At 39.2% G+C, this 144,179-nt stretch overlaps 7 protein-coding genes and 2 pseudogenes across 8 annotated transcripts; 2 read left to right on the top strand and 7 right to left on the bottom strand.

Annotated features, from left to right (window-relative positions):
- The window catches only part of LOC122645382, a 2,884-nt pseudogene extending 2,121 nt beyond the window's left edge, over positions 1-763 (bottom strand).
- Positions 764-19,091: 18,328 nt separating this feature from the next.
- Positions 19,092-31,512, bottom strand: LOC122646469 (multicopper oxidase LPR1 homolog 1-like). 2 transcript variants are annotated; one of them, XM_043840030.1, is made up of 3 exons: positions 31,239-31,512; positions 19,445-20,905; positions 19,092-19,156 (listed from the first exon to the last, which is right to left on the bottom strand). In XM_043840030.1, the coding sequence occupies exons 1-3, from the start codon at positions 31,488-31,490 to the stop codon at positions 19,103-19,105; spliced, it is 1,767 nt and encodes a 588-aa protein (XP_043695965.1). In that variant the 5' UTR covers positions 31,491-31,512; the 3' UTR covers positions 19,092-19,102. The 2 variants fall into 2 exon arrangements, with proteins under 2 accessions (XP_043695965.1, XP_043695966.1); XM_043840031.1 differs by lacking the exons at positions 19,092-19,156; positions 19,445-20,905 and adding exons at positions 28,035-28,088; positions 28,333-29,790.
- Positions 31,513-36,113: 4,601 nt separating this feature from the next.
- LOC122645950 lies at positions 36,114-39,001 on the bottom strand (annotated as a pseudogene).
- A 16,277-nt stretch (positions 39,002-55,278) lies between these two features.
- LOC122645949 (actin-interacting protein 1-2-like) lies at positions 55,279-63,566 on the bottom strand. Its single transcript, XM_043839371.1, has 6 exons — positions 63,140-63,566; positions 60,733-60,894; positions 60,234-60,420; positions 59,694-60,116; positions 57,086-57,493; positions 55,279-55,900 (listed from the first exon to the last, which is right to left on the bottom strand). Exons 1-6 carry the CDS (start codon positions 63,529-63,531, stop codon positions 55,643-55,645), a joined length of 1,830 nt encoding a protein of 609 aa, XP_043695306.1. The 5' UTR covers positions 63,532-63,566; the 3' UTR covers positions 55,279-55,642.
- Positions 63,567-65,783: 2,217 nt separating this feature from the next.
- On the top strand, positions 65,784-67,432 carry LOC122645952 (60S ribosomal protein L35a-1). The gene is made up of 5 exons (XM_043839374.1): positions 65,784-65,873; positions 66,002-66,037; positions 66,147-66,375; positions 66,491-66,533; positions 67,111-67,432. Exons 1-4 carry the CDS (start codon positions 65,842-65,844, stop codon positions 66,530-66,532), a joined length of 339 nt encoding a protein of 112 aa, XP_043695309.1. The 5' UTR covers positions 65,784-65,841; the 3' UTR covers position 66,533; positions 67,111-67,432.
- A 4,996-nt stretch (positions 67,433-72,428) lies between these two features.
- On the bottom strand, positions 72,429-74,481 carry LOC122645951 (multicopper oxidase LPR1 homolog 1-like). Its single transcript, XM_043839373.1, has 3 exons — positions 74,242-74,481; positions 72,630-74,102; positions 72,429-72,482 (listed from the first exon to the last, which is right to left on the bottom strand). The coding sequence occupies exons 1-3, from the start codon at positions 74,479-74,481 to the stop codon at positions 72,429-72,431; spliced, it is 1,767 nt and encodes a 588-aa protein (XP_043695308.1).
- A 4,945-nt stretch (positions 74,482-79,426) lies between these two features.
- LOC122645383 (multicopper oxidase LPR1 homolog 1-like) lies at positions 79,427-82,288 on the bottom strand. Its single transcript, XM_043838691.1, has 4 exons — positions 82,277-82,288; positions 81,784-82,044; positions 79,711-81,171; positions 79,427-79,480 (listed from the first exon to the last, which is right to left on the bottom strand). The coding sequence occupies exons 1-4, from the start codon at positions 82,286-82,288 to the stop codon at positions 79,427-79,429; spliced, it is 1,788 nt and encodes a 595-aa protein (XP_043694626.1).
- A 5,408-nt stretch (positions 82,289-87,696) lies between these two features.
- On the bottom strand, positions 87,697-90,350 carry LOC122646550 (multicopper oxidase LPR1 homolog 1-like). The gene is made up of 3 exons (XM_043840120.1): positions 90,134-90,350; positions 88,052-89,512; positions 87,697-87,795 (listed from the first exon to the last, which is right to left on the bottom strand). The coding sequence occupies exons 1-3, from the start codon at positions 90,239-90,241 to the stop codon at positions 87,742-87,744; spliced, it is 1,623 nt and encodes a 540-aa protein (XP_043696055.1). The 5' UTR covers positions 90,242-90,350; the 3' UTR covers positions 87,697-87,741.
- Positions 90,351-109,787: 19,437 nt separating this feature from the next.
- On the top strand, positions 109,788-113,070 carry LOC122645384 (glycosyltransferase BC10-like). Its single transcript, XM_043838692.1, has 2 exons — positions 109,788-110,450; positions 112,423-113,070. Exons 1-2 carry the CDS (start codon positions 109,788-109,790, stop codon positions 113,068-113,070), a joined length of 1,311 nt encoding a protein of 436 aa, XP_043694627.1.
- Positions 113,071-144,179: the final 31,109 nt, after the last annotated feature.

Consider the following 144,179-nt stretch of genomic DNA (forward strand, 5'->3'; position numbering starts at 1 on the left):
GGGTGGTCATTGCGCCCCCCTCTCGTTAGAGGCACTGGGGAACTAGCCGGGCATGGAACTGGAGGGGATAAAGATTATATAATTCTCTATATCGAACTATTCACATCCGATGTGAGATTATTACTTTGGTCTTCTGCGTGGAACCCCAACAATGCATAAGTACGAGAATTCTTGCATCCATCCATAAGCGGTGCATGATGGAATGCAATTCTAGCTCTTTTGCTTTAAATGATTATTAAAATCTAATTTATGATGGATGCAATAAGATTATTTCTTTTGAAATCTTTATCACCTAAATTAAACTAGGTGCATGTGTGCACGTAAATATGAGAGGCAATCATATGTCCATTTTTGCCATTTAAAGGGGATGAGGGGTATTTATGAAAACAAAACTGACATGTGGTTGCCTCTCAAATGTACGTACGTGCAAATGATATCCATTTTCAACTTCTAGGGGGTGCTGAGGGGTGGTTTTTGTAAGGATTAGCTAGAAGAGGAAGAATTTATATACCCATGTCTTCTCGAACATGCCTATGGTGAGATTTCCAGGTGCTGGTGAGCTGCGGTGTTGCATTGAATAACCAGAGAGCTTTGGAATTTGGGGGAGCTCATCAACATACATTTGCAGAGAAGCAGAAACTTGGTGAAGGGTTGCATCAGTCACCGGAGTTTCCGCAGCGGTTGACGGTACTGGGGTGAGCGCTCCACCACAAATCAGCACGATTAACACTACAAAGATTGATAATAATCTGTTATCCCCCATTCTTGTAGACTTGAAGTGTTGATTTGTCTGTAAACAGAAAGCCAAAGTAAAACAAGTCAGTTTATGGAATGGATATACGGAAGTCATTAAATTGGGTTAAGGCACTACTGTGAGAGAGAAGGTCCCTTGTATAAGCACCCTTGTTTCGAATCAAACTAACCTTAATTTGGGAATGAAAATTATCCAGAGAAAAGAAAAGAATGGATGAGACAAGGCGTGTGGTGGGCAACAAGATTGATGATGAATTGGCCATACTACTCACCCCTATATATATATAATCGAGCAATGACTACTAATTGCAACATTCCTTGACCACATGCAAAGTCTCCTATTTCAAACCCAAAGCCGCGTGCAGGCGCAATTCAAATTGGCTGCCTAAGCAAGCAATATGGTGGGTTTTTAGTTGAATCCATCAAACAAATTGGTTTAGTTTGCAACTTCACCAGATTGTCCCTTCCCTTGCGATCATTAGAAATGTTTAAATTAATAAAATGGTGGAAAGCTAGTAGGGTTACTTTTAAGTAAGTGGAAAAATTTCTACCTTTGTCTTCTCATTCTTCTCCGGCCTCCATCTTCTTTACGTGGGTGCGGGAGTGGGTGTGTGTGGACAAGAGAGGATCCAAATTGTGTTTGGTTTCTTAGGTGACATTACCTAATTAAGAGTCCAATCAATACACTGAATGAAGAGGGTTCATAAACATACCTTGATTAAGATCAGTTTGAATGCATGGATTCTCTCTTAAATTCTCTTATTAAGGATTTGTATGAACCAAAGAAATTAAGAGCCTTTGTGCTTTTCTACTTCCCTAGTTCGATCTTTTTTTTCTCTTTCCTAAAAGGTTGTCTGGGTTAAATAAAATTAGGAAGAAAAATGGGGGAAAAGGAGCCCCACTTCAGCGGTTCTGCACTTTGAAGTTACAGTCCTAGACGCGTATATCTTTAATATTGTTTGTTAAAGCCTAGCTATTCAGCTATTAGTTAATGTATTGACGAACACAGTGGGTTAATCTCACTGCCCACCATTTCTAAGGAGCTAAATTACAGTGCCAAAATAATAATAGAGACAGAGATTTATATCTGTTCGTTTATATTAGGGCATCTTATACCCCAAGCCAATAGTGGATAACTAAATAATATATAAATGTGGAGAAAAAAAAGAGACCCACATATTTTATAAAGAGAGGAGAAAAAAACTGTGAAAGGCAAGTACACACTGGAAACATGTATTTCTTTTTCTCATAATATATATGCAGTAACTCTAATCTTAGCAAAGTGTTGAGGGTACAATGTCTTGTATTCAGTCGCATACACTTGTGTGCTGATTCCAAAGGGTTGTTAAGAGGTCGTAAGACCTGAAAAGCTACATGGGTATTTTGGTAATATGTATCTATGTAGTGTTTCACTATATATTTATAGCAAGATGATTTTCTCTAAAAGAATCTAAGAGAGATGTGAGGAGGAATGGTTATAATCTATTCTCCATCAATACTGATGCAGATCTCATCTCACCGTGGATGAAGTAATTAAACAATCTTGTCAAATCACGTAAATCATTGTATACATTATATGATTGACGTTTACCATTTCAATTATTTTCTTCGTCAATTTACATTCTTGGTTTTTTTGTTTTTTAACAAGTAATTGGTGGGATAGACTTTCCTCTTTTAATTATTCTTCTCCTTTCTCCACATTGAATCAAAATTCTTAAGTTTGGAATTTGCTAGCTTTTTGACTGGCTCTTTTTCCGTCTGAACCATTTGAGAGTCTTATGATCTTGTTTGAAAAGAAAGCTATACAGCTGGTTCTAAAGCTATATACCTCTCTTAGGTTGCACGCTATGAAACCGTTCAAGACGTCATTGAAGATGTCATTGTAATTAATAAAGATGTTCTTTTTATCATTTTGATGTTGGCCTTGAATATCTAGAAGTTTAATTAAATAAAAAATTGCTCCTTTTGGCGTTTGGACCTTTGAAGGCATGAAAGAATCCTATTAATCCATCCAAATTTGACTATCTGTTATTATCATCTTAATTTGTCTGTCTGTCAATTTTCTCAATTCCTCCAATAAAAGGAGGTGGACTCCACTTGAACAGTATATTCGGGCAAGGGGTAAGGTAGTCATTTCTATCCCTCATTAAATGTAATTGAGGAAATTGAGGAGCAGACAAATTGAGCGGCTAAAGATTCGTGGGTGTAAACCTCCGACTTTGATGTTGCAAGTCAATCAGTTACCCTTTTTGTTTTTGTTTATGAAAATACTTAGAAGGGATTACATGTTTACACGTGAAAGGTAGGCTCGATCTAATCATTACATCTAATTCATAACTAACTCAATATTATATTTCAACATGTGTCTAAACATCCATGGAGGAAGGTTTTAAATTCCATTTTATTCTTAGAATGGAGATTTTTAAAGGGTTATTTTGGGATCTATTTCTTGGTCTTTTATGCATACGTTTAAGTTAACTAATTGTGTGGTGGATATCTTGGTTAACAAAGCCATTTTTGAAATATTCAGGTCATATCGCACTTTTGGTTTTTTAAGTTTTAATTGGTTTTTTATTGCTGATGGCAATGTCGTAGGTGAGGGATGTAGTCAATTTAGATTTGAGGTGGATGTTGATGGTTATGCCGAAGGTCATCCCGTAGATGTGTCTTCCTTATATTGTATTGGTTTGGGTTCATTTAGACTTTATCTTTGTAAAATTTTCATATTAATATATCTTTTGTTGATCTTTAGAAATTTTTTTTTTAACAATTATTTTTAGGAGAAAGTTTTCCTTCACCATAACATCCTCGGGTTCACAAACCTATATAGGATTTTAACATGTTTCGCAAAATGCCATTCTCAATACTCTCCCGCAAGCATCTGAAGACCCATGATGAATGAATTCCTATTCACCATATGGCTAAGGAAAACCCAGTCCAATTTTTTGAGTCAGCTTAAAAGGGTTTTATTTAAAAGTGAATGGCAGTTATGCCAATTTTTTTTAGGAATTTTATCCTCTCAAGGGGCAGTGTACTGACCCGACGTTCTTAGAGTTTTAAACCTGTCAACTGCAATGATCACCATTGGATACACTTTAAATGTGCAGTAAAAATCCTTTTTTTTTTTTTTTTTTTTTTTTTGTTATTCAATATATTGTTGCCCTTAGATGTTATCAAAAAGCCAAACACCAAGAAGCTTTTTAAGAACCAAATACACATTACATTTTTAATGCTCACACCTGCTTCAACGTACTAGATGATATTCAACTTAATTTTTGAGCACCTCCATTTTTCCAATTAACAGATTTCATTCTTCCAATAGCTGAAATGTGTGGAGAAATTATTTAGAGTTGGACGAGAGCTATAGAAAGAACCAACGCTTTTCTATTTTGCAAGCACATTGTTAGGTGTCAAATTAAACCTGGTGAGGGGTTAAGAGGGATCCACATGAACCTAGTGTGAAGACACTGTTCTTGGATTGATTCAGATGGCCAAGTTTTGTTCATTCAGATGTTGTCTGGGGTGCCTAAGAAAGACCGAGATATTGGTTCCTTTGAATAGAAATTTTATCTTTGGAATTAGTTGATTGTTTTAAGTTTTCTGCTAATGGCAATGCCAAAGGTGGAAGTTTAAAGATTTTAGTTAGTTTTTGCATTGTCTTAAAGTCTCTGCTGATGGCAATGCCGAATGTGGAGTTTCAGGTCAAGATTTAGCATTGGGGAAAGTTTTCGTACACGACCGTATGCATGCACGGTTGTGTCCCCTCTCACAAAGAGTTGGAAAAGTCATAAACCCCCACCCATTAATTAATGCCATGAAACTCCCATCCTCGCACATGCATGGCTTACACAGCCATGTATGAAAACTTTCCGCTTTAGCATTTATACTCTTGTATCTTATTATCTGGGTATGCGTGGATTCTGGTATTTATATTATTATAATCATTTATTGACCGTATGTATACATGCAAATATATTATAAGAAAACAAATGCAGCCCTAATAAAATAACTCGTTAGATTATTAGGGCTGCCAACCGATGCATTCTTTTCTTCTTCTTTCTTCATTTTTTTTTAATTATTTTCAAATTTTTTTGGTCATGTGCCTTAACCTACGTGAGGTTTTCATGTAAGTTGCTTGCTATGGGGATCCAAATCCTCTACGGTGCGCTGCCCGTAGCGGCCTGTGCAGCGCAGATTGAGCCACGCGTGCAAAAATCGTCTTACCCCTGCCCAAACACCTTGCCCGAGCGGGGGTAAGGCAGTCATTGCGTGCACGGCCCAGTCTGCGCCGCATAGGCCGCTACGGGCAGTTGCACCGTAGACGATCTGAATTGTTGCTATGGAGGATTTAGGTTAATAGAAAACCTACTATGGAGGGCACATGCCGGGATGTGTCTGGCACAGCCCAGTAGGGCTGTAAATGAATAACCGAAAATTCAAATTCGATCTGTATCCATATCCGTTTAGGGGCATCCGTATTCGATTAGAGATATCTGGAAAAAAAATCCAAATACTCCGATAAAAATCCGAATCCGAATACTTAATTATAAAAAATTAAGTAAATAACGATCTTGAGGGTTTTTGAAGATTCAACAGGTTCTAGAATATGAGGAAAAGAGAACCATGATCTAAAACTATAGATTGAGAGTGAATTGAATCCACTAGGGGGAGGAAGGTTCGGGTTACACAAGGCAGAGGTGTAAACGGATGGTCGAAAATCCGAATTCGATCCGCATCCGAATCCATCCAAATCCGTTTAGAGGTATCCGTATTCGATCAAAAAATATCCGAATCCGATTACATCTGATCCGTATCCAAGCCGAATCCGATCCGTTTATAGGCCTACAGCCCAGCCATCGGATGCCTCATTGGACACTCATTGGGTGATGCCCTCCAAGGAGAGCAGCCCAATCTAACATTCTTAGAGAGAAGTTGAGTTTTCCAACGAATGGGAGGCGATTGGATGAAAGTTACTATTAGAGAATGATCAAGTGGACAGTAATTGCACAAAATGTGAAAGCCAACTAAAGTCTTGCTTACGTTCTCTGTTTCACATATAAGTGATGCAATGAAGATGCTTACCGCCCATCGTCATGCCTTTAACACACTCGTATTAAGGGTATCTTGTATTACAACACAAGTTCTATTCAGAGCACTCATAGGATGCTATCAAGAAAAGCAGGCAAGGAGACTACAACAGGGGTTGCAAGGGGCATTGGAGATGGTATACGTAGAGCTACAAATTTGGATAGATGGCGTGGTGTTGGGACTTATTCTAATGTTTATTAAATATTGTTGGGGTTGGTGGTGTCTTTTATTTTGCGGGTCTTTACAATTACTATCGGATATGTATTTATAATTGGGTAAGGTTTTGGGTTCATTAATATATGTACCGCTTTGGGATTTTTGGGTTCCTTACAAATTGTCTCCGTCGAAAAAATCTAAACACAAGTACTAAGAAATCACACTCTGAGGTGGAAAGTAGTGTAGAGAGTTTTTTTGAATTAACAAGAAATTTCTAATTCTCTTGGGTGAATGTAAGCATTCATGTGAAGGAAAATCATTATATGGATGATTTTAGGGTTTTTGGATTCTCTACAAATTGTCTATGTTGGAAGAACCTAAACACATGTAAAGGGAAATCACATTGTACGTGAGGTGGAAAGTGGTCTAGAATTTTTCTCTGAATTAGTGAACAATCTCTGATTCTCTTAGGGGAATATAAGCATTTATGTCGAACCACGTTAAATTCCTCATGTTATATGTAGTTATATGCTTGAGTTCTTCCTTGTAATTGCACAATCGTCTCCAATAAAAGTGTCAAAAACTTTACCTTTGTTGAAGTCTTCGGATATTCAGATGACGGATGGGATTTTTTAAAACTTGAAAACTCCACTCCAAATTCTTTTTGTTGAGTGGATTTATATAAAACAAGGATCAATTGCGGCTGGGTTTACCCAAGGCCCAATCAATTGGGCCCTAAAATCGTCCTAAGTTCCTATATCAGGCCTTACCCTGAAACATTTATATATAAGCTGGGCTAGCTTGGTTGATGTCTACCCAGACTAAGACTTACCCAGGCCCAGTCCAAGCTTGGACCATAAACAATCCATTTTTAGAGAGAGAGAGAGAGAAGGGCGTATAACAATTAATAGATATTTTATTTTTTGGTAAAACAATTAATACATATTAAAGAATGAAAAGTATAACATACGTTAATTGTTGGAATGTATTCCAAGTCAATTGCGTATTCTTGGGTGAGAATGCGAAATCAATCTAGAATGCATACCAAACACGGCCTAACTTTGGCTGCCTTATTCAATTTTGAGAAAGAAATTTTATTAGGACAGAGCTTCGGATGCTTTTCAAAGAACCATCTTCAATGGTCATATCATCTGGTTATCTTCATGGTCTAAAATCTGCATGTATGAAAAAACAAAACAATTCAATCAAGAGATCTATGTGTTTAAGAGTACAAATTCATATATAAGTAACCCCTATATGAAGAGGATCCAGATCCTCTATCGTATGTTGCCTGAACGGTCTGAGCGGTGCAGACTGAGCTGCACGTGCAAAGACCGCCTTACCCCCACTGGGCCGCACAAGCCGCTACGGGCACCTGCGCCGTAGAGGATCTGAATTGCTAAGATGATTAGAAAGACTCACATGACAATGGTAGACATATCCAGGTGCAGCAGTAGCATTGAAAGGATATGTTGCATTAGTCTCCACCATATTAAATCTGACTATCGTAGTAGTTTGATATCCAGGTACTATCTTCACTACATTCTTCCATGTCTTCTCATTGTTAGGGATATTTAGCAATTCCCCACTTAAATGGGCTGTCACGTTACACCCAATTGCATCATTCTTCTGTGTCATCATACAATTTTTAAATGAATTAAGATCCACCAATTCCTGCACCCTCAGCTCTACTTGCCACGCCAACTGCCACATTTGACTCTACCTGGTATCCTGATTCAGGTGCAACACATCACCTGACTGCTGATTTAGAAAATATGAATGTCAACACTCCTTATACTGGTTTCGATCAAGTTAGAGTGGGTAATGGAGTAGGTTTGCCCATACATCATACTGGAACTTCTATATTTTCTACTCCTCCTCATTCTTTTACCGCCCACAGGTTGGTTTCCCTAACCCTTCTCCCTAACCTTTTCCCAACACCGCCACACCATCCGCCCACCACACATACCCCAACCCGACAACCCACTTCCCCTCTTATCCTCATCCTAACCCGCCACTTCTACCCACTCCCCATCCATCCACTGTTTTACCTTGGTACCCTGATACTGGTGCATTTCACCATGTAACTGCCTTTCTCGGATTATTATCACATGTGACATGGATCAAACTATCTATAGTAACACAACTGGTTGGTCATCACATGCGGATTATACACGCTCTATTTTAGTCATCTAATATTGGTTTCCCATTCTTTGTATCACCCAATATTGGGTTACCTTGTTTAAATCTAATTGTATGTCATGTATATATATCCCTTTTGGGACTATGAATAAATTGAAGATCATTATTCACTCTAACAAGAGAGAAGGTGGTAGTGTAATATAGTATAAACAACCGTGTTTCGAATCAAACTAACCTTTAATTTGGGAATAAAAATTATCCAGAGAAATAATGGATGAGACAAGGCGTGTGGTGAGCACAAGAATGATGATGTATTGGCCGTACTATTCAGCCTATTTATACTATTCAAGGGCCCATAGGTCAACAAAAAAAAAAAAAAGATTTAATTAAAATTTTTTTTAATAGAAAGAGGCTGCTTTGTTTAATCATGGTGTAAAATACATGGAAGGAGTATTAAGTATTAACAAACTCCGCAGTCCATGGAATGGAAATGGACTATACTTGTCGTATACGTAACCGACAGAGACCTCGTTGCCGAGAATCAACAAATCTATTTTCCTCCCTTAAAACATAAGAAAAAAATACATGAAGATAATTGATAATTTCACATATGGTGATCACATCATGCATGTTTACTTGAACACATGAAATATCCTAACTAGCTATTTCAAACCCAAAGACGTGTGGGGGCGATTTTAGTTGAATCCATCTAACAAATTGAAACTTTAATTAAATTTTTTTAATATGCAACTGCACCAGATTGTCCCTTGCTTTGCAATCATTAGAAATGTTTAAATTGTCTAATCAAGTGGCTGATCATCTTTCCAAGTTGAAGTCATCTATTGGCTGGGAGGAATTCTCTTTTGAGTCTTTGCCCTCGAAGATCCAAGCCTGTATAGTTAGGGATCTCAGGGGATGCAGACATGCTCGTCTAACATGTAATTAAGAGATCTCTTTTTGTTTTGTGAGGGCCTGTTGTTTTGGCCTTCTGTTTTTTTTTTATTCTCTCTTTCCCTCTTTGATATTTTATTTAATATAAAGCTTTCCTTTTCCAGAAAAAAAAATGTTTAAATTAATAAAATTATGAACAACTAAGGTCAGTCCATTGAATTACAATTTTTGGAAAGAGTGGAAGGCTAGAGTTACTTTTAAGTAAGTGGAAAGCATGGATCTCTTAAATTCAATTATTATGGAGGGGAAATTTTCATCAACACCCCTTCTGTTGGACCGTGGAATTAATACCACCCCACTAAAGACCAATATATCAATTTGAGCCCAAATACTAACGGAAATATCTGAGTAACAATTAAATAGTGATGTCACCATGTTAGTAATTTTGTAAAGTCAATGTCGCCCTTTTCATTACAACAACTAAACCTTACCTATCTTCGTCTTCCCCAGTCTACCTTCTCATCTCTGTAACTCTGCCATCTCCGCCTTTGAACTCTTGCACTTCACCCCATCTTCTTCTTCCTCAGTCGAACGAAGAACATTGTAGCTTGCATCACCTACTGCAACTGGCCAAAGTTACCTCTCCAACCTCTGCAGCGGCCCACATCATCCCTGCCTTGCAACCCCAAACCACCGCCGCCCCTGCGACCCCAAACCACCACCCCACCCCGCCCCCTCCCTGACCAACGACATCAAATTTGAGTTCTAGCCCAGCTACTCTAGTCACCACTCTTTGCAAAGCAATCCAAGCTTTAGGTTGTCGCTTCAATATATACAACTCTGTATTGCAAGGGAGCTTCCTGGGTCTCATCTCATTCACATAGATGAGCAAAACACAAGGGAAATTAACCCATCAAAACCCAGCTTCAGCTTCACACACATACACACACACACACACACTCTGTTCTGATCGATTTGGATGTTAGGTTCTTGGTTTGCTGATCTGGGTCTGCTTGCTTGGCTTTTTAAATGATCAATTTGGGTCTGCTTTATTTGTGGAATAGAAATCTGTGAGAACACTAGTTCACTACGCATCCTGCCCATCGCTGTATGCTCCACCACCGCGATCGGTGTGCCCAGCCGCTGCAACCCGCCATCGCACCCACATCTCCATCTGTTGTCGACGCATCAGAGCCACCAACATCTTGGCCTAAAACCAAATCTGGTCCAGTTCAGGAATTCATATTCTAGAATGACAATTCTAAAGCACAAATTATGTTCATTCGAGGGTAAAACCCACAAGAACATACAATGAAATGAAAAACCAAAACATTGGGGGAAAATCAGTACTTTTGGGTGCCCCAAAAAAATCAATTGAAGAAATCTTCCACTACCTCAACAATATTGACCCTTGATTAGTGATAACCCTGGAAATCTTATCTGAGAGAGAGAGAGAGAGAGGATCTCGCCTTCCCAAATCTTCCACCATGGATCTCTCTCTCTCTCCTCCTTTCTCGCCTTTAGGTCCTTACTGCCACTGGACCGAGGGATGGAATGCAACGGATGCTGGCTCCAACGAGGATGAAAGGCCGCCATCGTCTTCTTCCCCGCTATATGCCTTTCTCCTCCGACCTCTGTAACTCACACTCTCTGGAACTTTCTCAACAACCAACCAAACGGTTGAGTGGAATGATAAACATCAATTTCCTTCAAATTTCCTCCACATATAGCAAGGGGTTGAGCAAGGGTTGTGTAGGTGGGTGTTCACAGGTACAACAAGGAGTTCTAGGGTTGCGCCGGAGAAATTAGGTTGGAGATGGGTTTTTTAAGTTTTTAGAATAAAGGGTAGTTTGGACATTTTACTCTCATTCAGTTAACTATCAGTTATGTCCGTTAGTTTTTGGGTCCAAATTGATATATTGGGCCTTAATGGTGTGGCATTAATTCCACGACGATTTTATAGCTTCAACTTCCTACTCTAATTAAAAAATTTGGGAAGAGAATGCCTCTGTTCCTAGGGGTACGTGTAAATGAATAGTCAAAATCCGTTTCCGTATCCGTGTTTGTATCCATTTAGCACTATCTGAATCAGTCCGAAAGCTAAACGGATGCGGATATGGATAGGCTATAGCTATCCGAAAAGCTATATTTACATGCAAACGGATAAAATATCCGATCCGTATCCGTGTCCGTATCCGTTTAACACTATCCGAATCCGTCCGATAGCTAATCGGATGCAGATGCGGATATAGCACTATTCGAGCCGAATCCGATCCGTTTATAGCCCTATCTGTTCCCCCCACTCCGCTTTCTTTCCTCTTGTACATGTTTCGTTTCTCACTCTTGATCTCCTACGTCTGACCCCTCTTCTTCTTTAGCCGTCTTGCCTCTTCATTTTTTCTTCTTTTTTTGGGACTTCGGGCTAGGGACGCAGCTTCATTAACTCCCCATGGAGCGAGGATGGGACGTGGCTTTAATGCTTTCCTTCGTCTTTCACTTTACGCTTCATTTTCTTTCAACGTTTTCACTCTTTGTACTCCTGCTTCTCTCGTTCATCTTCACTTTTCCCCTACTGATTCTTCTCTTCTCTCCTTTCATCTGGCTCTTTTCTCTTTCTGTTTTTATTAGTTTCCTTCTCGGCTGTGTCTGGTTTTTCATTATGTCACAAGCTTCTTTGTCTTTCCGTAGGCGGAGTCCGGGGTTTAATGTGGGGAGGTCTCTATCACGGTCTGGTTCTTCGCACTCCTCCACCTCGTAACCTAGACGTCAACCACCATCTGTTGTTTGGAGAGGATCTCCCTCTAGTGCTCCGGGTGATGCGGATGCTCAGTCTTCCACTCCTATTTTCAGGTCTAAGATTCTGTATGGGTTCACTTTGGGGTACCCCAGACCTTCACAAGATGAGTTATGTTCGAAGTTGGTTGATCTGTGGGAACGGCTTGGCGCTGTTTATCTTTGTTGCTATGAACGTGGAGGTTTCATGGTTGAGTTTACCTCTTGTCTTGAGGGGGACAAAGTCTGGGGTTTGGGTCCTTGGTGGTGCAGAAGGTCACTCATAAATCTTATCGAACATGCTCTTGATGATGACCGTTATGCCTATGAGAGGAAGTTTTTCCCTATCTGGGTGCAACTTTGTGATATTCCTTCGACTGTTTGCTCCTATGATGCAGTTAAGCAGGCTGTTTCTTGTATCGGTTAGTTACTGGATCTCCATATTCATGAACCTTCCCCTGGGTGTCAGATTGTTCGTGCTAAGGTGTTGTTTCGTATAAGACAGCAGGTGTGTTTGTCTTCCATCATCCGTAATGCGGCTGTAGATTCCTTTCCTGTGGCATTTTTGTATGAGGTGTTTAAGATTTGCTTTCGTTGTGGCCGCTTTTTTCATGTTGTCGATTATTGCTCTTTTCAACAACCCCCCGATCGACGTTCTCCGTGGGGCTCCTTTGACAAAGTGATTACTTAACCTTTGTTTGTTAACTTGGCAAATGCTCACTCGACTTTTGTTATGGACGTGACTATGTTAGAGCCTGATATTACTTCTTCGGATGAGCTTGGGCTTCCTGTGAGTCCGGGGCTTTCTGTTTCGATGGATGTGGATGATCCAGTGGTGTTTGCGGAGATTCTGGTGTCCTCTTCTGCTTTGCTTTTAATGGCTTTATCTGGCCCTGACATGGTGGAGCCGGTTGTTGCGTTATGCCCTCTTCCAGCAAGTATGGATGCAGGTATATATTACTGATTCTTGTGTGGTTACACAGTCTGGTGATGCTGGGTTGAAGATTAAGACTTCTAGTCCATCTAGCGAAGACTCGTTCATTTCATCTCTGTTCGTTAATCTGCAACCCCTTCCGCTGCCTGGCGATTTTTTTGCTGATACTCTGTCGGTGGAGGCGATGATTGGTGGCTCTTTGGTTGAGAATATTGAGGGCACTGGGGTGGAGGGCTTTAGATGACTTTTCCTGTTGATCCACTGCGGTCCTTTTCTATTACGGGTAGTATGGCGCCAGTATATGTTGGGTTAGTTGTCGAGAACCCTCTCCATAAAAAACGAAAGCTTGTGACGATGGACGTTCCTCCCCATATCTCGTCTGCTTTTGATTCTGTCAAATATTTCTTTCAGTCGTTCTTGGCTGCTTCTGATGATCCTGATGCTCTCCTTCGTTTGGTTAAAGATTGGTTAAATGAGTTGTCTCTTGGTGCTTCTTCTGGGTCGGATACTTTTTTGATTGCTGGTACGTCCCGGAGCTCAGAATCGGGGGGGATACAAGAGTTGCATGTTCCTAGCTCGGTATAGGTTCCTTTCCTCCACTCTAATTTCTTTGACTATTGTTTGGTTCTCTTTACTATTTTGATTTGTATTTCTGTTAGTACTTGTATTCTTAACCATTGCTATCTTGCTCGTGCTTTTATTCCTAGACGTAATTTTTAATTTATTTACTCTGGTTACTTTTTGTCTCTTATCTATTTTGTTATGTTGGCTTATCTAATGATCAGTTTGTCTTGGAATATTAGGGGCTTAAACAACCCCTTTTCTCGTCGTTGCCTGAGGCTTAATATTGCTTCTTATAATCCTGATATTTTGTTTCTTTGTGAAACTAAGGGCCTTGATCACTCTTCTCTTCGTATTTCTGGTATTCCTTCTTGTTATGACCTTGTTTCTTTCTCAAACTCTCCTTCTGGAGCTCTGGGGAAAAGAGGTCTTTGCCTGTTTGTTAAAAAGGCCCTGTAGGTGGTGCAGATTGTTGTGGAACCTCAGTTTATTGGGATTAAAATTATGGATAAAGTTTGGGGTGTATTTTGGTGCATTTTTGTTTACGCTCCACCTCACCGGCATCTGTGTACCTCTTTCTGGATTGATGTGCATACATTTCTTTGTTCTATTATGGATCCTATTTGTCTTATGGGTGATTTTAACGAGATTTTGGATCCGTTGGATAAGTTGGGTGGAAAGCCTTTTTGTCATACTCCATCATCTTCACTCCTTTTGGATGTGATTAATTCCTGCTCTTTGGAGGAAATTAAGTTGATTGGTTCCAGTTTCACTTAGTCTAATCAGTAGAAGCCCCCTCATCTTATCAGAGAACGAGTGCATCGAGCTTTTTGTTCTGCTGCGTGGTTGAATCTGCTTCCCTTGACTTCCCTTTGTAAAGGCCCTGCTATCTGTTCTGATCATAACCCAATTATCCCAAATACTTTTCCTTCCCGGGCCTCTTTCAAAAAGATGTTTCATTTTCAATTAGCCTGGACTAGTCACCCTGAGTTTAAGGCTGTGGTCTCGGATTTTTGGGACAAGGAGTCTATGGATTCTTTCCCTTGTAGATTATCTTCTTTTTCCAATTTACTGAGAAGATGGGATCGTGATGTGTTTGGCCATATTAAGATACTTAAAAACCAGCTGGTTAGTGAGATTGGTGAGTTAGTGGACACCCCTTCCTTCTGTAAGGATAGCCTCATCCGTTCAACCAATAGGCTCAACTGGGTGCTGGATGCGGAGGAAAGCTTTTGGTTGCAAAAATCTGGGTAGAATTATATTCAGTCTGGAGACAGGAACACTAGATTTTTTCATGCTGTGGCCAAGCAAAATCTCAGACGTCGTAAGATTGATTTCCTTTGCTTAGATAATGGTGAGAAGGTCACTAATCCTGAGGACATTGCCTTTGCCTTTGTTCTGTATTTCTCCAATATCTTCACCTCTTCTTCCCCTTTGGATGCGGATTTCGTGGAATGTCTTTTTCCATCTTGTATCTCTGAAACCGAAGCTTCTTCTCTTTGCGCCCCCCCTTCTTTGGATGAACTTCGATGGGTGGTGTTTTCTCTTGGGCCACTTAAAGCCCCTGGTATTGATGGATTCCAAGCCTGTTTTTTTCAAAAATTCTAGGATCACCTTAAGGATTCTCTTTTGAGTTTTGTTTGTCAGTGTTTCTTGTCTACTTATATACCTGCTAATATCAATCATACCCTCATCTGTTTAATTCCTAAATCTGACTCAGCCTCGGCCCTGAATGATTTTAGACCTATAAGTTTGTGCACCCCTCTTTCTAAAATCATTGCTAAATTGCTTGCGAATAGGCTTAAACCTTTTCTTCCTTCCATGATCTCTCCTTTTCAAGGAGCCTTGTACGGGGTCGTCATAGTTCTGATAATATTATTATTTTACATGAAAATTTTCATTTCCTCAAACACAAGAAGGGTAAGGATGGATGGGCAGCCATAAAGATCGATATGTCTAAAGCCTATGACCGCATGGAATGGTCTTTTGTGCTTTCAATATTCAAATTCCTTGGGTTTGGACAGCAGTGGTGCAATTTTATATTGACTTCCACTTCTTTTTCGATGAAGGTTGATGGGACCCCTTTTGGGCTGTTCTCGGGGACTAGGCGCATTCGCCAAGGGTGTCCTTTAAGTCCCTATTTATTCATTATGGGTATGGAGGTCTTGTCGCATCTGATATCTTCTTATAGAGACCTTAATCTGTTCAAGGGTATTAAGGTGGCTCGTGGTGCTCCTGAGATAACTCATTTACTTTTTGCTGATGATATTTTTATCTTTTGTAGAGCATCTTTGGAAGATTTTGGTACTATTAAGGCCATTATGGATCTTTTCTCTGACCTCTCGGGGCAGGAGATTAACTTTTCTAAAAGTGAATTGTATTTTAGTAAAAATGTTTCTGTGTATCGAGAAGTCTCGTTTGAGCAGGTTTTTGGGTATCCCAGAGATGAACTCGAATACTTCTTATTTGGGAACTGCCCTCTTTCCTTTGAGATCTAGGGTTAAACAACTAACTCCTTTAGTCAATCGTATATCTGTTAGATTATCTAGTTGGAAAGCTAACAATCTGTCTTTTGCAGGACGGGGTGTTTTGATCAAATCAGTTCTCAACTCTTTACCGGCTTATCTTATGAGTTGTTTTTTTTTTCCTAAATATATTTGTAAACAAATTGACTCTATTAGCTATAATTTTTGGTCTGGTGGTTCTGCTTCTCACAGAAAACTTTCTTTGGTTTCTTGGAAGGCTATGAGCTAACCCACTTATTTAGGTGGATTAGGATTTCGTTCGGCCCGAACTCAGAATTTGGCCCTTCTCCTTAAACTTGGGTGGAGATTGATTTCTGAAAATCATTCTGTCTGGGCCAAGGTCCTTAAGGCTAGGTACTTTCCTCATATTTCCTTGTTTGATGCTAAGACGCGTCTTAAAAAAGGATCTTGGTGTTGGAATAGTATCACAAGAATTATTCCTTCACTTCAAACTTTCTGCTTTCGTAAGAACGGTAATGGTAAGCATACTTTCTTTTGGACTGATCCTTGGGTTCCCTCTTTACCTGGATTCACTATCAAACCGGGTTCTTCGCAGCGATTGTTCCCTGAGAGAGTGGATCTCTTTCTCTCTAACCAGGCTTGGAATGTTGATCGCGTTCGAGAGGCTACCCCCTCTCTACAGCCCCGAATCATTAATATCCGGTTATCGGATTTCCCTGATTCCTGGTGGTGTACGCTATCACAGGATGGCAAGTTTAAAACTAAGTTGGTGGCTGCTTTTATTTCTTCCTCCCTTTTATCTGATTTTAGTGCTATCGCTTAGTGGAAATTTTTTCGGAAACTTAAACTTCTTTCTCAGTTTAAACTTTTTTTTTGGCTTGTATTAAATGCAGGGATTCCGGTTAAGGATTCTATTTCGAAATGGACTCTGATCGATTCCACTTGTGCTCTCTGTGGCACTTGTAGTGAGACCCTCTGGCATGTCCTCCTTTCTTGTGAATGGGCTAAACACATCTGGGTAGCTGGTCCTTTGGGTCTGAGGACTGAATTCATTTCATTTCCTTCTCTCAGACTTTTCTGGACCGACAGCTTGACAAGTCTACTTTAGTTTGGTTTTTTTATGTGTTTATTATAACGTGTTATGTTATTTGGCAAGTTCGGAACAATTTTCTGTTTAATTCTGTGCACCTTGACCCTGGTCAGACTATTTGTCGAATAAACCAGTGGTTAATTGAGTTAAACATCCCCCCCTCTCTAATGACAATGATGCTTGTTCTTCTCCTTTGAATATCCTTACTAACTCTTCTTCTTTATCTAACTTGGATTTACCTATGTTAGATTTTCCTGTTTTGCTCTGCGCAGGGTTTGACTGCAAGGATTTGGGTAAGCCTGGATGGGTCTTTGGTTTTTTGATTGACGGGAAACTTCTCTTTCTGAATGCTGGCCGAAGTAAAAACAAACATTTTTAGGAACCTGAGCTGCACGGTATCCTCAATGGACTTCAGTTCGCTAGCCTGAGAGGTTTGAAGCTGAAAGAAGTTTGGTGCCCAAATGAAGTGCTACCTGGACTTCTTCCAACTCCATCCCTTTCCCCTTGGCCTCTTGAAGTCCTTGACTATTTTGTTAAGATGTCTACTCACCTTAACAATATACCTGTTAAGTTAATTCCTCAGATCTCTATTGTAAATTGGTTTAGATATGTTTTTGGATCTGTCCCTAGCACTCCTTGCTGTATAAATCTTTGTAACTCTTCCTTTTAATAGTAATTTGGCTTTTTACCACCAAAAAAAAAAAAAAATTCCACGACCCAACAGAGGGGGTGTCGATGAAAATTTCCCATTAAGGATTTATATGAATCAGAGAAATTAAGGTCTTCCCTAGTTCGATCTTTTTTATTCCTAAATGGTTCTTTGGGTTAAGGTAAAATTAGGAAGAAAAAATTAAAGGGGGAAAAAAGGAGTCCCACTTCTGCTGTTCTGCGCTTTGAAACCTCAAAATGCACATTGGCATAGTAGTTTCAAGTTGCAGTCCTAAACGCGTATATCTTTAATTAATACTGTTTGTTAAAGCCTAGCTATTCAGCTATTAGTTGATGCATTGACAAACACATAGTGGGTTAATCTCATTGTCCACCGTTTCTAAGGGAGTTAAATTATAGTGCCCAAATAATAATAAGGAGAGAGATCAATTTATACATGTTCGTTTATATTAGGGTATCTTATACCCCAAGCCAATAGTGAATAACTAAATAGTATATTTAATACGAAAATAAAAGGCTACTAGACTTCGTGAAGCTTGCGCTAAGACACGAAATGGGAGAAATAACCGCCTCGCCCCAAGAAATGAAAAATTCCCACACTTGTTGGATGCCCCCATGCATTTTCTCATTGGCCAGACTACCTCTGTCCAACCCTGTTATAGACCTATTGCAGAGGGATGACGAAATAGACATGGAATGATTCTTTTAACTATATTTGATGCAGGCCCAGGCCTGCATGCCAAACTAAGCCAAGATCAAGATTCAAATCGGTTCAAACTATACCACATCATCAAGGTCGATTTACACCTTGTCATGTGGATTTGACTTCAAGAAGACCTCTAACCGATGGCAAGCTGCCCTTAGCCGATTTCTATAATTCATTACCTTCACATTCCTATATTTTAGGAATTGGAAAATCTATCTAAGAGGTATCGGTTTTAAAGGAAAGACAATCTAATAGAGTTGGGTTTTGGGAAGAATTGATTAATGAGATCTCTCCTTGTTTTATTTCTTTCCTATATTTTAGTAAGGCTTTTGTTGATTAGAATATCAACAAAAGAGAAGACGCCACATGGACAACAACCTTGCATAGTTTTGACTTTTGAGAGTTCTCCCTCCTTGGGAAGAATTTTGAGGAGAGAGAGAGAGAAATTTTTTAATTTAGTTTTTATTAATTTTGGTATTTTTAATTGTCAAGGAGTGTAGCTTAGATTAGGATTAACTTTTCCTTTATTTTATGATGTAAATTTTGATTTAATTGTAGTCGTAGGATAGAATGCAATTAATGCTTGCAAATTAGATTTTATTTTTCTTTCTATGCTCATTCAATAGTGTAAATAGGAGAATATTGTGGTGAATGCACTCTATGTCTTTTCATTATCAGTGAAGGTATATATATATACAAGTATAGTGTAAATAGGAGAATATTTGATTTTAGAACGTGGGATCCAATTCATCAACAATAAGAATCAAACTAAAATTTTGAGAACTATAGATTACATGAGTTAATATCCTATATAACTTATTAGTAACTCAAGTTTGGTTTCCATTTTTCCTTGTTCAAAGAGTCAACTTCATTGGTCGTATCATCTCATTATCCTCATGGTCCAAAATCTGCATAAATGAGAAACAAAAGATTAGTAAGAGATTATATAACTAACAAAGACAGAGGGTGGGACTTGGTGCAACGGTATATAATTAAGGTTGCTCCATTGTGATCAAATGGTCACGGTTCGAGTCTGGAAACAGTTTCTGTGTAAAAGCAGGGATAAAGTTGCATGCATTATGATCCTCCCCAAACCTATATGTGATGGGAGTCTCGTGCATTAAATACGCTCTTTTTTTTTTCTTTTTTATTTTATATAAGTAACCAAGAGGATATCCATGATTAAAGAAGCTTACATGACAATGGTAGACATATCCAGGTGCAGCAGTGACATTGAAGGGATATGTTGTATTGGTCTCCACCATATTAAACTTGACAACCACAGTAGTTTGATATCCAGGCTCTATCTTCACTACATTCTTCCATGTCTTCTCATAGTTAGGGATTGTTAACAATTGCCCAATCGCATAGTCTGTCACGTTGCATGCAATTGCATCGTTCTTTGCTGTCATACAATCGGAGAACGTAGTTTCATTTACCAACTCTTGAACCTTGATTGCCTGGAAGGTGGCTAAATGGATGTGGAGTGGGTGATTATCTGGGGTCAAGTTGATCACCTCCCAAACCTCGCTGGTACCGGATCTCGGAGTTTCCGTCACCGGATCCGAGAAGCTTTTCCCATTAATATAGAGATGGGTTGGGTTTTCGGTAGCACTATCATACTCATACAACACGATATACCTCTTCTGCACTGCACCTTCACTTGTTGCTACCGGATAATTCACTAGGCTTTTTGGGATTTTTGAATTATCGGGGCGGGTCGGATTACCCGATGCAATGATGAACTTCATGACGTTTCCGCTCAGCTGGTCTACCGGGCTGCCTGTCGGGTACGGGTAAGGTGCAGTATTGGTTAAGATAGACTCATTGGTTTGAGAAGGTGAGAAGTCAATTACAACATCGGCAATCTCAGCGGGGGCTAGGAGAATACTCTGAGTCTGGACTGGGGAGTTAAGGTATGATGAATCAGATCCTATTTGGACGAATGGGAGGCCATTGGATAAGGAGAAGTTAAAGTATCTTGCATTGGCGGCATTGATGATCCTAAAACGATACTTCCTTCGTTGGACCTTAAGATATGGCCAAGCCTTACCGTTAACTATAATGGCATCACCAAAATATTCTGGTTGCCATTGTGGGTGAATGGAGGGGTTATCACCAGTTGAGTTGATGTAGATGGATCCATTTTTGAAGAAGCTTCGATCGATGATCATCAAGTGCCGATCAAACTCTGATCCAGATGGGAGGTTCAAAGGGTTTTCTACTTTTGGATCACGGATGACGTAAGGCCCAATCAGGCCTGCTAAGAGGTTGACACGTGTTAACCCAAGTGCATGATCATGGTACCATAAGTTACCGGCAGCTTGGACGTTTGGGTATGTGTAGGTTGCTTGGGTCCATTGAGAGCCGGTATCATTGAAATTGGAGGTGAACCAGGAAAGTGGGTGACCGTCGTCTTGTGGTGGATGGACGCCACCATGGAGATGGACAACCGTTGGAACTCCACCATTCTTAGGGATGGCAGTGGTGATGGTGTGGTCCCATGAGAAGATGTGGTTTTGAGGAAGGTGATTCTCCCATGTCACTGATGTTGGCACCTGTTTCAAGGCCTCGATCACTGGTCCAGGTATGGTTGCCTCCTCTGCCGATGTACCATATGCGAAGACTGTTGTTTTAGGTAAATCACGGTGGAATTTCTGCATGAGCATGAAAAAACCAAATACTATTAATACGTGATTGATCTTAATTTAACGCATACTATAAGTGGAATTTTTTCACTATCAAATACAAGCTTCCTTTGTAAAGATGTCGCTCGCTTGTTAAAGACTTGGGTAGAACTCATCCTTAATGTCTAGCCATTAAAGAAAAGGGTTCCTAAATACCTAGGAAAATTATTTCCTCCAGTTCTCTGCCCGGCCTAGTTCTCCAGTGCCTCTAATAAATTTATTTTTTTTGGGGGGGGGGGGGGGGTTGTGGTTGACTCAACCCAAGCAGTGTTCGGGTAGGGGTAGGGTGGTCATTGCGCCCCCCTCTCGTTAGAGGCACTGGGGAACTAGCCGGGCATGGAACTGGAGGGGATAAAGATTCTAGAAGTCTCTATATATCGAACTATTCACATCCGATGTGAGATTATTACTTTGGTCTTCTGCGTGGAACCCCAACAATGCATAAGTACGAGAATTCTTGCATCCATCCATAAGCGGTGCATGATGGAATGCAATTCTAGCTCTTTTGCTTTAAATGATTATTAAAATCTAATTTATGTGGAATGCAATAAGATTATTTCGTTTGAAATCTTTATCACCTAAAACTAGGTGCATGTAAATGTGAGAGGCAACCATATGCCCATTTTTGCCATTTAAAGGGGTCGAGGGGTAATTATGAAAATAAAAAGGACATATGGTTGCCTCTCAAATGTATGTACGTGCAAATGATCCATTTTCAACCTCTAGGCTCTAGGGGGAGGGGTGGTTTTTGTAGGGATAAGAGGAGGAAGAATTTATATACCCATGTCTTCTCGAACATGCCTATGGTGAGATTTCCAGGTGCTGGTGAGCTGCGGTGTTGCATTGAATAACCAGAGAGCTTTGGAATTTGGGGGAGCTCATCAACATACATTTGCAGAGAAGCAGAAACTTGCTGAAGGGTTGCATCAGTCACCGGAGTTTCCGCAGCGGTTGACGGTACTGGGGTGACCGCTCCACCACAAATCAGCACGATTAACACAACAAAGATTGATAATAATCTATTATCTCCCATTCTTGTAGATTTGAAGTGTTGATTTGTCTGTAAACAGAAAGCCAAAGAAAAAACAAGTCAGTTTATAGAATGGATCGATGGAAGTCATTGAATTGGGTTAAGGCACATTCTGTGAGAGAGAATTGAAGGTCCGGTAGTGGTGGTGGTGCAATATAGTATAAGCACCCTAGCTTGTTTCGAATCAAACTAACCTTAATTTGGGAATGAAAATTATCCAGCTAGAGAAAGGAATGGAAGGGACAAGGCGTGTGGTGAGCACAAGATTGATGATGAATTGGCCATCCTACTCACCCCTATATATATATATATATATAATCGAGCAATGACTAATTGCATGTTTCCTTGACCACATCCAAAGTCTCCTATTTCAAACCCAAAGCCGCGTGGCGCAATTCAAATTGGCTGCCTAAGCAAGCAATACGGTGGGTTTTTAGTTGAATCCATCAAACAAATTGGTTTAGTTTGCAACTTCACCAGATTGTCCCTTTCCCTTGCGATCATTAGAAATGTTTAAATTAATAAAATGGTAGACAGCTAGGGTCAGCCCATTAAATCACGACTAATATTGCAAACAGTGGAAAGCTAGGGTTACTTTTAATTAAGTGGATGAATTTCTACCTTTGTTTTCTCATTCTTCTCCGGCCTCCATCTTCTTTACATGGGTGCTGGAGTGGGTGTGTGTGGACAAGAGATAGAAGGGTTTGGTTTCTTAGGTGACATGACCTAAGAGTCCATTATACACTTAATGAAAAGGGTTCATAAACATACCTTGATTAAGATCGATCAGTTTGAATGCATGGATTCTCTCTTAAATTCACTTATTAAGGATTTATATGAACCAAAGAAATTAAGGGCCTTTGATGCTTTTCTACTTCTTCAGTTCGCTTCTTTTTTTCTTCCTAAAAGGTTGTTTGGGTTAGGTAAAATTAGGAAGAAAAATGGGGGAAAAGGAGTCCCACTTCAGCTGTTTTGCACTTTGAAGTTACAGTCCTAAACGCGTATATCTTTAATTTATATTGTTTCTTAAAGCCTAGCTATTCAGCTATTAGTTGATGCATTGGCAAACACATAGTGGGTTAATCTCACTTGCCCATCGTTACTAAAGAACTAAATTAAAGTGCCCAAATAATAATAGAAAGAGGGATTTATACCTATTCGTTTAATATTAAGGCATTTTATACCTCAAGCCAATAGTGGATAACTAAATAGTATATTAATGTGGAGAAAAAAGAGAGACCCACATATTTTATAAAGAGAGGGGAAAAAAAACTGTGAAAGACAAGTACACACTGGAAACATGTATTTCTTTTTCTCATAATATATATGCAGTAACCCTAATCTTAGCATAGTGTTGGGGGTACAATGTCTTGTATTCATTCGCATACACTTGTGCGCTGATTCCAAAGGGTTGTTAAGAGGTCGTAAGACTTGAAAAGCTACATGGGTATTTTGGTAATATGTATCTATTTAGTGTTTCACTATATATTTGTAGCAAGATGATTTTCTCTAAAAGAATCTAAGAGAGATGTGAGGAGGAATGGTTATAATCTATTCTCCACCAATACTAATGTAGATCTCATCTCACCGTGGACAAAATAATTAAACAATCTTGTCAAATCACGTAAATCATTGTATACATTATATGATTGACGTTTACCATTTCAATTATTTTCTTCGTCAATTTACATTCTTGGTTTTTTTGTTTTTTTACAAGTAATTGGTGGGATAGATTTTCCTCTTTTAATTCTTCTTCTCCTTTCTCCACATTGAATCAAAATTCTTAAGTTTGGAATTTGCTAGCTTTTTGACTGGCTCTTTTTCCGTCTGAACCATTTGAGAGTCTTATGATCTTGTTTGAAAAGAAAGCTATACAGCTGGTTCTAAAGCTATATACCTCTCTGAGGTTGCACGCTATGAAACCGTTAAAGACGTCATTGTAAATTGCTCCTTTTGGCGTTTGGACTTTGGAAGGCATGAAAGAACCCTAATAATCCATCTAAATCTTACTTTCTGTTATTAGGTGGGTTGGTGTAGATCTCCGAGTTTGATGTTGCAAGTCAACCAGCTACCCTTTTTGTTTTTGTTTATGAAAATACTTAGAAGGGATTACATGTTTACACGTGAAAGGTCAGCTCTAATCGTTACATCTAATTCATAACTATCTCAGTATTATATTTCAACATGTGTCGACAAATTGTTCACGAAGATGCAATGGGGAGGCTGGTGATTAGATGCTAGAGCACTTTGTAAGGGGCGGGTGTGAGCTGTTGAGCGGTTGAGTGAGCTATTTGAGTATTCGTTTGGGTTAGGGGTAAGGCGGGTATGTCCCCCCCTCATGTATTCTGTTTCTTTGATTTTATTTTAATAAAATCTTAGGGGTCAGCCCGGGTCCCAGAGAATATTCAGGTTAAAAAAAAAAAAAAAAACATGTGTCTAAACACCCGTGGAGGAAGGTTTTAAACTCTGTCTTATTCTTAGAATGGAGATTTTTAAAGGGTTATTTTGGGATTTATTTCTTGTTCTATTATGCATACGTTTAGGTTAATTAATTGTGTGGTGGATATCTTGGTTAACAAAGCTGTTTTTGAAATATTCAAGTAATATTGCACTTTTGATTTTTTAAGTTTTAATTGGTTTTCTCTTGTTGATGGCAATGTCGTAGGTGAGGGATGTAGTCAATTTGAATTTGAGGTGGATGTTGATGGTTATGCCGAAGGCATCCCTTAGATCAGTGTCTTCCTTATATTGTATTGGATTGGGTTCACTTAGACTTTGTCTTTGTAGAATTTTTATATTAATATATCTTTTGTTGATCTTTAGAATTTATTTATTTATTTTTTAAAACAATTACTTTTAGAAGAAAGTTTTCCTTCACCATAACATCCTCGGGTTCACAAACCTCTACAGGATTTTAGCATGTTTCGCAAAATGTCATTCTCAATACTCTCCCGCAAGCATCTGAAGACCCACGATGAATGAATTCCTATTCACCATGGCTAAGGAAAATCCAGTCCAATTTTTTAAGTCAGCTTAAAGGGGTTTTATTTAAAAGTGAATGGCAGTTATGCCAATTTTTTTTAGGAATTTTATTCTCTCAAGGGGCAGTGCACTGGCCCGATGTTCTTGGATTTTTAATTCTCTCAACTGCAATGGTCACCATTGGATGCACTTTAAATGTGCACTAAAAATCTTTTTTTTTTTTAGTTATTCAATATATTTGCCCTTAGATGTTATCGAAAAGCTAAACACCAAGAAGCTTTTTAAGAACCAAAAATACACATTACATTTTTAATGCTCACACCTGCTTCAACGTACTAGATAATATTCAACTTAATTTTTAAGTGCCTCCATTTTTCCAATTAACAGATTTCATTCTTCCAATAGCTGAAATGTGTGGAGAAATTAATGAGCTATAGAGAGAACCAACGCTTTTCTATTTTGCAAGCACATTGTTAGGTGTCAAATTAAACCTCGTGAGGGATTAAGAGGGATCCACATGAACCTAGTGTGAAGACACTATTCTTGGATTGATTCAGATGGCCAAATTTTGTTCATTCTGAAGTTGTCTGGGGCACCCAAGAAAGACCGAGATATTGGTTCCATTGAATAGAAATTGTCTTTGGAATTGGTTTATTGTTTTAAGCTTTCTGTTAATGGCAATGTCGAAGGTGAAAGTTTAAAATTTTTAGTTAGTTCTTGCGTTGTCTTAAGGTCTCTGCTAATGACAATGCCAAAGGTGGAGTCTCAGGTCAAGATTTAGCATCGGGGAAAATTTTTGTACATGGCCGTGTAAGCATGCACGGTCGTGTCCCCTCTCACAAAGAGTTGGAAAAGTCATAAACCCCCACCCATTAATTAATGCCTTGAAGCTCCCATCCTCTCACATGCATGGCTTACACAGCCATGTATGAAAACTTTCCCCTTTAGCATTTATACTCTTGTATCTTATTATCTGGGTATGCGTGGATTCTGGTATTTGTATTATTATAGTCATTTATTGACCGTATATATACATGCAATATATTATAAGAAAACAAACGCAGCCCTAATAAAATAACTCGTTTTAGATTATTAGGGCTGCCAACCGATGCATTCTTTTCTTATTCTTTCTTCATTTTTTTTATTATTTTTAATTCTTTTTGGTCATGTGCCTTAATCTATGTGAGGTTCTCATGTAAGTTGCTTGTTATGGGCATCCAGATCCTCTACGGTGCGCAGCTTGTAGCGGCCTGTGCAGCGGAGACTGAGCAACGTGTGCAAAGACCGCCATACCCCTGCCCAAATGCCTTGCCCGAGCGGGGGTAAGGCGGTCATTGCGGATGCGGCCCGGTCGCTGCACAGGCCGCTACGTGCAGCTGCGCCGCAGACTATCTGAATTGTTGCTATGGAGGATTTAGGTTAACAGAAAACCTGCTATGGAGGGCACATGCAGGGATGTGTCCGGCATAGCCCAGCCATCGGATGCCTCACTGAACACTCATTGGGTGATGTCCTCCAAGGAGAGCAGCCCAATCTAACATTCTTAGAGAGAAGTCGAGTTTTCCAACGAATGGGAGGCGATTGGATGAAAGTTACTGTTGGAGAATGATCAAGTGGACAATAATTGCATAAAATGTGAAAGCCAACTAAAGTCTTGCTTACGTTCTTTGTTTCACATAAAACTGATGCAATGAAGATGCTTACCGCCCATCCTCATGCCTTTAACACACTCGTATTAAGGGTATCTTGTATTACAACACAAGTTCTATTCAGAGCACTCATAGGATGCTATCAAGAAACGCAGGCAAGGAGACTACAACAGGGGTTGCAAGGGGCATTGGAGATGGGATACGTAGAGCTACAAATTTGGATAGATGGCGTGGTGTTGGGACTTATTCTAATGTTTATTAAATATCGTTGGGGTTGATGGTGTCTTTTATTTTGTGGGTCTTTACAATTACTATCGGATTTGTATTTATAATTGGGTCGGGTTTTGGGTTCATTAATATATGTACCGCTTTGGGATTTTTGGATTCCTTACAAATTGTCTCTGTTGGAAAAACCTAAACACAAGTAAAGAGAAATCACGCTCTGAGGTGGAAAGTAGTGTAGAGAGGTTTTTTGAATTAACGAGAAATTTCTAATTCTCTTGGGTGAATGTAAGCATTCATGCGAAGGAAAATCATTATATGTTCGATTTTAGGGTTTTTGGATCCCCTACAAATTGTCTATATATGTTGGAAGAACCTAAACACATGTAAAAGGAAATCACATTGTACGTGAGGTGGAAAGTGGTCTAGAGTTTTTCTCTGAATTAGTGAACAATCTCTGATTCTCTTGGGTCAATATAAGCATTTTGTCGAACCATGTTAAATGTAGTTATATGCTTGAGTTGTTCCTCGTAATTGTACAATCTTTTTTTTTTGGTAAAGCTCGTAATTGTACAATCGTCTCCAATAAAAGTGTCAAAAACTTTACCTATGTTGAAGTCTTCGCATATTCAGATGAAGGATGGGATTTTTTCTTTCTCACGTTGTCCCTAATTCCTTAATACCAATGTTTTAAAACTTGAAAACTCCACTCCAAACTCTTTTTGTTGAGTGGATTTATATAAAACAAGGATCAAATGGGGCTGGGTTGACCCAAGGCCCAATCAATTGGGCCCTAAAATCGTCCTAAGTTCCTATATCAGGCCTTACCCTGAAACAGTTATATATAAGCTGGGCTAGGTTGGGTGATGTCTACCCAGGCCCAGTCCAAGCTTGGACCATAAACAATCCAATTTTAGAGAGAGAGAGAGAGAGAGAGAGAGAGAGAGAGAGAAAAGGGCGTATAACAATTAATACATATTTTATTTTTTGGTAAAACAATTAATACATATAAAAGAAAGTAAAATATTTGTACCAAAAAACAAAAGAATGAAAAATATAACATACATTAATTGTTGGAATGCATTCCAAGTCAATTTCGTATTCTTGGATGAAAATACGAAATCTATCTAGAATGCATACCAAATACAGCCTAAGTTTGGCTGCCTTATTCAATTCTTAGAAGGAAATTTTATTAGGACAGAGCTTGGGATGCTTTTCAAAGAACCATCTTCAATGGTCGTATCATCTGGTTATTTTCGTGGTCTAAAATCTGCATGTATGAAAAAACAAAACAATTCAGTCAGGAGATCTATGTGTTGAGTACAAATTCATATATAAGTAGTAGGATCCGACTCCTCTACTTCTGTCTGCTCGATCGCCTTGCCCGAACAAGGTAAGGTGGTACTTTCTAACATGCTTGTGTGTGAGGGCACACGGTAGTACCGGACAGGCGGAAATAGAGGAGTCGAATTGATAAATAGTAACCCTATATGAAGATGATTAGAAAGACTCACATGACAATGGTAGACATATCCAGGTGCAGCAGTAGCATTGAAAGGATATGTTGTATTAGTCTCCACCATATTAAATCTGACTATCGTTGTAGTTTGATATCCAGGTACTATCTTCACTACATTCTTCCATGTCTTCTCATAGTTTGGGATACTTAGCAATTTCCCACTTAAATGGGCTGTCACGTTACACCCAACTGCATCATTCTTCTGTGCAATCATGCAGTTTCTAAATGTATCAAGATCCACCAACTCCTCCACCTTGATCGCTTGAAATGTTGCCAAGTGTATGTGAAGCGGGTGATTATCTTGGGTCAGGTTGATCACCTCCCACACCTCTGTTGTACCAACTTTCGGAAGTTCCGTCACCGGGTCCAAGAAGCTCTTCCCATTAATATACAGATGGGTCGGGTTTCCGGTAGTACTTTCATACTCATACAACACTATATACCTCGTCTTCACTGAACCTTCTGTTGTTGCTGCCGGGTAATTCACTAGGCTTGTCGGAATCTTACAGGGAGAATTCTGGTTTTCTGGTGATATTATGAACTTCATAACATTTCCGGTTAGATTATCCACCGGGTTGCCTGTCGGGTATGGGTAAGGTGCACTATTAGTTAAGACAGATTCGTTGGTGTTTGGAGTTGAAAAGTCAACTATGACATCAGCGGTCTCGGCGGGGGATAAGAGGATACTCTGTGTCTGGACTGGGGAGTTGAGGTAGGACGCATCTGATCCTACTTGGATGAACGGAAGACCATTGGATAATGAGAAGTTAAAAAATCTCGCATTGGAAGCGTTGATGATTCTAAAACGGTACTTCCTTCGTTGGACTTTAAGAAATGGCCAAGCTTTACCGTTAACTATAATGGCATCACCAAAGTATTCTGGTTGCCATTGTGGGTGAATGGAAGGATTGTCACCAGTTGAATTGATGTAAATGGAACCATTCATGTAGAAGCTCCGGTCGAAGACCATCAGGTGCCGATCAAAATCTGGTCCGGATGGGAGATTCCAAGGTTTTTCTAATTTTGGATCACGGATCACATATGGGCCAACCAGGCCTGCTAGGATGTTGACACGTGTTAAACCAAGTGCATGATCATGGTACCATAGGTTACCAGCATGTTGGATGTTCAGGTATGTGTAGGTTGGTTGGGTCCAGGCAGGTCCGGTTTCTCGGTAACTGGAGGTGAACCAAGCATTTGGGTTGCCGTCTTCTTGTGGTGGATGGACACCTCCATGGAGATGGACGACTGTTGGAACCCCACCATGCTTAGGGATGGCACAAGTGACGGTTGGGTCCCATGAGAGGAAGTGGTTCTGAGGAAGGTAATTTTGCCATGTCACTGATGTTTTTATCCCTTTTAGAGCTTCGATGAGTGGTCCAGGTACGGTAGCTGCCTCTGCTGATGTACCATATGCGAAGACTGTCGTTGAAGGGAAATCACGGTGGAATTTCTACACATCATAAAAAATACTAGTAAGTGATTGATCATTGAAGAATACAATAGCTAGACTAGAAGACAGATGCGGTAACAGTTGGCTTGAGGCTAGTGCAGTAGAGCCTATTCAATCCTCGAAAAGATTTGGAGGACCTCTTGTTCCTTATCTAGTTTAGTATTTTTCTATGGATCCAGTTCTGGTGCGACATCAAATGACGATACGTGAATTTAGTGCCATTCGAACAACGAATATCGAACTGAAAATGAGGATTTCAAAAGTAAAAAATCTTTCTCTCCATAGCATATGCACCACATATTTAGATGTTTCAGCTCGATCCATGTTGGTCGAAGAACACTACTCCACGTGTCATCATCTGCTGCCGTGCCAATCGAGGTGCAGCACACCCCCAACCCCCAGAGGAGTCAAATCCATCTCCCCACCTCCGTATCCCCCAAAAAAAAAAAAAACAAAAAAAACAATAGATATGTTTTCATAATTAAAACAATCTTCCTATGTATAAAGCAGGTTTATGCTTCATCCATATCTTATGGGCAAGAAGTTTATTTATTTATTTTTTTGGCCAAATATTCACATAGCTAAAATCAGTTGAGGTAGATGTGTTATTAAGCTCAACATGCTGATGCTGCCACATTGTTACTTGGTGCATGGCCGGATAGGTGTACGGGTGTCAATTGGTTCAGTTTTGATTTTTCGGTTCAATTCAAGATACAACATGTAAAAACCAAAACCAAATAAGAATATATTTTTCAAAACCAGAGCCAAACTTATTCGGTTCGGTTTTTTATTCGATTCCTCATTCAATTTCACATCTAGTCCACTGTTTGGTTTGACATGGTTTGTATCCAGTTTGGATCTTATTTTAGGCGTTTGGGCCAACTTTTTATATATTAACCGGTAAAAATTATCCTTGGTAGGACCATAATCCACAAATATTTTTTCTCCCAAAGATTAGAAAGAAAAAGAATTTAGCATCTACATTGATTAAACATTAAAAAAAGAGTACATATGATTTATGTGGTTGCTTATTTGGTTCGAAATCGTTAAGTTGGTTCGGTCTAACAGTTTCAATCATGAAATCAAAACCAAATCAAATCAAGAAAATATTGCTAATCTTGAAACCAAAATCAAATCAATTTATTTTAGTTCGCTTTGATTCGGGTTTAAAAGGTCGGTTTTGGCTCTAAATTGACACCATTAGATAGGTGGTCGATGTGTAGGGTCCAGACTTCCAAAGTTCTAATGCCAGACCTTTGAGATGTACGTTACGTGTATACTTAGGCTGCCTTATATATGCATTCTTAAAATGCATTCTACGTCAATTTAGCATTGTGAAATGATAAAATCAGTTGACGTAGAATGCATTCCAAGAATGCTTATCAAACGCAGCCTTCTACTAGAAGATTTTAATTGTGGTGAAATTCCAGGAGCAAGAATTTATATACCCATTTCTTCTCGAACATGCCTATAGTGAGATTTCCAGGAGCTGGTGAGCCATGTCGCATTGAATAACCAAAGAGCTTTGGAATTTTTGGGAGCTCATCAACATACATTTTCAGAGAAGCAGCCACTTGCTGAAGGGTTGCTTCTGTTATCGGAGGTGGCGCGGCGGTCGACGACGGTGCTGGGGTGGCTGCTCCACTCCAAATCCTCATACTTAACAGTATAAGGATGGTTAACAATCTGATAGCCTCCATTCTTGTAGTGTTGATTTGTCTGTAAACAGAGCAGCCAAAGGAAATTAGTATGAGTGAGCGAGGTGTGTGCTCAATGCCAATGCCGAGCACAAGATTTAGGATGAATTGGGCAACATTAATGTCACCCGGCCCCTTATATATAACCAGTTAAGAATGCTTTATGGTCACCTTCCAACCTATTTTTTTCGTAGTTTTTTGGAGAACAGCAACGATGATTTTGACTTGTAATTGTATAAGTCGTGTGGGGAAATCCAACTTTGCTGGGCTGACGGCACCAATCTGGGCAGATGCAGAATTCAGACTAACTAAAGCTAGGTAGGGAGGGGGGAACTAGGGGAGACTTAGTATTAGCGCTAGATTAATAGTTAATACTAAGTTAACAAGGTTAATTACTTCTAAGTTAACTAAGTTAAGTAACCCATGACATCTTTTTAATTAGGGAGTACTAACTAATAAAACCTGGAATGGGGGAACAGGATCGGTCACCATTGATTTGAAATCGAATAGTCTTAGATCGAATTGGCCAAGAGTTGAATTCAATCTTATTTGGCCCAACTCTGTTAGACTCAGCAAAGAATCAAGGTCAATCGGAATTTGCACTGGTCATCATCAATTCTAGTTATTCCAGTCTGGTTTTTTCAAAATCATGTTCTTAATTATCAAACAAATTTTCTCACATTTTGCAAGTAAAACTGCGCCAGATAATGGCTTCTAGCCCCCCTACAAGCATTAGACTGAAAAAATTTGGTTGACTGAGCTTTAATTATTTTGTAAACTTTCAATTCCAAAAGTTTGAACCGTTACGTAGAGGGACTCCCAAGTGTATAAGGGGGGTTATAGGCTTGTTAGTGACCAATATAAGACTCAATTTGTGTTGCAAACACATGGACACAATGAAAACTCGTTCTAATATACCATGTAAAGTTTTCATCCCAAAAGTTGAAAATGTTAGAGAGAGAGACTCCCAAACCTATAGGCTTGTTAGTAGGCGATATGGGACTTATCTCCCAACATAGTTATAGGGTCAGGGTAAGCAATCAACATTCAAACATCAAAGCAATTACTTCTGAAGTGGGAAGGTCCTCTTTAGAGAGAACAAATAAGTAATGTCCATTCTTTTTTGTATCCTTTTTTATTTTTCACATTTTATTGGCATCATATATAGGAGAATCAGTAATAAAAAAAGGTTGGGTCAAATGGTAAAATATGGATGGTTAGTTAGTCGGTTATATCAATGAAGAAAAAGTTCAAAAGTTTGAATTCACTCGTATTCTGTAATGTGATTTATTAAATTTACAGTTAATTTAAATTTAAAAGACATCTGCAATGATTTGTCCCATCATCTAATGTGATCATACCATTTTTTGTTGGTATTTTGTAACTTTGTGAACTTTTTTATTAATGATTTTTAAAATACAAAAATTTCAAAAATACCTCTGGTATGGGTGGGCTTTGGAGTTGTGTCTATACATTATAGAGATGAACCTCTACATCTAAACATGGAAAAGTGTATCTTTTAGAAACATCTAGGGATCTACAAATGTGGAGAGCTATATGATATTTTTTTTGGTAATGGAGAGGTATATGATATAACTTATGGACAAGTGTATCTTCTAGAAACATCTAAAGAGATCTAGACACAATGTATGTGGACAAATGTCTCTTTAAGAAGCATGTGTCTATATGTAGAGACATGCTTGTCTAAAGAGGTGCATCCATCAGCCTTGATTTAGAAACTTTTTCAAACAATCAAATTTTTTTTTGGCAGGCAATTAAATCTCTATTATTCATTTCGAATGCATATATATATCTTTTTTTTTTTTTTTTTTTTTTTTTTTGTGATATTCATCTAGGTATACCTGAATGTTAAACATTTGTATTTTCACTTTTAATTAAAATCTTGCTCACCTTTAGTAAAAATTCATTTTGAATGGGTGTCCGTAATGTTCAGACTTGTGTGTTGTTACTTCGGTACTTCCCCTCTATAAATTGCTAGAAGGAGGTGGCCATCCTTCATGGGATTCAAATCTTTTACCTTCTCTCTTTCGTTCACACACTTTTTCTCTCTCTTGAAAAACATGTGCTCGTTTAGCAAGCCTTTGATGAGAGGAAACGTGTGATTTTTTTTTATTTTTTTTTGGTAAAATAGGACGCGTGTGATGAGCACAAGAATAGTTATGAATTGGACGTTCTACTAACCCTATAAATAATAATAAAAAATGGCGTACATGTTTACCAGATCACAGACAAACTGATCTATTTCAAACCAATTTGTTTGGAAATTAAGTTGGATTTGTTAAACAAACCCGAACTTTAAAAAGTTTTAATCGCAAGCAGCTGCACCCCATGGCCTCATCCCTTTCCATGTTTAGAATTATTTAATGGAAAAATTACACTGCGAGTCTGCGACCCCTGAGGTTTGTCGTAAATACAAAGTGACCCCCTGTGTTTCTAAATTATACAGTCGCACCCTTTCTGATTGGACGGTGTTAAATAATACAATGTAAAATGCCAATTTTACCCTCTTCTAATATTATTAACCAAAAACTGTTAAATAATACAATGTAAAATGACAACTTTGCCTTCTTCAAATCCTCTTTCCTCTCTAACCCTTTCTTCTTCTTCTTGATTTTTTTTTTTTTTTTTTTTGGCTTCTTCTTCTCCTTGGTTGCCGTCGTCGCTTTCATCGCTGCCATTCCGGCCAACCCACAGCTCCAGGAGGATAAGGAATGCAGAATTCCGGAGAAGCAAAAACCTCTTCTCTTCTCCACGCTCTCCTTTAGCCACTTCTCTCTGTTCTCCTTCCTTCTCTTCTTGATGAAGACAACCACTTCCAACGCCGCTGCTTCTAATTTCTTTTCTCCGTACCATCCAACTAAGATTATCTCTCTCAGTTGCGGCTCCTCTTCAACGATGCCAATCTTATCTCTTGATTAAATAGTATATTTAATACGAAAATAAAAGGCTACTAGACTTCGTGAAGCTTGCGCTAAGACACGAAATGGGAGAAATAACCGCCTCGCCCCAAGAAATGAAAAATTCCCACACTTGTTGGATGCCCCCATGCATTCTCTCATTGGCCAGACTGCCTCTGTCCAACCCTGTTATAGACCTATTGCAGAGGGATGACGAAATAGACATGGAATGATTCTTTTAACTATATTTGATGCAGGCCCAGGCCTGCATGCCAAACTAAGCCAAGACCAAGATTCAAATCGGTTCAAACTATACCACATCATCAAGGTCGATTTACACCTTGTCATGTGGATTTGACTTCAAGAAGACCTCTAACCGATGGCAAGCTGCCCTTAGCCGATTTCTATAATTCATTACCTTCACATTCCTATATTTTAGGAATTGGAAAATCTATCTAAGAGGTATCGGTTTTAAAGGAAAGACAATCTAATAGAGTTGGGTTTTGGGAAGAATTGATTAATGAGATCTCTCCTTGTTTTATTTCTTTCCTATATTTTAGTAAGGCTTTTGTTGATTAGAATATCAACAAAAGAGAAGACGCCACATGGACAACAACCTTGCACAGTTTTGACTTTTGAGAGTTCTCCCTCCTTGGGAAGAATTTTGAGGAGAGAGAGACAGAAATTCTTTAATTTAGTTTTTATTAATTTTGGTATTTCTAATTGTCAAGGAGTGTAGCTTAGATTAGGATTAACTTTTCCTTTATTTTATGATGTAAATTTTGATTTAATTGTAGTCGTAGGATAGAATGCAATTAATGCTTGCAAATTAGATTTTATTTTTCTTTCTATGCTCATTCAATAGTGTAAATAGGAGAATATTGTGGTGAATGCACTCTATGTCTTTTCATTATCAGTGAAGGTATATATATATATACAAGTATAGATGGAGAAATTCTCTCCCTAATCTAAGGTAATTGATCCCTTTATAAAAGGGAACTGGATATACAAGATATGAATGTAAAGATGGAAGGATATAGTTGTACATGATACAGGATAAGGATGTACAGGTGGAAGGATAAGGATGTACAGCTAAGTGAAACGGTAATAAATAGTGACAAATTGATTAAAGAAATTTTATTCAGTTGAATATTGTGGAACTTTGGAGTGTTCTACCTTATAACCTTAGAAAGTTACATTGCTTCCTTGAAAAGTTGTAAATCTTCATGTATCCTTAAAGAGTCATGTTAAACCCTTTAAAATGCCTTCTTGACTCTCCCGATCCATATCTCATAATTTTCTAAATATTGACTTCCATACCATTTTATTAAAGCTTAGTTTTGCGACATGGTAAAACCGTCTTGGCCTGCAATTAATTTCACAACTTAAAGCATGGGAAAAGAGAGGGAGAATGATTTGTGATGTACGCTATTGCCATAGTCCAAACTCGACAGTTTGCATTATTCTCTCATTAAAGAATCCCTAATTTCATCTTTATTTATCAATAATATATATAAATCAGAAATATCTACAGAAACATTATTTGATGTAGTTTTTGTTGACTCTATTACAATATTTGATTTTAGAACGTGGGATCCAATTCATCAACAATAAGAATCAAACTAAAATTTTGAGAACTATAGATTACATGAGTTAATATCCTATATAACTTATTAGTAACTCAAGTTTGGTTTCCATTTTTCCTTGTTCAAAGAGTCAACTTCATTGGTCGTATCATCTCATTATCCTCATGGTCCAAAATCTGCATAAATGAGAAACAAAAGATTAGTAAGAGATTATATAACTAACAAAGAGAGAGGGTGGGACTTGGTGCAACGGTATATAATTAAGGTTGCTCCATTGTGATCAAATAGTCACGGGTTCGAGTCTGGAAACAGTCTCTTTGTAAAAGCAGGGATAAAGTTGCATGCATTATGATCCTCCCCAAACCTATATGTGATGGGAGTCTCGTGCACTAAATACGCTCTTTTTTTTTCTCTTTTTTTTTTTATATAAATAACCAAGAGGATATCCATGATTAGAGAAGCTTACATGACAATGGTAGACATATCCAGGTGCAGCAGTGACATTGAAGGGATATGTTGTATTGGTCTCCACCATATTAAACTTGACAACCACAGTAGTTTGGTATCCAGGCTCTATCTTCACTACATTCTTCCATGTCTTCTCATAGTTAGGGATTGTTAACAATTGCCCAATCGCATAGTCTGTCACGTTGCATGCAATTGCATCGTTCTTTGCTGTCATACAATCGGAGAACGTAGTTTCATTTACCAGCCCTTGAACCTTGATTGCCTGGAAGGTGGCTAAATGGATGTGGAGTGGGTGATTATCTGGGGTCAAGTTGATCACCTCCCAAACCTCGCTGGTACCGGATCTCGGAGTTTCCGTCACCGGATCCGAGAAGCTTTTCCCATTAATATAGAGATGGGTTGGGTTTTCGGTAGCACTATCATACTCATACAATACGATATACCTCTTCTGCACTACACCTTCACTTGTTGCTACCGGATAATTCACTAGGCTTTTTGGGATTTTTGAATTATCGGGGCGGGTCGGATTACCCGATGCAATGATGAACTTCATGACGTTTCCGCTCAGCTGGTCTACCGGGCTGCCTGTCGGGTACGGGTAAGGTGCAGTATTGGTTAAGATAGACTCATTGGTTTGAGAAGGTGAGAAGTCAATTACAACATCGGCAATCTCAGCGGGGGCTAGGAGAATACTCTGAGTCTGGACTGGGGAGTTAAGGTATGATGAATCAGATCCTATTTGGACGAATGGGAGGCCATTGGATAAGGAGAAGTTAAAAGTATCTTGCATTGGCGGCATTGATGATCCTAAAACGATACTTCCTTCGTTGGACCTTAAGATATGGCCAAGCCTTACCGTTAACTATAATGGCATCACCAAAATATTCTGGTTGCCATTGTGGGTGAATGGAGGGGTTATCACCAGTTGAGTTGATGTAGATGGATCCATTTTTGAAGAAGCTTCGATCGATGATCATCAAGTGCCGATCAAACTCTGATCCAGATGGGAGGTTCAAAGGGTTTTCTACTTTTGGATCACGGATGACGTAAGGCCCAATCAGGCCTGCTAAGAGGTTGACACGTGTTAATCCAAGTGCATGATCATGGTACCATAAGTTACCGGCAGCTTGGACGTTTGGGTATGTGTAGGTTGCTTGGGTCCATTGAGAGCCGGTATCATTGAAATTGGAGGTGAACCAGGAGAGTGGGTGACCGTCGTCTTGTGGTGGATGGACGCCACCATGGAGATGGACAACCGTTGGAACTCCACCATTCTTAGGGATGGCAGTGGTGATGGTGTGGTCCCATGAGAAGATGTGGTTTTGAGGAAGGTGATTCTCCCATGTCACTGATGTTGGCACCTGTTTCAAGGCCTCGATCACTGGTCCAGGTATGGTTGCCTCCTCTGCCGATGTACCATATGCGAAGACTGTTGTTTTAGGTAAATCACGGTGGAATTTCTGCATGAGCATGAAAAAACCAAATACTATTAATACGTGATTGATCTTAATTTAACGCATACCATAAGTGGAATTTTTTCACTATCAAATACAAGCTTCCTTTGTAAAGATGTTGCTCGCTTGTTAAAGACTTGGGTAGAACTCATCCTTAATGTTTAGCCATTAAAGAAAAAGGTTCCTAAATACCTAGGAAAATTATTTCCTCCAGTTCTCTGCCCGGCCTAGTTCTCCAGTGCCTCTAATAAATTTATTTTTTTTTTTGGGGGGGGGGGGGGGGTTGACTCAACCCAAGCAGTGTTCGGGTAGGGTTAGGGTGGTCATTGCGCCCCCCTCTCGTTAGAGGCACTGGGGAACTAGCCGGGCATGGAACTGGAGGGGATAAAGAATATATAATTCTCTATATCGAACTATTCACATCCGATGTGAGATTATTACTTTGGTCTTCTGCGTGGAACCCCAACAATGCATAAGTACGAGAATTCTTGCATCCATCCATAAGCGGTGCATGATGGAATGCAATTCTAGCTCTTTTGCTTTAAATGATTATTAAAATCTAATTTATGATGGATGCAATAAGATTATTTCTTTTGAAATCTTTATCACCTAAATTAAACTAGGTGCATGTGCACGTACATGCACGTAAATATGAGAGGCAATCATATGTCCATTTTTGCCATTTAAAGGGGATGAGGGGTATTTATGAAAACAAAACGGACATGTGGTTGCCTCTCAAATGTACGTACGTGCAAATGATATCCATTTTCAACTTCTAGGGGGTGCCGAGGGGTGGTTTTTGTAAGGATTAGCTAGAAGAGGAAGAATTTATATACCCATGTCTTCTCGAACATGCCTATGGTGAGATTTCCAGGTGCTGGTGAGCTGCGGTGTTGCATTGAATAACCAGAGAGCTTTGGAATTTGGGGGAGCTCATCAACATACATTTGCAGAGAAGCAGAAACTTGGTGAAGGGTTGCATCAGTCACCGGAGTTTCCGCAGCGGTTGACGGTACTGGGGTGAGCGCTCCACCACAAATCAGCACGATTAACACTACAAAGATTGATAATAATCTGTTATCCCCCATTCTTGTAGACTTGAAGTGTTGATTTGTCTGTAAACAGAAAGCCAAAGTAAAACAAGTCAGTTTATGGAATGGATATACGGAAGTCATTAAATTGGGTTAAGGCACTACTGTGAGAGAGAAGGTCCCTTGTATAAGCACCCTTGTTTCGAATCAAACTAACCTTAATTTGGGAATGAAAATTATCCAGAGAAAAGAAAAGAATGGATGAGACAAGGCGTGTGGTGAGCAACAAGATTGATGATGAATTGGCCATACTACTCACCCCTATATATATATAATCGAGCAATGACTACTAATTGCAACATTCCTTGACCACATGCAAAGTCTCCTATTTCAAACCCAAAGCCGCGTGCAGGCGCAATTCAAATTGGCTGCCTAAGCAAGCAATATGGTGGGTTTTTAGTTGAATCCATCAAACAAATTGGTTTAGTTTGCAACTTCACCAGATTGTCCCTTCCCTTGCGATCATTAGAAATGTTTAAATTAATAAAATGGTGGAAAGCTAGTAGGGTTACTTTTAAGTAAGTGGAAAAATTTCTACCTTTGTCTTCTCATTCTTCTCCGGCCTCCATCTTCTTTACGTGGGTGCGGGAGTGGGTGTGTGTGGACAAGAGAGGATCCAAATTGTGTTTGGTTTCTTAGGTGACATGACCTAATTAAGAGTCCAATCAATACACTGAATGAAGAGGGTTCATAAACATACCTTGATTAAGATCAGTTTGAATGCATGGATTCTCTCTTAAATTCTCTTATTAAGGATTTGTATGAACCAAAGAAATTAAGAGCCTTTGTGCTTTTCTACTTCCCTAGTTGGATCTTTTTTTTCTCTTTCCTAAAAGGTTGTCTGGGTTAAATAAAATTAGGAAGAAAAATGGGGGAAAAGGAGCCCCACTTCAGCTGTTCTGCACTTTGAAGTTACAGTCCTAGACGCGTATATCTTTACTATTGTTTGTTAAAGCCTAGCTATTCAGCTATTAGTTAATGTATTGACGAACACAGTGGGTTAATCTCACTGCCCACCATTTCTAAGGAGCTAAATTACAGTGCCAAAATAATAATAGAGACAGAGATTTATATCTGTTCGTTTATATTAGGGCATCTTATACCTCAAGCCAATAGTGGATAACTAAATAATATATAAATGTGGAGAAAAAAAAGAGACCCACATATTTTATAAAGAGAGGAGAAAAAAACTGTGAAAGGCAAGTACACACCTGGAAACATGTATTTCTTTTTCTCATAATATATATGCAGTAACTCTAATCTTAGCAAAGTGTTGAGGGTACAATGTCTTGTATTCAGTCGCATACACTTGTGTGCTGATTCCAAAGGGTTGTTAAGAGATCGTAAGACCTGAAAAGCTACATGGGTATTTTGGTAATATGTATCTATGTAGTGTTTCACTATATATTTATAGCAAGATGATTTTCTCTAAAAGAATCTAAGAGAGATGTGAGGAGGAATGGTTATAATCTATTCTCCATCAATACTGATGCAGGTCTCATCTCACCGTGGATGAAGTAATTAAACAATCTTGTCAAATCACGTAAATCATTGTATACATTATATGATTGACGTTTACCATTTCAATTATTTTCTTCGTCAATTTACATTCTTGGTTTTTTTGTTTTTTAACAAGTAATTGGTGGGATAGACTTTCCTCTTTTAATTATTCTTCTCCTTTCTCCACATTGAATCAAAATTCTTAAGTTTGGAATTTGCTAGCTTTTTGACTGGCTCTTTTTCCGTCTGAACCATTTGAGAGTCTTATGATCTTGTTTGAAAAGAAAGCTATACAGCTGGTTCTAAAGCTATATACCTCTCTTAGGTTGCACGCTATGAAACCGTTCAAGACGTCATTGTAATTAATAAAGATGTTCTTTTTATCATTTTGATGTTGGCCTTGAATATCTAGAAGTTTAATTAAATAAAAAATTGCTCCTTTTGGCGTTTGGACCTTTGAAGGCATGAAAGAATCCTATTAATCCATCCAAATTTGACTATCTGTTATTATCATCTTAATTTGCCTGTCTGTCAATTTTCTCAATTCCTCCAATAAAAGGAGGTGGAGTCCACTTGAACAGTATATTCGGGCAAGGGGTAAGGTAGTCATTTCTATCCCTCATTAGATGTAATTGAGGAAATTGAGGAGCAGACAAATTGAACGGCTAAAGATTCGTGGGTGTAAACCTCCGACTTTGATGTTGCAATTCAATCAGCTACCCTTTTTGTTTTTGTTTATGAAAATACTTAGAAGGGATTACATGTTTACACGTGAAAGGTAGGCTCGATCTAATCATTACATCTAATTCATAACTAACTCAATATTATATTTCAACATGTGTCTAAACATCCATGGAGGAAGGTTTTAAATTCCATTTTATTCTTAGAATGGAGATTTTTAAAGGGTTATTTTGGGATCTATTTCTTGGTCTTTTATGCATACGTTTAAGTTAACTAATTGTGTGGTGAATATCTTGGTTAACAAAGCCATTTTTGAAATATTCAGGTCATATCGCACTTTTGGTTTTTTAAGTTTTAATTGGTTTTTTATTGCTGATGGCAATGTCGTAGGTGAGGGATGTAGTCAATTTAGATTTGAGGTGGATGTTGATGGTTATGCCGAAGGTCATCCCGTAGATGTGTCTTCCTTATATTGTATTGGTTTGGGTTCACTTAGACTTTATCTTTGTAAAATTTTCATATTAATATATCTTTTGTTGATCTTTAGAAATTTTTTTTTTTAACAATTATTTTTAGGAGAAAGTTTTCCTTCACCATAACATCCTCGGGTTCACAAACCTATATAGGATTTTAACATGTTTCGCAAAATGCCATTCTCAATACTCTCCCGCAAGCATCTGAAGACCCATGATGAATGAATTCCTATTCACCATATGGCTAAGGAAAACCCAGTCCAATTTTTTGAGTCAGCTTAAAAGGGTTTTATTTAAAAGTGAATGGCAGTTATGCCAATTTTTTTTAGGAATTTTATCCTCTCAAGGGGCAGTGTACTGACCCGACGTTCTTAGAGTTTTAATCCTGTCAACTGCAATGATCACCATTGGATGCACTTTAAATGTGCAGTAAAAATCCTTTTTTTTTTTTTTTTTTTGTTATTCAATATATTGTTGCCCTTAGATGTTATCAAAAAGCCAAACACCAAGAAGCTTTTTAAGAACCAAATACACATTACATTTTTAATGCTCACACCTGCTTCAACGTACTAGATGATATTCAACTTAATTTTTGAGCACCTCCATTTTTCCAATTAACAGATTTCATTCTTCCAATAGCTGAAATGTGTGGAGAAATTATTTAGAGTTGGACGAGAGCTATAGAAAGAACCAACGCTTTTCTATTTTGCAAGCACATTGTTAGGTGTCAAATTAAACCTGGTGAGGGGTTAAGAGGGATCCACATGAACCTAGTGTGAAGACACTGTTCTTGGATTGATTCAGATGGCCAAGTTTTGTTCATTCAGATGTTGTCTGGGGTGCCTAAGAAAGACCGAGATATTGGTTCCTTTGAATAGAAATTTTATCTTTGGAATTAGTTGATTGTTTTAAGTTTTCTGCTAATGGCAATGCCAAAGGTGGAAGTTTAAAGATTTTAGTTAGTTTTTGCATTGTCTTAAAGTCTCTGCTGATGGCAATGCCGAATGTGGAGTTTCAGGTCAAGATTTAGCATTGGGGAAAGTTTTCGTACACGACCGTATGCATGCACGGTTGTGTCCCCTCTCACAAAGAGTTGGAAAAGTCATAAACCCCCACCCATTAATTAATGCCATGAAACTCCCATCCTCTCACATGCATGGCTTACACAGCCATGTATGAAAACTTTCCGCTTTAGCATTTATACTCTTGTATCTTATTATCTGGGTATGCGTGGATTCTGGTATTTATATTATTATAATCATTTATTGACCGTATGTATACATGCAAATATATTATAAGAAAACAAATGCAGCCCTAATAAAATAACTCGTTAGATTATTAGGGCTGCCAACCGATGCATTCTTTTCTTCTTCTTTCTTCATTTTTTTTTAATTATTTTCAAATTTTTTTGGTCATGTGCCTTAACCTACGTGAGGTTTTCATGTAAGTTGCTTGCTATGGGGATCCAGATCCTCTACGGTGCGCTGCCCGTAGCGGCTGTCTGGCCTGATTGAGCCACGCGTGCAAAAATCGTCTTACCCCTGCCCAAACACCTTGCCGAGCGGGGTAAGGCGATCATTGCGTGCACGGCCCAATCTGCCCCGCATAGGCCGCTACGGAGTTGCGCCGTAGACGATCTGAATTGTTGCTATGGAGGATTTAGGTTAATAGAAAACCTACTATGGAGGGCACATGCCGGGATGTGTCTGGCACAGCCCAGTAGGGCTGTAAATGAATAACCGAAAATTCAAATTCGATCTGTATCCATATCCGTTTAGGGGCATCCGTATTCGATTAGAGATATCTGGAAAAAAAATCCAAATACTCCGATAAAAATCCGAATCCGAATACTTAATTATAAAAAATTAAGTAAATAACGATCTTGAGGGTTTTTGAAGATTCAACAGGTTCTAGAATATGAGGAAAAGAGAACCATGATCTAAAACTATAGATTGAGAGTGAATTGAATCCACTAGGGGGAGGAAGGTTCGGGTTACACAAGGCAGAGGTGTAAACGGATGGTCGAAAATCCGAATTCGATCCGCATCCGAATCCATCCAAATCCGTTTAGAGGTATCCGTATTCGATCAAAAAATATCCGAATCCGATTACATCTGATCCGTATCCAAGCCGAATCCGATCCGTTTATAGGCCTACAGCCCAGCCATCGGATGCCTCATTGGACACTCATTGGGTGATGCCCTCCAAGGAGAGCAGCCCAATCTAACATTCTTAGAGAGAAGTTGAGTTTTCCAACGAATGGGAGGCGATTGGATGAAAGTTACTATTAGAGAATGATCAAGTGGACAGTAATTGCACAAAATGTGAAAGCCAACTAAAGTCTTGCTTACGTTCTCTGTTTCACATATAAGTGATGCAATGAAGATGCTTACCGCCCATCGTCATGCCTTTAACACACTCGTATTAAGGGTATCTTGTATTACAATACAAGTTCTATTCAGAGCACTCATAGGATGCTATCAAGAAAAGCAGGCAAGGAGACTACAACAGGGGTTGCAAGGGGCATTGGAGATGGTATACGTAGAGCTACAAATTTGGATAGATGGCGTGGTGTTGGGACTTATTCTAATGTTTATTAAATATTGTTGGGGTTGGTGGTGTCTTTTATTTTGCGGGTCTTTACAATTACTATCGGATATGTATTTATAATTGGGTAAGGTTTTGGGTTCATTAATATATGTACCGCTTTGGGATTTTTGGATTCCTTACAAATTGTCTCCGTTGAAAAAATCTAAACACAAGTACTGAGAAATCACAGTCTGAGGTGGAAAGTAGTGTAGAGAGTTTTTTTGAATTAACAAGAAATTTCTAATTCTCTTGGGTGAATGTAAGCATTCATGTGAAGGAAAATCATTATATGGATGATTTTAGGGTTTTTGGATTCTCTACAAATTGTCTATGTTGGAAGAACCTAAACACATGTAAAGGGAAATCACATTGTACGTGAGGTGGAAAGTGGTCTAGAATTTTTCTCTGAATTAGTGAACAATCTCTGATTCTCTTAGGGGAATATAAGCATTTATGTCGAACCACGTTAAATTCCTCATGTTATATGTAGTTATATGCTTGAGTTCTTCCTTGTAATTGCACAATCGTCTCCAATAAAAGTGTCAAAAACTTTACCTTTGTTGAAGTCTTCGGATATTCAGATGACGGATGGGATGTTTTAAAACTTGAAAACTCCACTCCAAATTCTTTTTGTTGAGTGGATTTATATAAAACAAGGATCAATTGCGGCTGGGTTTACCCAAGGCCCAATCAATTGGGCCCTAAAATCGTCCTAAGTTCCTATATCAGGCCTTACCCTGAAACATTTATATATAAGCTGGGCTAGCTTGGTTGATGTCTACCCAGACTAAGACTTACCCAGGCCCAGTCCAAGCTTGGACCATAAACAATCCATTTTTAGAGAGAGAGAGAGAGAAGGGCGTATAACAATTAATAGATATTTTATTTTTTGGTAAAACAATTAATACATATTAAAGAATGAAAAGTATAACATACGTTAATTGTTGGAATGTATTCCAAGTCAATTGCGTATTCTTGGGTGAGAATGCGAAATCAATCTAGAATGCATACCAAACACGGCCTAACTTTGGCTGCCTTATTCAATTTTGAGAAAGAAATTTTATTAGGACAGAGCTTCGGATGCTTTTCAAAGAACCATCTTCAATGGTCATATCATCTGGTTATCTTCATGGTCTAAAATCTGCATGTATGAAAAAACAAAACAATTCAATCAAGAGATCTATGTGTTTAAGAGTACAAATTCATATATAAGTAACCCCTATATGAAGAGGATCCAGATCCTCTATCGTATGTTGCCAGAACGGTCTGAGCGGTGCATGAGCTGCACGTGCAAAGACCGCCTTACCCCCACGCTGGGCGACAAGCCGCTACGGGCACCTGCGCCGTAGAGGATCTGAATTGCTAAGATGATTAGAAAGACTCACATGACAATGGTAGACATATCCAGGTGCAGCAGTAGCATTGAAAGGATATGTTGCATTAGTCTCCACCATATTAAATCTGACTATCGTAGTAGTTTGATATCCAGGTACTATCTTCACTACATTCTTCCATGTCTTCTCATTGTTAGGGATATTTAGCAATTCCCCACTTAAATGGGCTGTCACGTTACACCCAATTGCATCATTCTTCTGTGTCATCATACAATTTTTAAATGAATTAAGATCCACCAATTCCTGCACCCTCAGCTCTACTTGCCACGCCAACTGCCACATTTGACTCTACCTGGTATCCTGATTCAGGTGCAACACATCACCTGACTGCTGATTTAGAAAATATGAATGTCAACACTCCTTATACTGGTTTCGATCAAGTTAGAGTGGGTAATGGAGTAGGTTTGCCCATACATCATACTGGAACTTCTATATTTTCTACTCCTCCTCATTCTTTTACCGCCCACAGGTTGGTTTCCCTAACCCTTCTCCCTAACCTTTTCCCAACACCGCCACACCATCCGCCCACCACACATACCCCAACCCGACAACCCACTTCCCCTCTTATCCTCATCCTAACCCGCCACTTCTACCCACTCCCCATCCATCCACTGTTTTACCTTGGTACCCTGATACTGGTGCATTTCACCATGTAACTGTTTTTCTCGGATTATTATCACATGTGACATGGATCAAACTATCTATAGTAACACAACTGGTTGGTCATCACATGCGGATTATACACGCTCTATTTTAGTCATCTAATATTGGTTTCCCATTCTTTGTATCACCCAATATTGGGTTACCTTGTTTAAATCTAATTGTATGTCATGTATATATATATCCCTTTTGGGACTATGAATAAATTGAAGATCATTATTCACTCTAACAAGAGAGAAGGTGGTAGTGTAATATAGTATAAACAACCGTGTTTCGAATCAAACTAACCTTTAATTTGGGAATAAAAATTATCCAGAGAAATAATGGATGAGACAAGGCGTGTGGTGAGCACAAGAATGATGATGTATTGGCCGTACTATTCAGCCTATTTATACTATTCAAGGGCCCATAGGTCAACAAAAAAAAAAAAAGATTTAATTAAAATTTTTTTTAATAGAAAGAGGCTGCTTTGTTTAATCATGGTGTAAAATACATGGAAGGAGTATTAAGTATTAACAAACTCCGCAGTCCATGGAATGGAAATGGACTATACTGTCGTATACGTAACCGACAGAGACCTCGTTGCCAGAGAATCAACAAATCTATTTTCCTCCCTTAAAACATAAGAAAAAAATACATGAAGATAATTGATAATTTCACATATGGTGATCACATCATGCATGTTTACTTGAACACATGAAATATCCTAACTAGCTATTTCAAACCCAAAGACGTGTGGGGGCGATTTTAGTTGAATCCATCTAACAAATTGAAACTTTAATTAAATTTTTTTTAATATGCAACTGCACCAGATTGTCCCTTGCTTTGCAATCATTAGAAATGTTTAAATTGTCTAATCAAGTGGCTGATCATCTTTCCAAGTTGAAGTCATCTATTGGCTGGGAGGAATTCTCTTTTGAGTCTTTGCCCTCGAAGATCCAAGCCTGTATAGTTAGGGATCTCAGGGGATGCAGACATGCTCGTCTAACATGTAATTAAGAGATCTCTTTTTGTTTTGTGAGGGCCTGTTGTTTTGGCCTTCTGTTTTTTTTTTTATTCTCTCTTTCCCTCTTTGATATTTTATTTAATATAAAGCTTTCCTTTTCCAGAAAAAAAAATGTTTAAATTAATAAAATTATGAACAACTAAGGTCAGTCCATTGAATTACAATGTTTGGAAAGAGTGGAAGGCTAGAGTTACTTTTAAGTAAGTGGAAAGCATGGATCTCTTAAATTCAATTATTATGGAGGGGAAATTTTCATCAACACCCCTTCTGTTGGACCGTGGAATTAATACCACCCCACTAAAGACCAATATATCAATTTGAGCCCAAATACTAACGGAAATATCTGAGTAACAATTAAATAGTGATGTCACCATGTTAGTAATTTTGTAAAGTCAATGTCGCCCTTTTCATTACAACAACTAAACCTTACCTATCTTCGTCTTCCCCAGTCTACCTTCTCATCTCTGTAACTCTGCCATCTCCGCCTTTGAACTCTTGCACTTCACCCCATCTTCTTCTTCCTCAGTCGAACGAAGAACATTGTAGCTTGCATCACCTACTGCAACTGGCCAAAGTTACCTCTCCAACCTCTGCAGCGGCCCACATCATCCCTGCCTTGCAACCCCAAACCACCGCCGCCCCTGCGACCCCAAACCACCACCCCACCCCGCCCCCTCCCTGACCAACGACATCAAATTTGAGTTCTAGCCCAGCTACTCTAGTCACCACTCTTTGCAAAGCAATCCAAGCTTTAGGTTGTCGCTTCAATATATACAACTCTGTATTGCAAGGGAGCTTCCTGGGTCTCATCTCATTCACATAGATGAGCAAAACACAAGGGAAATTAACCCATCAAAACCCAGCTTCAGCTTCACACACATACACACACACACACACACTCTGTTCTGATCGATTTGGATGTTAGGTTCTTGGTTTGCTGATCTGGGTCTGCTTGCTTGGCTTTTTAAATGATCAATTTGGGTCTGCTTTATTTGTGGAATAGAAATCTGTGAGAACACTAGTTCACTACGCATCCTGCCCATCGCTGTATGCTCCACCACCGCGATCGGTGTGCCCAGCCGCTGCAACCCGCCATCGCACCCACATCTCCATCTGTTGTCGACGCATCAGAGCCACCAACATCTTGGCCTAAAACCAAATCTGGTCCAGTTCAGGAATTCATATTCTAGAATGACAATTCTAAAGCACAAATTATGTTCATTCGAGGCTAAAACCCACAAGAACATACAATGAAATGAAAAACCAAAACATTGGGGGAAAATCAGTACTTTTGGGTGCCCCAAAAAAATCAATTGAAGAAATCTTCCACTACCTCAACAATATTGACCCTTGATTAGTGATAACCCTGGAAATCTTATCTGAGAGAGAGAGAGAGAGGATCTCGCCTTCCCAAATCTTCCACCATGGATCTCTCTCTCTCTCCTCCTTTCTCGCCTTTAGGTCCTTACTGCCACTGGACCGAGGGATGGAATGCAACGGATGCTGGCTCCAACGAGGATGAAAGGCCGCCATCGTCTTCTTCCCCGCTATATGCCTTTCTCCTCCGACCTCTGTAACTCACACTCTATGGAACTTTCTCAACAACCAACCAAACGGTTGAGTGGAATGATAAACATCAATTTCCTTCAAATTTCCTCCACATATAGCAAGGGGTTGAGCAAGGGTTGTGTAGGTGGGTGTTCACAGGTACAACAAGGAGTTCTAGGGTTGCGCCGGAGAAATTAGGTTGGAGATGGGTTTTTTAAGTTTTTAGAATAAAGGGTAGTTTGAACATTTTACTCTCATTCAGTTAACTATCAGTTATGTCCGTTAGTTTTTGGGTCCAAATTGATATATTGGGCCTTAATGGTGTGGCATTAATTCCACGACGATTTTATAGCTTCAACTTCCTACTCTAATTAAAAAATTTGGGAAGAGAATGCCTCTGTTCCTAGGGTGCGTGTAAATGAATAGTCAAAATCCATTTCGTATCCGTGTTTGTATCCATTTAGCACTATATCAATCGATCCAAAGCTAAGCGGATGCGGATATGGATAGGCTATAGCTATCCGAAAAGCTATATTTACATGCAAGCGGATAAAATATCCGATCCGTATCCGTGTCAGTATCCGTTTAACACTATCCAGAATCCGTCCGATAGCTAATCGGATGCGATGCTGGATATAGCACTATTCGAGCCGAATCCGATCCGTTTATAGCCCTATCTGTTCCCCCCACTCCGCTTTCTTTCCTCTTGTACATGTTTCGTTTCTCACTCTTGATCTCCTACGTCTGACCCCTTTTCTTCTTTAGCCGTCTTGCCTCTTCATTTTTTCTTCTTTTTTTGGGACTTCGGGCTAGGGACGCAGCTTCATTAACTCCCCATGGAGCGAGGATGGGACGTGGCTTTAATGCTTTCCTTCGTCTTTCACTTTACGCTTCATTTTCTTTCAACGTTTTCACTCTTTGTACTCCTGCTTCTCTCGTTCATCTTCACTTTTCCCCTCTGATTCTTCTCTTCTCTCCTTTCATCCGGCTCTTTTTCTTTCTGTTTTTATTAGTTTCCTTCTACCGGGTATCGGTTTTTCATTATGTCACAAGCTTCTTTGTCTTTCCGTAGGCGGAGTCCGGGGTTTAATGTGGGGAGGTCTCTATCACGGTCTGGTTCTTCGCACTCCTCCACCTCGTACCCTAGACGTCAACCACCATCTGTTGTTTGGAGAGGATCTCCCTCTAGTGCTCCGGGTGATGCGGATGCTCAGTCTTCCACTCCTATTTTCAGGTCTAAGATTCTGTATGGGTTCACTTTGGGGTACCCCAGACCTTCACAAGATGAGTTATGTTCGAAGTTGGTTGATCTGTCGGAACGGCTTGGCGCTGTTTATCTTTGTTGCTATGAACGTGGAGGTTTCATGGTTGAGTTTACCTCTTGTCTTGAGGGGGACAAAGTCGGGGTTTGGGTCCTTGGTGGTGCGAAGGTCACTCATAAATCTTATCGAACATGCTCTTGATGATGACCGTTATGCCTATGAGAGGAAGTTTTTCCCTATCCGGGTGCAACTTTGTGATATTCCTTATTTGTTTGCTCCTATGATGCGATTAAGCAGTCATTTCTTGTATCGAGTTATTCTTGGATCTCCATATTCATGAACCTTCCCCTGGTGTCGATTGTTCGTGCTAAGGTCTTTTTTCGTATAAGACAGCAGGTGTGTTTGTCTTCCATCATCCGTAATGCGGCTGTAGATTCCTTTCCTGTGGCATTTTTGTATGAGGTGTTTAAGATTTGCTTTCGTTGTGGCCGCTTTTTTCATGTTGTCGATTATTGCTCTTTTCAACAACCCCCCGGCGTTCTCCGTGGGGCTCCTTTGACAAAGTGATTACTTAACCTTTGTTTGTTAACTTGGCAAATGCTCACTCGACTTTTTGTTATGGACGTGACTATGTTAGAGCGATATTACTTCTTCGGATGAGCTTGGGCTTCCCGTGAGTCCGGGGCTTTGTTTCGATGGATGTGGATGATCCGGTGGTGTTTGCGGAGATTCGGTGTCCTCTTCGCTTTGCTTTTAATGGCTTTATCGCCCGACATGGTGGAGCCGGTTGTTGCGTTATGCCCTCTTCCACAAGTATGGATGCGGGTATATATTGCGATTCTTGTGTGGTTACGATCTGGTGATCTTGGGTTGAAGATTAAGACTTCTAGTCCATCTAGCGAAGACTCGTTCATTTCATCTCTGTTCGATTGTCGCAACCCCTTCCATTTGCTGGCGATTTTTTCTTGATACTGCGTCGGTGGAGGCGATGATTGGTGGCTCTTTGGTTGAGAATATTGAGGGCACCAGGGTGGAGGGCTTTAGATGACTTTTCCTGTTGATCCACTGCGGTCCTTTTCTATTACGGGTAGTATGGCGCCGTATATGTTGGGTTAGTTGTCGAGAACCCTCTCCATAAAAACGCAGCTTGTGACGATGGACGTTCCTCCCCATATCTCAAATGCCGCTTTTGATTCTCACAAATATTTCTTTCAATCGTTCTTGGGCGCTTCGATGATCCCGATGCTCTCCTTCGTTTGGTTAAAGATTGGTTAAATGAGTTGTCTCTTGGTGCTTCTTTGGTTCGGATACTTTTTTGATTCTTGAGTACGTCCGGAGCTCGAGAATCGGGGGATACAAGAGTTGCATGTTCCTAGCTCGGTATAGGTTCCTTTCCTCCACTCTAATTTCTTTGACTATTGTTTGGTTCTCTTTACTATTTTGATTTGTATTTCATTAGTACTTGTATTCTTAACTATTGCTATCTTGCTCGTGCTTTTATTCCTAGACGTAATTTTTAATTTATTTACTACTGGTTACTTTTTGTCTCTTATCCTGTTTTGTTCTGTTGGCTTATCTAATGATCAGTTTGTCTTGGAATATTAGGGGCTTAAACAACCCCTTTTCTCGTCGTTACCGAGGCTTAATATTGCTTCTTATAATCACGATATTTTGTTTCTTTGTGAAACTAAGGGCCTTGATCACTCTTCTCTTCGTATTTCTGGTATTCCTTCTTGTTATGACCTTGTTTCTTTCTCAAACTCTCCTTCGGAGCTGGGGAAAAGAGGTCTTTGCCTTTTGTTAAAAAGGCCCAGTAGGTGGTGCGATTGTTGTGGAACCTCGGTTTATTGGGATTAAAATTATGGATAAAGTTTGGGGTGTATTTTGGTGCATTTTTGTTTACGCTCCACCTCACCTGATCTGTGGTACCTCTTTCTCGGATTGATGTGCATACATTTCTTTGTTCTATTATGGATCCTATTTGTCTTATGGGTGATTTTAACGAGATTTTGGATCCGTTGGATAAGTTGGGTGGAAAGCCTTTTTGTCATACTCCATCATCTTCACTCCTTTTGGATGTGATTAATTCTGCTCTTTGGAGGAAATTAAGTTGATTGGTTCCAGCTTTCACTTAGTCTAATCAAGAAGCCCCCTCATCTTATCAGAGTAAACGAGTGCATCGAGCTTTTTGTTCCTCTGCGTGGTTGAATCTGCTTCCCTTGACTTCCCTTTGTAAAGGCCCACGCTATCTGTTCTGATCATAACCCAATTATCCCAAATACTTTTCCTTCCCGGGCCTCTTTCAAAAAGATGTTTCATTTTCAATTAGCCTGGACTAGTCACCCCGAGTTTAAGGTCGTGGTCTCGGATTTTTGGGACAAGGAGTCTATGGATTCTTTCCCTTGTAGATTATCTTCTTTTTCCAATTTCGAGAAGATGGGATCGTGATGTGTTTGGCCATATTAAGATACTTAAAACCATTTGGTTAGTGAGATTGGTGAGTTAGTGGACACCCCTTCCTTCAGAAGGATAGCCTCATCCGCTCAACCAATAGGCTCAATCCAGGTCTTTGGATGCGAGGAAAGCTTTTGGTTGCAAAAACAGGTAGAATTATATTCATCCTGGAGACAGAACACTAGATTTTTTCATGCGTGGCCAAGCAAAATCTCGGACGTCGTAAGATTGATTTCCTTTGCTTAGATAATGGTGAGAAGGTCACTAATCCTCGAGGACATTGCCTTTGCCTTTGTTCTGTATTTCTCCAATATCTTCACCTCTTCTTCCCCTTTGGATGCGGATTTCGTGGAATGTCTTTTTCCATCTTGTATCTCACAAACCGAAGCTTCTTCTCTTTGCGCCCCCCTTCTTTGGATGAACTTCGATGGGTGGTGTTTTCTCTTGGGCCACTTAAAGCCCCTGGTATTGATGGATTCCAAGCTTTTTGTGTTTTTCAAAAATTCTAGGATCACCTTAAGGATTCTCTTTTGAGTTTTGTTTGTCGTGTTTCTTGTCTACTTATATACTGCTAATATCAATCATACCCTCATCTGTTTAATTCCTAAATCGACTCGCCTCGGCTCTGAATGATTTTAGACCTATAAGTTTGTGCACCCCTCTTTCTAAAATCATTGCTAAATTGCTTGCGAATAGGCTTAAACCTTTTCTTCCTTCCATGATCTCTCCTTTTCAAGGAGCCTTGTATGGTCGTCATAGTTCGATAATATTATTATTTTACATGAAAATTTTCATTTCCTCAAACACAAGAAGGGTAAGGATGGATGGGCAGCCATAAAGATCGATATGTCTAAAGCCTATGACCGCATGGAATGGTCTTTTGTGCTTTCAATATTCAAATTCCTTGGGTTTGGACAGCGGTGGTGCAATTTTATATTGACTTCCACTTCTTTTCGATGAAGGTTGATGGGACCCCTTTTGGGCTGTTCTCGGGGACTAGGCGCATTCGCCAAGGGTGTCCTTTAAGTCCCTATTTATTCATTATGGGTATGGAGGTCTTGTCGCATCGATATCTTCTTATAGAGACCTTAATCTAAGCCATTTGAGGATCCATTCGCAGGTTAAATAGAGCAGATTTTGGCTCAGTTTTTGCTTCCATAAAATGTGAATTTTGTCACTCGCCCCTGTTCAGAATCGAGGGAGGAGAACCGAGGCAAGGGAACGAAATAACGACCGAAAGATGCTATGCTACTCCGGAGTAGCTCCATAGTCGAGAACCCTCTTTAAGTTGATGAAATGACGAGAAACTCTTTACAATTATCAACATTGACAAATATGTCCCTACGGGCTGCTAGCCGCCTAGCACAGCGCAAGTACACATGAAATGGTGAAGAAAGCACATCTGTTACAGATTTTTCAGATCTTCAAGTAAATTCAAGTTCAAAGTTCAACCAAACTAATTAAACAGATTACTTGGCCGGTTGTGTGGCCACGGACCAATGAAGAGATATGCAGGAGCATCGATTGGGGAGATTTTTCATTTTGTAAGGAATAAGGCGCAGTTGTGTCTGGTTAGAGGGGCCACATGATCAGGCAAATTTTTATTTATTTATTTATTTTTATTTTGTGGGGGTTGGGGGAAGGGTGGGGAGAAATATAACGCTACCTGATTGTGTGCCTTGCGTGGCGACCATGCATAGACATAGAAAACGGCTTGGACACCAAAAATTCCCACGTTTACATGGGGGCAAAGTGGTCATTTTCCAACAAGGGGGGAAATATAACGCTACCTGGTTGTGCGCCTTGCGTGGCGACCACGCCTAGACACAGAAAACGGCTTGGGCACAAAGAATTCCCATGTTTACATGGGGGTAAGGCGGTCATTTTTAGGCGCGAGAAGGGTGGGGGGAGAAATATAACGCTACCTGGTTGTGCGCCTTGCGTAGCGACCATGCCTAGACACAAAAAACGGCTTGGGCACAAAGTATTCCAATGTTTACATGAGCACAACGCAGTCATTTCCAAGCACCCAAGGTGGTTTTTGTATCTAGGCTGCCATGCTAGGCACATGACCGGGTAGCATTCTTTCTCCCTTTGTTTTTCTAAGAAAAGGGGAAAAAATAACTAGCCACGAATGTCATTTTGAAGTGCCCAGCCCAACAGCTTAAGTTATTAGGTGTAAAGGCCAATTTAGTGAATGAAGTCATCCAAGTTCCTATAGTTAGAATGTAGAATTATTCCCAACAAATCATGGAGAGCAAACAAGTGATACAAAAGTTTGGATCTATAACTTGGTTTTGCTATATGCTTGGCAATGGAATTTACTTGCCTTACTAGCTCTGCCTTTGGAGGGTAAGGAAGGGAATTCATTAACCTATGAGTTAAACATAGAACGTACGATTAGAAAGGGTTTACCCAACTTAATTAAACAGGGAAGGTGAGACCGTGAGGGGAAGAGGTCTGACAAAGTCAACAAATAGTGTTCCTACATACATATTTAATAAGCAAACTGTCTGACAATGTCCACAAATATAATATCTTCTCTGAAAGCAGCCAAAAAAAAAAATGGACTGTATGTGCTAATTCACTAAACATCAGGGACCTGCGGCACAATTTATCCAAAAAATAAAAGGTAAAAACGTCTCAGAATATCCAAGAGGCAGCTCCAAAACTGTAATGTAACTTCACTTAATCCATAAAAATAAAAATAAAAACATGAAATAGAGAACTACTATGCTCTTCATAATTTAAATTGGGCACATCACAGTGATATCAAACAAACATTACTGATTTTCTATTGTGACATCCATATCTTCGTGTAAGCATGTCCTTGAGAAATCTTCATGAAGAAACACTGCATGGATTGAGAAAGATAAACAAATTGAATAGAAATACAATTCCATACCCAATCAACCTATCTTTTTTTTTTTTGTTTTCCTCTTCATTTCTTACACCCCCCCCCCTCCCCCAATGCGAAGCACAAACTCTCAACAAACAAAACCTGCATAAAACAACACTTCACAATCACCAAACTTCTTGTCAAGGTGAGATCTTGCTTAAATTGCAACCCTCTATTGTGGTGTCAATCTCCATACTCGTACGCAAGCATCCTCTCCTGAACTCACCAGACTCTGCTCATCTGTGAAAGCCACTCCATATACACCACCCAAGTGAGCTCCCTTAATAGTTATTCGACTGGATGCAGGCTTATCAATTTCGTAAATGATAACACACGTGTCAAGTGATCCAGTTGCAACTTTAGTGTTATCAGGAGACCAAGCCAGACAGTTTATACGGGCAGTATGGTATAACATGTTCTTTAGCTTCACCTGCAAAAGATAATTTGTCAGAATGCTCAAGAGAACCACATCTAACCAGGAGAAGTATGCTCAAGATGTTCTATGCAATTCTTCCTTATTTTGCCCTTTTTCTCCTTTTCTAGCCCAAGAAGATGGGGTTGTTAAGATTTGCTTGATTACCAATTTTCGTTAATCAGCAATAAGAAGGGTTTATTAGAAAGAACAAGGAGAATATTGGTAAATAAGGAGAAAGAGGAACAAAAACATAACTGAAACCAAACAACCACCACCACCACCCACAAAAAAAAAAAAAGAGAGGAAGATGAAATGCTATTGACCTCCCCCCCCACCAAAGAACAAACCTATGGGGCAGAAGCCAAAATGAAATAAGAAAAATTCACTAACACAAGATATATGTCAAAGAAACAAGATAGAAAATAAGAATCTACACATCATCCCAACAAGATTTTAGTCAGTGAGGCAAAATAAAAATAAGAAGAACTGCATAGAGACAGCACCTCTTCCCAGCCCTGACCAGATTAGCACACCCTTAACATGATATTTTGGAAAGGTCTTTCCTTAGACTATCCCCTGTTCCCTCTCTCCTTTCCCCAAGTTACAGTACTTCCGGACCATCAAATTATAATTCCATTCACAGCAATCTTTCTGACATTCTTTACCATGATAAGAGAAATTAGAGATTTTGATGTAAACAGAGTTGTATGGGATTCCTTTTGAGTCTTAAAATTTCCCTTTTCTCCTCTTTCCACTCTCAAAACAAGTTTCAAAGCTGAAAGATGTGAAAACAAAAGAATTTTGGAACACCCCCACCCCAACCAAAAAAAAAAAAACAAGACAAATAAAATTGAAATAGCAATTTGATCAACCCAGGATCCAAATTCTTATATTAGAATCTGCAGGATATCAGCTTGAACTCAGTCTTTATCAGATCAAGGTAGTTACTTCAACTGGGAAAGATCACATGCATTTGTAAAATCACTGAAGTGGTATAACCATAACCCGAGTCTTGTAATAACCACCATCACCAAGGTTTTCAAAGAGCTCTACCACAACATTCTCTTTTTCTAGTTATGCTTCCTTCTAGTTAGGAAAGGTCAAGTAGAGAAATTATGATGCTGAGAAAATATCACCGAGAGCTTACTGTTGAAGACCTAGAGGGAACACCAGCCGAGTTAAGGAGAGCGTTTGTTTTACCTCTCGAGATGCACGATCCCATACAACAGCTTCTCGATTAAGATCCCCCGAAGCAATCAAGGAAGAATCAGGCGAGTAACGAATAACACTTATAGCACCCCGGTGCTTCTCAAGGACTGTTTCTTCCATTAGTGTATCCCCCTTGATTGAATATACATGCAATTTACCATCCTGTGCACCCACAATAGCTTCACTTCCATCCGGTGAAATCGTTGATGCCGTCACGGCAAACCCAAGGTTGATTGTTGAAACTAATTTTGACCCACGAAGTAGAACAACTCCTGAATCAGTTGAAATCAAAGCAAGTTCAGGACAAAGAGGCGCAAGGCTCAAGTCCTTGGGCTGACTACCAACATCAATGGATTCTGCCTCTCCACATTGATCCCCAAGCAAAGGATTTCTCTTTACCTGAAATTTTGCGGAAAGGAAAGAAAAAAGATGAAGCGTCACCAATAAAATGTATGGCAATATTTCAAAATAAAGAGAAATTATGACCATGATTTCAAGGAGTTTAAAAAAAAGTGAAATATTACAAATGAAATGCAGAGCAATTGCATCCAAATAAAGCAGAAAGAGTTACAACAATGCATATGTTTGAACTTTGCAAGGCCATGTTTGAACTTCAATAAGATTGTAATATTGTATACAACAAAAGGAAGATAAGTTCTGCTAACTGGTCTTCCTGATAGATATTAGTAAGTTAGATGGGATATAATCATGGGGAAAATGCAGATGTTACTCGTATGGCAGAATAGAACCACCAATTTTGAGCCAAGGCTTTTAAATCAGGAAAAAATTATAATATTATATACACCTCCTCCATGAACCAACAAGGTTGGTATGAGAGGATACTATCATAAGACTAGTAACAATGTAGCACCCATACAAGTTCCCTTCTTGAATTCGAAATGTAGCCAATTATTTGAGATAAGAGAAATTTGAAGCTATTGGGAGTAATGGATATTTCTCAAAAGTATAGCAAAAATTTTAGGGTTCGGTCAATGAGTTGATAGAAGGAAGACCATTGAAAATATTTTATCCTAAAGGAATAGAAAAATGCATTCTCTCTTTCAAGAAACAATGAATGTGATATAGGCAAACCTGTTTTCCTACTTTAAATGTAAACAAAAGCAGAATCAACAGAAATCCTTTCTAACATTACAATGGTAAACAAAAGACCTATACTGTAATACCATAATTTGGTCAATACCTAGTAGTGGGTGGATTATATTGTTTGGTATCTAAAGAGGAGTTAAATGTGAGAAACTGCAAAACCAACTCCTGTTTGTATTTAGAACTCCAAATAATTAAAATGAACTCTTTCAACCACAGTTGGCACACATATCAGTAATTTTATGAAATAAAGGTAATGTATGCAAGTTGGGATTTGCAAACATAATATATTTGCAACCATTGGTGAACTACCAAAAAAAATAGCATAGAACAGTAATTTTCGTACTACACTCCTCTGGATTCAAGTGCCGATTGAATACTTTTGAGAATACGATGTTGTTTCTTCTTCCAAGTTCCAACAACAGCTACCTTCAGTAAATGTAGGACTTCCCCACATTCTGCCAGCAAAAGACAAGAAAATGGCTATATATATTGACATTTCAAATCTTAATTCTAGACAAACTGGGTGCTCCAAAGCAGTCATTAGTATGGTGGAGGGCCGGAGGCCCTAAAAGATATCACACATGGCAGATAATTCCTATATATATTGTTGGCATATGATACACCCATGCAATGACTAGTTAGTTGATACCCATGACACATTCTAAGAGGTGAATCCTACAGTAGAAAGGTCAATAAACCAAGTTTGAAAAGATAACTATATATCAAATTTAAATTGCCAAAATAGATGCTCATAAAGTAAGGGATCCTAATCGTTTCGTCCATCCATTATTGTTCAAACTTCAGCAACAAAAATCACCTCACAAAACCATATTGATCTGAAACTATACCCTAGACAGATAACACAATGACATCAAAAACCCATTTATCGAAGCAGTTGATACCTATGATAGTTCCTAAAGGAAAAGAGTTCCTTATACAAATGCTTCTCATAAATCTGTTTCCTTTATGCTCTGAATCTCACTAAAAGAAATGAACAACTTGGCACAAAATTATGATTTGGTACTAGAACTTTATAAGGTCATGCAAATAGTCCTATAAGTAGATGCAAGTGTGTACTTACATAGTTACATACCAAAGAAAGCAGTGGGCTGTAGTCCACCGATTTAGACTTAAGCTGTATATTTTCAGAAAGTTATGGGAGTAACCCAGAAATCTAGGTTGAAGTAACAGTGGTAAAGCATGTACATAATACAATAAACATTGTGACTAGTTTGTTGTGGGTGTAGTATGATAGATATTCATTAAGCAAGATAAACGTAGGAAAAAGTTTTAAAATGTCTCGATTTTATTCTGCATACTCAGCAATCAACTGAAAATATAACACTGCCCAAAGGAAAATCCACTGCTCCGACATTGTAATTACATAGAAAATGTACAATAACCAGAACAAAAATAAATCTGAGAAGAATGCCTTAAATTGATAGGACTGCTGACAAACCAAATCAGAAGCATATAGATCTGCACGACTCACCTTATTATCAAATCCAGATGAAACAATCTCTTCTTCAACAGCAATAAAACACTTGATTTGAGAACTATCTTTCCTTTCTAATTTACCACTGTAACCAATTCCTTGAATCCATCTAACAATTACGCCATCATAGCTGCTAGACAAGATGACTTTTGGGCTGCTTTGAAGTACAGCTAATGAACTGACACTCTTCATATGCCCAGATAATGATAGTGGGGTTTTATCTGGATCAGTTGCTGAAAATAAATTAATTGTACCACCAAGAGAAACAGTGACAAGATGGTCATTCAGCCAAAGACATCCAACTAGCATATCATCCACTCCTCCCGATCCAGGACATGCCAGTGTCTTCTTCACCTTCCCATTACCATCCTCTGAAATTTCCCATATTTTTGCAGACTTGTCAGCAGAAACTGTCAGCACCTGAAATAGTAAAGATTACTAATTTGACTCAGTACATAAACAGTCAAATGAAGAGATGTTCCAGGAATTAAGAAGAAAGAAATATAAACAAAGGAAGGATATGAACTCAATGTTTACCTGTTTACTATCAGGACTCCAACTAACAGCATAGATGGTGCCCTTGTGGCCATCTTCAGACGACAACTGTCCAATCTTCTGTCCAGTCTTGGCATCATATATTAGCCCCTTCTTATCTGAGCTAACACTGATGAATTTGCTTCCATCAGGAGAAAATCTGACACAATTGACAAAATTTGAATGGTCCCTGCAGATCCAGAAAGAAATTTTCAGGAATGCAGCGTAACTCACCCTCCTGTTCTAGTAAAAAAATTTCTCCTAGTACAGGTGTTTGAGTTCAGAAACTCTACTCGTCAGTAGAATCTCAGGCAAATAATACCAAGAGATCTAGTAAGGCAGTTGCAGCCATTTCAATCTGGAAATTTTCAAGTTCAGAGGAGTTACAGAAGATATGTCATGCAGAAATCTATTCAAGAAGATATATCTACAGACTCATAAGAAAAACAATAAAAACTTTTTACCAAAAATAACTAAATTGTGCTTATAAAGCTCATTAAACCTGTGAGACTGCTTGAATTTAAATGGTGGTCCTTCATAGAAGTTCACCAAAAAATCCTCGCCACACGTGACAATGCGAAATGGTCTTGTTGGCTTAAAGGCGCAACTCAAAACACGCTTTGAATGCCCATCAAACTCCCCCACATTAGTGCCTGAATCCCACCTACAAAAGAACATGTCCTTGATCATTTAATCACCAACAAGCATAACATTATAAAAACATAAGATTGAGCCATGAGGAAAAGAAAACAAATGCATCATACATAAATGCATGAGACACAGAAGTGGTTGCAGAGATAAAGAAGTTAAAAATTTTATATTACATGTGATGAAACTGCAGATTTGCAAAAAGTAAAACTAATGGAAGGAGATGATATATTCACTATAAACCTCTCACTACACATTATATATAATTGGAGCATAGAATTTGCCAGGACCCTGCACCAGATCATTTTATATCAGTGTGATAAATTCAAATTCACCACAGAAATATTTTAGTACAAAAGATCATGGACTGAGCCCCCTTCCATCCATTAAATTTCTACTATACTTTTGCAGGATATAGTCGTTGTCTAAGACAAAGATGACCAAGCAATTGTTGATTTCTGATTTGTAGGTATGATCAAGAATCAAGATTCCTGGGCTGATTTTCTATTTTTATTTTTCTTTTCCAGTTTTTGGAGTTAAATAATGAATCTAAAAAAATAGACAACATATTCAATAAAGAAGAGGCCACCACAGCAAATTTTGAGGAATATGTTCAGGTGTATCAATGTTTTTTGGTACTGATATCTTTTTTTACCTTACAGACAACTGCACATGCAATACCAAGAATGTGCATTGAAGTATGTTAAAAGTTTATAAAAAATAAAAGGCAAGAAAATAACAGGAGAGAAGCTAAGGTGATACCAGGGAAAAAACAAAAAAAAACAAAACAAAAAAAGGGGAGAGACAAGCACATTGCAAAAAAGCAAAATGATGAAAAATAATTTAGAAAAAAGAACAATTTAGCAATTTCCAATCATAGTTAGAGTAACCAATGCTTCTCATTTATTTTTAGGATTTACAGTACATATAGGACAAATAAAAAAGGAAGGGGGAGGAATAGGGTTCTCTTAACAAAAATTAGGGGAAAATGTATGACTCTGGAGAGTTGAGCCAAAATACAAACATATGGTAGCTCACACCTAGCTTACCATACAACAGAAGAAAAGTCAAGAAATATAATTCAACAATAGAATAAACTTTGCAATGGCAGTGAAATTTCATAATACATTGCAGATCTGGTTATGCCTGTCATAATAAAAGTTAGCCAACTGTGCACCCACTGAAACGAGATGCTTGCCAAAGATGCAAAGTGGTAGTTAGAGTGAATTCATAGATTTTCCATATCAGTTGGCAATTAATATCTGGTGGGAGGACTCAGATTTTCAGGCAGGATCAAGAATCAAGATCCCTGTGCTGATTTTCTATTTTTATTTTTCTTTTCCTGTTTATGGAGTTAAATGATGAATCTAAAAAGAACAGACTAAATATTCTAGAAAGAGGCCACCACAGCAATTTTTGAGGAATTTTTCTAACCTTACAGACCAAGTTAGCCACATTTTTTGCCAATTAGCTTAGAAATGAGCATTAGAATTTGAGGGTCATTGGTGTAGGCAACAGAGTTTTGGAACAGCATGTAGACAACCCAACTTATTGGGGATATGCATTAAATCACACAGAGCCTTGGTAATATAAATTGGTACCCCATATCAATGTCACATGGTATGGATGCAAATACCACCATTAAGGTGCATCAAGAGATTCTTAAAACTAAGAATCAAGATTACATTGGAAGGTTATCAACTATGAATGGAATGTAACTTTTAAAATTTCATCGGGAAAAACTGCAAGTCCAAAACTTCAATAATTAGGTCCAAGTAGAGTAGTTTGAACTTGGATGAGTAATTTTCAGACTCAATACCAAAAGAATAAATCGAGTATATTTTGGTCCACTAGGATTTCTACATTTACCTTTCAGCTTTTCCAGTAGTGAAATGGTACGTTTCTATCATGAATTCTTGGTCTTCTAGGAAACTCGATGTTCTTAAGATTGAATAATATTATGCATGTAGATCACATATGTTCGTTGCATCCAGCACGGATATTGTGTATTTGTGTTTACTCCTACTGACCGAATGATGAATTCCATGATCTATGACTACAATCTAACTACCACTTTGCGTTGTTACTTAACTGTAGTTTAATTGCATTAGAACATGATTGAGCAGGGAAAAATAATAAGAATTAATGTCACTCGTCCAATTTCACAATACAACCATAAATAATAGGAATATCTTCGAAGAAAAATAAATCTTCCAATAGAACCAAATGAAAATGAAGCATATAGTGAGCATGAAACTCACATGAAAGCTCGCACAAATGATTTGCCCTTGCCATCACCGGAAGCTACAATCCTTTGACCATCAGGTGACCATTGGAGATCATCGATCCGACCGGAAAGAACCCTAAATTCGTTCTTGAGGACGTGATCATTATGCACCCCCCAAATTTTGATGGTCCCAGAAACATCGGCGGAAGCGATCCACTCACCATTGGGGGAGAAGCGAGCGACGGTGGCAGGATAAGCATGCTCACCATAGATAGAAACTTCAAGAGGCTTATCGAGGTAGCGAATAATAACGGATCTGCCATTGCAGTAGAGGATTGAGTTCGACTTGGGATCGCCCGAAATTAGGATACCTCGTCCTCGCTCCGTTGACGGAACGCAAACGTAAGTCTCTGAAAGCTCCGCCATTTCTACTTTTTCTTTCTTTTACGAGACCCGTAAATCTTCTTCTCTGATTCTTCTATCCACTGCTCAGGACTAGAGGAGTTCGAGAAGAATTTGCGAATGAAATAATAGTTTTGAACATGTTGATGAAAGTTTGCTACTTCTACCCTTAAAAAAAACAGGGACAGTTTGCTACGTGCGCTGTGTAAAGTGTAAAGTACTCTTTTTCTCTCGTTTCTTAATTCTGACTTTCTGGTTGTCTGCGCGACATAACGGATTTCGGAATCCTGTCCTTGGACTCTTGGACCTTGGCGCCTAATACGGGTCTCGACTCCAGCAGGGTTTTAGCATTCAGTATTGAGATCAGTACAATATCGGCTGATATCCATCCGAATCGATCTGACAGATTTACATATGTTTTAAAAGAAAAAAGGTTTTTTTAATATTTTTAAGCTTGATCTAATAAAAGAAGGGGGGCGCTGTTCTCGTATCGCAGCCTGCGGTCAGGCACATAGGGGTGGACGTAATGACCACCCTTCCCTCTTTCACAGGCTGCCCATGTGCCTGGCCGTAGGTTGTGATGCGGTACAGAGAACCTCACTTGACTTACCAATTTTTTAAGATATAATGTTTTCTGTAATCTCGCAATTCCTTCATTTCTCCCCTTTCTTCTCTGTCAAGTGACTCTAGTCCACTTTCCCCTTTCGTTTTCGTTCCTCTTTAGTGTCTACCAAGACTCCCACCCATGTCTGACCTATATTTCTAAACAGATTTAGATGGATCAGCGACCTACCTCCATCGCTGTAATACCGCCCCGCCCATGAAGAACTCTAACTCTACATTCCTTATGGACGGAGAGAAACGTTCCAAACGGAATGAAAGAGAACAATCAATTTACAACAATAAAATAAAAAATTATAATTTTAAATGTGTAATTTTAAATTATTACTATGATATTAAACTTTTTAAAATTAAAATTTTATTTTATTTTCTAAATCTAAGGAATTTGATTGTAAAATGTAGTAAAACTAAATAACTAATTAGAAGAGATTTCTTGAAAGGTAATGTGGCCTCGTGGGGGGGGGGGGGGGCAATCAAAGCATGCGTAAAAGGATCAATAGGGATGGGATTTCCATCTTTCATGAAGGGTAAGACGGTCATTTTAAGTCCCTCTATGTCTAGGCGCAAAGACCACACTAGCTTTCAAGGTTCTTTTTTCCTAAATATTTTTTAAATTAATTGTATAATCATATTAGATAATGGTTAATACTTTTGTAATACACAACCCTTGCAAAATGGCATCCAAGTATGATATGATCAATAGATCCCCGGGCTACACCACAACAATGGCATGATGGATCGATTGAAATGCGTAGACAACACAGGTCTCTCCCAATGCAATTCCTTGGGCACAAACTCCAAAGAAAAAAAAGTTAATTTTAGGAAGAAAATCAAATTTGTTTCCATACAGAATTTGGTCTATTGTAATAGTGATTGGCGTGTGAAATTGCAGTCCCATCCTGTACTTTGGATTGTTTTTTGTGATAGGCTAAAAAAGGCATATCTAGTGCACAAGGCCACTACTATTACGGGGCGTGAGGAGGGTCATAATGTACGTAGTTTTACCCTTGTTTTTACAAAGAGATTGTTTATAGACTTGAACCCCATGATCACTTGGTCACTATGGAACAACCTTTTACCGTTGCACCAAGGCCTGCCCTCTAAATGCGCAGAAAATACTCCATTAGATGAGCCACCCAATACTTGGCAATCCTTCGAGGAAAATAAACCCATGTTTTTTTTTTGGTGAAAATAGAAATAAACCCATATTGATATGAAGTATAGCTTCTTTGTCTCTTATAAGAAAGTATTCATCAAGCAAATGGGTACATGGATGCTGCTTGATTTCCTTCCTGCTAGTCCAAATTTAGGAATCGGGAATCGGCCCATGAATCGGTTCGATTCAGATGGTTTATGAAGAAAATGACTAAGAATCGGCCGATCCTAATTCAGGAAGCAATGATTAGGAAGGATGGAACTTGGGATCAGTGTCAGCCGATTCCGATCCTAACCGGCTAATTCACCGATCCGATTCCCGATTCTTAAAGGTATTACTCCTTTACAGTTTAATCAGGATATTTCATCATATGGGCCAGATCAAACAAAGCCCAACAGGATAAAAGTGCAAGTTTAGCCGGGCGAGCCCAACCCACACGAATACATGCCCATCTACTCTCTAAATATATAGTCTCATCTTGTTAGTTCGCATTAGGTTTTCACTCGACTTTACCTTTGGTCTTCTGCCCGCCGTTAGCGTGGGAAATTGAAGCGAAGATGGTGAAGGGGCGCCAAGGAGAACGAGTCAGGTTATCTTCATCCGTTCTTGCTGCCATTAGTGTTCCTTGAACTATGTTTTTTGTTCATTTCTCTCTTTAGGGTTTAAAGACTCATTATATGTTCTCAGTTTCGTTTTGATATTTGATTTTGATTTCAGACTGTATGTGAGGGGAACCATCCTCGGATACAAGAGGTAATAGGTGAAACCATTCAACAAAGTCGACTTTTATTTTCTGATTTGATTCCCTGTATTGTTTCATGGATTTCGTCTGATTGAGCTTATGTTCATGTCGATGGTTTAGGTCGAAATCCAACCAATACCCAAACACGTCTTTGATCCAGGTGGAGGGTGTGAACACAAAGGAAGAGGTTGGATGGTATTGTGGCAAGCGAATGGCCTATATTTACAAGGCCAAGGTCAAGAAGAACGGATCCCATTACAGATGTATTTGGGGAAAGGTAACAAGGCCGCACGGTAACAGTGGAATCGTCCGTGCAAAGTTCAAATCCAACCTGCCCCCCAAGTCCATGGTATACCCTAAGTTTACTTCCTTGTCTATTCAACTATATTTTCAATTTTTCCTTCAATGTTGAGGGTGTTTTATTTCCATTTTATATTATTTATACTATTGTGCCTGTGTTGCAGGGTTCTAAGGTTAGGGTTTTCATGTACCCAAGCAACATATAAGGTAATGGTTCCTATGTATATTCCATTTAGTTGCACCATGTTTAGGGAATTTTCTGATTACAGTTACAGATCTTTTGTATCTGGAGTGCAGAAGCAACTTCAATTTGGTTCCTGACCGTCTTAAGTTTGTGTTCATTTGCACATAGTGTTGAATCCCACTGTCCAATAATTTTAGTTCCACAATGTTTAGAGTAATTTCTGATTACGGTATCTGGACTGCTGAAGCAACTTCAATTTAATTCTGACATGCTAACGTTTCTATATGGATTGCATATTAGATCTTCCTAGAGAGTGGTTTTGCATTTGTTTTATTGTTTATGCCCAAAAGGACTTATTAGAGCTGCAAGTTAGTGCACTAGATTAACTTTAATTACATAGCTAATAACATACATGTTTTGGATGTTGTCATTGATCAATGTGATAAGTTTAACCGATTGTGTAGTCTATGACTGTATAATAATGCTAAGCCTCTCTTTATGTTCTCAGGCCTTTTTGACATTGCAATTTGACACAGTTTTAATGAGCCTAAATTGTTTTTTGTTCTAATAATTAATCTCTTATTTTCCCCCCTTGTGCAGTGCTTTGGTATGTGAAGATGCCATTTTGAGGATTACAGAGGAGTAGAGGGCTTGGATTACACCAACTTCCTGCAGCTAGGTTTTGAATTTTTGTATCGAGGAGCTACAATAGTTAGTTTTGTTTATTATTTTGTCTTTTCAGGATGATGAATTGAACAGTTGACTGTTTTCATGTACTTTTAGATATGTGATTCTTCACACACCCATTTGCCTCCCAGTAGGCATGATGGGTGTTAAGAACTTGGTGGAACAAAACATATTTGAGTTCAGTTTGCAAGTAGTTCTCCCGCTTTAAACCGCCTTGTTTGACATTCGTCTTCCCCTGTGCTGTTTTTATTTTTGATACTCAATGTGTGGTTCTGTGATTAGTTTTTTGAGGAAAATTACATAACAAAAGTGAGTTCCAGTTTACCAAACCACCCACCTAATCTTTAGGTTAACAGCCCAAGGCAAATGGCTGTTACAAAAATACCCAAAGCAGTTGACAATTTTGTCCCTCCAACTCACCATCATCTCGATTGCATCTCACTATTCACTACCTTCTCCATAGACCAGGCCCGGTTCCACTTTTTGTCATTGTCATGGATGCCTTTAACATGTCTCAGCTTAGTCTTCTTGCCGGAAACAATGGTTGTTCTGAAACAATCTGCATTTCCATTTCAGCCAAATGTCACCCTGCAATGGGCACTGGTAATGTCTTAGCCCTAAAGATGATCCGATTCCCATTCCTTGACAGATGCTCTTTTCTCAGAATCCCAAAACTTACCATGAAACTTTAGCAAAACCGGAACTTGTAGCATATGTGGTGGAGCCACTGACACAAGGAAGGTGGACACAGATGCTTGGCCACACAACAACAGGACTTGGTGTCACTTACTAATGAAGTCTACAGGCCACAGGATGACAATATCTCAGCATCGCTCTCCAATGTGCCCTCCTAACAATTCCTTGCCCTTGCCAAACTGCATTCCCTCACTTCTCTCGCCTCTCAGCAACTCCAAAAACACCCACCCTGAGCCGGGCTAATATTTTCTCAACTCTGTTCTATGGGTCGATATCTTTGTTTCAAATTCTCTAAAAGAGAGACTAGTCTGCAAAAGTGCCGGTGCTGGAATGAATAGTTCCCTGCATTCCTTGGCAGGGGATCAGTTTGCCCCCCTAGCCCCCAAGATATAATTGGGGTTGAGGGGTTGAGAGGCGCTGTCCCCATCAAAGGCGGAAATGCCCGAACCGTTGATGCTTCCACAAGCACTCCTTTAGGCCTCCTGTTTGCGTCACCCCCTCAGAAAACTTATCCCCTTTTCAAAATATCCATCTTGTCTTTGGTAAATCTCTTAAATTAGAGAGTCAGACGGGTATTTAGGAATCTAACAGCCATTTTTTCTGTAATCTTCTAATTTTCCCTTATTTTTATCCTCACTTTTCGAATCAGTGAAGTGAAATAGGTGGTACGAGATTTTAGGCTATTCACAGCAGTTGCGAGCCTTGAATATTGTTTTGATCCTTTGTTTTGTGGCCCTTATGGTTGATTGATGCGCATTTCAATTTTCAAAATAACGAAGGATTTGTCCATAGTTTTATAGTTTGGGATTTCGGGGATTAAAGAAGTTGCAAGTGATGGCGGACATGCCTACCATGTGACTGGGGTTGCAAGGATTACTGATCATCCATTTTATATTGTTGGGACTGGGCTGTTTTCCATTGGTTTTTGTGTCAATGTTTGTATTATCCTTACTTGGGGGTTTCTCCGCATTGATTGTTGGGGGCAATTACTAGTTTACTACCACTCCCCAATACTTAGCATATATATATATATTTATATATATATATATATATATATATATATATATATATTTTGATGAGAAAAGAAAACAAATTACAACTAGGCAAAAGATACAGAGATGTAGTTCCTTGTTTGAGCATTTTTAGCTAGGTTATAAGTCACCACAAAACAGAAAGGATTCCGCTTAGTACTAAATGTAATGTCTTACCCTATGGTACTTATATACACAAATTCCTTGAGAAGTGGCCAAGGCCAAGGAGTATGTGTTGGAGTTGGAAGAGACTCGACAATCCGTTGATTGGAGCACCACACTTCTTTCACCTTCATCCCTAGATTGGACGCATGCTGGAGACCTATCCAGATACTAATTAATTCTGGTTCCATATGACGAGACGAATTAAAACTCCTTGCAGCAAGCAAAGCAAACTTGCCATCTAAAAAAAATATATAAGACCATCCTGCTGAATTCTCTCTTGGTATCTGATATCCTGCACAGATTAAAACAAGGAAATTGAATTTTGGCAAATGGGAAAAAGTAGATAAGATCAACTCCTCCTCATTATGAGAAAGAACATCATGGGACGAAAATGAGGGAGGAGATAAGTCTAAATCAACAATCCATTTTTCAATACTCTTCATTACCCAGACTGGATCCGCCTTATCTAGACCAAGCACAACCTTGTTTCTAGCAGACCAAATAAAATAACAAGTGATAACAAAGACCCCAAAAAACCATATCAATGATTGTTTGTCAAGCTTATAATTAAACAAGGTAGCAAGGCATAAATCTTTTAGGGAGGAATAAGACAAGAATTCAGACCTCATGCCCAGTGGACCAGCGGCCCAAATATGTTTGACCCAATCACAAGAGAGGAATAAATGCCAGTATGATTCGACACAGTTTCCACATCAAGCACAAGAGGGGTCAATTTTAAGCCATCTAGATAAAGTTTTCTTGATAGGGAGTCCCGCATTTAACACACGCTAGAAAAAATGTTTGAATTTAAGATGTATTTTCAACTTCCAAAAAAATTTCCACCAGGTGAAAAGATAAGGGTTAATATTAGAAGATGGTAAAAATAAAGATCTAGCAGCCAATTTTGTACTAAATCTGCCATTCTTGGCCAAAATGCACCACCAGCTATCATTAGACTCAGATAAATTAATTCTTTGAATATAAGTAGAAGTATCTAAAGGAATAGAAACATCGAGTAAAGCTGAATTCCAACTAGAATTAGAGACAAACTTACCAACCTTTTCCGCATGGTTAGCCAAACCAACCAAGGAAAGCAACTGACCACTAGGGATAAAAGGGATCCAAGGGTCAGTCCAGAAGAAAGTGGATTTTCCATTGCCAATTTTCCTAATCATAATATTTCTCAAGGAAGGAATAATATAAGTAATACTATTCCATGTCCAAGGGCCTCTTTTAGCAATAGTTTTAGGGTCAAAAAAGGATGCATTAGGAAAATATCTGGCTTTAAGAACTCTGGCCTAAAGTGAGGAGGTGTCTTTGAGTAACCTCCAGCCTAATTTCATGAGTAAAGCTTTATTATGGTGCTTAGTTTTACGGAAGCCCAACCCCCTTTATATTTTGGGACACACATTTTTTCCTAAGCAATAAGAGAAGCTTTTTTCTTTTTCCCCGAATTACCAAGCCAGAAATTAAGATAGATAGAATCAATACTGTGACTGATTTTCATAGGGAATTGAAAGCAATTCATCAGATAAGCCAGAGTAGCAGCCAGAACAGATTGAATTAAAACATTACGACCTGCATAAGATAGGAAATTAGATTTCCAAAAAGAGAGCTTCCTTTGAATGCGCTGAACAATACCACTCAACTCCCTTACTTTAGACCTGCCATGGAAGAGATTAGTTCCCAGATATATGGAATTATTTGTCATTTCCTTTATGCCAATTAAAGAACACAGAGAAACTCTATCAGAGGGGGAAACATTTATACTAAAGTGCACTCCACTTTTGGAAAAAATTAATCTCCTGACCTGATAAGTTAGAGAAAAGATCCAAAACAGCTTTGATGGTCATGAGGTCTTCAGACGTAGCACGACAAAAAACAAATATGTCGTCAGCAAACAAAAGATGAGAAATTTCAGGGGCTGATCTAGCTACTTTAATACCTTGAAAGAGATTCAGATCACGATAAGCTGTAAATAATCTAGAGAGGACCTCCATACCATAGTGGTAATGAAAAGATAAGGACTGAGGGGCCACCCTTGACGGATACCCTTAGAGGTGTGAAAAAAATCGAATGGGCTCCCATCCAATTTGATCGAGAACGAGGTAGAAGAAATAAGAGAAGAAATCATTTCACACCATTTATCCCCAAAGCCCAGAAATCTAATTATTTGGCCTATATTTATTGATACTTCTCTACCTTTAGACTTTTACCTCTCCTTCTCCCCTGTTAATTTAAAATGCCTAAAATACCCCTCATTTTAATGAATAAGTCGGTTCATTATTTTTCTTCTCTTTTTTTTACCTATTTTTATTATTTTTTAGGGTAGGGTTTGCATGCCATCAGTTTTTGGAAAGCTAATGACATGCACCAATAAAAAGTCTTTTCCAAAGGGGAGGAGAGAAGATGACACATGCTGGGTAATTTGGTGACGTGCTAAATCTTTCCCCCTATTTTTTTTACCCTCTCTTATTACAGCACGGTACTGTAACGCATCGTGTGGCGCTGCAGAGGCCATGTGGCACAGCAGGCCTCACATGCTGCACATGGCCTCTGCAGGTGCCACACGATGCGTTACTGCACCGTGCTATAACAGGAGAGGATAACGATTCATCCTGCACTACCCCCTTTCCTCTCTCCCCAATCTGTTCACCCACCCTCTTGCCCTTGCCGTGCAACCCCACCCCACTCTCCCCTATCCTTGCCCAGTTTCACCCTACCTTGATACTCCCCTACATCACAAAGTTTCCGCTTTCCTTTGAAAAAGACTAATATTTTAAAAGGAAAGACTTGTATCAATATTTGTGTAATACGGAAGATAATTAATTAAACTGTTTTATCTGATGTCAAATGTTTAATAAGTAAATCTCAACCTCTCATGTATTAAGATAGAGACGTTTAAGGCTTCCACATTTTTTTTGAAACATATAACATGAAAAAAATTTCAGAAATAAATAATGTCGTTGATTCCATACAATCTTTCGACCATAGAACGTGTCTAATTGCACTAATTCTTAATTTTACTTCTGATGAATTCTTTTCTTGGTCAGAGGTCAGAGAGTTAGAAATTTATTAGCTACAAAGCCCTGACTGGAGGGAACGGGTAAAGGAACAGCGGAAGAAACTAGCGAAAGAATTGTAAAAAGTAAAATGAGCTAAGTGATCAACCTCATAGTTGAAACGTCTGAGGCACAAATATAAACAATATCATTTAAAAAATAATTTAAAAAAAATATACAATATCAATATCATTTAAAAAAATTAAAAAAAATATACAATATCAAGAATATTATTTCTTATGTAACTTCATAAATTAATTTCAATTCGATGTCTTTTTCAAAGAACCATCTTCAATGGTCGCATCATCTCGTTATCTTCATGGTCCAAAATCTGCATCCATGAAAATCATGACTGATCAGTTAGAGTAGTAGTTACTGAGTAGGTAGTAAAAATTTGAAAATTTTCAATTCCCTTTCTTATAATTTTGCTTCCTTGCATCCAAACATAGATTTTAGCTAGAAATTAAGGCTTACGTACATGACAGTGGTAGAGATATCCAGGTGCAGCTGTTACGTTGAAGGGATACGTTCCATTGGTCTCCACCATAGTAAACTTGACGACCACAGTAGTTTGATAAAAAGGCATTATTTTGACTACATTCTTCCATGTCTTCTCATACTCTACTATGCTTACCAATTCCCCAGTTGCATGGGCTGTCACGTTGCATGCCATTGCATCGTATTTTGTTGTCATGCACTGCTTGAACGTATCAACATCCACCAGTTGCTGCACCTTGATCGCCTCAAATGTAGCCAAGTGTATGTGCAATGGGTGATTATCTGGGGTCAGGTTTATCACCTCCCACACCTCGGTGCTACCGATTTTCGGTGTTTCCATCACCGGATCCAAGAAGCTTTTCCCATTAATATAGATATGGGTCGGGTTACCCGATTTTGTGTCATCATACTCATACAATGTTATATACCTTGTTTTTGCCGCACCATCGGTTGTTGCGGCCGGGTAATTCACTAGCTTTGCCGGGATTGCGGAATTATCTTCATCATCAATATCGGACTTTTTATTGGGTAAAACAATGAACTTCATTACTTTCCCATTTAGCTGATCCACCGGGTTTCCTGTCGGGTACGGGTATGGTGCATTGTTGGTCAACACGATCTCTTTGGTTTTGGAGGCAGAGAAGTCTATGACAACGTCTGCACTCTCGGCTGGAGCCAGGAGTATAGTTTGGGTTGTGACGGGTGAGTTTAGGTAAGATGCATCAGATCCCAATTGGACGAATGGGAGGCCATCATCTAAGGAGAAATTATAGTATCGTGCATTGGAGGCGTTGGTGATCCTGAAACGATACTTCCTTCTTTGCACCTTAAGGAATGGCCACACCTTACCATTGACGATAACGGTAACACCGTAGTATTCGGGTTGCCATTGTGGGTGGATGGACGGGTTATCACCCGTTGAGTTGATGTAGAGGGATCCATTTTTGTAGAAGCTCCGATCAAAAACCATCAAATTCCGGTCAAAATTCGACCCGGTTGGGAGATTCCAAGGATTTTCAATCGAAGGGTCATGGATGGTATAAGGTCCGAGCAGGCCCGCAAGAAGGTTGACACGTGTTATCCCAAGAGCGTGATCATGATACCACAAGTTCCCGGCATTTTGGACATTCGGGTAGGTATAGGTTCTTTGGGTCCAGCCGGATCCGGTCTCTTTGAAATTGGAGGTGAACCAGGCAAGCGGGTTGCCATCGACTTGGGGGGGATGGATCCCACCGTGGAGATGGGCCACCGTGGGGACTCCACCATACTTAGGTGTAGCAGTGGTTAAGGTCCGGTCCAACGAGAGGATGTGGCTTCGAGGGAGGTGATTTTTCCACGTCACTGATGTTGATACCCCTTTCAAGGCCTTGATCATGGGTCCGGGTATGGTAGCTGTAGCTTTGGACGTACCGTAAGCGAAAACTCTCGTTGGAGGCAAGTCCCGGTGGAACTTCTGTATAGATACATTATTTATAGACAGAACAGAAGATATAAGTATCCGGTAACCCTTAATTTGAGAGTTTAATAGGAATATGGGGTGGAGAGAACTGATGATGAGAATTGAGAAGGAAGGAAGGAAGAAAGTAAAATACCCATTTCTTCTGGAACATGCCTATGGTGAGAAATCCAGTTACTGCTGAGCCATTTTCCATTGAGAAACCGTAGAGCTTGGGAATTTGTGGGAGTTCATCAACAAACATTTGCAGAGAAGCAGCCACTCCCTCAAGGGTTGCTTCAGTCACCGGAGGTGGTGGGGTTTGAGTGGCCAAGCTACCGTGGATCATGATAGAGAACAATAAAATAAGGACTGCTAAGACTTCAATAGCCCTCATTGATGACCACTTGTTTATGATCTGTAGACAACACTGTTAAACAAAATGATCAGTTTTACAATCAATTCGCAAGATACATGAAACATAAATGGTTACTAACTTCAATTCTCACTGGGTTTCAAGATGAGCCGTAAATCTTAATTATGCTATCCCGTGGTATGGATTTTCATCCTCTCAATTTCAAGTATGGTGCACTGCCCAATACACATTTAAAGTGCATCAAATGGTGTATCACACTTGACAAAATGTTCTTGGCTAAGTGTGGTACACTCTCCACCTTCAAAGTGCATCCGACGGTGGATAGTGCACCACACTTAACCAAGATCATTTTCTCAAATGCAGTACATGTACCGTTGGATGCACTTTAGAGGTGTACTGGAGAGTGCACTACAATTGAGAGGATAAAAATTCTAAGCAATATAGAAGCCAAGTTTGGCCTATGCATGTTAAGTGTGAGAGAAAATGGTGGTGGACGCGTCAGGCTCGGCTCTCCACATAGGTACCCTTCTCCTGAATCTCACGTACACCATTTATGGGGTGTGGCCCCGTTATCCAAAGGTGGATCCCACACCTCATGAACGATGTAAGATCTAGAAGACGGGTACCCACATGGGGAGAGGATGTGAGTAACCTGATGTGAAGGTTTCTTAACCCAAAAAAAAAAAAAAAAAAAAAAACCTTGATCAATGTGAAGGTTTATAAAGATTAGACACCTTCTCCTTAATGGTTAACTTTTTAAGAATGAATTCTACCTAAGTCCTAGATAGTTTTCATGGTCTGGGCCTTGGGATACTGAAGGAAAGACAATAAGAGCTAGATTATCATATATCAGTACCTATGAGAAAGAAAGTGAATATGCAAAGAAGCCAAAGGATGGGGGAGAGGAAGCAATGCGTATGCTGAGCACAAGAGATTGATAATGAATTGGGCTCATAGCTTCAACCCCTATAAATAACAAGCTGAGCATATATGTGTCAATTTGTTTCAGGTAGAATTGATCGATTCGACAGATTCTGATCTATTTTTTAAATGAAATCTTTGCACCTTTAGACAAAAAAGTGTTCTTAATTGTCAAACAAATTTTTACTCTTTTTCAAGTATAACTTCACTAGATAAAAGCTTCCTGCAGCCTTCCATTGCAAGCATTAGACTAAAATAAAAAAAAATACTTTTATTGACTAAGCTTTAGTACTGTATAGGGTAATCATAAGCCATCAATATTCAAACTTCAGACAGAGAGAGAGAGAGAGAGAGAGAGAGAGAGAGAGAGAGAGAGAGAATGACCTGTTTAGTGATATCAAGTAATCTTATGTATTTTTCTGTTTCCATTTTTCTTTTTGAAATAGTTTTTACCTTCTTCATACTTTTCTTTGTTTGGACTTAGACCAGATCCTTCTTATAGTAATCCTCGAATTCAAAATTTTGAGAGTTCATTCTGATCAAGAAAACCATTCCATGGTTAAGAGTATGCTTGAAGTAAAATGAAATTTTGACTTACTTGAACAATTTAAACAATCCATTGACACAGTTAGCCAAAAAAGGTTCTGGAACACAGATTGGGATTAGTGTGAATGAAGGATTAATTCTCCCAAATCATCTTATTGCCAGTGGTTGTTATAATGAGCCCAACTGCTTAATTCCTCGATGGCTTTTAATTTGACGCGTTTCTTATTAAAAGAATTAATGTGAACAGCCAAAAGTTTTTATCTAATTTTGGACGCTTAGCAATTGGTTGATGAGCAACAACACAAATGCTTAATTGTTTATCCCAATCTTTTACCGAATAAAGTAATAAACTATGATTTTCAAAGCTTAATTAATATATTAGCATCAACAGTACATGTTTTATACATGGCTAAATATATTCAACATTGAGACAAATTTTGGGGGAAAAGAATTTTGGGCTTAGTTGAATATATTAATTATTCACAAAAAATAAAAAAAATACATTGAATATTGAAACAAATTTGTTCACTCCTTTGGACCGAGTTTCTCCATACAAGGGGTTAAGGGAGAATCCCTTGCCCATGGCGATCGGGACTCTTAGATGATCAAAGGGAAGATCAAGTATTTTCGAATTCATCAATAGGAAGTGAGAATTTATTTTTGATATAATATTAAACAACGATTAAGTGAGGGGATGGATGAGCCTAAAATTATCTCCTCCAGTTCACTGCTTGGCCTAGTTCCCCCAGTGCATGTAATAAGGTGGGGTGGATCCCACCTAGGCAGAGTGTTTGGGTATGGGTAGGGTGATTATTATGCCCCCCTTATTATAGGCACTGGAGGAACTGAGCCGGGCAAGGAACTGGAGGGGACAAAGATCCATAGTTGAGCACGAATCAGCTGCGTGTAGGGAGAGAGTAATTATTCTTCATGTACAGTTGTCTTTACTTAGCAATCTGTATTTACCCTCTGTAGAGACTTAGGCTTCATTACTTTTTTGTTTGGAGAGTACGTATCTCTCTTTCTCTCTTCCCCAAAATTCTAATTCATGGCTTCTCATGGTTTTAGTGCATGGTATCAGAACGAGGATCGGTCAATTTGGAAATCGATATGGTATTGGCATAGATCCGCAATATCGGACAAACTACCCCGATTCTCCTTGAAAAAATGATTTTTTTGATCATTTTACCTGTTTTCTGTACCGTGTCACAGATATAGTATCGGGATTGGCAAGATACAAAACCAATACGGATCACCCGATACGGGCAATCCGATACCGATACATAGAACCATGTAGCTTCTGCTGCAACTCATCCCATCCTTCACTTCTCTCTCAAACCTTCTTTTAACCCCTGTCTCTCTTGCTCGGATACATGTCATATTTTGGCTCTCCACTTTATGAGGAATGAGTCAGCTTCTCCGTGTCAGGTGAATGTGAAATTAGGTTATTAGATCTCAAATTATATTACCCGTCATTTTGTGAGGGCAAAGAAAGTAAGGTTACAAACATCAGCAATCTTGTTTCAATAGTTTTTCTTAGAAAATAGAACTATTATTAGTAAAGTTTATTTTGCTGCTAGTTATCTTTTGAAGAAAAGTTCTCTTTCCTCTGCTACGTCAGATAACCGTTGATGTGGCACGAGAGATTCCCCAACATTGGCAGTGAGGGAAACCCTCTCCCAATATCAGATAATATGAAAATTTTAGAAATATATATTATTTGGTATAAGTTCCTTGATTCCTTCAAATATAATTGTACATTTTTTTTTTCCAATTTAAATTATGGAATACTAATTATACAGCTTAAATAATCCTTATCCAATGTGCAACTTTGTTTTTTGGATCGATAATATCAAATTTATACGAAAGAAAGAAAGAACTGTATAACTAACAAAGAGGAAACCCTAAAAGCCCTCGAAGGACAGACCCATCTAGAGGCTAAGGGACCCCCAAAACCCTTCCACAAGAAAACTAGTGGACGTAACCCAAGAACCCCAACCTCCTCAAGACAATTGTGTGTGGGGGTGGGGGGCAGGGGGGGTCAGCAAGGGTGAACGTTCCATTTTTCCACTAATTACAAGTTTCTTAATGATTTAATGTGCAACTAATTTCTTCACAAAAGAAGGGTGGCCGGGTGGTGTTGGGGTGATGAGGAACATTAATAGATGATGTTTCACATTTACGTAACTTCTTCTGAAAATTTATCCTCTCAGTGGTGTCTTTTTATCTTTTCAAGTGTTGGGTGGACAGTTGAATTCTGAAGTGTGGTGCATTGGACACATTTGCATAACTTCTTTGAATTTTTATCCTCTCAAGTGCGGTGCACTGCCCAGTGCACCTCACTTGAGCATTCGATGGTGGCCTTTTGATTTATGAGTATCATCAACCTTCCTATTTTGAAATCGAAAAGCCCATTAATGATTCTTCCATATCTTTGGTCTATGGAAATAGCGATATTTCCACTTTTTATATTAATAACGTCTGTCTATCTCTCTCCTCTGACGCTAGCACAAGCTATGCAACCAAATAGGAATTGATTCCCTTACTTGGAAAAAGAACACTAGTAATTTGCATAGCGTACTCTAGCACTTCTTTCTTCCTATCTTGCTCCTCCCTCCTATGAAATGACATATCTGACCCCCATTGTGGGAGGAGAAACATAGACACACGGAGGCCCTAGTCTAAACTATGCAACCACACATCGAACTTAATCCCTTACTTGAGAGGAAGAACACTGCCAAGCTGCGTAGCGTATACTATCACCTCCCTATGTCTATCTCAATCCTCCCTCCTATGAAATAACATATCTACCTCTATTGTGGGAGGAAGCGGCCACATACGCTACAGCCGGACATGGAATTCAATCATATCTTTGTCATCATGGTATTTTAGGCAACACATTTGTAACCTATATATCTAGGTGACAATCATTTTTCCCTTTTTTTTTTTTTTTTTTTGATGGAATCATTTTTCCTTTTAATACATGACTCTACATATATTAAAAAATAATAATCAATTTAAAATATAATAATATTGCAACTTTAGATAATAAAAAATTTAATTCATATAATAATCCATCTTTAAATGGTCGACCTTGATTCACGCACTAGCTCACTTTTTCTTTTTCCTTTTTAATAAGAGAGCATTGTATCTATATTCCCCCTAGTGGGATTCCATCCATTACCTGGCTTCCAATCAAATTTGGCCAGAACCTGGACCAAAGCCCATAATGTCCAAATTGGGCCACGAGCCAGGCCCCATCCAGAATCGAAAATTACATCCTTTTAAAACAAAAGAGATCAAGTTTCAATAAAAACATTATTTGAGATACAAATTACGTTTAGAGGAGCAGGTGATGATATTCAATAATTTCTTAATAATTTAAGACAAGGGACAATCAAAAGAAATTAATAAGTTTTAAATGCAACTATATAGAGGTGTCATTTAAACGATCCCAAGAAAAGTAAGAAATTTTATTAGTGGGAGTTTGGCTTCCTTTTCAAAGAACCAGCTTCAGTGGCCGGATCATCTCATTATCTTCATGGTCCAAAATCTGCATATGTGAGAAAACAGAAGAATTCAGTTAGACGATTTGAATAGACAATCTATTATGTGTCTAATGGTCCACTCTAGTGTATGAGCATTAGATTGGACCAGTCTAATATGAAATAGGATAAATGGCTTGATTTAACACGTTTCATCAGCTTTGAAGCATTTTTCGCGTATAGATCAAGATATCAAGTACCTAACACAATCCATCATACGAAGATTAGAGAGACTTACGTGACAATGGTAGACATATCCAGGTGCAGCAGTAACGTTGAACGGATACTTTGAATTCGTCTCCACCAAATTAAATTTGACGACTACAGTAGTTTTAAATCCAGATGCTATCTTAACTACATTCTTCCATGTCTTCTCATAGTTGGGGATGGTTAGCAATTTCCCAGTTGCATGGGCTTTCACGTTACAGGCAATTGCATCATTCTTCTTTGTCATGCAGTTGGTGAATGTGGTGAGATTTACCAGTGCTTGAGTCTTGATTGCCTGGAATGTGGCCAAGTGTATGTGTAATGGGTGATTATCTGGGGTCAGGTTGATCACCTCCCACACCTCGGTGGTGCCGGATCTCGGGGTTTCCGTCACCGGATCCATGTACTTTTTCCCATTAACATAGAGATGGGTTGGGTTTCCGGTTGTACTATCATACTCATAAAACACAATATACCTCGTCTTCACTGCACCTGTTCTTGTTGCTACCGGATAATTCACTAGACTTGTTGGGATCTTCGAGTTATCCGGACGGGTTGGTTTACCCGATGCAATGATGAATTTCATGACGTTTCCGCTCAGCTGGTCCACCGGACTACCCGACGGGAATGGGTAAGGTGCGCTATTGGTTAAGACTGACTCATTGGTCTTAGAAGTTGAAAAGTCAACTATAACGTCAGCGATCTCGGCAGGGGCTAGGAGTATATTTTGTGTCTGGCCTGGGGAATTGAGGTAGGACGCATCAGATGCCACTTGGACGAACGGGAGACCATTGGATAAGTTGAAGTTAAAGTATCGTGCATTGGAGGCATTGATGATCCGAAAACGGTATTTTCTTCGTTGGACCTTAAGATATGGCCAAGCCTTACCGTTAACTATAATGGCATTACCAAAATATTCGGGTTGCCATTGTGGGTGAATGGAAGGGTTATCACCAGTTGAGTTGATGTAAATGGATCCATTTTTGAAGAAGCTCCGATCGAAGATCATCAGGATCCGATCGAATTCGGGTCCGGATGGGAGATTCAAAGGTTTCTCTAACTTTGGATCACAGATGATGTAAGGGCCAATCAGGCCTGCTAGGAGATTGACACGTGTTAACCCAAGTGCGTGATCATGGTACCATAGATCACCGGCAGCTTGGACGTTCGGGTACGTATAGGTTGCTTGAGTCCAAGCGGATCCGGTATCTCGGAAATGTGAAGTGAACCAGGCGAGTGGGTTACCGTCCTCTTGTGGTGGGTGAATGCCACCATGGAGATGGACAACCGTTGGAACCCCACCATGCTTAGGGATGGCGGTGGTGACGGTTGGGTCCCATGAGAAGATGTGGTTCTGAGGAAGGTGGTTTTGCCATGTCACTGATGTTGGTACCCCTTTTAGGGCCTCAATCGCTGGCCCAGGTACGCTAGCTGTCTTTGCCGATGTGCCATATGCGAAGACTGTCGTTAGAGGTAAATCACGGTGGAATTTCTGTATGATATGGAAAGAGAGAAAAAGGGTAAGTTATTGATCATTTAAGCGTACACTAGATGGATAAATTTTCTACAATAGATGGACTTGTTGGAGAATTGATCCATGTACATGCGAGAGGCAACCACATGCCCCTTTTGTTTTTATAAATACTCCTCCTTATTTTATAAATGACAAGACTGAGATAGGTGATTGCCTCTTAGATATATGTGCAATTGCAACTGCACAGAGGAATTGAACTCGAGTTTTTGGATCATTTTTTCCTATCAAATACGAATTAAAATCTTTTCAATTCTTTGATCGCCGAATGCAATGCAATTTGGGGTTGAGAGGTCGACACTTGACAAGCGTGACATCCAACTGTCCAAGGCCGATCGAGTCAGTTTTTTTTTTTTTCAAACTCGGTACTATTGGATGTCACGCCTACCAAGTGTCGACCTCTCAACTATGAACTACACCGCACTGCACTTTTGGGGAATTGGAAAGAATTTTTTTTCCACCAAATACATGCTTCGTTTGTAAATCAAGGGTTTTCTTTGGGAGAGGATTCTCTGAGCAAGAAACACACCAATGAGGAGCAATGACGGATTAGAAGAGGAAGAATTTATATACCCATTTCTTCTGGAACATGCCTATGGTGAGATGTCCAGGTGCTGGTGAGCCGTGATGCATTGAATGACCAAAAAGCTTTGGAATTTGTGGGAGTTGATCAACAAACATTTTCAGAGAAGCAGCTACTTTCTGAAGGGTTGCTCCAGTAACTGGAGGTGATGCAGACGTTGATAGTGATGTGCAAATCGTCAAACTTAACAGTATAAGAACAAGTAACAATCTGATGATACCTCCCATTCTTGTAGTGTTGTTGATTTCTCTCTGTAAACAAACAACCAAAGGAAAACAAGTCAGTTTTATACTATGATCGAGTTATGATACTTCTATTAGAGAAGGTGGTGGTGGTAGTAGAAGTAAGATCATGAAACAGACCTTTGAGAATGAAAATTATTCGGATCGAGAAAGAGCAGATGAGATAACTTGTGTGGTGAGAACAAGAATGATTATGAAGAATTGGCTGTTTGGCTCACTCTATAAATATTCTTTACCATACCTGATGATCCATTTCAAACTTAGATCCATCTGTGGAGATCCAAATTAACTGTCTAAGCAATGTGGTCGGGTTCTAGTTGAATTCTTTAAACAAATTGGAATTTTCTTTTTGAAAACAAAAGATACTAGTAAGCAGCTGCACTAGATGATCCCTTCCCTTGCATTCAAAAGAATAATTTATGGGAAAAATGACAGGAGAGTCCTCACTCCGACCAAGGATGGGGTGAAATGACTGCCCCACCCCTTATGAAAGGTGATAATTGCCGCCACCGCTGTTGATGCTTCTGCCCCTTCTCCCATTGGCCCCTCCCTGTTCTGGCACAGTCTCCCGGACAGAAAACTCTTCCACTACCTATTATATTGGGAGAATGGTTTCTGTTTGTCTTAGAGTGTAAAGTTGTCAGTCGGTGTGGTATCGGTGCGATACAAAAGATAGAAACCAGATATCGAAATCATATCATACCAAATACACTGTATTTTCATTATCGATATCGTACTGGTTCGGTACGATTTTGGTACAATATGTATTCAGTATTGAACAGTTTTTTTATTCGGTATTAACTTCTTCAACCGGGTTTGATGACTTGTTTCACGGGATTTGTTCCTGATCCTCACAACTTGGATAATGCTCTACTCTATTGTATGAGAGAGGAATTGCGAGTTTCATCCTTGAAAACAGCTGCTATGCCATTGCCACCTACAACTATCGATGCCAAGAACGATGGTGGTCAACATGTTTTTCGATCTTCAATTTCACTATTTCCATGTTGTTCATTAATCCATCAACCAGTCATGCATGACCATAAATGCTCATAACTCACTTGGAGCAATTACATATTTGAATTCCAATCAAACCATTCATACAGCCAGCGGTTATTTCTCTGAAGAATCTTTGACTCCTCACACTCGTTTTAACATAATTTTAGTGGTTATGGTACCAAATAAAGTTTAAATACAGAAATTTTAAATTTTTTTTAAAAATACTATGATGAAACTAAATGTACAAAATAAATATAGTTATAGGTTCGCTATATACTCGGTACGGTATAACCTTATAGGTGATTCAGTACGGTATCAATACATACTGAACGATTTCATCTTAGAAAGCGATACCGTACTGAACTGAGAGAGAGAGAGAGAGAGAGAGAGAATTTTTCCATACCAAAATTAACCGTACTAAATTTATACCGGCATGGGTTTATATGGTCGGTTTTAGTTTCTGTATTCGGTTTCAATTCCAAATTGACACCCTTACCCTTGTGTCTGTCTCTCTATAAAATAACCTCTTTACCCCTTACGAATTGAACCGAATTGGAGGTGCTAATTAGGTCTTGCACAGGTGTGGGAGGGTAGTCTTCCTTGATTTGTTTAAAGTGTTTGTTGTCCGAGAACATGGCGAAAGCACGCACGGAAGCACTACATGCAGGTAGGGGTGTAAATGAATAATCAAAATCCATTTCTGTATCCGTGTCGGTATCTGCTTAGCACTATCCGAATCCGTCCGAAAGCTAAACGGATGCGGATATGGATAGGCTATAGTTATCCGAAAAGCTATATTTACATGTAAACGGATAAAATATCCGTATCCGTATCCGTGTCCGTATCCATTTAGCACTATCCGAAACCGTCTGATAGCTAATCGGATGCGGATGCAGATATAGCACTATCCGAGCCGAATCCGATCCGTTTACAGCCCCACATGCAGGGCTGATTTCTCCCTTTCAGGGGGTGGGGTGGTCATTTTACTACTCTCATTGTTTTGGTGCAACACACGCACGCTGTCCGAGAGAGTGTTTTTTTCCCTTTATTTTAATGAAATTGTGGGACTTTAAACTGAACTTTTTAAGTAGGTCGAAGATCCTCATAACTAGCTTCTACTTTTTCCTGCCCTTTCTTCTCCCGCCTTCATTTTCTATACGCGGGTGCGGGAGTGGGTGTGTGGACCTATGGATACTGGACCCATGAGGATCTGGTTTCCTAGTCAAAAGCCACGTACATGACCTACCACTCCATTATTACACAGAATGAATGATGAAGGTTATGGGTTCATAAACACACAGACACACCTTGTTGATGAACAAGATCAGTTTGAATGCAGGACCGGAGATCCCAACTCTATTAAATTCACTTATTAAGAGTTTGCAATTAAGGATCTTTCATGCTTTCCCACTTCCCTAATTCGATCTTCTTTATTCCTAAAAGTTGTTTGGGTTAGGTAAAAATAAGAGATAAATTAAAAAAACGAAAAAAGTGGAAAAAGGATGAATCCCACTTCTGCTGTTCGATCTGCAATTTGAAACCTCAAAATTCATATTCGCATATATCTTTGAAGATTCAAACCTAAACCCCGAGCTATTCGTTGATGAATTGACCAACACATCGTAGGTTAGTACACTCACCATTTCTACTAAATAGAATTGCTTCAACTGGGTATGCCCTGCCTCTGTTATTAATTAGGTCAGTGTGGATTTCTGACTCGGATGCAATTACGAAAGGATTAGCACGTCAATAGGTAACTCGTCAAATTTTTTTTTGTTTTTTTTTTTTTAAATCATCCGTACATAATGGTAAGCTTCTATTGTTTAGAATTTAATTCTCCATATCCACAGTCAACGCATAACTGTACTTAACATAACTTGAGAGATCGAGGAGGACAGCATGGATGATTTTGTTAGTGGAGCTATAGGGGATTAAAATCCTCTCTAATTCCTTGAACGCTGAGTACGGTGCAGTTTGGGGTTGAGAGGTTGACACCTTGTAGCCGCAATATTCAACAGTCGTTGTTTGAGGTTGATTGAGTCATTCTTTTTCTTTCTTCCTCAATTTGACACTGTTGGATGTCGCGCCTGCTAGATGTCAAGCTCTCAACCCCTAACTCTATGGTGCTGCAGTTTTAGGGAATTGAAGATGATTTTTTTCTTTCCATCTACAGGCGATGCAGATCAAGATCATGGCCCTAGTGTTCCAAGCAATGGCGGTCATTGCCTTCTAAACTGCTTCCCTCAGGGGCTAGGTCAAGAGCTTGAGATCCGCAAGGAAGTAAATCCTAAATCTGTAGGAGTTCACAACCAAAGAAATGGAATCTAAAAGGTATTTTGAAAAAAATACTAAAACCTAAGAGGATATTTGTGAACCCAAAGGGAAAGTGATTATTAGATTTTTTTTTTGGCTACAAGCTCGGCTGGGTAATAGGATCATTCCTACAACCTTGGTAGCTACAAATTTTTTTTTTGTTATTGAGTACTTGCATAAGAAGAAAAAGAGTTTGGTTCCTCTGCACGTACCAACAGGTGAACGTACATGTGAGAACCAACCACCTGCCCTAATTTTTCTATTTGCAAGGAAAGGAGGGGTTTTTAGGGAAACAAAATTAAAATCTGATTGGCTCTGAGATGTACATTCACCTGTTGGTACGTGCAGATGATTCATTGCTAATCGGACACTTTTAGCAGCAATAATTGTTAGATTGACACTTATGTCAATTTAAATAACCACTTCTAAACTTCCACCCTTCTTTCACTCATGGTACTTTAGAGTACCACATTACCTTTCTATCACATGGACTAACAACTAAACCAGGGTAATATTTGGATTTAACAAAAAAAAAAAAAAAAAACCCGACTAACCCATGTACTGTCAAGTGACAAATAATGAAGCATCATGTTTCACTAGGTGTAGTTATGCCAAGAAAGGCCCCAAGAAAAATACATATTAAAATTATAATAATTATTTTTTCTATGCAATAGTTTTCCAGTGAAACAAACACAATCTTAGGTTGTGTTTGTTATGCATTATTGGAATACATTTTAGGTCGATTTCACTTTCTAAAATAATAAAAACAACTATTTATATCATCCAAGAATGCCAAATTAACCTAGAATACACTCCAAGAATGCGTACCAAATGCAGCCTTAGTGAGATAACTCCTTTTGGTATCAAGGTTGTCATCTAATGCTTGGGCTAAGACGTACATACGTTATCATTGTCCCTTCCTTCGTAATATTAATGTTTTAAAACTCGTAAACTCGGCTCCAAACTCTATACAGTTGAATACACTTGATCTACATGTATTTTTTGTTTTTTTGGTAGGACACTTGATCTACATGTAGCAAGCATGAAAATTAGGACCCAAGATCCAATCAATTTTTCCCTAAAAGTAGCTAGCCTATTCTGAAATATCCATGGGCTGGGCTAGGCTGACCTCTACCCAACCTAATGGCTCAGCCAGGCCCAGTCCAAGCTTGCACCATAAACTATGCATTTTGAGAAATAAAGCTGAAAGTTTTCCTTCACCCGCGGGGAGGAAGAATGGGAGAATCCCTCACCACAGCTGGTGATGTAGCCATCACAAAATCCGACCCCTAATTGTTTAGGATCGAAACTACCCCTCCCTTGGGCATCCCATAATACTGATGCCCATGGTGAAGGGAAATTTGGTCCATAGATTATAATAATAAATTGGAAAGAAAAGGTTGCCAGGCTTGGTAAGGCTTGTGCTAAGACACAGGATGGGAGAAATGACCATCTCACCCCTGTGAAATAAAAAAATTCCCACCCTTATATGATGCCCCATGCATTATTGTGCAAGGCCACGCAGCCTGGCAAACCTGGATTGAGGCCCATATTGTTCAGCCAAATTGGGCCACAAGTTAGGCCCTTGTTAGACTAGGATGAGCCGGGCTTGTGTCTGTGCAACTTTGTGCCAGACCTATTGGGGATGGGAGTACCGCTCCCTCACCTCCTATTTTGCCACTCTTGACATTCACCATTGTATTTCATGCCCCCCATACCCATGAGCAACATGGCACAGTTGAAAGGCAAAATCGTCACATTGCTGAAACTGGCCGGGTTCACTATTTTGGCCCAAAGCTCTATCCCACAGGTTTATTGGGATTATGCCTTTGAAACAGCAGTTTATTTGATAAATCGGATGCCCTCTCCTATCATTGGGAATCTTTCCCCTTACCAACTTCTCACCAATCATATACCTGATTATAATTTTCTTAAAATTTTTGGGTGTCTAAGATTTCCCTTTCTCAGACATGAAAAGACATGGAATGATTTTTTTGATTTCCATAGGTGTTGGATTGCGTGCCCAAGCACTGTAGACCGTTGAATGTGCGCTACACATCATGTAGCGCTACATAGGAGCCAACGCTTTTATTAAAACTTAGTTTTGCGACGTGGTGAAGCCGTCTTGGCCTGCAATTTCACAACTTAAAGCATGGGAAAAGAGAGGGAGAATGATTTGTGATCAAAGCTATTATTGCCATGGTCCAAACTCGACAGTTTGCATTATTCTCTCATTAAAGAATTCCTAATTTCATCCTTTATTTATCAATAATATATCAGAAATATCTATAGACTATAATATTTGATTATAGAACGTGGGATCCATTTCGTCTACAATAGTTAATTTCCTATATAGCTTATTAGTAACTCAAGTTGGGCTTCCTTTTTTCCTCTTCAAAGAATCAGCTTCAATGGTCGTATCATCTCATTATCTTCATGGTCCAAAATCTGCACAAATGAAAAACAAAAGAATATATACACATTCAGTCAGAGATAACCAAGAGATGGAGTGGGTGGTTCATGGTCCAACGGTATATAATTAAGGTTACTCCATTGTGATCAAATGGTCACGTTTCGAGTTTGAAAACAGTCTCTCTGTAAAAGCAGGGGTACGTAAGACTCGTAAGTGACGATTTTAATATATATATATATATATATATATACACGTAACCAATTCAAGAGTATGAAGAATAGAGAAGCTTACATGACAATGGTAGATATATCCAGGGTCAGCAGTGACATCGAAGGGATACGTTGTATTGGTCTCCACCATATTAAACTTGACAACCACAGTAGTTTGATATCCAGGCACTATCTTCACTATATTCTTCCATGTCTTCTCATAGTTGGGGATTGTTAACAATTGCCCAATCGCATAGTCTGTCACGTTGCATGCAATTGCATCGTTCTTTGCTGTCATACAATCGGAGAATGTAGTGAGATTTACCAGCTCTTGAACCTTGATTGCCTGGAAGGTGGCCAAGTGTATGTGGAGAGGATGATTATCTGGGGTTAGGTTGATCACCTCCCACACCTCGGTGGTACCGGATCTCGCAGTTTCCGTCACCGGATCCGACAAGTTTTTCCCATCAATATAGAGATGAGTTGGGTTTCCGGTAGCACTGTCATACTCATACAACACAATGTACCTCGTCTGCACTGCACCTTCAATTGTTGCTACTGGATAATTCACTAGGATTTTTGGGATTTTCGAATTATCGGGGCGGGTCGGATTACCCGATGTAATAATGAACTTCATGACGTTTCCGCTCAGCTGGTCTACCGGGCTGCCTGTCGGGTACGGGTAAGGTGCAGTATTGGTTAAGATAGACTCATTGGTTTGAGAAGGTGAGAAGTCAATTACAACATTGGCAATCTCAGCGGGGGCTAAGACTATACTCTGAGTCTGGACTGGGGAGTTGAGGTATGATGAATCAGATCCTATTTGGACGAATGGGAGGCCATTGGATAAGGAGAAGTTAAAGTATCTTGCATTGGAGGCATTGATGATCCTAAAACGGTACTTCCTTCGTTGGACCCTAAGATATGGCCAAGCTTTACCATTAACTATAATGACTTCACCAAAATATTCTGGTTGCCACTGTGGGTGAATGGAGGGGTTATCACCAGTTGAGTTAATGTAAATGGACCCATTCTTATAGAAGCTTCGATCGACGATCATTAAGTGCCGATCAAACTTTGATCTAGATGGGAGGTTCAAAGGGTTTTCTACCGTTGGATCACGAATGACATAAGGCCCAATCAATCCTGCTAGGAGGTTGACACGTGTTAACCCAAGTGCATGATCATGGTACCATAGGTCACCGGCTGCTTGGACGTTCGGGTATGTGTAGGTTTTTTGGGTCCAAGAGGATCCGGTTTCTTGGAAACTGGAGGTGAACCAGGCGAGTGGGTGACCGTCTTCTTGTGGTGGGTGGACGCCACCATGGAGATGGACAACCGTTGGAACTCCACCATTCTTAGGGATGGCAGTGGTGATGGTTGGGTCCCATGGGAAGATGTGGTTTTGAGGAAGGTGATTCTCCCATGTCACTGATGTTGGCACCTCTTTCAAGGCCTCGATCACTGGTCCAGGTATGGTTGCCTTTTCTGCCGATGTACCATATGCGAAGACTGTTGTTTGAGGTAAATCTCGGTGGAATTTCTGCATGAGCATGAGCATGAGCATAAAAAAATACTATTAATGCGTGATTGATCAATTTTTACATCAAATACAAGGCTCCTTTGTAAAGATGGTATAGATTTCCTGTCTCGCTTGTCCTTAAAATCTAGTTATTAAACAAGTATCCATAAGTCTTTATATCGGACTACTCACATTCAATTTGAGATTATTACTTCCATCTACCTCGTAGAACCCCAACACTGAATATCCAAGAATCTGATATCTTCGAGGTAGGATCTAATTAATTTTATGTGGTCCAAGAAGATTATTTCGTTTGAAATCTTTATCATCCAAAACACCATAACCTACATGTGAGAGATCAGGATTGTCTATCGCGCGGGCTGCTCCAAACACCGGGCTATGTAGACACATGGCTGCGTGTAATGACCGCCTTACCCCGACCCACGGCCGTGTGTCTACGTTGCACAGGCCGTTAGGACCGCGCACCGTAGAGGATCTGGATTGCTTGTGAGAGGCAACCACATGCCCCATTTTTACCATTTAAAATGGGAGGAGGGGGTATTTATGAAAACAAAAAAGACATGTAGTTATATGAATGTTGGGTGGTTTGTGTAGGGATTAGAAGAGCAAGAATTTATATACCCATGTCTTTTCGAACATGCCAATGGTGAGATTTCCAGGTGTTGGTGAGCCGTTTTGCATTGAATAACCATAGAGCTTTGGAATTTGCGGGAGCTCATCAACATACATTTGCAGAGAAGCAGAAACTTGCTGAAGGGTTGCACCAGTCACCGGAGTTGGCGCAGCAGTTGACGGAACTGGGGTGGCCGCTCCACCATAAATCAGCACGATTGACAATACAAAGATTGGTAATAATCTGAGAACCCACATTCTTGTAGTGTTGATTTGTCTGTAAACAGAAACCAAAGAAAAACTAGTCAGTTTAGAGAATGGAAATCATTGAATTGGGTTACGCACTTCTGTGAGAGAGAAGGTGGTAGTGTAATATAGTATAAACCAACCTTGTTTCGAATCAAACTAACCTTTTGGAATGAAAATTATCCAGAGAAAGAATGGATGAGACAAGGCGTGTGGTGAGCACAAGAATGATGATGTATTGGCGTACTGTTCAGCCTATATATACTACTCAAGGGCCCATAGGTCAACTAAAAAACAAGGTTTAATTAAAATTTTAATTTTGGTAGAAAAAGATTGTTTTATTTAATCATCGTGTAAAATACATGGAATGAGTATTCACAAACTCCGCAATCCATGGAATGGAAATGAACCATATTGTCGTACACGTTACCAACAAAGACCTCCATGTCAGGGAATCAACAAATCTATTTTCCTTCCTTAGAACATCTTAAGAAACAAATACAAGAAGATAATTGATAATTTCACATACGGGGACCACATATGCATGTTTACTTGACCACATGCAAAGTATCCTAGCTAGCTATTTCAAACCCAAAGCCGTGTGGGGGCGATTTTAGTTGAATCCGTCAAACAACCGCTTTTGTAGTTAAGATCTTTTTCATATGCTTATATGTATACTTTCCACTTACTATGACAATTCTATTATTATATAGAAGGGCGTTTATGGAAGACATTGGAAGTGGATTTTCTAAACTTATAGATTAAAGTGTGGTACACTAAGAAAGCAATTGAATGCATCTCCATCAGCTGCTTTACTTTTATATATAGTATATGTAGAAAACCTAGGACCTGTAACCAGTAACTTGAGAGAAGAGAAAAAAGAGAGAATGAGAGAATAATAACTTGTTGTCTTTATTGATAGGAAAGCCCCTCTATTTATAATAGAGGGGAAATTACAAATAGAAAGGGGAACTCCTAATCAGATTAGGAATGCCTAATCATGATAGGATTCCAAGTTACAATAGGAAAAGAACTAGAACTAACAATTCAAACTGAAACTAAGACTAACAACTCACAGTAGAATTAGGACTTGACATAATTAGAAACTAGGACTCCAACTAGGACTAGGAAAATAGGAGATACACATATCAACCAAATCACTGTTCACGTGAACAGTGTCATGTGAATAGTACTTCTCAACACTCCCCCTCAAGTTGGATTATACAAATAAGTAAAGAAAGAAGATTCAGCTTGAACTAAAGAAACAAAAAACTCCTAATAATGCTAACACTCCCCCTCAAGTTGGCGCATACAAGGTACTAATGCCCAACTTGAACAAAATGAAAAAAACTAAGTTGTAGTAGAATCCAGCTTGACATATGAATGCAGCTCCCAAATAAACCTTCAAGAACTTGAAAAAATAGATCTTCAAAACTTGGACAGACATGATCAGCAAACCGGGACGGGAATGTCTTCCAAAAAAGGCAGCTTTCAACGATCTTCAATAGCTATCCAGTGATGAATCTTATATTGTCATAGTGACTTAGAATCTTGAAGTGAAATAACTAGAGCAGCAAGTAGCGAAAACAAACTGAATCAGGCAGCGGAAAAAAATTGTATCAACCCAATCGAAAGTCCTCAAATAGGCAACAACCAAATATCTTCAATATTTCAATACTTCAATCTCCCCCTTACGGCAGACTCAACCCAATAACGAAGTAGATACCCATTGGCAATGGTGAAAACTCCGATCGTTTATGCTTTGCACCAAGTGTTCCTGTAAGTTCTGCTTCTACAATGTTTGCAGGTGTACTGTACATAATCCCCCCACTCACGTGTAGTACACTTGGGCATAACAGAGATAATGTAAAAGATAGGGCAAAAACATAATATTCCAGAATTTTCTAAAAGTTCTATGGGTAATTAAAAAGGAAGGAATGGCAAAATTGTAATTTACCAGAAGTTTCCAAAGATGTTATGGGTAAATACCAAAGGTATGGGATATGAAGGGAATTAGAATTATTGAAAGAGAACAGTGTAGGAAAAAAAAAAAAGGATGGCATGGCTGTAATTCGGTGGAAATCCATTTTTAAATACAATCCAAGCCAAAGGGTAAACTGGTAATAAACCAGAATTTTCAAGGGTCAATTGGGTAGTCAAATAGGGGAATGTATGGCAGTTCCAGAATTTTGCAAGGGCCTTTTTGGAAAACAAAAAGCAATGGGATGCAATAAGTAAAATAATGGCTATGGAGAGTGGCAATCTGGTAAATAACCAGAATTTTCAAGGGGTTATTGGAAAATAATGAAGCAAGGGGACATGAAGGGAATTAACATTTATTGGTTGGGGAATGGCAGAATTGCAATTAAATTGAAATCTAATTATAAACCCAACTAGGCAAAAGGGTAAACTGGGAATGAAAAGTAAAATAAGGACAAGGGAGGAGCAAACTCTTAATGGCAAGATGTAAATAATCATAAGAAGGATGGGTACTAATAAAGGTATGGTAGTAGGCTAGTAGGCTAGTAGCATTAAATACCTAATAAGTTAAAACTTAAAAGGAAAAGGAAAAGGAAACGTGATATGGGTAATAAAATAAAGAAAAAAAGAATGATAAAAAGGAAGGCTGATTTGAAAAGTAGTGAGGAAGACTTGTGAGTCACGCAACCTCAATACCATCATCTTCAACCACGATTCTTAGCAGTAAGGAGTTGAGAATAGTAGAGGGTAAAAAGATGACTCCATCAGTTCCTTCCTTGAAACGCAACCAGAGGGTGCAAACAGTGGCAGTTGAGAAAGGAATTTTTGAGGCACAAACCAGAGAAAGGCAGTGGCAAAGTGCAAGGATGAAACGGAGATTACAGCATTCGACACCATGAAATTCAGGGGAAAAGCCAGGCAGCGGTAACTAAAATAGCAGTCAAGATGGTTCCATGTACGAAAACAGCAATAAAATCAGCAATATGGTGGAACTGCATATCTTCGTCTTCAATCAAATAGTTGCAGCACATCATAGAAACCCAATCTCACGATAGATCTGCAACTCCATTGACCAAACCTTTGAATCAAGGAGGAACATCTTCACAAACCAGTAACAGGGTAATCGATTCAGCAAACCCTAGTAGCAACTCGATACCAACAAGTTGCTACTGAATAATCAACATCAGCAGCAAATCGATTCAACCATCGAAGAGAACCTATTGACAGTCACGCTACCAGCAGGAAACCCCTATACCCCCATTGACCTAAGAGAAAAGGGGAAACAGAGAGGCGGAAACCAAAGGACCCCATTGCTGAAGGTTGTCTTCAAACTTCAAACCAGCAGCCAACGGATCTGGTTCAGATATGGTAGATCGAGATGGATCGAGATGCAGCAGGTCTGCAAGTAACCTGGAATTTCAGCAAAGAAGGCCGTAGGTAGAACAGATCTTCAAAAAATAAGAGAAAGCCTTGTCGAGTCAAATAAATCTTCGGCAGTAGAACAGACACTGCTGCCAGAAAACCTCCGAACCTTAGGGCAGCAGCAGAAAATTGTTACAGCCAAGGATCCTCTTCAACCTTGCAATTCCAGCATACAATGACTGCGGAAAATTTAAAAAAATCGATAAAGAATAAATGAGCAGGAAACCCTAGTTCTTCTTTTCTTTCTATGAACTAGGGTTTCTCCATAAATTGGAGAACTTTGAAACGACTCTCAAAACTGCAAACAAGAAGAGAATCAATCACTGGTTACAACAGCTCTGATACCATGTAGAAAACCTAGGACCTGTAACCAGTAACTTGAGAGAAGAGAAAAAAGAGAGAATGAGAGAATAATAACTTGTTGTCTTTATTGATAGGAAAGCCCCTCTATTTATAATAGAGGGGAAATTACAAATAGAAAGTGGAACTCCTAATCAGATTAGGAATGCCTAATCATGATAGGATTCCAAGTTACAATAGGAAAAGAACTAGAACTAACAATTCAAACTGAAACTAAGACTAACAACTCACAGTAGAATTAGGACTTGACATAATTAGAAACTAGGACTCCAACTAGGACTAGGAAAATAGGAGATACACATATCAACCAAATCACTGTTCACGTGAACAGTGTCACGTGAACAGTACTTCTCAACAGTATAATTAGGAATAGTAGAAAAGAATTCCTGTATCCTCCAAATTTTAGGATAAAGGCTTCGGTGAGTTGAGTTTGTTTTATTCTCTAGGCATGAGATTCTGATTATAGTTCTTGAATTTAGTGAACTTAACAGTTTCTAATTTGTACCTTTATGGTTCAGTGCTTAATGAATATAAAAGTTCCTGACTTCTTCACTCCAAAAGAGTTTTATGAACTCTCAAGAAAGGGGGGAAAGGAAAAGGACTTGTTGTCAGATAGTCATTGTTGAGATCCGTGGGATTAGAATATTGTCGCTTTACATTAGGGTTTTATCTTATTTTTGTCTTTTACCTTGTTACCCCTTTAGGGTTGTAACTCTATTATAAATAAAAAGGATGTTGAAATAGGCTACTTATCACTTACCTGATTGGGGTAAGCAGTCCTAATTCTATTAGGACTGTCCCCTACCCGATTGGGGAAGTACTCCTATTCATATTAGGATTTTCCCTCTTTATTCCCTCTTTTATTTTTCTCTTTTTTTATTGTTTTTCTCCCTCAGCCGAGGCCTAGTTTGGTATTCCTAGTTGTACTAGGAATCCCTAATAGGATTAGGATTGAGGTAGATTCCTATTTGTACTTGGATTCTTTATTATTCAGCTTAATATAAATACGGGGCCTGTGTGATCGATTATGATCACTCAAGCATTATATTTCGTGGCTTCTAACATGGTATCAGAGCCACCTCTGATCTGATCTGAAGAGCAGCTCCTCCCCTCAAATTTTCTGGTTCTTCTTCTTCTCCAACTCTCTCGGCTACAGGTCTTCTTCTTCTCCACCACTCTCGGACTCTCTCTCTCATTCAGGGCAGCACTTTTGAGGTGATCCAATGAAAGTTTAGCTGCTGCCCTCAATGCCACCTCATTGAAGATTATATAAACTTGGGTGTGATCTGAATCTGCCGCAGGTTTCCTCCAAGCCTTGGAGATCGAGCTACTACCTTTTTCAAGCTGGATTTCTGTATTTTTCTTGGAGATTGGTTCTTGCACTTGTTGATCTACACCTACATACTTTCAGATTGCAGTTTTTTGAATCCAAACTAAATCAGATTCAGACCTGCAACTTTTTTAAGCTATTCCTAATTTTTTTTTCAAATTTAGGGTTTCTTATTCCCTCATCAGAAGTTACTGGTTTTTTTACATCATTGCTGCCCAAGTTTTATACACCATGGGAGATTCAGATGTTACCACAGCCAACTCTGAAGGGGATTCTCAGTCCCGGACAGAATTCCTCCCTTATGCTGCCGCCATTAAACTAGATGGCATCAATTATCTCATATGGGCCAGATCTCTCTCCTTGATCGTGGCTGGTAGAAACCTCACTGACACCCATCGGCACCACCAAACAACCCATCGAGGAAGGTGCTGCCCGTACTAAATGGGCTGCCAACGATGCTATGGTCATGTCCTTTGTTTTGAATTCTATGCACATCGACCTCTCTAGCCAGAGCTCCTCCTCGACATCGCTACTCGATATGGACTGTTGTCAAGGGAACCTATGGCCGATCGTGAAGTGGTGCACAGTTTATGAGATCGGAAGACCCTTCGTAACACTACTCGAAGGAGTTATCATTCACTAAGTACTATGCTGCCCTCAAATGCTTATGGCAGCAACTGGATCATTATGCTCGATTTCAGCCTACTACTATTGTCGACATTACTGCCTATCACTCCTATGAGGACCAGTTTCGGGTGTATGATTTTTTGGCTGGCCTTAATGATGATTATGATCCTATTCGGGTGCAGGTCCTTGGTAGGGTTCCTTTCCCCTCTTTAAAGGAAACTTTTTCATATGTTCACAGTGAAGAGACTCGACAGGCTGCTATGATGGTTGCTCCTAAAGTTGAGAGATCAGCCTTACAGGCTTCTGACTCCACCTCAACTCCTTCTTCTGAGAGTATTGCTACCGCTGCTACAGCCAAAGAGCCTGTGAAGTGTGATCATTGCCACAAACCGTATCACACTAAGGCACAGTGTTGGAAACTACATGGGAAGCCTGCTGATTTTGAGGCCAAACGGGGTCGTGCTAAGCCTAAAAACAAAGCCAATCATACTAAAAGTGTAGCTCCAGGCCCCACTACTGATATTGGTTTCTCCCAGAAAGAACTCCAAGCTCTCCGGCGTCTATTACACACTTCCGCTGCCTCTACTACATCTGCTGCCAATACAAGTTCCTTCTTTACCCGTACAGGTATTTCCTTTGCTGGTCATTGCGCATCGGTTGTCTCCACTCCATGGATTATAGACTCCGGTGCCACTGATCATATGACAGGTTCTTCTAACCTCTTCCATTCATATTTTCCTGCTTCTGGGAAAGATAAGGTTAAAATTGCTGATGGGTCCCTCTCCTCTATCTCAGGGAAAGGATCCATCAGATGTTCCCCTTCCCTTACTTTGTCTTCTATGCTGCATATTCCCAAGTTTACCACTAACCTTCTTCATTGTGTTTTTCAGGAACTGGACTCGGGGAAGACGATTGGATCGGGTAAAGTGCATGGCGGATTGTACCTACTTGATGGCGACTCTACTCCTACCCAGGCATTACCTTCTAGGCTTTATCACCCGACATCTTTTTCTTCTGAATTACATAAATGGCACTCTAGACTAGGTCATCCACCTCTAGGAACCTTATCCACTTTATCTCCTGCATTAGTTAAAGAATGTAATAAGGAAGATTTTTTTTGTGAGCCTTGTGTCTTGGCCAAACAGACACGTTCAAATTATCCCATTTCTCATAATAGGTCTTCTTCCTTATTTCATGTTGTTCATACTGATGTGTAGGGTCCTAGTAGAAAAGTTTCACTTTCGGGTCATCGGTGGTATGTCACATTTATTGATTGTTTTTCTAGATTTACTTGGGTCTACCTCATGCACACAAAAAGTGAGGTCTTTTCATGTTTTCAACATTTTCACCAGATGGTAAAAACCAGTTCAGTGCCACTCTTCGCATTTTGCGGAGTAACAATGGGACAGAGTACATGGACGGTCAGTTCCAAAATTACCTTGCTGCCCATGGGATCCTCCACCAGACCAGCTATGTTGACACTCCAGCCCAAAATTGTGTGGCTGAGAGGAAAAATCACCACCTCTGGGAGGTCGCTAGAGCACTTATGTTTGCTCGCAATGTGCCTTCCTTTTATTGGGGGGATGCTGTCCTTACTGCAGCCTATTTAATTAATAGGCTGCCTAATCGGGTTCCTCAATCCTGACCCCCCATTGAGCTCCTACTTGGCTCTTCATCCTTTGGTGTCCCCCCTAGGGTGTTTGGATGCGTCTGTTATGCCAGGGATACACAGTCCCCTGGTAAACTTGAACCACGTAGTCTCCGCTGCATTTTCTTAGGTTACTCTGCTACTCAAAAGGGGTACAAATGTTATTACCCTCCATCCCGCAGGACCTTCGTCAGCATGAATGTCGTCTTTCATGAGAATGTATCCTATTATGTGTCCCCTCCTCTTCAGGGGGAGAGTGTTAGTGAAGATGTGCTGACTATAGACTCTCCACCTCCACTTCAGTCTGTTTACAATGAGCCTGATCGGCCTGCTCCTAGTTCTTTCTCCCCTAGTCCTCCCTCTGAGTCAGGGGGAGAGGTCCCTATACAGGGGGAGACCATCCCTATTCAGGGGGAGCAATCTACCCTAGTCTAGACTCTTGTCTAGAGAACTACCCTTATCCAGACTCCTGTCCAGAGAACTATTAGTGAATTTCAGAGGAGGATTGATGACAGTGGTGTACAGACCTATGCAAGGAAGCATAAGCAGGTTCAATCAACTGTTGCTCCAGTACCCATCCAATTGCCGAACCTGGATCCAGAACCTGCCTCTCCACCTGGTAATGTTCCTTCTCTTGATTTACCTATTGCTCTTCGCAAAGGTGTCAGGGCTTGCACTCGACATCCCATATCCCATGTTGTATCTTATGACTCCCTTTCTCCATCCTTTCGTGCTTTTGTTTCTTTTGTTTCTTTTGTTTGTATTCCTAACCATTGGCAGGAAGCTCTATCAGATGGAAAGTGGAAGGCAGCAATGAAGGAAGAAATGGAGGCCTTGAAGAAAAATAACACGTGGGAGCTTGTGGTTCTTCCACCTGGGAAGAGAACAGTTGGATGTAAGTGGGTGTTTGTAGTGAAACAGAAGATGGATGGCACTATGGATAGGTATAAGGCACGACTAGTGGCCAAGGGGTTTACTCAGACATACGGCATTGATTATCAGGAAACCTTTGCACCTGTTGCAAAGCTGAATACTGTTCGTGTGTTGTTATCTTTTGCAGTCAACCTTGGATGGGATTTACAACAGCTGGATGTAAAAAATGCTTTCCTGAATGGGGAATTGGATGAGAAGGTGTACATGGATATTCCACCGGGTTTTTCTTGTGAAAAAAACCAAGGTAAAGTGTGCAAATTGAAGCGTGCACTATATGGGCTGAAGCAATCACCTCGAGCATGCTTTGGCCGGTTCCACTAGGCAATGATTTCTGTGGGCTATAAGCAGAGTAATGCTGATCACACACTCTTTCTAAAGCAGGTTGATGAAAAACTCACTGTTCTTATAGTCTATGTGGATGACATAGTGGATACTGGCAATGATGGTGATGAGATCAGACGGTTGAAGACCTTCCGTGGACAAGAATTTGAGATTAAAGATCTAGGGAAAAATACGATACTTTCTCGGGATTGAGGTTGCCAGATCTTCTAAGGGCATCTTTCTCTCCCAAAGAAAGTATATCCTAGACTTATTGGCTAAAACCGGGTTGTTAGGCTGTCACCCTTCAGATACTCCTATGGATCCTACTGTTCGTCTTAAAGAAAAAGAGGGTGAGCCTGTTGATAAAGGCCGGTACCAAAGGCTTGTAGGGAAGCTGATTTATCTCTCACATACTCGTCCTGACATTGCTGTCGTTGTGAGTACTGTGAGTCAGTTTATGCATGATCCCTACTCTTCTCATATGGGGGGCTGTTCTTCGTATTCTGCACTATCTGAAGTCAGCTCCTGGAAAAGGAATTCTTCTGTCTGCACATGGTCACCTACGGATTGAGGCATACATTGATGCCGATTGGGCTGGTTCTGCAGATCGTAAGTCTATTGCTCCTTTGTAGGTGGAAATCTTGTCACTTGGCGTAGCAAAAAGCAAAATGTAATTGCTCGTTCTAGTGCTGAAGCTGAGTTTCGAGCTATGGCACAAGGTATTTGTGAGTTACTCTAGCTTAAAGGTTTGCTACAAGATCTTGGTGTTCCTATTCGTCTTCCTATGATGTTGTACTGTGACAACAAGGCTACAATCAGCATAGCACACAACCCAGTACAGCATGATCGTACCAAGCATGTTGAGGTGGATAGGCATTTCATCAAAAAGAAGTTAGAAGATGGGCTGATTTGTATTCCCTTTGTGACATCTGCTGATCAACTTGCTGATATCTTCACCAAGGGATTATCTGGAAAATTGTTTCATCCTAATCTAGTCAAGTTGGGCATGATCGACATCTTTGCTCTAACTTAAGGGGGAGTGTTGAAATAGGCTACTTATCACTTACCCGATTGGGGTAAGCAGTCCTAATTCTATTAGGATTGTCCCCTACCCGATTGGGGAAGTACTCCTAGTCATATTAGGATTTTCCCTCTTTATTCCCTCTTTTATTTTTCTCTTTTTTTATTGTTTTTCTCCCTCAGCCGAGTCCTAGTTTGGTATTCCTAGTTGTACTAGGAATCCCTAATAGGATTAGGACTGAGGTAGATTCCTATTTGTACTTGGATTCTTTATTATTCAGCTTAATATAAATACAGGGCCTGTGTGATCGATTATGATCACTCAAGCATTATGTTTTGTGGGTTCTAACAAAGGACCTCTGTCATTAATGACAAGTCACATCATTCCCAAACCTCTGATTCTGAACTGTCATTTATGCATAGGATTATTCAGCAGTGGATGATAACCATTCTCTCTGTCTTTCTTCCCAGCAAGTGTCCATTTGTTTTGAAAATTATCTTCATTTACTATTCTGTCTATCAGACCAGTAGTCATCCTAGTACCACCACCCCCCCCTCCCCACCAAAAAAAAAAAAAGAGATCAGTAATCATCCAGGAGTTGTTAAAAATTATCTTGACATGCATATGTGGAACTAGGGCTGCAACAGGGTTGGGTTGGGCCGGGCTTTATAAAACCCTAACCCAACCCTGAGTCCCCTTAGCTGGGCCCAGGCCCGACCCGACCCTAACTCAGGGCCTGAAAAATCCAACCCTGACCCGCCCTCAGGGTTGGGCCGGGCTGACCCTGATCATGGGGAGAGGGAAGGAAATGCATGGACTGGACTGAGCCGGGGAGAAAATTATCAATTTTACGTAAAATAGCACTATAATAAAATGTATTGTATCACTTATTATCTTTATGTATAATATATTATATAACAAAATGTGGGTGAAGTTTAAAGTTATATATATATATATATATATATATATATATATATATATATATATATACATTTATTATATATATATTATATCAATATATCTTTTATAGTATAACTTAACAGGGTCGGGTCGGATCGGGTCAGGCCGGGCCGACCCGGGCTCAACCCTAGCCCAACCCGACCCTGACTTAGGGCCAGACATTTCCAGCCCTGACCCACCCTTAGGGCCAAATATCTCATCCCAGACCCTGTTCGGGCTTAAGGCGGACAAGCCGGGCCAGGGTGGGTTCGGGCCGACATGACCAAACTTGCACCCCTATGTGGAATGCTTAATAATGACTAAGTAGTTTCTTTTCATCTTGTAGACTGGACATTTTATATTTGTTACTTACAATTAGATTACACTGGAAATAGCCTCTTTGCGAAAGCAGGGGTAAGACTGCGTACATTATGACCCTCCCCAGACCCTGCAGTGACGGGAGCCTCGTGCACTGGGTACACCCTTTTACTTACAATTACATTACATTCAATTCTTCAGAAAATTGAAATGTCTTTACATAATCGTATTGAATGAGTTTCTCACATTTAAGGGTTATATCAAGCATTCTGAGGTGATATAGAGGATGATGAGGTGGTGAAAATTGATGAGAGGGAGATTCCGCAAAGTGATGATTTTAGGTTTCTAGGCTCAATCATAATAAAGGTGGTATAGAGGAGATGTTTCACAATGCATTAAAATAGGATGGATGAATTGGAGAGGTGTGTCTGGAGTGTTGTGTGAAACACCAGCTATGATGTATGGTACGGAATGTTGGGCAGTTAAGAAGCATCATTAGATAAACTCAGTGTAGCGGAGATGAGGATGTTGAGATGGATGAGTGGCAAACTAGTAAAGATAAAGTAAGGAATGATCATATTAGAGCTGATTTGGGAGTAGCTCTGATACATGACAAACTACAAGAAAGTCATTTGAGTGGCATGGCCATGTTCAACAGAGGCCTTTGGATGCTCCAGTGCGAGAGAGATGCAAGATACGCTAAAGATATGTATGGAAATGGTTAAGAAACATATGGAAACTCTTAGGATATATGCAAAATACAATTTTGAAGCATAGAATACTATAAATAACTAAATAAGTAATATATAAAATATATCATGTATAAAAAGGAGAACAAAGTACGATGATACAAGTGCATTCAATGATTATATATAAAGGATGAGGTTTCTTACATGTACTAATACCAAATTTTGTTAGGTATCGTATCGGTTCCTTAAAGATATGATATGCATCGGTGGGTACAATAGGATACTTAAAAACCTTGGTAAAAAGACAATGATATGCCCATTATATACTAAAAATCCTCCAAAGTATTATTGGTATCTAAACAAAAAAGTTCTCCTTTTATTTGAAGTTGGTAAACTTTTCCAAAGGGGAAGGTGGTGGCGCAACAGTCTTGTTCCTCGAGCTGGCATAATGAGTTCGGTTTTTATCCGTTGATTTAGGGTCCTGTCAGTCATGATTGCAGATGATCTTCGTGAAGTTGCTGAAAACTAGATAAAGTGTAAACAAGTGGTCATTGCTTTTAAAGAACTGGTTTTAATTCCAACAGCCAGTATTCTTTTTAGTGCTAAGTATCAACAGGAAGTATTGATTGGGAAAGAAGATGCATATTCTTTCACTTTACAGATTGATATGTCTTGTCAGCAATAATTGAGCATTTTCCTCCCCTTTCTTCTTTACTGTGGGGAAAGGTGATTCAAGGGCCTCCAATAGTTTTATTTCTCTTCGTGATATGCCTCTGTATCGTCTTCTTTATTTGTCTTGCATTTTGCATTATGTGACTAGTAGGCGAGCCTTGGTGCAACGGTTAAGTTGCACTATTGCAATCTGTTGATTGTGGGTCAAAAACTTGGAGACAACCTCTCCTGCGAAGCCAGGGAGTAAAGTTTTTTTTTTTTTTCATTATGTGACAGAGCTCTTAACTCCATTCAATCAGCAAATCCCCTCAAGTATGTGAAAGACCGAGCATGCCATTGTCAAACGAATCTGACATGTATATTGTTGGAAATTGAAACAGGAAAACTCCCCTTTTAGTTCAATATTCTTCTTGCATTCAAAGCCCCAGGGGATCAGTTAAATGATTATTAATGGCATGCATTAATAGGTATGTGTAAACATGATCTAGGATATTGGAGACACAAACCATGCTGATTTGTTCCATTAATCCACTTACAGAGCTGCCTGTAAGATTCCAGGACCTAGTTTACAGAGTAACAGAGGGGTCAGCCGTTCAGGTGCTGAGGATGAAATGTTTTGCCAAAAAAAAAACCGTGTGAAGAAGCATGTCCTATAGATCTTCTACAAAGCAAATAATGACCATAGGATTTGAAACCTTTTCTTTGGACACTTCTCCTATTCCTGGCTGCAGGTTACAACACTTGCACAAGACCTATGGTCAGTAAAATGCTACAAATAATGGATTAGAACTAAAGCTGTTGTTCCAGCTAGCCATTGTGCCACACACTTGTGTCTTTCTAAATTTATCAGTGCTTGAGGAGGAAATTCCTGATAGCTATGTTGACGCTGAAATAAGAGAAATGTGCTAAAGTAGGCCATTTGACTGCTACACTGACAAACAACCCCTACAACATGAATCTGGCCTGTTCATCACACAAGTTGCTCCAGGCTATATGCCAGCCCAACTCATGAGGATTAAAGAATAATAGATAGGAAACTTAAAAAATATATTTTATATTCAGCCATATTGGTGTTGGTATAGTTTCGTGGACTAAATCAGTTCCGAGTTCCAAAAAGAATCTTGAGAGAGAGAGAGAGAGAGAGAGAGATTTCTAGTTCTGGTTATATATCAGATGAAACTGAATTTCTTCTTGGAAATCTTAGTTCACGTGATGTACTAGAATAATTCCAGATTTGAATATTAGGTCCGATATTCCTCAAAGAACTGCTAACAATCTAGGATCGAGGTTGGTAGGAGAACTTCAGATATATCACAGTGGAGGAAGATCGGACCTAATATTCAAATCTGGAATTATTCTAATAGGTCACATAAGCTCAGATTTGCAAGAAGAAATTCAGTTTCAGCTGATATATAACCAGAACTAAAAATTGATATATGAAGAGAGAAGAGAATTGGAAGAAATCAACAAAGAAGAAGAATGAAGAAAGATCAAACCTGTTAAAAGTATATAAAAAGAAGAAATAAATCTGGTTTGGGATACCAATCTTTTTTTTTTTGGGTGGGAAGATACCTATCCCATATGCATAGCTCGACAGCTTCAAAACTCTTGAATAAAACTCAAAGTATGTCCAATTGATGGGTGTGTGTGTGTATATATATATATAAAACCTTCTAAACTGATTCATAAAAGACTCCTAACCACTCTCTTATAGTAAGCTCGCCATATGTTCTGATATAGGACTTAGTTGTTCTTTGCTCACAAAGAAAGTTTTGCATCTTGCATATTCCTTGGCTCTTTTCTTGGTGATATTGCAATACAGCTGTGGATTTTGTGTTTGCTAGTGAAAACTGTATAAACCAAAAAAAATTGATCATGTTAGTGCTTATTTGGCTATTTATTGATCTTTATGTCATTGCTCTCTCTATTCCCTAAGGAATGCATTATTCTTTCCCCCACCCCCTTCTATAGTCTGTCATTAACCATGTGGGGGATTCTGGCCATACCTGTAATGTTGGTGTAGCTTACTATGTCTTACAGAAATATTTTTGGCAGAATTTTGACCTATTTTGTATGGTTAAAGAGGGGTCCTGCAATTCTATATTGGATTTTGCTAGCCCGACTGACAAATGTCAATACCTGTACTACTGAATGAGAGAGGAAGTCTGAGGCTTTCAACCGGAGGAGAAAGATTGTCAAATCTTTCTCAGGCCGGAGTAGTCATACTACGTAAGCCTCCTCTCTTGCTATAGGGATTTATATCTGTTATTCCATAGTGGAGGTAAGGAAGAGGGAAATGAAGTGGAACGACTGAATGACCGGAGCGATCAATTGAATGTGCGTGAGAAGAAATAACCTCTTCCTCTTCCTGTGGCGTCGGCTGACCATCCTGGTTGAACAGTACACTTGGGATCCTGGAGCTGAAACTCTAATTATTTTTGGAAGGAGGGTGGGGGGGGGGGGGGATAAAAAATAAATAAAATTATCTGACATTTGAATGGACTGTGATATCACAGTCACAGTCAGATATTTTTGGTCTATCTTCTATAAGCTTCAAATACAGTATCAGGAAGTACCGCTTATGGAACCTCAATATCCACAGGCCGAAAATTGATTCAAACGTGGTTGCTAATGGAGTTGAAGGTACTAAATTCAAAGGAGTTGGTATCAATTTAGTTATTATTAGTACTTTACTCAAACGTGAGAATATAGTCTGTTATCTAATAACTAGTGTAATTATGTTAATAACATATTCCATGTTGGAGCCATGACTGTCGACCCTTCCTCTGAGAGTGTGCAGGGCTTCTCTTTGGAAAAGTTCAACAGCAGTTGTGTTGTATTTGCCGCTGAGGTGGGTAAGCAGGAAGCCAAGTGACGAAAGCTGTACTCTCTGAACCACCCATGTACACACCTATTTAGGTTGGGGCTATTTCCCTACATTCTCTCCAGAAACTTTCAGCCCCGTATGCAACTATTTTAATCATTGTTCCATTGGAGATTCAGATGATGAGAATTTCATCATGGTGCTTGAAATATTCATTTTTGGAGAACGATGGTTGCTTATAACTTCAGCTTGCTGAGTGTCGGGTTTGGATCCTACCATGGTTTAACTTGTTTTTATGGAGTTGCATTTCTTTGTGCAGGAATTCTCTATCAGAAAGTTTCAGAAGACTTTTGGACTATGTTTTCTATCCCGATGGACGTGGGTGTACCTGAGAAGCAATCTAATGCTCAAGGATCAGACTCAAAAGAGAATAAGACTGCTTATGGCCACTGCAATGGTTGGTTTTGCTGTATTTTATGCTGTCAAACATAAAACTTAGTTTCCAAATAATGAAATTGTAATTTCTTATTCCTTTCCTTAAAAGGGTTTTTTTTTATTTATTGGGGGGGGGGGGGGGAGAGAAGATGTGTGCATTAAATAATTCTGAATTGCATGATCTATGTACATCAGATTCTTATATTGGTAGTAGTTTAACATTTCGTTGTTCTTGTTCAACATTTCATTCCATCTTATATGGATTTTAATGGGAATACAGGAAAAGATAGCTAAATATGTTAAGCAGAGCATGGGTTTTGTTCACGTACGGTATTGGATCTGGTATCGGTATCTGTCACGGTCGAAACTGTTATGATATTGAAATGTATCGGATGGTATCGGCCTGAATCGGCTGAAAATTTAAAAAAAGACCCACCTTTTTGACTGATACAAACAATACTTATTGGTGTCGGTCACGGTCAATACTGAACGGATTGGTTGGTTGATCCGATACTGATACTGATACCATATCTGAGCAATCTTTATGCATCTTTATGGTTAGAGCCATAAAGTTTATACCCCTACGCTCAACTGATAAGCATATGTAAGGATAATAAACATTAGAAGGAAAAGATGTTTAAAAGATATTGGGAGAGGGTTTCCTACATATATGGATGGTGTGCAGTTTCATGTCTTAGAGTAGGGGTATTATGGGAAAACATTAAAAATAGGGGGTATATGAGATATTTTACAGGGGTGGTGCTAGAGTAATTTGAGTCAGTCTTATGTGCAATTTAGAAATTGAGTTCGTGTTGTGCAAATCTTTTACCCACAGATACTATAGCCGGCCCGGCCCCGCCCCCACGTTCTAACTGATACGCATGTAAGGATAATTAATTTTGATACAATATCCATGACTACTTTTCTGATCCCTCAACTTGACAGATACCAATTTAGACATTGTATGTAAAACATGCAAAATTAAAGAAACCAAAGTGCATCCATGGCCTTCATCTCTAAACCATCAAACCACCTCTCTCTATCGACAATCCAAACCTCTAGCTAGTGACAAGAATATATCCCATATATCTACAACTCCCTTTAATTTGCATGTTGTCCCTCATGTAGTTCCTCGTCGATTTGAAATAAAATGTAATGAATGGCACAACGTACAAGATATTAAAGATATTCAGATCTTTAGTCGATCATTTGTTTTGATCACAAGTACTGAAAGCTAGAAATAGATGCAAAAAGGATATATAAGAAAATGTGCCAATATTAATCCGAATCTACTTCTCAATTGCACAAAATTAACACAACTCAGCATCAATTGATAAAAAGGAATCAAGTTTCTTTCTAGTCGATCAATACCCCCTCCAACTCTAGAACGTACCTTTCATAAAAACAATTTAAACTTGGGATGATCGATCTAGAAAATTAACATTTCCAAATTGTGAGGATCGATTTGGTTTTGGTGGCCAAATTTTAAATATAGTTGCAGCAACTTCGATCAGCTGGAAATTAATAATGATCAAATCAGAAATTCAATCCAACCACCCGCCTACACCATTAAATCCTTAACTTAACTTTATCAAAAAAAAAAACAAAAAAAAAAGAGGATGTAGTGGAACGATAGTCGTATAGTAGGCAACGTTAACTGAAAAAGAGATGGATAGGATCCAAGTATCAGTTCAAATGGAAACCGAACTCCCATCATCCCCAATCTTCCAATTAATATACCAGCTGCTTTCTTTCAAAACTTGGGCATTAATAATTTCCTACTAATATATATTATTATTTCAGATCTAGAGTGAATTGAAGCAGATTATTATTCCAAAAATTACAGATTTTTAAGCACCCGTGGTGCCGTGCCTACAAAAGAGAGTCAGGTCAGGTGAAGTAACCAGATAGATGCCAAGATTGATTGTGGATTTTCACTAAAATCTAAATCCTATTCTCCAAAAGACTTAATTGGGAAGAGAAATAGAATTAGAATGCCAAGAATTTTACTTTTTTTTTTTTTATTTTTATCCTCTCCTACCTATTATTTACCATACCAAAAGGAGTAACAACAAATAGAATAGAATGAAGGTGCTTGCAAATTTTATTACGAAAAAGTAAACAAGAAATCATCAGGTAATTATTAGGAATAACACTAAGAACTGATGGACCTAACAAATTATACCACCCTACCCTCCCTGCTTGATTGAGCCTAACTAGCTAGAAAGGAAAAGGAAGGGATCCATCGATCTTTCAATTATATATATATATATATATATATATATACATACATATATACATATCAGCCAAGCCTTAACATGTACAATCTATATGTACTAATTTTAAAGAGAGAAGGCCGAGGAATTTTTGACCTCACCTAAACTATACGCTAAAGTTGGATCAATACTCTTCCTGTATACCTACCTACCTATTAACCTAAATACAAAAGACTGACTTAAAATCTTTACTCACAAACTTGTTAAAAAATCTTTTCAACCGAAAATATAAAAATAAAAATTGGGAGCTGGCCACCCTTCATTGGTATAACATTTCGATTTGACTTCTTTGTATTATTTTGATTTTTTTGTAGAGACAATTCATCCTCGATGTACGGCTATGGTCTATTTTGATTGGCGAACAGATAAGGTCAAATGTAAAATAAGACCCATCCCTACACCACATCAAATAATTAAGGGCACACAAGGAATTTAATCTAAATTACGGTATCAGTGTCTGCCAAAATCGACACAGACCGACGAATTGAACCATTTTCCCCTTAAATTTAGATGGACAAAAAAAAAAAAGAGAGAGAGAAGCAATTTGCTGGATCATTTTACTCTCAATAGATACTGATACCACTTATATATATTAGTATTGCATCGTCCAATTAATATATCAATATATATCGGCTGATATGTAAATACGATACCAAAACTTGATACCATACAGCATAGAAGAACATTTTTGCTTTTTTTTTTTTTTTTTGGTGTGTGTGTGGGGGGGATGTTTAACTTCCTATGTTAGAGCTGGTCAGTGTAGAAAAGGTCCACGAAATTGATTAAAGAATAAAGATATCCCAGACGGACAAAGAGGTTGTTAAACAGTTTCGGTTGGTATGTACCTACCGACGACTGACGTACAGTACACCTTCTCCTCCTCCTCCTCCTCATCATGTGATTCATGTTCTCATGGATCAAAATCCAATTGGTTCGATCGACGAGAGTCTTACAGTGAAAACCTGATCCAGGACTCCACAGTCCAGATAGCTCCGTGGCCGGCCGCCAGCATTTTATTTATTTATTTATTTTTTATTTTTATACGTACGTGCTTCGCACACAAGTTGGGAATATTCTTGTTTCTTTTTTAGTAAAGGGAGGAAGAGGAGAGGGAGGAAAGTAGGAGACACGGAAGAGAGTCAAAAGCCATCACTCGTCAATGCCTCTATCAATTTCTACTACTCCTTTTTTATTAATTAGAGGAGATTTCCTCAATATATTCCGTGACTGAATATTATTGAGTTAATATAACTACCTACCTTGTATTTTCATCTCTATCAATATAACCGACAGACACACACACACAGAGAAAGAGAAAAGAAGAAGAAGAAGAGGAAGAAAGACTTCATTTTTTGTAATCTCTCTCTTCTATCGCTTGTTTCAGGAATAAATTATTGGGGATAGGCTCTCTAGAAAGTAGAAAGGGAACTCAAAGTTTTTCCTTGTTGCTTATAAGAATCTATACCTTTCTCTGCTAAAGCCCAGATTCTTCTTCTTCCCTTCCTATTACCTCCCCTGTCTTCTATTCTCCCGCTCTACTCCCCACCTGCAATCATTAATCAATCAATCAAAATTCCCTTTCGTTCTCTGACAGAGATAGATCATCGATCGAAGACAAAACAATGAAGCAACAAGAGCAAAGAACATCAATCTCCACAGTGAATCTCTTGAAAGACCAATTGCGTCTTGGTGGCCTTCTCTCTAATTTCCTATTACTTGGCTTTGGTTTCGCCTTTGGAATCATCGCTAGTTGTTATCTCATGAATAACAACAACATTCCATTCAAATCCCAAGTCACCGGCCAATTCCCTACAACAACAACAACAACAACAACAACATCTCCTCCAGCATCAACAATATTTACAGTTACACCACAGCTGGGCCCGCCGGTAATTACTACTACTGATCATGATCATGATCAATCTCAAGCAAAGCTGCCCCAATCGATAAGCCCTCCAGCTCCGGTAGTAACACCACCGGAACAGAGCATTAATGGATCAATATTGAAGGATGATGATGATGCTATGCATGAGATGAACGACAAGGAATTGCTGTGGAGAGCATCCATGGTTCCTCGAATTGACAATAATAAGGGCGCCCCCAAGCTTGCTTTCTTGTTCTTGACAAGGGGACCATTGCCATTAGCTCCTCTGTGGGAAAAGTTTTTTAAGGGACATGATCATGGCCTCTACTCCATTTACGTCCACTGCTCTGATCCATTCTTTAAAGAATCGGTGCCGCCTCAACCTGGTTCGGTGTTCTATGGTCGAAGGATCCCCAGTAAGGTACCCTCCCACTTTTATCTCTCATCCTATTCAATTCCAAATTCATATATGCCTCCCTGCCTCCCTGCCTCCTTAAATAATCTTCTTAATTTCCAAGTTTGGCTAGGAAATAATAAAACCACCAAGATAAACATAACAGCTAACCACGATGAGTCATGCATGACACGTATCGATCTTAACATTGTCTTTCTAGATTTTTTTTTTTTTTTTTTTTTTTGTTTGCCTTGTTTTTGTAGATGAGAGGAATACATGACATGACATCATAGTACACCATGAACAGGGAAAAGAAAATGCTACAACTCTGATTTTGTTTTCTTTGCCCGGCCCTATGAGTTCCAAGTTATAAGCATCATTGATGAGGGAGGCCGGCCGGCCGGCCGGCAAGGCAGTTTTTTACATTAGTTTCATCCTATCTGCTTTCCTTTTGACCTTAATTATTATGTCACGGAATTCGATTCAGAACCCTATCTGATTAATCTGCCAATCTTTGAGGTCTCGACAACTTATGCCACTATTCGTCTTCACACCCAAAATGAGAAGAACTTTCATACCGCCTTCAACGTTCCGATTGACCTTTACATGATAAAGTTTCCACCTTTCGATTTAAAAGAAAACAAAAAATTAAAAAAACGTTTCCCAGTCAATCCGGCAACTTGAGAAAGCGAACAGATGTTTCCGTGATGAATTGTTGCATTTTTGCATCTCCCCAGTCAATAAGATAGTTAGTTAGGGCATTGTCGTAATATTTCATGCAAAAAAGATATTGTGGAAGAAATTAAAAAAAAAGGCTTATTTTTCTCAACAAACTAGGATTTAATCTCCTTGGAATTCTTAGAAAATGTCACACCTGCTTGGCTTTGTAGGATTTTGATTCTGATACCACTTGTTAAAGGCTTGGTTAGAACTAAGGAGAGGGTGTTGAAGTACCAATAAGTCTCCACATTAGACTACTCGCATACAATGTGTGATTATTACTTTTGCCTTTCGTATAGAACCCCCCAACACATCTTTGACTACCAAGGTCTCGATGATTTTGCAATTGAATTTTTCATACCTGCATGAATGATTTATATCATGTTGGAGGTGATCTTAGAGGATCCTGTTAGAGGCAAAGTGGATTGCAAAGGAGAGAGGCAAGGATACTATTGGAGACTTGCAGAGTTAATTGACTTTATAGTCAATCATATCTCATATATGGTTAGAAAGAAATTTCAAAAGATTTCGAAACAAATCTAAGCCTTAACCTCTCATTGTCTAGGATACCCAGAATGATGTTATCTCGAGGTTAAGGATTCGTTGATCGATACGTCAAAAACTCCAGAACTGATGGAACGCGTTAAATCAAACCCTTTAACATATCCCATATCAGAATAATCCAATCCAATATTCATACATTAGAGTGGACCCCATTAGACACATAACAATTTGATATTTAGAGGAAAGGAGTCGCAGCTGCTACTCGATCTTCTAGTTGGTAATTGGGGTTTCCATGTAATGTGAGATCATCCTCTCCCCTTTTCATAGTCGATCTGTTTCGCTTATTAATTTCTTACTAGTGAGTTCTTTTTGGATGGCTTTTCCTCTGATCGAGTTTATGCTCCTTGTGTCCGGTTAAGGCCTTGGTGTTCTTAGTGCTCTTTGGTCCTCCCTAACGGTTTGTCATTTGGGAGCTCTGGTGTAGCGGCTCTTTGTATTGTACATTCTTGAGCTCTCTCTCTCCCCCCCTTCTCTTATTTCCCGGGTTTAATAAAGTTGATACCTATCACAAAATAAAAAGAAAAATGCATGATTTGTTTTTAATTAGTTTCGGTGATCCACCCTACCCTGGAGTCTCAAATCTGAACTTAGTGTTGAATGCACCCTATATATATAGATAATCTTAATTAGATGAGATGTTGTTATTGGACTGTGATCGAGGCGGCTCACCTTAACTTGAATATATGTTGTTGGATCATGGATGGATGTGGTGCAGGAAGTGCGATGGGGAGGGTTTAGCATGGTTGAAGCAGAACGTCGACTACTAGCAAATGCACTTCTTGACTTGTCTAACCAAAGATTTGTTCTCCTATCAGAGTCATGCATTCCCCTCTTCAACTTCTCCACCATCTACTCTTACATAATCAATTCTACTAAGACCTTCGTTGGAGCTCACGACATACCAGGTCCCTTTGGCCGTGGCCGTTATAACCGTCGGATGAAACCTCTTATCCATCTAAATCAATGGCGGAAGGGATCCCAGTGGTTTGAGATGGATAGGCAACTCGGCATCGACATAGTCTCGGATCGAACATTTTTCCCAATGTTCCGGAGGTATTGCAAGGCCTCATGTATTGCAGATGAGCACTACCTACCAACACTTGTGAGCATGCGATATCCTCACAAGAATTCAAACAGGAGTTTGACATGGGTTGAGTGGTCAAGGGGAGGAGCCCACCCAACCAAGTTTACCAGAACGGACGTCACCTTTCACCTCTTGAACAGGTTGAGGAGTGGTAGTAAATGTGAGTACAATGGCAACACCACCAACCTCTGCCATTTGTTTGCAAGGAAGTTCTCTCCCACCACTTTGGACAGATTGCTTAGATTTGCTCCCAAGCTCATGACTTTCAATCACCAATAACCTACGTACGTACGTAAGTACTACTTGTAATGTACATATATAACACCTTCTTCTGTTTTTTTAATTTTATTTATTTATTTATTTATTTATATGAAGAGAAGGTTCTCTACGATGTCAATGTGGTGGGGAGGAATCTGCATGATATGATGTTCTAGATTATACTTATACCAACCTGCTTGATTCATTATTTTTAACTTTCAAAAATTTTAATTTGGAGTTTAATTAAAGATCTTGAGGACTACAAGCAATAGGTGATGAGAAATTAAGACTTGAAATCCTTATATGTTATAGGAATCTTAGCATGATATGAGGGATCTTGTGTTTTCTTTATTAATTAATTAACATCCTCTTATGGATAAAATGGACATTTTCTTAAATACCTAAATATGTAGCCAATGAATGGTGAAATCTTGCTATAAGAAAATAATAATAAAAAATCAACGGCACCAGAATCTTATTCAGCCATGAACTGAACCTTGAATTTTTATGAACTGTGAAACGTTAAAACTTTAATCTAAAATGTAAACCTCCCTTACATATGGACGAACCCCGGCCCTCCATGTAAAGCTGTCAATTGGGCATCAAACCGAAACAGTCCGTAAAATATTGAAACTGACCCACCCAATACCTTATTGGATCGGTTTTGAATCTACCGATAAGTTACTGTTTTGGTTCTGGATTTTCTGATTATGTTATTGGTATCACAACGGTTCTAGAATCGATAGACCAATTAGGAACAGTTGGAACCGAAACAAATCTACATCCTAATCTTACATATTATATAATTCTTAAGACTTAATGGTCATGAGAACTAAAGTCAAACCCTTTATTTATTTAATTTTTTTTTTTTTTTTTAAGTTTTTCAATTTTGATTTGTATCTCGTGTCATATGCTATTTTATCAAGGATTCGACTGTTAATTCAAAGGTCAATATTTTATAATTTTAACTTAAGAAGATGTTTTAAAATAATTCTAATTTATGAGGTGATGGTGGTGTTTCTACTGTACTTATTAATTGAATATAAAACAAAAGATACTACGGATTAGTTTCGTGATTATGGAAAAAAATGATGGCAAGTTGCATATCTCATATTGAAATTGATGTCTTACTAATTACTTTAATAATATCGGATCTATATAGGATCTTTATCACCTCCAGTTTGCTGACCGGCCCAGTTCCTCAGTTCCTCCAACAAAGGGGGGGCTGAAATGATCTCTCTACCCATGCCCAAACACCCTGCCCGGGTGGGGTCCACCATCCCCCTATTAGAGGAACTGGGGAACTGGGCCGGTCAGCAAACTGGAGGTGATAACTTTCCATCTATATAACATGTGTTGCATTTTTTTTTTTTTTTTTTTGGTTTTTTGGATTGCTTGGAATTGATTTGGAACCAAATTCGACCCGCCCATTAGTTCATGGTCTTGGATAAGATATCCACATCCTCTACTTCCATCTGCCCCTACTTCCATGTGCGTCCTACACACAACGGGGCTCGCAAAGACCACCTTACCCCCGCTCGGGCAGGGGTAAGGCGGTCTTCGCGGCCCTGTTGTGTGTAGGGCGTACATGGAAGTATGGGCAGGTGGAAGTAGAGGATCCGGACTCCTTGGATAAGTGGATCCCAAAATTGGAACCGATTAACTTATTGATTTGATTCTGATGCTGACCTCTGAACTAGAGCAATTGATATTACCTCTACGTGAATGGAGAACTTAAACAAAGAAATTGCTATAAAAAAGAAGATGATTTTACCGGAATTAATTCTCCATGTCGGTGATGATGCAAAAAGATGCCATTTGCAATTGTTGTCAATTACAAGCATCACCAATTGGTGAATAGAAAGAGCCGTGAGAAGAACGGAGCGTCTTGGAAGAAAGGAATTACTAGGGGTGTAACTTTGGTCCTGCTCGAGTCCGACCTGAGTCCGAACAGGATCTAGGCTGGATTTTTCAACCCTGAGGGTAGGTTAGAGTTGAAATTTTCAAACCCTAAGTCAGGATAGGATTGGGCCAGGGTTGAGGCCTCGGGCTAAGCCTGGCCCAGCCTGACCCTGTGTCAGGTTATGCTTTATAATTTATTGTTTATATTTTACAAAAATTTTTAGTATCTAATTATCTGTTAGTTTACCCAAAAAAAAAAGGCTAATTCTCTATCGAACGAAAAATATTTATAATTTTAAGATTTGGGCTAAAAATTTTTAACCCAAAGAATAGTCTAATAGTCAATTGAATGTGAAGCAAATCAATAACCAATCACATGTGTCCCATTTTTTTAATGCATAGGATGACGTAAATGGTAAAAAAGCAGGGTAAGCCAAGGCCAACTCAGTCCTAGGAAAAAGTCAGGGTCAATCAGGGTCAGGCTGGACTGGGCTGAGCCTAGGATTGGGCCTAGGCTGAGATATCTCAGCCCGACCTTGAACTGGGTTGGGCTTGGGTTGAGCTGAGAGGACTCCGGATTGGACTAGAATTTTACCAAACGAGACCCAACCCAATCCTGTTTCACCCCTTAGGAATTACAACCTTACGTTTTTATTTAAGATGTTATAGTGTGTCCGCAGAAAAAATAAGGCTAAATACTTTTAAAATTCGTACCCAAATTCGAACTCGAAGGGGAGACTCATGTGATAACACACACCGTCCTAAACATCTGTGTTTTATTTCTCTCCTATAATATTCTTATACTTACTTATACTCCCCCTATTAAATACTTTTGCAATATCGTACCCAAATTCGTAAATGATTTTTCGATATTTCCTCCCTTGCTTTTATTTAAATCTCCACATCACCCGTCTAGCATGTAAGATGTAACTTTACTTTTTGTTTTTGATAATAGCATTTTATTTAATAACATGAAAATTCATGGCTAAAGATTACATAACTCCAAGATCCATGAATCGAAAATAGGTTAAAGTATTGTACACTTCACCAATAGAACCTTCCTTCGTACCAAAAAACAAAAAAGAACTAATAGGACCTTCCTTACTAGGAAGTCAGCCAAGCAAATTTTTTCCATGAACTGTGTAGAAATTTGTATTCATATAGGCTGTTAACGAACATACATAATACCCTCCTGACCCGACCCAATTAAACCAAAATGGGCTAGGATGAACCAGTTCAAAGTCAATCAACACAACTTGATGGTTTGAACTGGTTCATCACATGCCATGCATAACAGAATTGATAAACAGAAGCGGAATCAATCGTCCCTTACACACACACACACATACACACACTCTCTCTCTTCAACTAAGGATGTTAATTTTAAACCAGAATTGAAATCAGTTGTTTAAAATGGAATCACACAAAACCAAAACATTGATAATCTGTTCTATTTTGGTTTTAATTATTATCTAATATTTGGTCGATTTCGGTTTAAATCGAGAAATCATCGATTGCAAACCATAAACCGTTAAACCAATAAATTGACCAATTATCATTAAAACCTCCAGAAACTCCTGGATAACTCACATCAAATCATAGACTTTTCAAACAAATTAAAGAAATGGAATAAATTAAGAAGTCTTTGGCCATATTGATTCCATTAAGTCACAATTATTCTCCTCCAACCTTTTGGATTCTGACAAAGATAATCCAGATTTGCATTATCTCAATCGTGTCCCGCAAAAAATGGGTTGGATTTTTTATGCACAAGAAATTTTTTGGCTTAAAAAATCTAGGTATTTGTACATTAAGGATGGAGACCAGAATACGAGATTTTATCATTCGGTAGCTAAAACTAATCTTAGAAGGCGATGTATCAAGCTTTTAAAGGATGATCGGGGTAATGTGATTGAGGATCCCAAAGCTATGGCACATATCTTCGCCGATCATCCACAGGAATTGTTTACAACCTCTAATCCTCTGGACGCCAGTTTTGTGGAGTGTTTTTTTCCTGCTGTGATTGAAGCTGCTGATTCTGATTCCCTATGCAGTCCACCTACACTTGAGGAGGTTAAGAAGGTTGTCTTCTCTCTTGGCCCTTTGAAGGCTCGAGGTATGGATGGATTTAATGCGGGGTTTTTTCAAAAGCATTGGGATCTTGTTCGAACTGATCTGATTCATTTCGTTGAAGATTTTTTCAAATTTGGGTATATCCCTTCTGGTCTTAATCACACTCTTATTTGTCTTATTCCCAAGATTGACAACGCTTTTGAGGTAGGGGATTTTAGACCCATTAGTCTATGCAACGTATCATATAAAATTTTATCCAAGCTTATTGCTTCTAGGCTTAAAAGCTGCCTACAGTCTTTTATTTTCCTTTTTCAGGCGGCTTTCATTCCTGGAAGGCACATTGGTGATATCATAATGGCACAAGAAAATTTTCATTTCTTTAATCACTCCAGGTGCAAAAGGAGGTATGTTGCTATTAAGATTGATATGTCTAAAGCTTATGATATAATAGAATAGAGCTTTCTTACTTCTCTGTTCAGGTTTCTAGGATTTGGGGATAAGTGGGTTCAACTGATTTCTGCTTTAATCTCTTCTATGTCCTTTTCTATTAAAATTAATGGAAGCCCTTTTGAATATTTTCATGCCTCTAGGGGACTTCGTCAGGGGTGTCCTCTGAGTCCCTATCTCTATCTTGTGGCTATGGAAATCCTGTCCCACTTGCTTTGTGCTTATAGGGATTTGGATTTATTTCGCGGTGTCAAGATTTTCAGACTGGCCCCTAAGATCTCTCATCTTTTATTTGCCGACGATATTTTTATATTCTGTCGGACAACCAAAGAAGACCTTCTTACTATAAAAGCTGTTTTGGATATTTTTTCTGACCTCTCTGGGCAGGAAATCAATTTCGCAAAGAGTGGAATTCATTTCAGTAAGAAAGTGCCCCATGATGTCCGTCTCTCACTCTCTTCTCTGTTGGGAATCAAGGAGATGTCCAAGGATTCTGTGCATTTAGGCACCAACCTCTTTCATGGCAGATCCAAATGCAGGAATTTGGAGAAGTTGGTTTTGCGTATGCAACATAAACTTGCCTCTTGGAAAACTAAGTGTTTATCCTATGCAGGTAGAGCTGTTCTTATCAAATCTGTTTTAGCTTCTAGCCCTGCTTTTCTTATGCAATGTTTTCGGTTTCCAAACAAACTTTACCGCAAGATTGACTCTATTTGTCTAAGATTCTGGCATGGTAATTTGACCAGTGAAAAGAAGAAACTCTCCTTAATCTCTTGGGATAAAATGTGTAGGCCGAAAAATTGTGGAGGCCTTGGTTTTAGGAAGGCTGAACACCATAACAAAGCTCTTCTTTTGAAACTTGGTTGGAGGTTAATTTCTGAGCCCTCTTCTTTATGGGCTCGGGTATTGAAAGCCAAGTACTTCCCTAAATATAGTTTTTTTTACCCTAAGACTAGAGCAAAAAAGGGGTCTTGGACTTGAAACAGTATTGCACAGATTATTCCAAATTTAGAGGAGCTGGTGTATCGACGTCTAGACAACAGGTGCGACACCTCCTTCTGGTATGATAAATGGATCCCTTCACTCTCGGGTAATCTCTCTCACACTGCTCTTGTACCTGTTAAACCTGATGCTAGGCTATTGATTGTTAATCATTTTAGACATAATAATGATTGGAATCTTGCTCTTCTACACCACTGTCCACCTCCTCGGATTATTCAACTTATTTAGAGAATTAGAACTTCAGATTCTATTGATCATTGGTGGTGTTTTAAGACAAAATCTGGCCTTCTTACCACTAACATTGCTACTAGATTTTTTTCCTCCACTACAGGAATTTCTGATCATTTTGTTAGTTGGTGGAAATTTTTTTGGAAACTTCAAATTCATCCTAAGTTTAAAATTTTCTTCTGGCATTTGATCAATGTAGGACTCCCCACCAAGGATATTTTATCGAAATGGATCTGGATTGACTCTTCCTGTGCTCTCTATGGAAATGGTGTTGAATCTCTATGGCACATTTTCCTTTCTTGTGATGGGGTTAAACGCATCTGGGTTGCCGGACCACTAGGGCTAAGGCCTGAATCTCTGGGCTTTGATAGCTTTAGTCTTCTTTGTCGGTTTTTCTTCTTTCAGTTTAAATTAGATAAAGTTCTGTTGTCCTGGTTTTTTGGTGTTTTTATTATTACTTGTTACTATATTTGGTCTGCTAGAAACAAAGTTGTGGTTGGTTCTGCGCAACCTGACCCATTATGGGTCTTACAGGTTGTTCAATAATGGATTGTGGATTTGAATTTATATCCCTCTTTGGATTCTTCACTGGATCACGTGGCTAATGATTTACAATTATCTTCATATTGTCTACCTAGTTATGATTATCCTATCTTAATTTGTGCAAGTTTCAGTTCCTCTGGACTGACTGAGGCTGGCTGGGCCTATCTCATTTTGATACATGGACAGTTTAAGTTTTTTGCTGCAGGAACCCTACGGTTTACTGAGGAGTTAGTTGACTATATTTCTGCCTAGCATATTTAAATACACCTACAGAAGTCTCATTTAGACAATCCCACTAATTAACCAGTGGTAACTATTTTATGATTGAAGAGAGCAAATCTTCTTGGGATCACCTGTGGGCTGATAAACTGTTTCTATGTATCATATCAGTTGTTAGAATTATTGTGTTTTGTGGGTATGGAGAGTAAAACATGGTTATGTATGGTCGTGTAGGTACATGGTCATGCCTTCAACTGTTGGTTTGGGGGGGGGGGGGGGAGAAAGAAGGGGTGTTTTATTATACTTCTGCCCTTACCCTACATTTAACGTTTGAAAGACATGACTGTATACATACATGGCCGTGCATAAAACCTCGCTCCTATTTGATTTAGTGATACTTAAGTAGTGGTGTGATGTGCCCAAATGTTACTAATATTTGATATTCCTGATTAAGGACATGCATACAAACAAGTGGAAGATTTTTTTTTTTTGTTTTATTTTATTTAATTGAATTGGAATAGGATTGGAGAAGAAAACATGTCAGATGCATGGATCATGAGTCATGAATCATGAGCCATGACACATATATGTTGGATAATTGGCCCCTTACCTTACCTTACCATCCATATATAATAGGGAATTAGTAGGATGTGAAAACCAAAAAAGTATGTTTGAGATTTTGATTAGTCATTGGACATAGAAGAAGCTCGATCTTCATTAATATCATCTGTGAACAGGGAATTATTTTTTCCACTCCTAGCTATTTTATTTTATGGCCGCCGGCATGGCATGGCTTCATCCCAATATGAATATGAATGTTCACATTAAGATCGTAATACAAGAAAAATTAAGAACCCTAATTAACGTTACTAATAAATACCAATTACTTATCTGGATCTTCATGTATTATATATTATATCAAAATTTAGGCTGCTTAATTTCCTCCACAGAAAACACAGCTATAATTAAGGTTGATAATCCAGATTTCAGATTCCATTGTGGAACCCGAAGAATTTATGGTTCTGTTCAGATTCTTCCGAAATGGTTGATTGTGGGCCTCCTAGTTTACTGATTCTTTTGTCATTTCATGCTAAAAGTCAGATAAATAATGCACAGTACGTAGTTCATTTCCTAGCTAGTAGCCCAATTACATAAATAATGTGGCAATTTCGATCGACTTGCAACTTTTTGTATTAGCCCCATATATCCATAATTAAATTTAATCAAGTACGTACTCGTACACATATCATGTATATCTCTCTCTATTCACAAATGCCTTCAATGTATTATTAACATACATTTTCCCATGATTTTCACATAAATTTAATTTTTAAAACTTTATTTTGACAATTAATCAGCTACAATTGAACTCAAACTTGACAGTTTAGTAGATTACAATGGAAAGAAGTGAGGAGGAAGGAATCCAACATTTTTTTTTTTTTTCAATAGAAAGAAATGGCCAAGTGGGGGAGGAATTCATTTTTTTTTTTTTTTTTGTTTGTTTGTGATCCTACAAATTTCACATAAATTTGATTTTTAAAACTTTATTTTGACACTTATATAATTAATTACAATTGAACTCAAACTTTGATAGCTTGCTTAATTAGTAGAGATTACAATCGAAAGAAGTAGTGGTGAGGAATCCATCGGATTTTTTTTTTCAATGGAAAGAAGTGACCAAGTTTGAGAGGAATTTAAATTTTTTCTTTTTTGGTTCCTGTGGAGCATCCATGACAGAGCGTGAGTCACAGCTCTAATAAAATTTGTGGTCCCACAAATTTCAGTAGCGAAGAGGACGTGGAGCTGGTGAGAGGTTGTAGTCTTGTAGAGAAGTGATAGCAAGGTACTTTTTTTGCCCTTTTCGAACAAAAGCTTCACGCATGTGCTTCGCTTCTGCTCTTTTTCGTTTTAGATTAATCACGTGTCCATTTTGTTTTTCTCTTTGTGGGGGAACAGGACCACGTACACCATGTGCCATTTGTTTGCAAGAAAATTGTTGCCCGTGATTAGTTTGAGGGACATGAACCCTCCACAGCCCTGTGACTATTTCATGGGATTGGAAATCGGTGTGCTCTTCTCGTGAATTTCTTCGACAGGGCATTTTCCATCAGATTGGTAATAGGCGGACTATTAACCCCTGGATTGATTTTTGGATCCCGTGTTTCCCACCCTCCGCCGCTCCTTTTCCTTTACTTCCACAAGCTCCCTCCTCTGTTGATTGGTTCATTGATCCCACCTCTCATTCTTGGAATCGGGAAAGAATTTTCCATTGGTGGCCCCCTGATGTGGAGTGTCGGATTCTCTCTATTTCTCTCCCTATACAACCCGGACCTGATCGTATAGTATGGTTGGGCGCCTCTACTAGCAGGTTCACTGTCTCTTCGGCATACAATCTGGCAATTAGCGGAGATTTACAGACTGGTGACAAATTGTGGCTGCATATTTGGCATCTCCCCATTGCTCCAAAGGTTCAGTTTCTCATATGGAAGACCCTCCATCAAAAACTGCCTCTCCCTGATCTCCTGAATGTGAGAGGGTTTAGTCACAACCCTATCTGCCATATCTGCCAGCAATCTTCCTCCCATCTTTTTGTCACTTGTGGGATTGTTATGAGCATCTGGAACCAAGTGGGACTGGCAGATTACTTCACGACCCCGGATATCAAAAGTGGCATACTCAAAGTCCTGAACACGTCATTCAAGCTCAATCGGGAATCCTAGCTTAAAATCTCAATGTTCTGCAATATCATTTGGCACATTTGGACCACTTATTGGGATCTCATCTTCAGGGGCATCCCATTTAACTCTTCTACAGTTATTCTCAGAGCCATTACGTCAACACGGGATCAAGAATAGAATTTTACAGAACCGACAGAGAGGATGGTAAGATTGGTAAAGTGGATCCCTCCTATTACCCCGTTTCTCAAGTTCAATATCGATGGTGGTAGTCTTGGAAATCCAGGATTAGCTGGAGTTGGGGGGGTATGTAGAACTCCGAATGCTTCCTTCGTTTGTGGATTCTCACAGGGTATAGGATGGAACTTTGCTTTGGTGGAGGAAGCACTGGCAGTCCGAACTGCTCTTCGAATGGGTATTAACCTAGGTTTTTCACATCTCATTGTGGAAAGTGATAACCTTCTAGTGGTTCTTATGGACCACTCCCAAGAGAGCCCATGGAGAGTCTCCTCTATCCTACATGACTGCAGAATGTTAGCTTTAAATTTCAGCCATATATCTTTTGTTCATACACTTCGTGAAGCAAATTCTGTGGCAGATCGCTTGGCTTCATTGGGGGCCTCATCTCAATCAAATCTTTTATGGCACAACTCCCCCCCTCCTGATTGTATCCACCTTCAGTTGTTTTATGACTTTCTGGAAAATTGTTCCAACATTAATAAATCTTCTTATCAAAAAAAAAAAAAAAGACATGGATCCTCCACAATCCAGAGTCCACATCCATCCAGCTTACCCATGGACAACACAGCAATTTGTCAGTAGCCACATTAATAGAGAGATCTCTTCTTGAGCGAAAAATTAATTATCGTCTTCAATTTCTAAAAGTATGGCAGTGTGGTAGTGCTAGGTGGAGATATTGACACTTGGCAGCTGCTGCATCTAACAATCTATATCAATGAGATTGGATCGTTGGATGCAGTAGCTATCAGGTGTGGACATCTCCAATTGGCACTGCCGCACTACAACTAATTAACCCATCAAATTATTACCCCTAGTCTGAGTTAAGGGTGTCAATAAATCGGCTCAGTTCAATTTTGGGCATGTTGAATCTATTTCGATTTGCTATTGGACCACCAAGGATTTAAACCGTTAAGAAAGTTTTGGTTTCTGTTTTGATTCAGTTTTTTATTGGTACAGGATGGCGGTAAATAAACCACCACACCATACATGTGTCTACTGTCTAGCGATTAACATGGCATCACCCAGAGATAAATGAGCAATAGGTAAAAGTTCCGCTAGTGCGCACACTACAAAAGAATCTTTGATCTCACAAGGGGGGAGTTCCGGTATACATATGTGCTACTATCTCTTTCGTCCGTTGTGTACCTTGGTTTTTCCATCATTCTTCTAAATTTACCAACTTGATTAATAGCATCACGATTTCATTTCTTATTGAAATATTTTATATTGATACAATCAAAACAACTTGATCAAAATTTATTTGTTTACTATTTCATGAAATCAATCCAAAATTGAAATAGAAATCATACCAAATTAAGGTGATTGTATCATTACAAAAATATCATCTTGTATGGCATATATATATATATATATATATATTTTTTTTCGTACCGTTAAAAGGCATAAAAACCGCCACTAAATCATTACATAATGATTTATTTTATAGTCGGAAATTTGCCAACAAATGTGGTACACTATTTCTTTATGGCTGTTTTCATTGTTTGCCCATGGATGTCACCTGAGGATGTCAAAACTGAATCGTTCGAATTAAATACTCATATACTAATTGAAACTGAACTGAATATTTTGTTCGATGTGGTTAATTGTGACACCCTTAGTCACCTCTAGTTGTGAAACTTTTTTGTTACCCCTAAAAGTTTATATTTAATGATGGTTGTGTGTATTACCTTTAATGGTGGAATATTTTGCCGTCCCTAAAAATTCATATTTAATAGCTATTGTGAATCACCACTAAATGTATTTATTATATTAAAGAAAATTAATAATATGCCATTTTACCACCGATAAATTCTGCCTCTAATAATATATTATTGGAGAAAGAACGCTATCCGATCGTGTGCCCTATGTGACTCCCACGCCTTCACACACAATGCTCCTTGATCACCTAGAAATAACCGCCTTGCCCCCATGCAAAGGTGGAGATCCTAGGCGATCAAAACGTCTTGTGTGTCTATGTGTGGGAGCCACACAAGGTGCACGACTGGGTAGCATTCTATTTCCCATACGTTATTCAGTTGAAATGATCTTATTCAAGTGTAAATCTATCCAAAAAAATCACTAAAAGTTAGAATAGAGAAAAAGATTATTAACCGGCCAGTCATGTGGTTTTTTTTTTTGGGTAGAAAAACATTTTATTCATAGTTAACATGTAAAACACATGGAAATAGAAGGACACATCTCTAGAATCCATGGAATGGAATTGGGCAAAACCGTCGTACATGTCACTGACAAAGCCCTCCAAGCCAGGAAGACAGCCACGTTGTTAATCTCCCTTGGAACAAAGTTAAAATTACAAGCATCAATGTATGATGATAAAAACTGAAAGTCTTCAGCTTGCACTATGGTTGATGCTGGCAGATCATCAATTCTTGTCATCAGTTTGTAGACAGATTTGCGGTTACCAGCATGATAAGGCAGCAATTGAGAACCCATACGTGGATAGGCATTATGGGAAACACGTGGTGCAACATTAAAATCATATTGACAGTTAAAAAAATAGTCATCTTCTCCGTCGCTGACTGCCGAAGTTGAACATCGGTCATCTAAATGGGCAGAACAAGACCATAAGAACAGTGAATTTTCCATTTGTCTCAGTGTCGAACTCAATCCACACGAAGAGGAATAAAATCCTAATGTAGGCCCTGTAGAGCACTCTCCCAGTTCCGAACAGCCACGATCCGATCGATGAGAAGTGCTGGCATCATAAAATTGCACTAAATGATGAAGCAAATGGCCCGAGGAAAGAAGCGATGGATGAGGTTTGAAGTGGCCATGAAGATGAAACCATAATCATGTAATCTTATTCATGCAAACATAATCAATGATTGCAAAAGTAGAAGAAAATGATGAATTTCAAACTTGCGGAGAACACGTACAATGACGGACAGAGAACACGCACTAAAGCGGACATCAAAAGTATTGGTAGGGGTTAGAATGTTAGATTGCCAAGGGAAAGAAGAGAGGCCTGGAATTGGTAGAAGGGAGAGAGGCGTCCCAAATTCCAAACCTGCACTCCGTCCCTGTTCACGGTAGTGATAGAAGAAGACGGTTTTTTTAATGAAAAGGAGAAGAGAGTACGAAAAGGCTACTCAGCCCTTAGTGAAATCGAAAATCTCGTCCAAACCAATGCCTCTGTGACCACTCTCATTGGCCCCCGCACTGATGTAGGGGCTACATGACCGGTTAGTGTTCTCTTGCTCATAAGAATAAAACCATCCTGATCGATTCGTATCAATATCAAATTAGTATTGGCTAAAATCGATATTGATGAACCAAATTACTATCGACCAGTGAGATGATGACCTATGGCAACATCTGGGATGAGGCCGACCCGAGCTGACCTTATCCATCTAGCTCATCATATGTGTCAGATACCGGCCGACCCGATCTGACCTGAGGCGACCTTCAGATCATCTATCTAGCTCATTACAACTATCAAATTCTAGGTCGACCCGAGCCGACCTTGATAGATATAATGTGGCACAACCATTCATGTTCAACCACGTGTCACCTTCAATTCTCCCATAAGGCCGGGCCGAGCTAATTTACAAAGATTAAGTCAGTTATGAACCAAATGAAGAAGAAATTATGAAGTCGAGTATCTATGTTCAGGTCGGTTATACCGCAACCGAGCCGACCACATCAGCTCCGCAAGTCAGCGATTAAGTCGAAGGTCAGAATCATTTCACCCATATCATGCAACCCACGTGACCCAAGGTCATGCCTTCCCCATGACTCCCTGTGACACATGTCCGCACCAAGAACATGCCACCTATACAAATAGGAATCCAAAACTACGGTCTAGAGCCGATGAAGAGCCTATGATGATCTATGAACTCAATCCTATAAATAGTCATACATCGCACAGGTATGGAGATGGATTCTCATCTTTCTTTACTTAAAGATTTATCCGTTGCGAAAGGTCTGACTTAGGCATCAGAGTTATTCTGCCGGTTCGGTCTGACACCCCTTAGCCACTTCTGCTCTTTTATGTAGATTAGCTCGATCACATAAGACTATAAGAGCTCAGATCAGATGTTACCGCAACAGATATAAATACCGATATTTTGAACTAATCAACACATTTTACATTACTAATAACAGACATGACAGATCCAGCAAGATTCAACACCAAATAGTAAAAGACACGAATTTTCATTCGAAACATACCATGCATTAAGATTGGTGAACAAAAAGGTTGAATCGCTTATCGCTTTCGAAAGAGGAACCCCTTAGAACGACCTCTCGGTGATAATAATCGATGTGTGCCCACTGCTAAGAGGATTTGGCACATTGAAAGACAGAAAGACGATTCTACCCAATAAGATGTTTACACAAGAAAACGATAGCAATCGAGCCGTACGTGGGACAATAAATTCATCCATAATCATGTCCACAACTTTACAAGAACTACACAAACAATACAACAAAGCTATTGCGCCTTGTTTTTTTTATAGTTTGTCTGGATAGTTCCTCACATACTTATATTTATGAGCTTAGCTTTAGACACATCGATCTACTGGGTTTTTTTTTATTTTTTATTTTTTTATCTTTCTTTATGGGTTAAAAAGCAACAAAGAATTCGTGTACAGTAGATTTCATGCATCATTCATTCAATAAGGGGTGTGGAAGCTTTATGGTCAATTTGAATGAACATAAATGTCCATCTAACAATAATTAATACAGATGGTACATATGTTCAAATGTGCATAAAAACCTCTGCCTTTATATTAATATGAAAAAAAAGTACAAAGAATATGTCCAGGCATACCAGACTAAAAAAAATCGAACATCTACTGCTTGTATGATATTAATTGGATAAACTCTCTCAAGTCTGAATTTAAGATCAGATTTTAACCCTTACCTTAACAGTGTTGTATTGTTTGTCTAAACCTCCTCCTGTTACTAGTACATACTGACCTTTTCTTTATTGTTTGTTGCTGGTCTTTTCTTGATGTTACCTATAAAATGGATGACAATATATCAGCTCCTTGGTTCGAAACCACGAGCCGGGTTTGGATGAGGGGAAAGAAAAGATTTAAGAGGGAAAGAAAGGGTTTTGAAAGAAACTAGGTTTAAAGGCAAATTTCTGTATTTTTCGTAACAAAATAAAAAAAAAATTCTTATCAAAGCAAATGTGGAGGACAGATGTAGAGTTGATATCCCTAAGGAGATGAAATCTCCTATAAATGTGTAATTGTTTGAGAAATGAAAGCCTTAAATATACTATATATCAAATTTGGTGACTTATTTCAACTATATGACCTATAATAATTATTTTTATATGATTTCCATTTTGTATTTTTAAAAGATTCTTAAATATTTTCAGACAAATTCCACAACATTATAAAGACGTACACGACAAGAAATCATATTAGTCTAGATTTGAATACATGCTTAGATGATATCGCGTATAACATGTCCACTAATTTTAGGTATAAACTTAGCTACTATTGAATATATATATCGAGTATAAAATCAATGAAAAACCCTACCTATACTATGGGGAGTTCGGTTCCTTTGCACGTACCAACACGTGAACATACATGTGAGGCCGGTGACCCCAAGGGGAGGGGCAGAGTCGAACTCAGGACCTTCAATTTCCTTAGGCCTCGTCCCTTGCCAATTGCATTGCCCCTTGGGGTTATAATAAATACCCTTTGGATTGTTTCCTAATATCATCTAAAGACCTTCCGAACCCCTTGATAAAGGGATTGTCGGGGAGAAACGAAAACCATCTTCGAAACTCAATAGGAATACAGTGTTAACATAAGCAACACCTCCAAACTATCACATTTTTTTTTTCTGTTTTTGGAGAATAGAAAATTTTAACTACTTTCTTCAAATGAATAAGTTGTAGTAATATATTGAGCCCGTGATTTCACATACATGGGTAGCTTTTAAGTTCGTCTTTGGGTAAAGATTAAGGAGGAGAGTTCAGATCTGCTACCCACACATGGGGACGGGTGGGGACAGAACTGGATCCTCCATGGGGGTGTGGGACCTATGACCATGGAGGGGTCAGATCTGTCCCCATCCATCCCCAGGTGGGTAGCTGATCCGGAATCCGGATTCGATCTGGTACCCACGTGATTCACTCATCTTCGCCTCCCCCCACCCTCCACTGCACCCCCTCCAAAAACAGGAAAAAAAAAAAAAAAAGTTTCCTACATAAACTCCTCGGGGCATGAGAGGAGAAAATGTTAGAATTTTAGTTCTAATAAAATTCTATATGGACATAATTAAATCCCTAAACCAGGCTAATTAGGGTTTTGGTCTAATAAAGTGGGGTCATTAAGTTATATTAGAAGTCTAATGTGGATGGCTTAGTGTGGGCAGGATAGATTCCTATTGGGATGTGATGAGTCAGACCCTATAGGGATTACTATATAAGGAGAGCTAGGTCCCCCCTCTACCCATCACAACTTATTATTCTCAATTACTATTGAAGAGTGCATTCTTGAAAGAGAGGGAGATATTTAGTGTTCGTTGTCTCTGCGCATTCGGTATTCTCATCAGGCCAGTTACTTTGGGAATAGAGGGGAAGCACCTAGATCTTTGTTCTTTATTTTCCACTGCAATCATCATCACTATAGATGCGAAACAAGGTCAGTGGTTCTATCCCTATTTTATATTATTTATTTGATTGTGTTCTTGAACGCCCTATGGAGATCCTGGCTTTTGGGATTTTGTCCCTATTCGGATCGATTTATTCTAACATGTGGTATCAAAGCCTCCATAGATCCGTTCTTGAACCTATATGGATTCAAAATAATAGAACATAATAAGGGAATCGAAAATTTTTAGGGTTTTTTCCAGTTTTCCAAAAACCCGTACGGACACAGGCATTCTGCCAATTTTTTTTAGCCGGCGAAAACAAAATCTGATCACATGGGGGCGTAGAGCTCGCAAAATCAGAGTTTTCGGTGGGTGGATCACCGCCGGCGGCTGCCGGACGCGCTCTCACGCGCCGGCGACAGACGCGGGTGATCTTCACTCGCCGACAGATGTTAAAAAAAAAAAAAAAAAAGAATCTCGGTTTTGCTATCGTGCGCCTAATGCTATTTACAGGCGATGCTAACGTGCGCCTCTCGGGTCGGGTCAACCCGATTTCTGACCCGGAAACCCGACCCGTTGACACGACTACTGACTCGATTTGGTCTGACCCGAACCTGGTTGGACCGGGTCTGAACCAGTTCGTTCGAACCGGGGGTTGAACCAAATTGATTTAGTTTGACTTACGGACCGGTTTGACCAGTACAGTCAACCAAATTTGAACTTGAACTTTGACCGGGTTTTCTGGGGGCTACGAGACTCCGTTTGGGGTCCCTTTTTTACGTTGGCTTTGTTTTTCTGTGCTCTACACAGTGGTGCCCTCTGTTTTGATCAGATATGAATATTTTAAATATTTTTGATATTCTTTTGATGCATGCCCTTTATGTAATTTATCGGTTCGTTCTATTGGGAACCGAACCAATTTCTGAATTGCTGGAATACCTACCTTGATGAACAAAATTATTATTATTTTGTGTTAATTTTAAGACATTTAAAGCCCCTTATCATAAATTATAAAATAACACATTGTTTAAGGATGTAAGTAATTTTGGAAAATCCCGAAAGAGGGTTTCATGTTTTCAACAGGATGCAGCCGCCAAAGCGACCTTCCTTGTTGGATTTGTGAAACACCGGTCTTATACAGTTGTGGGATGTCCTTCAACTCTGATGTGTGGTCATACACCCAAAGGTGGTGGTCATGTATTGGTATTTGAAGGGGTACATATATAGTATGCATGTGAATAGGTTGACCCTAGAATTCTGCACACCCAAAGGTGGTGGATTTTGAAAGTTGAGCTGTATTTCCATGGCCACTGGTATGTAGGGATTTTTACAATTGCATATTGAGAATTCAGCCCAAAGGTGATTTCACAATGATGTGTGTAAAATTCTCATTAGCTTATAAAGTTTTCAAGCTGTACTTGCATCATTTTAATTATTATCTTGTTCATTGTTTAAATTTTCAGTCACCTTCTCTCTGTCAATAATAACATGGTTACTATTGAGCTCCTCACTGGGTCAAACTTTAAGAAGTGGAAAGAGGACATTATGTTTGCTATGGAAATGGCAGATGTGCACACGTCCCTTGTTATGGACACACCAATGGAACTAACTGCTGATAGTACTGAGGATGAAAAGTCTGTGCATGCTGCATGGCAAAAGAGTAATCGACTCAGTATACTGTCCATAAAGAGGTCGATACCGGAACACCTAAAAAGTGGTCTGCCTGAGAAATGTATTGCCAGGGAATTGCTTGATGCAATTTCCAAGAGATACAAAGTTTCATCGAATGCTGAGATTGGGACACTTCTGCAAGGGTTATTTAATATGGAGTATGATGGTTCTGGGGGTGTTAGGGGTTACATTATTAGGATGGTTGATTACCAAACTAAACTCAAGGCCTTAGACATTCCTCTTCCAGATGTCCTAATTGTCCATTAAGCCTTAAATACCCTACCTTCTGAATTTGGCATCATAAAAACCAACTACATTTCCCAAGATGGAGTCTGGAGCATTAATGACCTAATTTCTAGGGCTGTGTCTAAGGAAGAGAAAGCGAAGAAAGAGAAAAAGCCTACGCCTGTTTACTTCCAAAGCCCGTAAGAGTAAAAAGTCTAAAAACCATACTCATAAGTCTGCCAATAAACAGTCCGATCAGACTAACAATTTGGGACCCAAGAAAGACTCTTTGAAGAAAGAGAGTGATCGCTGCTTCTTTTGCAAGAAGAAGGGTCACATGAAGAAGGACTGCGACAAATACAAGGTTTGGTTACTCAAGCCCAAGCAGCCATTAGGTAATGATTCTTTGGCTTTTGTTTGTGAATCCAATCTATCAGAAGCCCCATCCAGTTCTTGGTGGCTAGATAGCGGTGCAACTAACCATGTTGCTTTTACCATACAGGGGTTCATAAACCGGAGGAAGCCAAACAAGGATGAATCAAGGCTGGTCGTAGGAAATGATGGACATTCTGACGTAGAGTTCGTGGGAGATGTCATTTTATTATTAGATTCTGGTTTTAAATTGACTTTGAAGAACACTTTTTATGTACCGTCCTTTAGGCGGAATTTAATTTCGGTTTCAGTTTTGGACATTAGTGGTTTCTATTTTGAAATAAAGAATACTATGGTTAATTTATTTTTTAATTCAACTAAAGTTGGTTCCTGCTTTATGTCCAACGGATTGTACAGATTGTGTTTATCTCCCACTGATATCTACGTCTCCTATAATGTTGAAAGTATTGTTTCTAAAAGACCCTTACCTAAAGAACGGTCTTTCACATTGTGGCATAAGAGGCTAGGTCATATTTCTAAGGCAAGAGTGGAAAGGCTAATAAAGTCTAACATCCTGCCTACTCTTGAAAGTGATCTAGAAACTTGTGTAGACTGTTGTAAGGGAAAGATGACCAAAATAAAGAAGAAAACTGTAGTCCGTAGTTCTGATCTGTTAGAGGTCATTCACACTGACATCAGTGGTCCCTATTCAGTCACATTGTGTAAAAATTTTTATTTCATCACTTTTACAGACGACTATTCCCGATATGGATACCTGTACTTAATTAAAGAAAAGTCTGAATCTCTTGACAAGTTCAAGATTTTTAGGACTGAAGTTGAGAAGCGAGATAGGGAAAGTTATTAAAATTGTTAGATCGATCGTGGGGGTGAGTATTATGGCGGACATGGCGATTTGACAGTTTAAGGGCTTGTTTGCCAAATACCTTGAGGACTCGGAATAGTTAGTCGAGTTTACTATGCCAGAAGTCCTCGAACAAAATGGGGTCGCCGAAAGGCGTAACTGCATACCCTTATGGACATGGTGAGGAGTATGGTTAGTAGGACAAATTTACCCAAGTTCTTATGGGGTGAAGCCTTGAAAACTGCTCTTTATATCCTTAACCATGTAACTACTAAAGCCGCTCCTCTTACACCTTTTGAGTTATGGACCGGCCGTAAACCCAGTTTAAACCATCTTAGAGTTTGGGGGTGCCCTGCAGAAGTGAAGTTGTATAATCCAACTTTAAACAAGTTGGATCCCAAGACTACTCGTTGCTACTTTGTCAGCTACCCAGATCATTCGAAGGGATATAAATTCTATAATTCCTGCGGAGGCACTAGGATTGTGGAGTCACGAGGCATGAAGTTTACGGAATTTGATGTGGCGAAAAGAATGACTGTTCTCGACTGTTCAAGATAGTCACATGGTTGGTACATCGGTACCCATTCTTCTACCTATTGATGATGTGGGGCATCTTGTGCCATTGGTTACACTGCTGGAGTTCAGGAGCCTGATATTGATACCGTCCCCGACATTCATGTAGCACCTGATGAGATTCCTCTTATTCAGGATGCGGTTGAGGATCCTATCATTGATGCAGTTCCAGCTGAGATTCCTCAGATTCAGGTTGAGGCAGTAGTGGCACCATTACGGAGATCCACCAGGGAGAGAAGGTCAGCTATATCACCTATCTATGAGGTCTATTTGGGAGAACATGACTATGATATTGGTTGTGTGGTCGATCCGATTACTTATTTACTGTTTCTAGTCCTCGTCGATTTGTGGATAGATGCGATGAGAGATGAAATGCAATCAATGAAACATAATGATGTTTGGGAGCTTGTTGATTTACCTAAAGGTTGTAAGCCCATTGGTTGCAAATGGGTGTATAAAACCAAAAGAGATTCCAAAGGAAAAGTTGAGAGGTTTAAAGCCAGGCTGGTAGCCAAGGGGTTCACTCAGAGAGAGGGAGTAGACTACAATTGGACCTTTTCTCCAGTCTCCTCGAAGGATTCCTTCAGGGTGATCATGGCATTGGTAGCTCATTTTGATATGGAGCTGCATCAGATGGGTGTTAAAACCGCCTTTCTCAATGGCAATCTTGATGAGGAAGTATATATGGTTCAGCCTGAGGGTTTTGCAGTGGATGATTCAGATCATCTTGTGTGTAGACTCAAGAAGTCTATCTACGATCTCAAACAAGCTTCTAGGCAGTGGTATCTGAAATTTGACAGTGTTGTGACTTCGTTTGGTTTTATGGAAAACAAAGTGGATCAGTATATATATCACAAGGTCAGTGGGAGCAAATTCTGTTTTCTCATTCTATATGTGGATGACATCCTGCTTGCAAGCAGTGACCTAGGGATGTTGCATAATACAAAGCAACTTTTATCTAGGGAATTTGACATGAAGGACCTTGGTGAGGCCTCTTTTGTTCTTGGGATTGAGATCCATAGGGATCGTTCTCACCGTTTATTAAGTCTTTCTCAGAGGGCTTATGTTGATCGTGTTCGGAGAGGTTCAGTATCTTTGGATTGCAAACCTGGGAATGTTCCTATTCTCAAGGGTGACAAAGCGAGTTCGACACAGTGCCGAAAAATAAAGCGAGAGGGATGAAATGAAGAAGGTGCCTTATGCTAGCGCACTTGGTAGTATCATGTATGCTCAGGTCTGTACCAGACCGGATATTGCTTTTGTGACGGGACTTCTTGGCAGGTATCAGTCAGATCCTGGTCTTAGTCACTGGGTTGCTGCTAAGAAAGTATTGAGGTACTTGAAGGGGACAAGAGATTATATGCTGACTTACAGACACGTTCCTGAACTCAAGCTAGTGGGGTATATAGACTCTGACTTTGCTGGCTGTGAGGATGACAGGAAATCCACATCAGGTTATGTTTTCTTGATGGCAGGAGGGGCAGTATCATGGAAGAGTAAAAAGCAGACATTGGTGACCACTTCGACTATGCAGGCAGAGTTTGTGGCATGCTATGGGGCTGCTATTCAGGCTATTTGGCTCAGAAATCTCATAAAGGAGTTGACTATTGTAGATTTTGTGGATAGACCCATCCGGATATATGTGATAATGACTCTGTTGTGTTGGTTATAAACAACAATAAAGGACTTAGAGGGTCTAAACACATGGAGGTCAAGTATTTGACCATAAAGGAGAGAGTAAAGGAAGGTGACATTACAGTGGAGCATATTAGTACAGATGATATGGTTGCAGATCCCCTAACCAAAGGTCTTTGCCCTTGTGTTTTTGAGAGACATGTCATGGGCATGGGCTTAGTTGCATCATGGGATGTGGTTAGTTAGTGGGAGTTTGTTTTATTTTGCTTCTTTGTAATTTAAAGTTTCTTTTCATCTGTGTTTTTACCTTATGGTAAACTTTGATTTATATACATATCAGGTGTCATTGCATGTAGTTTCTTTTAAACACATGAGTGTTTTATTTATTGACATGATGTATATATTTCTGATTTTAAAGTCTTAAGGAATGTGTTAACCTTAAGCAAGGCTGGGGCATTAAGTTGTTAGCCTAAAGGTATGTCTTGTAACACATAAAGTATAACTCGAGTTATTTCTGATGAGACATACAGATTCGTTAGAATCACGAAGTTTATTTCTCTAGTGAGCCTGTGCCACTTAAAAAAGAGAAATTTTGGACTGATAAACGGATAATACATAAGGAATCACTGCGTGAGTATTATCTCGTTGCCACACTACCACATTGCATCCATGTTAGTAGAGTTGAGGGCTCTCGTGACCATGGAAGGCTCTGTGTCGCTTGATCATAGATGCAGTTACCGCCATGATTCGGTGTCTAAAACTCTATGGGATAGGATTGACTTTCTAATATGACCTCTAGACCAATTTATTTTAAAAATTGTGCACATAAAGTTTTCTTAAAGAGTTGTTAGCCTGTGATTTGTTTTGGTCAAAACTATTTTTAAATCCTTTTAAAAATAAGGAATTTAATGTAAGTCCAAGTGGGAGAATGTTAGAATTTTAGTTCTAATAAAATTCTATATGGACATAATTAAATCCCTAAACCAGGCTAATTAGGGTTTTGGTCTAATAAAGTGGGGTCATTAAGTTATATTAGAAGTCTAATGTGGACTGGCTTAGTGTGGGCCAGATAGATTCCTATTGGGACTGTGATGAGTCAGACCCTATAGAGATTACTATATAAGGAGAGCTAGGTCCCCCCTCTACCCATCACAACTTATTATTCTCAATTACTATTGAGGAGTGCATTCTTGAAAGAGAGGGAGATATTTAGTGTTCGTCGTCCCGCGCATTCGGTATTCTCATCAGGCCAGTTACTTTGGGAATAGAGGGGAAGCACCTAGATCTTTGTTCTTTATTTTCCGCTGCAATCATCATCACTATGGATGCGAAACAAGGTCAGTGGTTCTATCCCTATTTTCTATTATTTATTTGATTGTGTTCTTGAACGCCCTATGGAGATCCTGGCTTTTGGGATTTTGTCCCTATTCGGATCGATTTATTCTAACAGAAATATCCCTTGGAGCCTTGGACTGCACAATTAACTGTCCGTACATAAAACCAAATCCCATTGATCATTGCTCGATCTCCAACCACTCGATTGAATTAACTAACTATCTTCCTCGTTTTTCCTATATAACAAGCAGCCATGTAACCCTTTTCCCATCACTGCTGGGCCAACCACCAGCTTAATTCTTCTTCTTTCTTTCCTTGCCTCCTGAGTCACAGGCTAGCAGCAGCTCAATTAACCTGTGGGAGACGGGGAAACAATAATGAAGCAAGAAGAAGGAGCAACTTCAAATGCCTCCATTGTGCATAACAATGGCCGCCGATTACGTCGCCTAGGCCGCCTTCTCCCTTGTTTCTTCTTGTTTGTCTTTGGTTTGGCCTTTGGAGCCATGGGGGTTATATATTTTCTCAAAGCCAACGCCAATGGCAATGGCAGTATCAGTAACATTCCATTTGAGCTCCCCATTGTCAGTGAAATGTTGCCTTTCAATTCATCTCCCATGTCACTGCTAAACTCTCTGCCTTCCCGCCCAGGTGGTGGTGAGTCGTCCCTCATTAATAATCCATCATCCCCGGCTCTAATAAACCCATTGACTGCCGATCTGTAGCCACATCGAATAAACCCACTCCCGGCTGACCTACTTCCACGAAAGATAAATCCACTGCCAGCAGCTGACCTACTTGCTCGAAAGATAAATCCTCTGCCAGAGGAGCTTCTTCCACGTCAGAAAAACCCTCTGCTGCCAGCGGAACTGCTTCCACAGTCCGCACCCATTCCTTCACTTCCTACACATAATCTACTGCGACCATCAACCACCACAACACCTCCATCTCATTTCAAGACTATGATGATGGCTGCAGCACCAGCTCAGCCACCACAACCACCACTGTTTGTTGCACCCTCTATGCCTTCACCGGCATTGCTGCCTTATTCGGAAACTACTCCACCTCAGCTACCTGCTCTGGCTTCATGGTTGCCAGAATCAACCAGTACTGCTCATGTAGAGGAGCAGTCGCAGGAACTAGGATTAATACCCCATCCACGCAGGAGCAGGAACCAATGACTATCAATTCCTCACCACCGCAGGAGCAGGAACCAAGGACAATAAATTCCTCACCAGCGCAGGAGCAGGAACCGACGACGACAAATTCCTCACCAGCGCAGGAGCAGGAACCAACGACAAATTCCTCACCAACGCAGGAGGAGGAACCGACGACGACAAATTCTTCACCAGCGCAGGAGCAGGAACCAACGACGACAAATTCCTCACCAGCGCAGGAGCAGGAACCAACGACGTCTGCTCCACCAGCAGAGGAGGAGCAGAAGTCGTCGTCGTCGTCGTCATCACAGGAATCAACGAATAATGCTCCAGCAGAGGAGGCACCTGCAGCAGTGCAGCAGCAGCAGCAGCAACCCATTGGACCAGTGATCCCATTATCGGTTACAACTTTCGTGGAAGAGTTCGTTAATGGGATGGGACTGAAAGACTATTTGAAACCACCTGATGCCATGCACGACATGACGGACGTAGAGTTGCTATGGAGAGCATCGATGGTTCCAAGGGTACACAAGTACCCTTATAGGCGTACCCCAAAAGTTGCTTTCATGTTCTTGGTGAGAGGAAAAGTGCCGTTAGCTCCTCTGTGGGAGAAATTCTTTCAAGGATACGAAGGGCTTTACTCCATTTACGTCCACTCTAATCCATCTTTCGAAAATTGGGAAGAAATTGATGGTTCAGTGTTTCGCGGTCGAAGGATCCCTAGTAAGGTACGTAAGTGGAGTCCATCCATCACTATAATATGGAAAATTATTTCCTCCAGTTTTCTGTCTGGCATAGTTGTCCATTCCTCTAACAGGGGGTGGTGGACTCCACCCGGACAAAGTGTTTGGGCAGGGGTAGGATGGTCATTTCAGCCCCCTTGTTAGAGGAACTGGGGAATTGAACCGGAGGAGATAAGAGGTCCCTCTAGTACTATATATTTATATTTTAGTAAAAAATTGTTATTATGTATAACCTGAGAAACTCATGGTTGGACATTACAAAAATCAAACAACCATGGATTGGAAATAGGCCACACCATCGTACATGACACTGATAGGGCCCTCCTTGCCAGAGAGTCAGCCATGTTGTTATTCTCCCTTGAAACAAATGTGAAAATAAACTAACAAAATAACTTGATAGAAATATAATATCCTTTAATATAGCTTTCAAATTTAATGGAGATGAAGTAATTCCCTTCTACAAGAGGAGATCTTTGCTATCCGACTCAACAACCACCTTTTATATTTTCAACAACAAAAAGTCTACATACAATAAGGTGTTTTTTTATTTTTTTTTTCATTCATGTGTGCTCATCTATACTGTAAACAAAATTATTAAATAAATAAATTGTAAATTTCTTTTGATTGTCCCTTGTCTTATTTCCAAAAATTTTAAATAAAAAATAAGAAATGATTTTCAAATACTTTAAAAGATTTTTATTTTTTTAAATATTTAATATCTCTACTACCATATTGAACTACTTTTCATCTGACATGTTGTTTTTCATAGTTAAACTTCCATTTCCACATATTATATAATTATAGCATTTTAAGAAGAGAAAATTAAAACCAGTTACTGATACAGTTATAGTTACCGAAAAGGTTTTTGTTAGTTATTTTAATCATAGTTTCAAAAATAGATTTCCTCACTTGACTCGTTTTTCAGAAAAACCTAGTCAAACTTGGTAAAGGCGAGTCAATTTTTTTCTTATTTTTTAATGCAATAAATATGTATAAATTAATGAAAAAAAAAAACTTGGGAAAACCAGGAAAAAAAAACAAGGAATCACATATCAATGCATTTTGAGTTTATACCATTAAACAAGAGAAGAGAAACAAGGAGTTGGGAGTCTCTTACCGTTTTAGTATATAGATTTATAATTTTACTTAAGTCAGTTTCTATGCGAATCAGCTTTATGGTTTTTAAAAAAATGACTAAACTCATCAAGTTTGTCATGACTCGGGTAAAAATATTGAGTCTTATTTGACTCTAACGATTTACGATCGAGTCTCTTCATTTTTTACCCTAACCTAGTCTACACGACTCTTGAACAGATTTTTCAAAATTGTGACTCAACTCGGTCCAATCAAAACCCAGTTTTCTAACTTTGATTTTAATAGGGTAGATGTATAGGTTCTCTACTCACATGTTAAGTTACAACCCAATTAGAGCTTTCTAAGTGAAAAAATAAAGCATTCAATAGGTCCTTTGAGCAAATGTCAAGTTCTCGACTAATTAGAGTTTTCTAAGTGACAAAATAGCATACTGAAAAATCCTGGATGATGGGAGACAACACAATAGTAGTCAGATTACCCTATGTGTGGATAGACAAACGGGAATGTGCATGCTAATACATAGGAGAATATTTGATTGAATTATGCTCTGAAATTTGACATAAGACTATTAATCCAAATTGTGTTCATTTGTTTTTAAACCAAAAATTAAAATCACGAGTTAATTGAGCCAACTGAACTTGATGATCACACATGACCGTAACATGTGGACATCCCACATGGAATGGCCCAAGGATATGTCATTTACCTCACCTTACAGTAAGGGTGTTAATTGATTTGGTTTCGGTGTAATCAGTTCGGTTCAGTTCAAGTCGTTTAACTAAACGGTCTCAACTTTGAAACCATAACCGAACCGTTTGTTAAACGGTTTCTATTTGCTTTTGCCACATTTATATACATTTAAGAGTGCTATACGGTATATTTGGTTAAATAGTTCGGTTCGGTTCAAAACCATTTTAACTAATCGGCCGCATTTGTTAAACCATAACCAAACCATTTATTAAACGGTTTCACGGGCCAGTTTTGTTTTAAACAGTTCGATTCAATTTTAGTTTTCGGTTTGATTTTGACACCCTTACCTTAAAGACCACATCCAATTAGTTAGTTTTTGCACAGGTGGAGGAGAACTTTTGCCTTTTTAATCTACCCTTTATTCTTTGAACCTCAACCCCCCCCTCAACCGATGAGCCATGTCGCACATAGGCGTGCACCGAGATGTGTGCGGCACAGCTCAGTCGCTGGATGCTCCCTGGCAGCATCCTAGGCGCACGCCTCCCTGGAGACGATCCTGAAGTCCGGTATCTGGTCCCCACGTGGGCATGGGTAATAGGTCTCACATTGGATCCATGGGATTTAGGACCCTCTATGGTGCATAGGACCCACACCTGTATGAAGGGGTGAGATCTATCCCCATTCATCCCGGGATTTAAACTCCTCTTTCTCCTCTCAGTTTCCCTGCCCGGTCAGCTTCGTAGGTTCAGGTTATTCATATGAAATCGATGGACCAATTACCAGAATTCATCACTCAGCTTTGATATGATACGCGTGCAGGAGGTGCAATGGGGAGACTTTAGCATGATCGAAGCGGAAAGGAGGCTGCTGGCGAATGCTCTCTTGGATTTCTCGAATGAAAGATTCGTATTATTATCAGAAGCATGCATTCCACTCTTCAACTTCCCAACCATCTATGCTTACCTCATGGGTACTAAACATACCTTTGTGGAAGTCTACGACGATCCAAGTTACGTTGGACGTGGGCGCTATGACCAGAGAATGGCACCATATATCGTGCTGGATCAATGGAGAAAAGGGTCTCAATGGTTCCAGATCGACCGTAATCTAGCGATCGAGTTCGTGTCTGACAATGTATTCTTCGCTATATACGAAAAGTACTGCACAGGGGATTGTTATGCAGACGAGCATTACTTGCCCACACTTGTGTACATGGGATTTGGGGAGAGGAACGCAAATAGGACGTTAACCTGGGTGGACTGGACGATGGGAGGACTGTTAGGGTTAGGGTTTTAAGCACAAGGTTGCTTAAAGCATTACACCCTGAGTATCTAGTTTGGAATACCCAGACTGCTGCCTCCAGCTAGTATATGTAGGGAAACTAGGGTTTAGGTCAGATGGGCTAATTACTAGATTGCCCCTCACAGCCTGGGCATTAACACAAGTAGGATTATATTAGAACATATGAAGGGATATTACATAAATACCCTTACAATCTCCTCCTATGTTCTACATATATCCATTACACATGTATAGGAACCATTGTTCAATCAGTAATTGAATCAATATAAATTGAATATCAATAATCCAATAAATCAAATAAGAAATAAGTAAACTTGAAGAAATAAAACTAGGGTTTTAGATCAAAACTAAACCCAACAATAAATCCGAAGTTCCACATGCAAGTGGCTAAACCAAAAGAAATAATCAAAAGGAAAAGTCCTTGCAATCCATGTGACTTTACTCATCAAGTAAGTCATCCTCATCGAGATCCAGATTCAACCGTTCTCCTCCATCTTCGCCATTCTCTGTAATTTATCAAATATGAATTTCATAAGATATTATGAATTCAATCATTTGCACAATAGTATCTAGTTCAACAATAAGAACTTAGTACATTTCATATATGGCTGAAGGTAAATAAAAAAACAATAAGCATCATCATCAAGTTTCTTTACAAGAACTCGATCCTATATAGTCTCTATCATAAGGACCATACCATGTTTTCATTTGGAATACTGTGTTCGTCATATCAGTCATAGATTTATGTTGTATCGTCAAATTTGGAATGGTACACCATACTATAAAAGACATGTCATCAAATTTGGAATGACATAAAGACTAGCACAATATCATTGAAACATATCAGACATTTTCCATATTCCTTTGTGGAATAATAAAGTAAGGAGACTTTACATGAAAATTTGCTACACCATCAAGTTTGGAATGGTTTCACAAACCCCCATACTTAGTAACCTAACTAAGTTATCTGAAACATGTAAACTGTCCCGAATGCTTACCAAGGCTAGATGAGATTCGAATAATTCAAAATAATATTGGGTTAGGTTAAGACCTGACTAAATGGTCTTTAACCCCATCTCCCTTGTAGTTTTGAATGTTCGATCTTTGTTCAATCCCTTTGTAAGGGCATCTGCCGTATTATCCTTCGATCTCACATCAATCAAAGTGATAATCCCTTGTTCTGTTCTATAATTCAGCATGGCATGTTTCAGCCTGATGTGTCTCCTCTTACCATTAAAGAGTGAGTTATTCACAATCGTCTTTGTTGCTTGATTATCACAGAATATAGATATAGAGTTTAACTTAAAACTCCTCAATGGAATATCCATGATCAGATCCTTTATCCACTCTACTTCATCTCCCGCAGAAGCTAGAGCATAAAGTTTCGATTCCATAGATGACAGAGCAATACTAGTCTGTCTTTTGGATTTCCATGCTACAGCTGCTCCTCCTAGTGTAAATACATAACCACTGGTGGATCTGCTGTCTCCTAAATTTGAGCACCAAGATGCATCAGAATATCCTTCCAAAGTTAGAGGATGTCCAGTATAACATAAAGCATAACCTTGAGTACCCTTAAGGTATCTCATCAGCCTCGATAGGGCATCCCAATGCTCTTTTCCAGGATTACTAGTGAAACGACTCAGCATGCCTACCGTAAAGGCTATGTCTAGCCTAGTGCAACTCATTGCATACATGAGACTACCAATCAGTTTAGGATAATCTAACTGATTCACGGTGTCACCTGTGTTAGGTTTCAACCGTTTGTTATAGTCATAGGGTGTCTCAATCGGTTTACAATCACTGTATCCCCAACTAGAAAGTAGCTTCTCAATGTAATGAGTCTGATTAAGGGTGATCCCTTGCTCACTGAAGCTTACTCTCATTCTAAGAATGGTGTCTACCACACCAAGATCTTTCATGTCGAATTCTTTGGACAAGGTTTCTTTAATGTCACTCACTACAGAGAGATCAGAACCTAGAATCAACATGTCGTCTACATACAAGTAAATAATCGCGACCTTGTTTGACTCAAACAAAAAATAAAGGCACTTATCCGAGTTGCTGGTTTGAAAACCAAGGCTCTTTACTATCTTGTCAAACTTCTCATGCCACAATTTAGGTGCTTGTTTAAGACCATAGAGAGATTTGTTTAATTTACAAACTCTTTTTTCCGAACCTTCTATGAAAAACCCTTCAGGTTGGTTCATGTAAATTTCTTCTGTTAGGTCTCCATTAAGGAAAGCCATTTTTACATCCATTTGATGCACAACATAGTGCTCAATAGATGCTATGGCAAGAAGAATCCTTATTGTTGCCAAATGGCAGACCGGGGAGTAGATGTCAAAATAATCTATCCCTCTCACCTGTTTATAGCCCTTAGCTACTAATCGTGCTTTATACCTGGCTATAGACCCATCCGGATTAAGTTTCTTCTTCAGTACCCACTTACACCCTATTGTCTTGGCCCCTCTAGGCAGATCAACAAGGTGTCAGGTTTCATTCTGCATTAAAGAACTCATTTCCTCATTAATGACTTCTTTCCATAACAGTGAGTCCCTAGATCTCATCGCTTCCTTATAGGTGGATGGATCAGCCTCTAAATGGTAGGTCACAAAATCCTCACCAAAATTCTTGGGTACTCGATCTCTAGTAGATACTCTTCTAGATTCTGATTCAAGGAGCATTGTGGGAGTAGTATCAGAAACAATTGGTTCAGATTTCAAAGGTGATTCTGTAACCACTTCAGTCAAACCAGGCAAGATCAGGCCTTTATCTCTAAGGAATTTATCCTCAAAGAATATAGCATCCCTAGATTCTATCACCAAATTGGTTGATAGATCCAAAAATCGGTCTGTAGCACTGTCTTCTGCATAACCTAGATATAGACAAGTGTTTGTTCTAGTTCCCACCTTAGGTCTCCTAGGGTCTTGTATCCTAACATAAGCTATACAACCCCAAACCTTAAGAGTGTCATATCTACAGGGATGATTATGTCATAGTTCATAAGGTGTAGAAGTCAGTTTTGAATGTGGTAGTCTATTTAGAATGTGATTTGCAGTCAACACTGCTTCTCCCCAATAGCAAGAGGGCATGCCAACTGTCAATAACATGGAGTTTAACATCTCTGTTAATTTTCTGTTCTTTCTTTTAGCTATGCCATTTGATTGAGGTGAGTAAGGAGCAGTAGTTTCAAGGATTATGCCTGCAGAGGCACAGAATTCCTTGAACTCTGTCAATTTGTATTCTCCTCCCCTATCACTTCTAAATCTTTTAATTTTCAAGTTCAACTGATTTTCTACCCTATTCTTGAAAATTTTAAAATTTTAAAATGCTTCATCTTTAGATTTTAACAGGTATAAATGACAATATCTAAAAAAATCGTCTATAAATGTTATCAAATACTTCCGACCTCCTTTAGTTGTGTAGCTTTTAAAGTCACAAATGTCAGAATGTATAAGTTCAAGAAGTTGAGTGCTCCTAGAAATCGGTCTGAATGGTTTTCTAGTTATTTTGGTTTGAGCACACACTTCACATCTGTTAAATCTAATTGAAGTGTCTAATG

This window comes from Telopea speciosissima, chromosome 11 (assembly GCF_018873765.1).
Source record: "Telopea speciosissima isolate NSW1024214 ecotype Mountain lineage chromosome 11, Tspe_v1, whole genome shotgun sequence".
In the NCBI taxonomy this organism is placed as follows: Eukaryota; Viridiplantae; Streptophyta; class Magnoliopsida; order Proteales; family Proteaceae; genus Telopea; species Telopea speciosissima.

What these genes read in the sequence shown, in the direction of transcription:
- LOC122646469 (XM_043840030.1), bottom strand. Translation starts at nt 31,490, where the DNA reads ATGGAGGCTATCAGATTGTTAACCATCCTTATACTGTTAAGTATGAGG. An exon ending in GCATGTTCGAGAAGAAATGG is followed by an intron (nt 20,906 to 31,238) that starts GTATATAAATTC and finishes ATGCTCATGCAG; the next exon opens with AAATTCCACCGTGATTTACC. An exon ending in GATATGTCTACCATTGTCAT is followed by an intron (nt 19,157 to 19,444) that starts GTAAGCTTCTTT and finishes TCATTTATGCAG; the next exon opens with ATTTTGGACCATGAGGATAA.
- LOC122645949 (XM_043839371.1), bottom strand. Translation starts at nt 63,531, where the DNA reads ATGGCGGAGCTTTCAGAGACTTACGTTTGCGTTCCGTCAACGGAGCGA. An exon ending in GGAGTCCTGATAGTAAACAG is followed by an intron (nt 60,117 to 60,233) that starts GTAAACATTGAG and finishes TTACTATTTCAG; the next exon opens with GTGCTGACAGTTTCTGCTGA. An exon ending in GGGATCGTGCATCTCGAGAG is followed by an intron (nt 55,901 to 57,085) that starts GTAAAACAAACG and finishes TATCTTTTGCAG; the next exon opens with GTGAAGCTAAAGAACATGTT.
- LOC122645952 (XM_043839374.1), top strand. Translation starts at nt 65,842, where the DNA reads ATGGTGAAGGGGCGCCAAGGAGAACGAGTCAG. An exon ending in CGCCAAGGAGAACGAGTCAG is followed by an intron (nt 65,874 to 66,001) that starts GTTATCTTCATC and finishes TTTTGATTTCAG; the next exon opens with ACTGTATGTGAGGGGAACCA. An exon ending in ACCATCCTCGGATACAAGAG is followed by an intron (nt 66,038 to 66,146) that starts GTAATAGGTGAA and finishes TCGATGGTTTAG; the next exon opens with GTCGAAATCCAACCAATACC.
- LOC122645951 (XM_043839373.1), bottom strand. Translation starts at nt 74,481, where the DNA reads ATGAGGGCTATTGAAGTCTTAGCAGTCCTTATTTTATTGTTCTCTATC. An exon ending in GCATGTTCCAGAAGAAATGG is followed by an intron (nt 74,103 to 74,241) that starts GTATTTTACTTT and finishes GTATCTATACAG; the next exon opens with AAGTTCCACCGGGACTTGCC. An exon ending in GATATCTCTACCACTGTCAT is followed by an intron (nt 72,483 to 72,629) that starts GTACGTAAGCCT and finishes TCATGGATGCAG; the next exon opens with ATTTTGGACCATGAAGATAA.
- LOC122645383 (XM_043838691.1), bottom strand. An exon ending in GCATGTTCCAGAAGAAATGG is followed by an intron (nt 81,172 to 81,783) that starts GTATATAAATTC and finishes CATATCATACAG; the next exon opens with AAATTCCACCGTGATTTACC. An exon ending in GATATGTCTACCATTGTCAC is followed by an intron (nt 79,481 to 79,710) that starts GTAAGTCTCTCT and finishes TCACATATGCAG; the next exon opens with ATTTTGGACCATGAAGATAA.
- LOC122646550 (XM_043840120.1), bottom strand. Translation starts at nt 90,241, where the DNA reads ATGTATGTTGATGAGCTCCCGCAAATTCCAAAGCTCTATGGTTATTCA. An exon ending in GCATGTTCGAAAAGACATGG is followed by an intron (nt 89,513 to 90,133) that starts GTATATAAATTC and finishes ATGCTCATGCAG; the next exon opens with AAATTCCACCGAGATTTACC. An exon ending in GATATATCTACCATTGTCAT is followed by an intron (nt 87,796 to 88,051) that starts GTAAGCTTCTCT and finishes TCATTTGTGCAG; the next exon opens with ATTTTGGACCATGAAGATAA.
- LOC122645384 (XM_043838692.1), top strand. Translation starts at nt 109,788, where the DNA reads ATGAAGCAACAAGAGCAAAGAACATCAATCTCCACAGTGAATCTCTTG. An exon ending in GTCGAAGGATCCCCAGTAAG is followed by an intron (nt 110,451 to 112,422) that starts GTACCCTCCCAC and finishes GATGTGGTGCAG; the next exon opens with GAAGTGCGATGGGGAGGGTT.